The 142,846-nt window shown below is 38.2% G+C and overlaps 10 protein-coding genes and 1 pseudogene across 23 annotated transcripts in view; 2 read left to right on the forward strand and 9 right to left on the reverse strand.

The window, feature by feature from the left end:
• Nucleotides 1-6,000: 6,000 nt before the first annotated feature.
• Nucleotides 6,001-7,723, reverse strand: LOC143883299 (tRNA-methyltransferase non-catalytic subunit trm6MTase subunit). The gene has a single exon (XM_077386645.1). The coding sequence runs from the start codon at nt 6,968-6,970 to the stop codon at nt 6,233-6,235; it is 738 nt and encodes a 245-aa protein (XP_077242760.1). The 5' UTR covers nt 6,971-7,723; the 3' UTR covers nt 6,001-6,232.
• A 16,487-nt stretch (nt 7,724-24,210) lies between these two features.
• Nucleotides 24,211-30,863, forward strand: LPPEPSILON2 (Phosphatidic acid phosphatase (PAP2) family protein). The gene is made up of 4 exons (XM_077388200.1): nt 24,211-24,686; nt 26,196-26,421; nt 28,427-28,500; nt 30,459-30,863. The coding sequence occupies exons 1-4, from the start codon at nt 24,363-24,365 to the stop codon at nt 30,693-30,695; spliced, it is 861 nt and encodes a 286-aa protein (XP_077244315.1). The 5' UTR covers nt 24,211-24,362; the 3' UTR covers nt 30,696-30,863.
• Nucleotides 30,864-34,616: 3,753 nt separating this feature from the next.
• On the forward strand, nt 34,617-40,323 carry LOC143884560 (small ribosomal subunit protein eS25). Its single transcript, XM_077388201.1, has 4 exons — nt 34,617-34,783; nt 34,874-34,948; nt 37,162-37,296; nt 40,028-40,323. The coding sequence occupies exons 1-4, from the start codon at nt 34,781-34,783 to the stop codon at nt 40,139-40,141; spliced, it is 327 nt and encodes a 108-aa protein (XP_077244316.1). The 5' UTR covers nt 34,617-34,780; the 3' UTR covers nt 40,142-40,323.
• A 3,333-nt stretch (nt 40,324-43,656) lies between these two features.
• Nucleotides 43,657-47,147, reverse strand: LOC143884561 (Tetratricopeptide repeat (TPR)-like superfamily protein). The gene is made up of 2 exons (XM_077388202.1): nt 45,936-47,147; nt 43,657-45,448 (listed from the first exon to the last, which is right to left on the reverse strand). The coding sequence occupies exons 1-2, from the start codon at nt 46,884-46,886 to the stop codon at nt 44,246-44,248; spliced, it is 2,154 nt and encodes a 717-aa protein (XP_077244317.1). The 5' UTR covers nt 46,887-47,147; the 3' UTR covers nt 43,657-44,245.
• Nucleotides 47,148-48,739: 1,592 nt separating this feature from the next.
• Nucleotides 48,740-56,098, reverse strand: LOC143884562 (GTP-binding protein Era-like protein). Of its 2 annotated transcripts, XM_077388203.1 has the most exons (9): nt 55,665-56,098; nt 53,628-53,773; nt 53,352-53,492; nt 53,163-53,276; nt 52,081-52,206; nt 50,141-50,239; nt 49,899-50,000; nt 49,151-49,231; nt 48,740-49,065 (listed from the first exon to the last, which is right to left on the reverse strand). In XM_077388203.1, the coding sequence occupies exons 1-9, from the start codon at nt 56,047-56,049 to the stop codon at nt 48,979-48,981; spliced, it is 1,281 nt and encodes a 426-aa protein (XP_077244318.1). In that variant the 5' UTR covers nt 56,050-56,098; the 3' UTR covers nt 48,740-48,978. The 2 variants fall into 2 exon arrangements, 1 of the variants encoding a protein (XP_077244318.1); XR_013252977.1 differs by lacking the exon at nt 48,740-49,065 and having other exon boundaries at nt 50,128-50,239.
• A 2,683-nt stretch (nt 56,099-58,781) lies between these two features.
• LOC143884565 (bacteriophage N4 adsorption B protein) lies at nt 58,782-68,038 on the reverse strand. Of its 5 annotated transcripts, none has more exons than XR_013252984.1 (5): nt 67,873-68,038; nt 66,174-66,871; nt 64,250-64,687; nt 59,520-59,806; nt 58,782-59,126 (listed from the first exon to the last, which is right to left on the reverse strand). XR_013252984.1 is itself a non-coding variant. In XM_077388206.1 (4 exons), the coding sequence occupies exons 2-4, from the start codon at nt 66,811-66,813 to the stop codon at nt 59,613-59,615; spliced, it is 1,272 nt and encodes a 423-aa protein (XP_077244321.1). In that variant the 5' UTR covers nt 66,814-66,871; nt 67,873-68,038; the 3' UTR covers nt 59,451-59,612. The 5 variants fall into 5 exon arrangements, 3 of the variants coding, with proteins under 3 accessions (XP_077244321.1, XP_077244322.1, XP_077244323.1); XR_013252983.1 differs by having other exon boundaries at nt 58,782-59,195; XM_077388206.1 differs by lacking the exon at nt 58,782-59,126 and having other exon boundaries at nt 59,451-59,806.
• A 2,283-nt stretch (nt 68,039-70,321) lies between these two features.
• LOC143884564 (uncharacterized) lies at nt 70,322-82,735 on the reverse strand. 6 transcript variants are annotated; one of them, XR_013252982.1, is made up of 7 exons: nt 82,548-82,735; nt 74,649-76,387; nt 74,391-74,416; nt 72,008-73,039; nt 70,997-71,043; nt 70,574-70,729; nt 70,322-70,458 (listed from the first exon to the last, which is right to left on the reverse strand). XR_013252982.1 is itself a non-coding variant. In XM_077388204.1 (4 exons), exons 2-4 carry the CDS (start codon nt 76,321-76,323, stop codon nt 72,257-72,259), a joined length of 2,484 nt encoding a protein of 827 aa, XP_077244319.1. In that variant the 5' UTR covers nt 76,324-76,387; nt 82,548-82,735; the 3' UTR covers nt 71,891-72,256. The 6 variants fall into 6 exon arrangements, 1 of the variants encoding a protein (XP_077244319.1); XR_013252981.1 differs by having other exon boundaries at nt 70,322-70,729; XR_013252979.1 differs by lacking the exons at nt 70,322-70,458; nt 70,574-70,729 and adding an exon at nt 80,870-80,915 and having other exon boundaries at nt 70,768-71,043.
• Nucleotides 82,736-94,414: 11,679 nt separating this feature from the next.
• Nucleotides 94,415-95,176, reverse strand: LOC143882743 (secreted RxLR effector protein 161 pseudogene; annotated as a pseudogene).
• A 3,920-nt stretch (nt 95,177-99,096) lies between these two features.
• Nucleotides 99,097-107,941, reverse strand: DFR (dihydroflavonol 4-reductase). Its single transcript, XM_077388211.1, has 6 exons — nt 107,763-107,941; nt 106,823-106,992; nt 103,951-104,145; nt 101,531-101,690; nt 100,850-101,042; nt 99,097-99,573 (listed from the first exon to the last, which is right to left on the reverse strand). Exons 1-6 carry the CDS (start codon nt 107,869-107,871, stop codon nt 99,351-99,353), a joined length of 1,050 nt encoding a protein of 349 aa, XP_077244326.1. The 5' UTR covers nt 107,872-107,941; the 3' UTR covers nt 99,097-99,350.
• A 5,344-nt stretch (nt 107,942-113,285) lies between these two features.
• On the reverse strand, nt 113,286-128,973 carry LOC143884566 (uncharacterized). Of its 4 annotated transcripts, none has more exons than XM_077388210.1 (8): nt 128,478-128,971; nt 122,014-125,533; nt 121,870-121,906; nt 121,106-121,203; nt 120,824-120,889; nt 120,646-120,735; nt 118,684-118,860; nt 113,286-113,555 (listed from the first exon to the last, which is right to left on the reverse strand). In XM_077388210.1, the coding sequence occupies exons 1-8, from the start codon at nt 128,834-128,836 to the stop codon at nt 113,520-113,522; spliced, it is 4,383 nt and encodes a 1,460-aa protein (XP_077244325.1). In that variant the 5' UTR covers nt 128,837-128,971; the 3' UTR covers nt 113,286-113,519. The 4 variants fall into 4 exon arrangements, 2 of the variants coding, with proteins under 2 accessions (XP_077244325.1, XP_077244324.1); XM_077388209.1 differs by having other exon boundaries at nt 121,870-121,909; XR_013252986.1 differs by lacking the exons at nt 113,286-113,555; nt 121,106-121,203 and having other exon boundaries at nt 118,812-118,860; nt 128,478-128,973.
• An 8,772-nt stretch (nt 128,974-137,745) lies between these two features.
• Nucleotides 137,746-142,846, reverse strand: part of LOC143884568 (pfkB-like carbohydrate kinase family protein) — a 5,934-nt gene continuing 833 nt past the window's right edge. The window contains exons 2-8 of the mRNA XM_077388213.1: nt 141,051-141,314; nt 140,861-140,932; nt 140,737-140,775; nt 140,492-140,599; nt 140,285-140,382; nt 138,792-138,903; nt 137,746-138,233 (exon numbers count right to left, since the gene is read on the reverse strand). Coding sequence (XP_077244328.1) covers nt 137,985-138,233; nt 138,792-138,903; nt 140,285-140,382; nt 140,492-140,599; nt 140,737-140,775; nt 140,861-140,932; nt 141,051-141,314 — 942 coding nt within the window. The 3' untranslated portion in view covers nt 137,746-137,984. The remainder of the gene's footprint in view (nt 138,234-138,791; nt 138,904-140,284; nt 140,383-140,491; nt 140,600-140,736; nt 140,776-140,860; nt 140,933-141,050; nt 141,315-142,846) is intronic.

Genomic DNA, 142,846 nt, shown 5'->3' on the forward strand with positions numbered 1-142,846 from the left:
TTATGTATTGTGATCACTTTATGAGCTATTGTGATCACATTTTACCAATATCGATCACATTCATGGCATTCAATGACAAGGAACTGCCGCCAATCTACGACGTTAGAGATGGTCTCTGCATAATTTAATGGCCGAGATCTAGTTTTATTTAATCACTATTATGTTAATATCATGAGATTGATTACTATAGAAAGTCACTTTTACAAGTTAAACTTAATTGGTACAATGAAATGGTTCCATAATTTAAAAAATGAGATTATTTACACATTGAATGCTCAGCTTGTACATTGAAGAAGCCTCGGCCAATGCCATAGTATGGCTGAATGAGCAGAGATGATTGATATCTGCTTAGGAAAGTTGTTTTCCACCGAGCATTGTTTTGTTAAGGAAAACAATCATCCTACAGATAGACCCATCGCCACATGTCAGTGATCAGGGCCATATGTTGTTGACCATAAAAATTCCAGCCATTTACCTATCATGTTCTCACTTTCATTGGATGATTCTAGATCTCTGATCAATCATGATGATGATAGAGATATCTCTAAAGATGTTTTACAAAGTTTGTTTAAAAAAAGAAGCGTTACTAGATTTCTAGTTGCATAGTAGAGTTGCACATGCATGGGTCTAGCCCAATCAAATCAAGGTTGAGCCTAGGCTTGAGCCCTGTTTAGACTTTAGATAGGATAAGAGTCACTTTCTTGAAGTGCCAGGCGGTTTAGTTGCGTTGCACTTAGGGGAACTCCAGGAGATTAGAGGAGTAACGCCTCAGTCCCACCTGATTTTTGCCGTCCACTCAAAGAATAAGTAGGTAGGAGGTTTGAGATTTAGCCCAGAGACTCCCCAAATCCCATTTGCCTGTATGCTAGAATGTCCACCAGAGAATCCTTCTCAAATAGATAGAATTTTCAAAGTTCTAATTGGACGGTTTGTTCCCCTTTCAAGGAAAAATGATAAAAAAGGAAGGTTTGTGGTCCTAGAAATGAAGAGAATATGTATGGTCCATGAATATATCATATGGTTTATAAGGAAGTTCCCTGTTGTTTGGTTGGAATATTTCCTTATGTAGGACGAAAGTTTGAATTCATGGTGTTGATTATAGGTTGTTCTGAATTCAAATACTTCCATCTGTGTCATATGAAAGTGAAATGTAGTAGCAAAGTTCCATACGTCAATAAAATTAGAAAAATGGATTCAACTGTATTTGGTAGAAAAATCGGTTTATAGCATTCAATGCATGGGTGTAAAATAATGGGCCCCACCCATGCATGGGCTTGGGTGGAGGAGATTTGTGGAACCCAGTAAAAAACATGAGGTAAAATCGTGGGCCCCACCCTCTGCCCATGCATGGGTGTATCAAAACATGTATTGTAAAATGATGGGCCCCACCCGGGCTACGAACGGGGTGTACCACCATAGAAATTTCCTTGGAAAATGATTTCTAATAAGAAATTTCCTTGGAGATAAAACGAATAAGAAAGGAAAGAAGCAGAGTTAGTATGTGTGTTACTATATTAGAAAAATAGTTAAAACACATGTTAAAGAATTTATGAAAAGGGAGTGCAGTCAGATTCCAATAAACAGACAAATTTTTGTGCTTTCATTGTTGATGATACTGACTAAGAGAATAGATGCCCATCTATTGTTTTACACTTAGTTTTGTGTCAATTCATTAAATCACGGGGCCCTTGCAAAACCACAAATTGCAACATCAGTTAGATTATGTTGGACAGCTGAGAGAACAAAATCCAGGGGGGCTTGTCTTAACCAGACAAAATCAAATAAATAAAAAAATACAAAAGGAAAATGCTTAGTTTTTAAATGATGGAAATGGGGATAGAAATGGGTTTTTCTTTCTTTATCATTTATCAGTAAGTAAAGTAAGTGAAGTCCATGCCAGCTATTTGCAAGAGACAAAGCAGAGAGACAAAGATATTATTGCAGGACAGGTGCTTTTGTTATTCTAGTACATTTTACAGATGTTGCTGCCATTACTCTCTGTTGGTTTTTGAAGTGGCTTTCTTCTTTTTTTACTGTACATTTTACAGATGTTGCTGCCATTACTTTCTGTTGGTTTTTGAAGTGGCTTTCTTCTTTTTTTACTCTGTGATTATGGATTAGAAAATCTCTCTCTCTCTCTCTCTCTCTCTCTCTCTCTCTCTCTCTCTCTCTCTCTCTCTCTCTCTCTCTCTCTCTCTGGAAAGAAATAATAAAAGTATAAAACGAACACCTCGACCGGGTTCTAGTTGGAGTCCGAGTTTTGAAATACTAAAAAAGAATTAAGTTAAATGGAATGCGAACATAATTTTAAAAAAAAAAAAAAAAACCTCTTGCAAAATAAGCTTCAAACCTCAATGATAGAACCACATTCAAAGATTTCCCTCTAACGACATTATAAGATAATGGATAATTAAGAGCAATTGGTTACATTATTAGCAAACAAAAGAATATACAAATAGAACATTCCCAAAAGGACTTGTCTGTAGACACCCACCACTAAACCCTTAATGGAATATGTCAAAGCAAATTTTCTTTGAAAATGGGGACCTATTCCATTTAATTCGTAGTAATAATCTGCGGGCCTAATGTGATCTACTTGGCCATAAGTGATGGGAATAGTGAGCAAAGCACAAGTCACAATGCACCCATGAGATTAAGGTGGTTCGACAAATTGTCTACATCCACAAGAGAGAAATTTATCTTCTGCTATGCGCAACAAGCATAAGAGAATACAAAGAGTTTGATTGCAATCTCATAAAGCTCTGTTCACTTCTTTTCTCTGGTGCTGTTTTTCCTAGAAAACAGTCTTTTTTTTCCCCGACAAGACCTTGACAAGACAGAATTTCTGTGTTCACGTCTTTTCCAGGGAAAAATATTATCAGATGTGGAATTTCTTATTTAAAAGCTGAAAATGACATGGAAATTGACTTTTTTCCTCTTACTCGAGATTTATTTCCGATTAAATTTATCGGAAAGAAGCTTTCCAAGGAAAACGAAACCTTTTCCTTGACAGTTTCCCTAGATTCCTTTTCCTTCTGCCACGTGACCCGGAAAGGAAAGGAAAACGAAATCCTTTCCTTTCCTTTCCGGGGAAAAGAAGTGAACAGAGCCTAACGTAATCCTTACCGGGCTCAATGCTCACAAATTGAACTATCTAATACTAGAGACCTCTCAAAACGACTAAGACAGACTAAGATACCCGGAAGAGGATGCCAAAACGATGACTCTAGTCAACTAAGATAAGCCCCACTTGTCTCCAATATAATGGGAGACTAGATACAATCCCCACACCATCTTAAAGAAAAGTTAACAGGTAATAAACTATATAAGAAAAGGAAAAGAAGAAAACAAGAACAAAGAGAAAAGAAAGCTTTCCACATTATCCCTTTAGCAATATATTAAAGAGGGGAGATAGTGGTAACTTTGGAAATTTAGTATTCTCTTTAGCATCCCATGCGAGAAACAAGACTTTCTCAACCACCCCGTAATACCTCTCTTAGTGGAGATGATAATGAGAACCAAATAAAAAATAAGCAACTACCAATTACTTATACATTATAATTTCTCTAAAAAAAAATTTAAAAAAAAAGTAAAACTAAGTCTTGGTGACCAAAGCAACCATTGGACAGAAATTTTCAAGATTATTAAAATAATTAAGAGCAAATGCAATACATGAATCCGGAGCTTAACCATAACTTAATCTCCGCTGTGTCTATTCGTCACGGGGGTAGAAATTATTGGATGAGCCGCTCCTGAGATTGGCTATCCTACTTGATTAAATTTATCTTGAAATTATCTTTTCCACTGTTCAAAATTTGATTTTGGTACTATTTTAACCAAGAATAAATGTCGGCATGAAGAGACGACAAGGCTATCGAACGATAAAAATAAGCCTTGAATTGCTATCCCTATGGAGAATGGCCCCATTGTTGTCAAAAGAGATTAGAGCGTAACTAAAAAAACTAGGACCGATTAGATTATTTCTATGTTCAATTACGACGAAATAGATTTCTCAAAATAATGACTCTGATTAGTGAATGCTTAGGTTTAAACCCATCTTTTTCTATTCATGTTAAGGTAGAGAATATATAAGAAGGCATTTTCACAATCACAAATTTTCAACTACATGAGGTTATTCAGTTCTCCTGATTTCTCTTGACTGAGAAATTCCATCTAGCACAAACATTTTTGCTGTTTTCAGCATGGAGATTCTATTGTTACAAGATTAACAAACTATAATAAACAAGTTCAAGACTATACTAATATTCTCTACTAGTAAACTAATAATCGTGGTGGTGATGCTTAATGACAACTGCAGATAACCGTAGATCTGGAGGTTTAACTCATGGGATGGATAGTGCAAAACAGGTTTTGTGGAATAATAAGAACCCTACCAGTTTATTAAGAATAAAATAAAACATAAGAATTGTATTTGAATCATCTAGTTTTGGGGCCTCAAATCTGATGTTGTACAAGAGATTCCAAACCCTAAAATAGACAGTGTCATTGATAATTCCACAAGGAGAAATTGGAATCAATCCAAACTAAATTCTCTGACTAATCAAAATATGGTAGTGCCATTATCAAAATATGGTAGTGTGGATATCAGCCACATATCATAATTAGATGTCTTTAGTCAGGTACATATGTATGTGCCTACATTTTTGTATAAAGAGGAGTGCAAAGGGGGCCTTTAAAAAAGAATAGACCCTAGAGTAGGATATGTCATCAGGTATAAACTATTAACTATATGAAAGGTTGTGGGTATCTTTAGTTAAAGCATACACACACTCACCCAAAGGAACTTGGAATACATTCCTTTCATTTCTTTTTTGACAACAGAATACACTAAATCCATCAACGTGAGAGACAGCAAGCACTTCCGAATCAGAATCAATTATCTAACCCCCAATTTATCTTCATTGAATCCCAGACCATTAGAAAATGCGCTACACCTCGTTTCTAAATAGGAAATTAATCGGATGTGGCCCTTTCGATACAAGATGTTGGGGGTTCCTTCTAAAAGCAAAGATCCCACATCCGAAAAGTGAAAGAATATGGATGGACTTATAAGGACTTGGGACCCCTCCCCTTAACGGCTAGCTTTTAAGAGTGAGTTCTACCCGGGTCCTAACAAGTGGTATCGGAGGTGGGGTTGGTAAATCTTGTGAGCCCTCGAGGATGGAAAAAAAATCCCTCAGGTAAGATCTCTATATAGAAATTACATGAGCTGGATTTGTGCAATATATTGGTGGGGCTTGGGAGACACATGATCCCTAGAGCACGACTCATATGAAGCCGAAGCCATGTTTACTGTGATCCATATGGTCTAACATCTTATGGCTATAATTATGCTATGGAGTTTCCTCAACTCGTGAACCTTTGGGGATTTTGTTTTCTTTTATTGGGGGTGCTTCCACATGGAGGGGGAGATTGTTGGGGCTTCCATGCGAAAGCAAAGATCCCACATCTGAAAAGCGAATGGATGTATGTGGGTGGAATTATAAAGACATTGGCACCCTCCCCCTTAACGGCTAGCTTTTAAGGGTGAGTTTGACGTGGCTCCCAACACAAGGATTTTATAATTCAAAATTGTAAAATGCTGGATTTTACAAACTAAACGCTGTATTTTATAAGTTAAAACGGGATTTTACAAGTGAAAACCCAGATTGAACATTTTTAGCTTATAAAATCCAGGGTTTATCTTGTAAAATCAGAATCCTTGATTATAAAATCCATGTATCCCAACTGCGCCATAATCTTTGTGAATATGATTAAATCACGGTCTAAAATTTCATCAGTTAATCGGTTAGGATCATGCCCAAATCGCCTCGGGTGAGTTGGACCCAGTCAAGATTGGGTTCAGTTTACTAGACAGTGAGAGAACACAAGGAGCTGCTGTTGGCACCTCTGTTTTTTTATAAAGACACCGAGAACGATGAGAAGAGGAAAAAAAACAGGGTTTTTGCTAATACCAGCTCTTGAATTAATACACTATAGTACATGAAAGAAAAGTAAAATCTTATTTAATATGAATTTACGATGAAAAAGAACCAAACAGAGATACAGCTTTAATCCATGGATCTTTCTTTCCTCCTCGCTATTTACTCTGTACAGAGATACATTCTTATGAGATAGAGAAAAAGATAAAAAAAAACAAGGTGGTTTTCTCTACTGAAAACTTCAAATCTACTCTGCTTTTTCTTCTTCCCATCTATTAATATTTTTTTTTTCATCTCTCTTCATGAAGAACAATGGCAAGCGATTCCTCTCTATGAAACCTCCTCAGCTGCTCAGCAATGAACGCATCTATTTTGCGGTTGAACTCCTCACTGCTCAGATCCTCAGAGTACGAGGCCACCGTTGGATTCTCGTCGGATTTCTCCATTTTCGGGCAGACCTCCGTCTCCGATCGCCGGAGTTCTCTCCGTATTTCCTTCCTCTTCTCCGCCTCCAAATTCTCCGATCGGCTCCTCCGGTAGGGTTTCACCGTTTCCGTATCCCTACATTTGCACTTTTCGGTATCCGTATTAATATACCTACTCTCTACGCATACGGCCTTGTCTTCGTATACGATTTCCTCCTCCGGTGGAGTATTCGCCGGAGGCGAATGTGTTTCGGTACGGATTTTGTAGCGATTCTCGCTGTTTTTGAGGAACTCGTCGTAGAGATCGGTACCGGAGGAAGTTCCGGCCGATGTCTGGCCGGATTTGGCAACGAGAGTGATGATTATGACGTTTCCGACGAAGAATACGAAGTAAGGACTGACGAGAACTACGCAGAGTTGCCGGAAATAGTCGCCGGAGATGCGGATGGCGATCGGAAGGCGAGTGGAGAACCAGGAGAGGAAGAAGAGAGCGATGCATAGCTCGAGATAGCGGAAAATGCTCGCGATCTTTCGGATCCGATTGTATCTTCTCATCGCACTCGTTTTTTCTGCTTTCACGGTATCGATCTCGAAGGAGTCCATCGCAGCAGGACAGATCGAGAGTTTTTACGTTTTTTTTTTTTTTTTCTTCGGAAGCTAGAAAGAACAGAAGAGAAATGCAAAGAAAGCGGATTTCACTCCATCATTATACTAAATTTTAATGATTTTGTTAATTTATCTTGAAAACGTTTCTCGCATAAGTAGAGAGCGGATTTCAGTCGTCTGTTTGGAGTTCCTGAGCAACGAACCGACGATTACCGCTGATTTTGAACTTTGTCTTTTGGCGATCACTCCATTGAAGTGAGATTTCGCACAAATATTACGATTTCTGCTTTGCTTTTTGCACAATTTTGCTTAACGGAGGAGAAAAAAAAATCAAACAAAAAGAAGAGCAGAAACTATGGATCTATTGAAGTGAGATTTCGCACAAATGCTACGATTTCTGCTTTGGTTTTTGCACAATTTTGCTCAACGGAGGCGGAGAAGAAAAAAATCAAAAGAAAAGAAGAACAGAAGGTATGGATCTAGACTAGAGAAGTGTTACCGATCTTTCTCCTTTTGGAATTTCTGTTTCCCGCGATTCCTCTTTTGAAATGAAAACAGAAAAAAAAAAAAAAAGGAAGAAAAGGAAAGCAGATATGAAGAGGAGAAGAAGAAAAAGGAGATCAAATCTGAGGGGGAAAAAAGGGAGGATGGATACAATCTCTCAGCTTTTTGTTTTTGATTTCTCTCTCACTCTTTCTTTGTTACGAAGAGATTTGGTTCAGGAACTGGAGCCTTTGGCCAGGGCAGTTCCTCCTTTTATAGGCGAATGGAAATTGGTTTCCTTATATTATTTTTAATCTAAATTGATTTTGTAGTACTAATGTTAAGGTGACCGAACTTAAACCAGACGCGACCAGTCTTGGACCACGCCTGTCTGTCTTTTGTACGGTGGTTAATGTGGGCCCCTCATCACATCCGCCAGCATAGCCTATAATGCCTTTTCTCCATTTAAAGATCGCCGACGAATTGCCGACCAATTAATGCTCGCCAGATATTATCCGAACCGTCTGTTAGTGGGGGGCCCACCATAATGGGGCCCACGTATTAGTAACTTCTAACGAGACAACTACAAGGAGGGCCTACCACAAAAATGCTCACCATGGGACCCGCATCTGCACAAAAGGCGGATGGCTTAGGGGTTTTGCTTGGCATTTGGGCGGACATAGCTTTGAAATCCATGAAGACTCCCAAACCACAAAAAGGTAGCATTTTGCTTGGATTTCTTAGGAATGATACCTTTTTATTTTTTTCTTCGACTTAGCTCTAAATTGGTAATGACACCCTCTACCACTACTCTAAGAGATTGACAACCAAATACTACTTACCACTATGCTTAGAGGTGAGTCCCAAACAAATCCAATGCTTGTTTGTGTTTGGTTGCGTGGGGATGGGGGTGGCTTGGAAAGTAGTGGAATAAGAAGTCAAAGGGAGGAAACAAGCATCTTGATTTGCCAAGAATAACCTCGGAAAATCAATCGTGTAAGTAGTTTTTTTGTTATGTGGCATATATTTGGTGAGTAGGAGAATAAGTAGGGTGTGTCATTACAAATATAGGGAGAGGGAAGAGAGAGAAAGAACATGATCTAATGGGCCCCACTTCGATTGGATGATTGCCATGAGAAGATAAACCTTTGATTCTTGAAGGAATTAATCATACGTATGAGATATTTGTTTGGCATGGGACCAAGAATGCATCTCCCATGTGGGGCCCAATATTCACAATGAAGATTTAATCCTAACTGTGGCATCAGCGGCCCAAATTCAACAATAAGAAGCCGGACCCATCAGTGTGGAATATATGATGTACGGTTAGTAGCCTGCGAGCACTGTGATCACGTGACACTGCTACATAGCAGCATCACGAGAGAGACAGAGAGAAAGAGAGACGAGTTATTGACGAGTAGACTCGGCGAGCCGGAAACATGGGAAAAGCCGGGTCTGCCGTTTTCCCCCGATCAATCAAAACATGTTTCAGAGAGTGTCAGACACGCGATCGGGTCCGTATAATTAAACAAATCCCCACTTGCGTTTTCTTTTAATCTTTATTATTTATACAGGGAGTTGATATTTTCACCCCTCTGCAGTACGCATTCGCCTCTTGATAACGTGATTTGACGTCAAAAAGTGTTAAAGTTGTCCACTATTCACGTATAATGGGGCGAATGCGTACTGCAGAGGGGTGAAAATATCATTCCCTCGTTGAGGCGATTCGACGCCTCTCGTTTCTATTTTTTAAAATCCTCGGGCCACGAACGCCGGAGAGCTTTGCTTTCTCTGCCGATAATAATGCATTAAATTAATCTATTATTGTATCTGTTTATTTATTTTTTATTAAAAATACAGATAAAACAAAAGGTAGACATGGATCGTAGTCTTATCACGCCGATTTTTTACCTCCTTATCACTTTAATCGTAGCTGGTAGAGACGCACAACGTGGCACGTGGGCTCCCTCGTGTCATACAGGTTAGGTTTTCCTTTTTATTCCTTTTTACTCTTGAGTTGTCTGAGTGGTCTTTCAGAAATGCCCTTTCGTTCTTCCTTATTACACAAAATGCCACTATTGCTACTGACCTTGTAGTTGCTCGTTCTCTCTCAGATATCATTTCTACATGTAATCAGCGAACATTCGGTGTATATTCGTTCCATATCAACAGGTCCATGAACGTGCCCACACCATGGCCCTAGACTTGACCAGATGGGGTGTCTCTATCAAACTGATCAGCAGCCTCCTTGCTGGGGTCTAGAGAAAAAGTCTAATGGATATCGATTATAGAATAGCCCTTTGACTAGGAGTTTATTCCCTTTAATGGGTGTAAAATGGCTGGCCCTACTCACCAAAAACTTGAGTCGTAAAATGGTGGGCGACACCTTACGCCGGGGTTTGGGTCAAGATTGTGGGCCCCGCCATATCAAAACATGAAATGTAGTGCATTTGTATAAAATGGTAGACCCCACGACATCAGAACATGGGGTGTAAAATGGTGTGCCGCAACCACACTATGCGTGAGGATCAAACAAAGCCAGGGAAAAAAGTTTCAAGTTCTAATAGGTTTACAATTTTCCTTGAAAATAGAGAAATTTTTTTAATTTATAAAATAGTTTTCATGGAATGTGAGTTTTGAAAATGCTAGAAATTTTATTTTTGATTGAAAAAAATTACCAACAACAAATTTCAAAGGTGTAGAATTTTCTATGAAATTATTTTATATTTCCTCCCTCACCACCTCTAACTGTTTCTGTGAGAATGGTTCACTGCTTAAGGATAAATTTACCATCTTTAGTGTTTTTCTTTGCCTTTAAACTCAACGAATAACGTTAATGGGGGCATTTTATCTGTCAGATGGGGGGGGGGAGGGGTAAGTGGGTAACGTATGGGCGTAGTGGCGGATTGAATTGAGGCGGCAAAAATAAGCAACAGATGGCTTGTTGTAGAGATATCAACAGGTGACTCTCTCATAGAAGGTCAGAACCATCTCGATCGAGATGACAGACCCATTCTTTGTACTATCAATAGGATCAATTATAACAAGTCACACACTCATATTCCAGAAATACTGAAACAACGGAATTCCACGGTCGAACTACCGGAATAGCCTAGAAATCTGATCCCTAAGTAATTCATTTTTGATTGAAAACCAGGACTTCATGGTTCTTATGAACCTAACTCATTGAAATTCCATCCAGTAAAACGGAAGAATTATAAATCTCCAAAATAATAGATAGGAATATCGCAAACAGAGCCATTGCGACACCAGTCAAAGGAGTAGTTCCCAAACCATTTCATAGAAGTTCATTGATATCTTCTTTTTATAAAGCAAATCGACTTCGATTCTTGAATAATCCACATCACTTCTGGTTCTATTGTAACAAAAGATTCCCCACCCGTTCCATTGATATGGACACATCTAAGATCACCAGATGCTCGGGAGTTCCTCTATTCAATCATTTTCCTTCTTCTTGTTGCTGGATATCTCGTTCGTACTAGTGGACGTTCTCTAAAAAGCAACAATAGGCAACCAAATTTTATTTCAATAATAATCAAAACGTTTTACAATGATGCCTATTTATAGGCTTTTGAAAAGACTAATCCTAATCCTAATCATACGTTAATTAATTTCCTACTCTAAAGAAACTTCCCAAAACAATAAAACTCCTAACCTCAATCAAATTCCTAAAAATTCTCTAACTAAATCTATATAAAAGTGAAACTATTAACTAATTCCTTTTCTTGGACATCACATCTAAAGAAAATTGCTAAGATTACTTAAAGCATTGCTAAAATTACTTAAAGCAAATCTTAAATAAAATCAAACTAAAATAGGACTCTCTTGAAGATTAGTAATCAACGTGGACCGTTGATTTGAGCGCCGCATAATATCTTCTGATTAGAGGGATTCTGACGGTCCGATCAAGTTTCTAATGAACTTGATCGTTGATCTTCTTGAGTGCGCAAGATGCACCTGCATCAGGGGGGATGATATCATTCCCTAAAAGTGAATAACAAAAGGAAAATGTATTATAGATGAACAATTTCAACAAGGCAAACAACAATGGCCATAGATATCAATGATTCAATTCTAGCGATCTATTTATGGGTCTCAAATGGGGATTTTTATGTGTAATCCAGACTGTGGATCTTCTAGACAATTATGAGCCGGCCCGCATGGTCCTGGCCCACCCAGACCGAACATCCAATCCGTACAAGGAGCATGACTACGAAAAATGGATAGCGTATCTTTGGTGGGTGAAACCCTATAGTAAGGTTTAATTAATGAATTAACAGTCTAGCTAAGATCATTTGATTAAGGTGAAGTCAACAGCAATGTAGGCCTGATTCGTTGCCAGCTGGATTAATGGATGCAACCATTAATCCAAATGCGGGCCCAAAAATGTGGCTGTTAGGAAAGAGCCTAACAACCACCATCCTTTTGTCATTTTTCATATTTTTTTATGGCAAGTCAGACAGTTTCATTGACTATATTCCTCGAGGATAAGAGACGTAGTACTGTAATTAACTGAAATTGTAAGGGCATTTATGGATCTCTCTTATCTCTTATTTTATGTCTATTACATGGCTCTTCTTATGATTGAAGGAATGATTTGGTGGCTTAACTGTTGTTTTATTGTTGAAATTATGGATTAGAAAGGGGAGGTGATTAGATGGAGAAAAGGGTGGTTAGTTTGGTATAAGGTTTGGAATTTGGGACCTTTCACTCGTAGATTTCAAGGGTTTTCATGATACAATGATAGGACATGGGGCTTAGTTCTTTTATCTATATTTATATATAGCGCCTTTGTAAGAAAATCTCTAGGGCTTTTCATCTCTCTTTCTAGTTTCAATCATTAGGCTTTTCTTGATGGTTGTATGCTTGAAAACATCAAATTAATCAAAAAGCTAATCAAAGTGTTATCAATTAACTGCTAATATGATTTTAAAGGGTTTAAGCTAAGGAGAAATCCTCTTGGGGTCTGTTTGGATTGCAAGAAAACATTTCTAATGGAAAAGTTTTTCTTGTGAAACACTTTTCTTTCAACAATATAGAGGGAAATACATAATTATGGTTAATTTAGAGTGTTGGGACCCAGGTAGAACTCACCCATAAAAACTAGCCGTCAAGGGGAGGGTGCCCAAGTCTTTATAAGCCCTTCCACATAGATCCATTCTCTTTTCCGATATGGGATCTTTGCTTTTCATGTTGAACCCCAATACTCTCTCCCTCCACTCACCCATAAAAGCTAGCTGTTAAAAGGAGGGTGCCCAAGTTTTTATAAGCCCTTCCACATCCATTCACTTTTCCAATGTGGGATCTGTGGTTTTCGCTTGGAACCCCCGATATAGAGGGTTATTATCATTTATTGAAGGTCGTCTCTCTAAGTGAAAATTAAACGGGCTTTGTTCAAGTTATCTATTCCGGTGTGTAAAAAATGTAGGAAATTTTAGAAATATTTTCCCTATCTAAGCTTTTCAAGAAAATTTCTACCATCCAAATAGGGCCTTAGACATGCGAGCCCATGTGTGTATGCTGAGCATACAATTCAGAAAAGTTGCATGTTTTTGTAAACACTTATTTCTATTGTATCCATATTCTTTTTTCAAAATAAGACCCAATAAAAAGCATGAAATGGTGGTTAGGCACATATAATTGGTCGATTAGGATGAGAGTTCAGTTTCACTACCATGTTTTTTCAATAGTTTTGAATACCTTACTAGTATATAAGAAACCGAATAATTTATGGTTTTTAAAAGCTTGAAATGGGACATCAAAAACTTAAGTTTCTTTAAAAGAATTTTCAACATATTCATCCATGGGAGGACGTACACACGTGTATGAGCAATTAGCGCGTGCGTGCGCGTGTGTGTGAGAGAGAGAGAGAGAGAGATTTTGTCAAACTTTATATATATATACAACATAGTCATTAGTATAAAGACTAGTAGATAACTATAACAAATCCATGCATATAATACTTAACCCATGGAAAGCCAAAAGTGGGATCAGAACTCGAGGTTACCCACCCAAACCCCAAAAGGAAAAAGTTAACTAAAAAACAAGGCCATCGCGATGCTTTAGGCACCTTATTAGTGAAAAAGTAAGTTGGAGAGACATTAGGTAAGGAAAGATTAGGATTTTGTTATATAAAATATGAAAGGGATCCGATGATCTAATTAAGAGCCTTTTTGAACCATGTTCTTCCCCGATTTCTACACCTAATTGTTATTTTTTCTTATCTGTCACTCTTACTAGTTCTTTTAAAAAACTTTACTGTAATGGTTCTTCTTTTTCTTTGCACCGGTGACTATGGTCCAGTACATGTGGAACACTACTAAGTGTGCATTTGGATTGCCAGAATCAGGTGTTGGAATCGGCGTCTTCTTTCGATTCTGCTTAATTCCAGAGTTTGGTTTAAATAAATGAACGGAATAGATGAGGAAAAAATACTAGAATTTTTCCCACCAATGAGGTGGTAGTTTGATCGCACCTTGTTCATAATTAAATTTTTATTGTTTTTTTGTTTGAAAAAAAAATCAATCAATTTATAGGGGAATTAAAATACGAAACGGAATAGGATGCCGATTCTGATTCCTAATTTAGGTGATCCAAACGCACTAGCGGAGTAGGACCCATTGGTGGAAAATTGAATTCAAAGAAGACTTTCAACAGTTGGTCATTTCACTTTTTGTTTTCAAATATTTATTTGTAATCCTTTATTTTTCTAGTAATGTGGGTGTACACTAACATAATCTTCACCGTACACGTGGCAACTGATGGATAAGATTGAAACCATTACAAATATTTATTTGTAAGCCATTATTTTTCCAGTTATACATTCAATGAAAGGGGAATGGAAAAAAGGCAGTTCTAGCATTTATTCCAGACTATTATTGCTACTTTTGTTCAAGAATATGTTCTTAGAATTATAGGACGAAATAAAATAAAAATATAAAAATTCTCTTGCTAGTGGTATATGTTAAATGTTTTTTAAATAATATTTTTCTTATCGCTTGCTAAAAAGCTGAAAACAAAACTTAGGCTTTAATATTTTATTTTAAATTTTTGCCTTTTTTTTTGTTTTTGTTTTTATTTTTAGTGATTGACGGAGGACTTGTCGGGAAGGAAGACTACATATCAAAATTCTCTGAGTACACAATGGTAATGACACTATAATTTGAGGGTCCCCTACCTCTACTATATAGCAGTGGTGGGACCCATATCCCATTTTCAATTTGGGGAAAAGAGGAGAGAGAGATAGACACATGAGGAGTCGATTTAAGATATTTGGGGGTCGATTTATCACTCCCCTTTCAATTTTTATGAAGTGGAAATTTCTTCGCTCAATCTCCGTTTTCTTCGTATACTTGATAATGACACTCCTCTATTTATTTTCTAATAAGATGTTATATGTTCTACTAATTATCAAAGGGTTTAATAAATTCAGGATTGACATTATCAAAACAAGGGAATGTGGGTCTGTAGTTCAATTGGTCGTGGCTTTGTAACTACACCTTGAGATGTAGTTTCAACCCAGCCTAGTATTCCTACAAAAGAAGATGTAAATATCTTTTTCCAATGAAAAGCAATTCATAAAAAACTTGAACTTCATTTATTTTGCTAATTAAGGATTTACAGGCAAAATTCTTCATGACACTATGACAAGCTCCTATTTTGAGAAGCACAGGAGAAATTTGGTGTATCCACCTACATGATGTTACCATGGTCCTAATCTTCATCATGAAATCGTAAGTTAACATGAGTGTGAACAACTCTTCATTTTTTTCAAACTAACCACATCACTTGATGCCCGGCCTGGCCGTCCAGCGCGTAAGCCTCTGGGCTATCCAGTCCGGCCAAAATCTGGATCAGAAGTCTGGCCGGCCAAACCTCATGGGCGTCATGGCCGGGCAGATCTCCTGGGCGCCACGGCGAGGCCGGGCAGATCCTTTGTCGCCTAGTGATTGCGATATATCCTGTCCGGCTTAGGCTGTGGCATATCCTGTCCGGCTTAGGCGCTGGACGGCCAGGCCGGGCACTTGATCATTGTGATATTCATGCGGGCCTACTAAACGAACGGTCGAATCATTCTTTTCTACCATGTGGGTGGGCTCGAATTAGGCTTCTCATTCATTTCTCATAATAAATCTTCATAGTATCCCCCTTAATATCTGGATGGGAAATACTAAAAGGATGGTTAATGTTGGTTTAATTCAGCTACCTTTTGATATGGGGAGCCTCGCCAATGGTACAAATCTCCCTACCAAACTTTCATGAGCTAGTGATTGTGAAGAATGAAATGGATGTCATATAAGTAGAATGTTTTAGGAATTGAGAGCTCTCATAAGCTGCTATTAATGTACAATTTTTTCATAAATTATGAATTCCTTTGAGTGCCCATAGTGGGCCTACCTTCAATTGATCTGAACCATTCACTCGATAGAACTTGCATTGGATCTATTATGGACTGTCAAAAGCTATATGCAAGTAATGGGTCACATTCAAGTTCAACAGACAAACACTATACATTACTGGTATTAATTATTTTTTTTTTAGGATAAGGAGATCAAATGAACGGTTCAGATCAATCAAAGGTGGGCCCCTTATGTTGCAGCTTAAATAACCAAAATACAAATAAGAGAACAACTAATATTATCTCCCAAGGAAAATATTCACCGAAGAAAGAACAGGATTTCCGGGATTCCCGCGCGGTTGGACACGTAATCAGAATCCATTAACTGGGCCCACTCAAACCTTTTTCTATTTCTTAGGCGGCAAGTCTATGCCACGTCATATTTCCTCCAAATTTCACTTTTTCTTTTTTTAAAAGAAAAATGCAGGTTTGTCTTCCAATGCCCCCACCAATAATGTAGCTTCATTTTTCTCCGGATGCCACGTGGCACGTAGGGCCCATCTCTGTAACTCTTCTTTTTCCCAAATAGTCCGATGGGACTTTTGCCTTTTATAGATTCGTCTGTACTTTTGATTCCGATAATGTATGCTTTGATACCGTAGATGAAAAATGCCAAGGACATTCGCGCGAATGATTCTTGTATGACACAAGCTGACTAAAATACTTGATTTAGTTCAAGAAATAGAATACGATTCTGAAAACATGTGTGCTCTTTCCATAGAATTCAAAGAGAAATAATAGAGTTACACTAGATCATAGCACATTGTATGATAGAATGATCACCGTTAGATTATGACGATCCGGCGATGATCCTAAAATCTTATCCAAGAATTTCTATCGCAGTGGAGAACCCCAATTAGAATCTGATGATCACCAATTGATCCAATCATCCACTTGATGACATGAATTCACTAAAGTGTGGTGGCCCGGGGAAGAAAAGGGAGCTAATATATCACTTCCCTTTTTAGCATATATATATATTCTCTCTATCACATCTTCAAAGGGGGGAGAGTTCTATAATTTAGGTTATCTGAAAGCAAAAAAGCCAAGGAAGAAGAAAGGAGAAAAGCGGAGCTTTGGTGGAAATTGCTTTTTCTAGAAGCTCAATTATGGCGCAAGTGACACTTTGGATTCTTGCACTGTTCTGAGAACTCATCTCTAACCCAATGATTACACTGTGGTTGCGGTTCTATGTGGGTGCCTTTTGGATGCTAATGAGACTTTCTTGCCTGTAAAGGTCCAAGTGGAGATAAAGCCTAAAACGAGGTTGATTATATCTTCAGCCTCTTGTTTTCATGGGATTTGTGGGCTTTCAGGGTCCCCTTAAGATAGAAGGAATTATGGTATGAAAAGTCTTGAGTAGCATATGAGTAGCTTAATCCGGGAACACCGACATGACATTAGAATGATCCAGACCCTTCATTTGGTCAGGCCGGTGGAGATGATCCAAATTGTTTAATTAATGATTTGCAAGTGGACGGCTAAGAAAAATGAGCCATCATCTACTGGCAAATTCTTTGAAAATATTTAGAAATATATAGTTTGATAATCTCAGTTTTTTTTTTTTTTTTAAATAGTATGATTTAAATTAGAAGGGAGAGAAAAACCTCCAAGACCAAGATGGTCAAAAATACCAAAGAAAAGAAAGCAATAAAAGAAAATACAAAACTTCAAGGAGGAAGATGATCAAATATCTCCAACCTCGCCTTATTAACTCCGTCTCTGGCTAGCCGATTTGCTTCACTATTTGCAGAACGACGGGCATGATTAAACCTGATAAGATGACCATCTAGCGGTCATGAATCTCATAGATCAATTCTTCGAATCTCCAAGGATGGGAGCGACTTCCATCCATCCATCTAATGACATTTAAAGAGTCACTCTCCACTATTAGTCTGTCCGAGATGTTATCTTCAATCATCCCAATACCTTGAAAGATTGCTCTAACTTCTGACTAGTTGGAGTCTTTCACCCCAATTGGACCGGAAAAAATCCATTTAGTCTCTTTGCACTCATCTCTAAGGTGGCCTCTCACCCCTGCCGAGCCAACCTAGGTCGGGAGGTACCCAAGGAGGTGAAATGGCTTCCACCCTATCTGTCTCTGAACATATTTCCATCTAGCACCCGTTAAGATTAGATGAAGAATAAAATTTGAAGGATGGGAGTACTCTCACCCAGAAAATCACGATGGAAATAATCTTTGTGTGAATGAATAGAGGTCCTTTGGAGAGACTTTTAAACAATCTGGCATTTCTCTCCTTCCATAGAAACCATATAGTGGTTAGCATCTCCACTCTCCGTTAAAATCCTTCCTTTTGAAGGCCATGGTACTGAGTACCAGCTTTCCATAAGATCTGCCAATTGATGAGGGAAAACCCATGACATCCCAAACTTTCCAAGAATGCGACACCAAACCTCCCTAGAAAAAGAATAGTGCATGGCAAGTGATAAACAATTTCCCCATCTCTCACACATAAGGGGCGGTGATCTGTGATCCACATTTGGCGGTTACGAAGATGGTCCACTAAACTTTGGCCGGGGGAGAGATATGAGAACTAAATGCAAAATGGGAGAAGAAAGACTTTATGCTGAAGATGCCAGACGTGCTCCAGACCCAAACCCTTTTATCACTGCCAGTTTGATAATCTCAGTATGCACGTTGGTCGAAGCTTTTCAATGACTTGTGCTTTTGGGCAGTGGATTCTTCAGGCTATTGGCTTGGTAAGACACTAAAATTCATATGTCCAACTTGTGAAACAACCAATTACTCCAAAAGCTTAAGCTCTTAGAGCTGGTATTATTTAAGCCATAGTTTTAGAACTCCCCCGAGTCGACACCCTTTTTCCTTGGTTGTTTTCCACGTTTCGCTTTATAGAGTCAATAAACTCGCTTGATTTTCCCGATTTATGACTTCGTCAACCGAGTACTCAGCCACGTCAACTGAATTCTTGGCCGCGTCCGCACCGAGTCGACAAGGATTTTTTTTCAACCGCGTTCCGGACCGCATCCACGTTTTTAAACACTAATTTAATCATTTATACTCCAACACTCCTCCTCCCTTGTGGCCCACCGTGAGGCAATAGCTCTGGTACCATGTAAAATACCCAATTACTCCAAAAGCTTAAGCTGTTAAGAGTAGGTGTATTTCATCATTTATACTTCTCCTCAACTCATATGCCCTTCTCTCTGACTGCTATTGGTTTGCATGAACAGCTCTACTTATATATAGATAAGCTTAGCGATTGATATTGATATCTTTATTTGTTAAAGTATAAAAGATTAAATAATGCCTTTTCCAATGACTTAAGCCTTTGGAGTAACTATAGTTTAACATGGTATGAGTTCGAACCTCCTTAATATTAAAATTTCACACGGAATGGCCAACCCATAAACGAGGGGGCCGGCCACATGTGCCCCGTGTAGGCCAACCATAAAAAGAGGGCCCAAACGTGAGGGTGAGTGTTAAAGTATAAAAGATTAATTATATAACGCCTTCTCCACTGGCTTAAGCTTTTGGAGTAATGGTAGTTTCACATTATTGTTTATCCTTGCATGTAACTTCACCACACAACCATTGAAAATAAAATTCCATGGTGAACAAGAAAAACAAGACACCTTGCAACAATGCAGGGAGGTACGTGCATTTACGTTCACTGGCAAGCCATTCCTTATTGGCCATCATGACGTACGTGGAACATTCATCATATTGGGTATGGCACCCCACCTTCTTGACTAGCGCAAGATCAATGGAATTATATATGTAGTTCTGGAATTAAAGAGAATGGGAAGGTTTTCTTTGTTAAGATCCTAAGTGGTTTAAGGGCCTAGCCTAACACATTTCATCATTCTTGGACATCATTGCAGAACAATCAGAGTGAAGACCATCACAAAGTGGGCGCACTGCTGGTGACGTTGGTGGTGAAGCATGGTTGAATATTATGATTCTAGGGGGTGCAACTCGGGTTGGGTTGAGGCCAGCCCGAACCCGACCCGAGGAACCATTTACTCCAACCCGACCCGACTCGAGGAACCTTTTTCTCCAACCTGAAGCCGAACGACCTGAGTTTTTAAGCTTAATAAAATAAAAATAAAAAATTCAGGTTTCACTCGGGTCGGGTTGCCCAAGCCGTCAACCCAAACTCAACTTGGGTTGGGAAAACTCAACCCCACCCTACCCGACTTTTTTTCTGGTTGCACCCGACCCGAGTTGCACCCTAGATTCTAAGGTGTTTAAGCGCGACACATTGGTTAGGTACCTAACATTACTCTTTTGGTGTACCATTTGTTTCCCATTGTCTAAGGCATGATAAACCCTGTAATGATATGCACTGACATTTCTAGTCTTATCTCCCCTTAAATATGAAAGGAAGCCAAGAAAATCCTTTCAGACTTAGCACATGATTAAATTCAAAAAGCTATTCAAAAGGGTTCGGCTAGGGTTTTGTAAAAAGTTATGATATTAAAGTTTTTCTTGATTAAGAAGAGCAAAAATGTGAGGAGGCTAAATCCGTTCTTGTTTTCTCTAACGAAGAGGGAGGAAAATGTGGAAAAGGGTTATTTCTCTCTTATTTTTTTACGTTCTTGATAAACCTGGCAAACGGGTGGGCTGGGCCGAACCGGGTTTCACCCGACCCGTACGGGTCCGGGTAAAAAATGACCCTGAAATTTACGGGTCACTAATTGGTTGACCTGGACCCCACCCGTATGGCCCGGGTGGACCATCGGGTCACCCGTTTTTTTAATGAATTTTTGTTGTTTTTTTTTTTCTTATTTTTTAAAGATTTCTGTTGTTTTTATAGGGATTTGATAGCCACCTTCGCAAAAGGCTACTTCGCGCCCATCTTTGCATGACTTTTTGGCAGATTTGTCTTATTCATTGATGTGGCTGTCATCATATGCAAACCGCAAAGGATGGGCGGACGTAGCTTTCTGCAAAGGCGGCTAGCAAATCCCTTCATGATAATCATGGGGGTAAGGTCTAGGAGAAAAAATATGAAAAAGAGGCTTCAAATTAGAAAAACTACCGAAAGATGGTACCTCTATAGGAAAACTACAGAAAAACTATGGAAAAAATACATGAAAATCTAAAAACTACAAGAAAAAGGCCCAAAATAAAACATCGTTTCACCTCTCTAAGGGCACCTGTGGGCATCCGCGGGTCCACCCGGACTGGCCCAGTTTTTAAGGGCCGGGTGGACCCACGGGTCGTTTTCAAACAGATCACAAATGAGTGACCCAGACCCAGAAAATACGAGCGGGTTTCTTGCCAGGTCTACTTCTTGATATGAGATTCAAGGGCTGTTTCACTCTTGGTGATTACTCTCATAAAGAGAAGTGTATGTTAGTGTTTTAATACAAAAGTGAACTCCTTTGGTAATTTTAAAACAAAAGTGAAACTTGTTGGTAATTCAAAAAGTTTACTATTGCAGTACCCTTAATCTTCTTCGTCATTCTCTACTTTTATTAATTTTGTTGAACAATTGGAGTGTTTCCATAGTGGTTCGATTCTCTTTGATCTTACAGTTTGACAGAGATCGACAGTGTGCCGAGCTGCTGTATCCTGGAGTTAAATACGTTGGGACCTGCTGCACCGGAATTAGTTTCTATAAAGGAGCAAATTCTCCTTAAAGAGGGCGACCTAGTTTGTGCCTCATCTCGCCTCATCGAAAAGGTTACCCTAACACCATCTAATTTTTCTTTTCCCTTTTTTTACAAAAATCAGGTATGTCATATTTAAATTTTTTTGAAGAAAATCAACAGCAATGTACCATTTTAATTGAGAGGACAAGGAAAAATATTGCGATTTGTGAGTTTCAGTTAATTTGTTGTAGTGATTGTAATTTTTTCTCATAGAGAGTAGTGATCCAAACTGCAGGATTTCTCTAGTTACCCTTGGAAACCTAAGGATTTAGTGTATTGTATACCACTGAGGGGATGAGAGCGTGTCTCTTGATGGGATAAGAGAAATTGCTAGGGAGATTGTGAAAAAGAATTTTGATTATTTTGAGATTAATGAGAATTTTGGTTATTTTGATCTATTTTTAGATTAATGAGAATTTTGGTTATTTTGATCTATTTTTAGATTGATGTAGAAACCATAATAAACTTTTGTTCTTCCTAGCAGTGCATTTTAGATTAATATATGAGAAATCACTATAATCCTTTGTTCTTGATCAAACTTCATTTTTCATCTACTCGTCATGGGCACCATACTACGTAAAATACTCGTGCAATCTTTGTATTGCTGGTTTCTTATTTTTTGTGCATGATCGATCAGATAAGTTTGAGCAATTGAGCCTACCGATATGTGTTGTTGATATGAGCCGATTTCTCGTCTAAGACTGATTGTGTGTAAAGGGGAGGACATAGATCCAATGTCCATCCCATATCCTCTCATAGACATTGTCTCCATGGACTCGACAGAGGTTCTATACGAGATTGTAATGTCTCTTTCTGTTTAAATTTCTAGTAGGGGTCCGTCCTAACCCCAGCTTGCCCATAAAAACAAAAGGAGTACATCTTATTTAGGCATCCGGCCACCTAAGATGAATTAAATGAATAAGACAAAATCTGAGCATATGTGGCTGTGATGGTCCCTAGCAAATCCCAAATAATAATGAAGAGATAAATTCCACAATAGACAAATAAGAATGTTATGGGCGCTCTCTTTCCTCCTCTCTCATTCTCACTGTACAAATATGTGAGAGATGATCTAGTCCGTTCATCTGTAAGATTGTACAAAAAATTTGAACCCCAACCCAAATGAATGATCCTCACCCCTCAATCGAAATTGGGAAGTTCCAATAAAAGAGAAAGGATTGAACATTGATATTCATTCCTTCCGACCCCATTCTGATGAGATGATGAAAGCCCAAGAGAAGGGTGATCATGAAAGAGTCTCTTGGAACATAGTTTTATGGGAGCGTCTAGCAATTTCGCACAAAGCCATTTAGTGGCCCTTATGTTTCTCAAACGAGAAGAGCCAACTCATAGCTAAATTTGTCTATTCATTTAGGGCAGTGATAAATTGACCCCCATATATCTTAAATGGACCCCATATATGGCAGTGCTGAGAGAGAGAGAGAGTGAGAGAGAGAGAGGGGACAGAGAAATGGGGTCAATTTAAGATATTAGGGAGTCGATTCATCACTGCCCTTCATTTATTCATGTCACGTGGCAATTCTCCTGAGCAAAAGAGGGGTTGCAAAAGAGCTTTCGAGAAACGAATGATCAGATCGGGTGCATCTATCAAAAGCAAAGGATATAACTAGGGAAATGATTTCAGTGAGCCAAAGTTTTGATAAACATGCGCTCCCATTTTTGTCATGTAGTATTTAAATATTACGGTTCTCAAAAGGCTCTTAAAGCCCTTTAAATACTACATGACAAAAATGAGAGCGCATGTTTATCTAAACATTGGAGCGCTGGAATCATTTCCCTATAACTATCTTTAGGTTTTGATTTTATGTTTAAACGAGATTTTATATCCGGTGAAGGCAGTACCATCCTTGATATTTGATCCAACGACACCCCACTTTTTTACCGCCTACAATGGACTTGACCCCGAAGCACCATATATAGTTTGATTAGTTTCTCATGTTTAAACGGAAAGATCAAGAGTTTTATACGGTGTAAGCCCACGAAGTCCCATATTTTTCAAAAAGTACCATAGGATGATCCAAACCGTTCATTTGATGCTCAAATCATCATATGGAAATGATTTCTTGGGCTCAACCTATTTAAGTTGTGGCACATCAAATGGACACTTTACATGTGTAATTGGTATAGTACTTTTTTAAAAATACCCGACGTACGGGCTTACACATGTAAAATCTTGAAAGATCAGGTGAGGCGAATCTATCAAAAGCGCGGGAAATAACTATCTTTTATTATTATTAGGGAATTGCTAGCGTCCATCGCTTATTATTATTATTCAGATACGTTTAAACGAAATTTTATACCGTGTAAGCCCTCATGGGCTCATGGTCCCTTATTTTTCAAAAAGTACTGTACGGACCACACCATAGGATGATCCAAACCGTCCATGTGATGGGCCATAACGTAAATAGGTTGTGCCGAAAAAATCATTTCCATAGGATGATCCTAGCCCTCCGATCTATAGAGGTTTGCATAATATACAGTTCATCTATAGATCGCAGGGTTGGGTTCAGCGTATAGAAATAATTTTTGGGCACAACCCGTTTATGGCCTATCATATGGACGGTTTGGATCATCCTATGGGACTATAAGGGCTTACCCGTAAAAAATCTCCGTTTAAACTGACCTAAATACCCTTCCGAATATTTCTCACTGCTCGGCAAGGGAGGATTTCGTTTTAACGATTAGATACCTTCTTGGATTTTCCTACACCAACCGATGAAATATATTGATTAACAGACGGAAAATAATGGTGGTCTTCCTTCACTTTTTTAAATTTCCAACTCTCTTAACAATTACAAATCCTCATCCCTTCTCGGAGAGAGGAAAATGTTAGCAACATCTCTTTTTTATACGCCCACTTTCCGATTCTATCCCTGTCTTACCTCTCCAGTGAAATCCAGAAATCTTTCCACTTCAAATCCGGTATTTGTTTGCGAGTTTATCACAGGAAGAAGAGGAGGTTGTTTTGTAAATTTTGGTGGTTTTGGCCCGAAAACCATGACTGAGATGAGCAGAATATCTGCTTTTAGAAGCAGTGATGATTCTGAGGAGGGAAGCTTCATGGAAACAGAGCCTATTGTGAGAAATGGGTCGTTGGATTTTCGAAGAGACTTTGAGCCTGGTGGATTGGAATCTACTCTAAATCGATTGGTTTGTGTGGATTAGATCATTGTGGTTACCATTTTTTTTTTTTGGGGGTTTTGATTCATTTGTCTTGGTTTTCTTAAAGTGGTATTTTATTGGAATTATGCATACTATTTTTTCTGTTCTGTTTGGTGGTTGACTTGAGGAACTGAAGATTGTAAATTGGTTACAAGGGTTTGATGAATTTTGCCTTGTATAAGACTTGTGGTTTATTGGTTTTGAATGATACTCTTTGATTGATTATTTATCTATTCTCAATCAGTTGAAGAACTGAAGTTTTTAGTTGCCTCTTATTTTTCATTTACTGTCCGAATCAAATGAAGAACTGATGTTTGAGCTTTTCATTTCTTTCTTTTGTCATATTCATGATTCAATTGAACTGTTTGTCCATTCATGTTGCGATTTTATGCACCATAAATCCAGAAATCCCTACATTAGTATGTGTACACATAGCTAAATTGTGTGAACAAATCCACAATGAAGATGAAGGAGAATAAAGAGAAAATAACACTTCGATTTAGCTAAAGGGATTAACAGCTATGAAGCTTCTAGAGCTAGGGCTTCTACAGCAGAGCTGAACACAAAGGCCATTCATAATTAAGAGATTCTCTGATTCAATATAAGTTTCACCAGAAAATCCTTGATGACATGGGAGGTTCAGTCTCTTCTTGATAGTGGAATGTGTCTTATTTCTACTTAAACGCAACTGATGATAATCTATTCAAATCTAAAGCCATCAAATCTCATTTTAAATTTCAAACTAATCAAGTCAAACTCACTCAATTCTTTATACAAAAAATCTTACTTAGAAATGACTCAGTAATTCACTAGTCTACACCTCCAAAAATGAAAATACAGGAAAATCCATTTATGTCTGAAATAAGAAAATTGATGAATTGAAGATTCCATATGACTTCTGAGATGATTTAATTGTGACGTTTCTCAGTTTTAAGCCTTACATTTTTAGTGAAGATAATACGTACTAGAGAAAACCATTAAAAAATACGTACTAGAGAAGTGAAAATAATCATAGCCCTACCGATACTCTATCTAGATATCATGATCCCCAATTATCAGTGGCAGTTGATTTCTTTATTTATTCTTTATCAATAAATCCTAACCCTTAAGAAAAGACCATTAAAAAGGATGACTGTTACTTGATGTTTGTTTTTTGCAATATTATCAGTGTAATGCAATCCTATGTCTGAAAAGACTAAAAATCCTCGTCAACCAATGCGGAGCTGTACACCATAAGTTTTAACCACTTAGTGGTAATATTTCTATGTTCCAATACCAAAACTAAGATCTATGTACTATGCTCAGGACTGAATTTCCATAGACAAAGTTCTACACATTTATTGCCACTTTTTTCTATATATCATTCATGGCTAGAAATTCTCTACTTTATTTCAATCTTAAATCTTTCGACTTTTCTATATATCACCATTTGGCTTGAGAATTTCCTTTCGACTTTTAATTTGATATGGCTAGCACCTCTCTTGCTATGGATTGCAGAGCAAGTGGCTAGTAGCAGCACTTTTTGGCGCTGTCATTCTTTGGAAGCATGATTCAGAAGCCCTGTGGACTGCAATGGGGTCAGTCATAAATGCCTGTCTTTCCAATATTTTGAAGCAGATACTTAACCAGGAACGTCCAGTTTCCACTTTGAGATCAGACCCTGGGATGCCTTCTTCACATGCACAGTCGATATTCTTTGCAGTTGTCTTTTCTGTTCTTTCATGTAAGTATATTTTTTTTATAAAAAAAAAAACTTACTGATCCCTTTCCATTTTGAGAGTTATCTGTCCGGACTCAAACAGTGCTAAGCTAATACCGGATTGTTGTTAAAATCTTAGGATTCATGGGTTGAACGATTCAAGTTGGAAGGAAAAATCATTTTTCGTAAAAATCGTACGAAATATATTGGGCTTATCTTGTTGAAAAAAAGGGGGCATCAGTATCCTATCTTGTTGAACATATTATATTGGGCCTCCACAAGATGCCAATATGTCAATTGTCACATTTATGTGCACTTTGCCTCTTCAATACTTCTATTTGTGCACCAACTTTCAGATTTCATTTATTTTCATTTTCTTTTATTTTTTTTCATTTGTATGTAGAAATGAGAATTATAGTGGGGATGGAATGTGTGTGACTGCGCATGTGAAAAAGTTACCTCAGGCTTTTTCTTATTTTACATGGGTAGCATACGAGGGGTAAGTTGGGTAGGTTTTCTATAAGATAGTTTGGTCATTTCATTTATTTGAATTAGGATCTTCAAATTCAAGTCTCTAACTTGGTATCCGTTGCACAAATTCAAGACGCTATCTTGGAATCCGTTGCACCAAAAATAGGTTTAGTCATCGGGAGTGATAGTTTTATTGGACAAGGGATGTCTTGTTGTATGTGATGAATTTATTTGAAATCTTAAATTTGAATTGGCTCCTTAAGTTTTCTTGAAGGGCAGTTAGGCCTTTGGGTTAGTTAACTGTAAAATGGGAAATGAAAGAAAAGGGTGTTTTAAGTTATGTTGTTGTTTTCTATTTGATTGTATCTTTGGCTTTAGGAAAATCAATGGCAACTGTTATTAATTGAATTAAAGAAAGAATGGAAGCCTTTAACATCTAAACTTGGTAAAATTTTGAAGAAGGATGATGAAACTTATGAATCTTTCCTTTTTATTGCTGTAACATCTCCAAATTCAGTTATTTTAATTCCCTGCTAAAGCTTTCATTTAAATGTATAAAAAATTACTCTATTTTAATTGCCCTATTTCTTTTCTCTATGTTATTGGATTAAGAGAGGTATTGGGTGTGTAGGACTAGTTTGTCTATTTACACCTTAGAGAAGTAGGAGCTTGTGCTTAGGACTATGAAATTTCTAGACATCAGAGAGTTTACACGGGCAAATTAGTGAACACAATGTAAATTGTCATTACTTGTTGTTCTAGACCACTACAAGCCTAAAACTCAAGCTAAGGCAAGTTAGTGAACACAATATAAACTGTTACAGCACATTTTCTATGCCACTACCAGCCTAAACACAAGCTAGACTTGAAAATATTTCTTTAGTAACCCAATACTAGTGATCAAAAACTTGGATGTTATTTCGTAGTTCGATTGCCATCTGCCAAGTCACTGAAAAGCTGCAGAGTTTTTTAAAATCAGACACATGTGATAATTGACTCATGCAATTTCTTATAAAATTGAGTTTAGGGAGAGCACTCGAAGCCAAGCCAAAGTCAACACAGCCGAGTTGTGAGTCAATCAACGAGTTTGAAACTTTGAAGTTGGTCTGCATATTTCCATTATACAATTTATTGGTTCATTAACTTTTTTCTCCCCGAGAATATCTATATTAAATCCAAGACTTCATCAACTTATTTATGTGAGGTGTTTCTGTCTTCATGAAGCTAGAGGTAAGTCTATAATATGGTGTTGGCTGCTTTGCTTAGTCTAAAACTTTATTGATTGACTAGGAGCTCGTCCAAGTTGATTTTTTTTTGCCCAGTCTCCATATACCTAGTGGAAACTCCAATAAATAGTCCAATTATCTATAAACCAACAAACTTTTCTTTGACTTGTCCTAGTGAAGCATGGAAATCGAAAGAGTGGTTTCCAAGCAGAATTCGAGTTTTTGAGCATCTCTAATTTAATTTGTCATTATTGTTCAAATGCCATATTACATAATTTGCTTTCTTTCTTTCTTTAGTGACATGATTTTTGTTTTTGGATTTTTCGTCGCAGTGGTTGAATGGCTGGGGATGACTCCACTTACAGTGACTGTTGGAGCAATTGCTTTGATATGCGGTTCATATCTTGTAAGAAGCTCAGCTTGAACTTATCTTGCTTATATTTACTGGTTTGTAGCTTTAGCTTGCATATTTATAACCTCTCTAACTTGCTGAATGTTTTGGATAGAATTTTCTTAGCTTTAAGTATTCTAAAGATCAGAACCTCTGTACTAGTATATGATGGTTTACAGTATCAGATATCTGGTACATATACCTCAAAATCCGATACATAACATACTGTATATCTGAGATTGTATTAGGAGATGCAATGTCTTTTAGGATGAGAAGTTTAGTGGGTTTTTTTTATGAGATGGGGTATCCCCACCCCAATTTTTAGGGCGGGACTATTCCCTACGGATGCACACAATCACCTATCTTTGGATGAATCGTATATGTATGGACAACACATAACACTGTTGTTTATATTATCCATTTGCAAAACCAAACCATATCAAACGATGTATGTTTGTATCATTTGATTCTCTGTCTCATGGAAAATACACTTTGGCGTCTTGTAGGCTGAATTTTTTGTTGATATCTTCATCTCAAGGCGAGAATAATTGTCTAGATCTTTTTGTTTAAATAATGTGATTAAGGAGCATGCTAGCAATGCATTAATGCTCTTCTAATGGTGGATGTGTTAAATAATTCAGATGGCACGGCGCATGAGATGTAGTGCAGGTTATAGCTCCTATTCTTCTTAGGCAAACTAGAATCTACCTTTCTATTCTTCTTCCTGAATCAATCCACAGTATCACAAAGAAATGACTTGTCCTACCTATGAATCATAGCTAGAAATTCAAAAGTGAACTAAAGCTGGAGGGCCTGAGTCCCAGTTGACTAGAAATTTCAAGTACATGGTTAAGATTTTGAAGTAAAAAAAAAATGTTATTGTCAAATTCCTTGAGTTTTTAATGATTCAAACTAGTTTTCAGATACCACATGGAGTAGTTCGAGTAGTAAATCAAGTTTTCACTTGCATGTTTTTCTAGTACTAGATCAAGGTTTCTCAGGGTTATTGCTTTTCCTTGACCTTTAAACTAGAAGGAAGTTATTGCTTTTCCTTGACCTTTACTCAATCAAGTTTTTAAACTTTGATCTCTATAAACATAACATTCTAGTTATGCTTTTTGACTTCAATGCCATATGTATAATTGGCAACCTTTACTTTTGCATGGAAATAAGGAAATCACCAACTTCTTCAAACACATCTATGAAGACGGTGATGTACTCAAGTGCAATTGCATATTTACTTTGGGTAACTACCACATTGAAAAAAAACACTACCACATTGAAAAAAAACACTACCACATTGAAATGTCACAGTTCCTTGGTAGTTCTGGTCATAAAATACTTTCTACTTCTTATTTTACTCCTGCTTCTTCATGCAGCTTCTGGTGACAATTCTCAAGAAAAATTCTTTATTTGGCCATGAAAAAATTCCTACTATACTATCAATAGATGCTCCACATTGAACACCCAACCATAGAAATATAGAATACTGTGTAAAATACTACTACAGCCACAAAGATGCATTGGAGCATTATTATCATGATTCATGATACTATATGCCAGACATGATTAGTAGCAACATGCAACATTGACACTGCATTTATAGTTTAATGACACTTTAATTTGACAACAGTTTCATTCCCTCTTCAATTCATTGATGGTTCTCTTTTTATAAAGCATACTCCCATTGACTGAAGATAAGTTAATAAATTCCCAGCTTCTTAATCAATTGTGTGATCATTTTGGAGGCATGACTTTTATCTTGAGAGCAAGTGGTGGAAAATAATGCTTGTATCAACTAAAATAAGGAACTTCTAGATATATTCAGTTTCCAAGAATAGAATTAAATACAAAAGTCTCCTAGGAAAATAGGAATACCAAAAGTGCATAAATGTATACTGTTGTTGTTCTGGTAACTTTTTAAAAGGTAGCTTATACTAACTGTCATTCTCTTATTTTGTGTTTTTTTACAGTCATGGTTACGAGTTTCACAACTACTACATACCGTCAGCCAAGTTGTTGTGGGTGCTGTGTTAGGATCGATTTTCTCTATCATGTGGTTTTGGCTTTGGCATGCATTTGTGTGGAAAGCATTCATTTCCTCTTTATTGGTCCGGATTGTTGTGGTTTCGGGCTCAGTGGCTTTTTGTTTAGCTTTCCTGCTGTATGTAATTCGATACTGGCTTGTGAATGAAGACGAAACAATATGAATGACAGGAAAATGTAAGCCAATGAAAATTAATTTTATTGTATTTATTATTGTTTTTTCATTGGCAATGTATAACCACCTTACCTGCTCTGTCAAAAAGTTTCAGATTCAGATTTTTACCTTCTGAACTTATCTGAATTTTGTTCTGAATTTCCACCTCTTATGGCTATTTCTGCTGAAGAAGATCGAAATATATGTGACTGGTAATGGATTTGTGGGCATGAGTGTATGCATGTAATTGGTACGCAAGATGGATTCTTCAAGATCATAAATCTTATTGCATTCTGAGGGATTTTTAGTGTTAATAATCAGCATTATCGATGTATTATGTTTAACTGTTAATGCTATTGGGAGTCTATTAGACTGGTCTAGACTCTTGCCCCCCACAATCATTAGAGAATATAGGGTCATAATATTTTTCATTTTTAGTCGTTGTTGTTGGTTATTAAGATAAAAGAAGTAATACAGAGTGACAGCTTGTATTGGATTACACCCAAATATGAAAAAAGGCGCCATGCAATCGCTCTTGATCCTACCATAAATGGAAGACCGAGTTCTAGAATCATCAGAACAAGATAGAGCTTGCTTGAAACAAGCCGAGCACTCTCAGGTATCGAAGTTCAAAGAGACAGGCTCCAAAGTTAGACAATTGTACTGGAGGTCAGCCCTGAGCTTTTCAGAGACTTCATTGTCTCTCTCTTTTTACATCTTGGCCTTTTTACATCTCTTTTTACGTCTTGTTTCCTGGTTAGATTAGACAGGACTAGGTTTAGGTTTTTGGGAGAAAACCTACATAAGGTTTCGAGTAAAAACCAAAACGGCAGGAGTACAATCTCGTGAAAGAAACAGAGGTTTTTCTTGCAGTAAGTTGAGATGTGAGATCTTCATGGGTTGAGAGAGGGTGTATGTGGTTTTGGGTCGGGTTTTTAGGTGTGAGAACTGGTTGAATCCATTATAATCTTCTCTATTTTAGTAAAGAACAGCTGGTGGTGTTCTTGCTCGTGGACATAGGCACTATTTTCGAACCACATAAATCTTTGTGTTCTTGTTTTTATGCTGAACTTTCTCCATGTTTTCTTTCGTACTATAGTATCAGAGCCAAGTTGGCGGGTTTTGAGGGAGGAAGAGAATTAGAATTTACAATTAGCTTCAGCTACCACATGATATGATAAAGAAGAATGATAATATTTGGGATATAGAAGAGAGAGTGTACTCAAATCGCTCATCAACATTCATTTTATCTTCTAATGAACCTCACAATGGATGAAGTAAAATATGCCAACACATGACATTCTTCGCGAGATTGAGATTTTACCTCGGAGATGATGTTGCGGATGACTAATTTCTTAACATTGAGAAATCTTTCAGTCTTTCTGGCAATACTGCAACCCACGGTGCGAAAGTGAAGCGATCCATTCCTTAAATCATAGCTTAATGCAAGATCCCTGAGTCAAGGGAAGCAAATGGTGACTGGCTTTTGGACCCAAAATATCATCTTCGTCATAGTATACAACACCTAAAGCACGGAGTTGAGACTCTGGATCTGGAAACCATTTGCTATTTGCTTTCCTCTGCTTCTCTCGACTACTAAGCCATCTTGCATTAAGCTACTTGCAAGGGTCATCTGAGTTAGAAAATGTATTGGTATTGGAACTTGGAATGATAGTAAGAGCTCTTTTTTGTTTTTTTTTAAGGTTGTTTGCATGTACAAAATGTTTATATAATTGATAACATAGTCATCCATAGCATATGCTTTGAGTGAAATTGATAAAAAGTCATGATAGTAATGTTTAATCATGGTTATTAGAAACAACTAGCATGAAGACAAACAAAACACACGAAGTTTCAAATGCATGAAGAAAACAAGCTAACAAACTAACATGATGAAGACAAAAAAGATTAATTTAATAAGTTGTGGTATTTAACTTAGCCTTTAATATCACAATTAGCAACCGACTAACCTGAAGACAAATGAAGATTAATTTCAAATGCACGAAGAAAATATATCAGCTTCGTTCATAAATTAAGCAATTAACATTATAGATAAATTTCAGAAATTAATTTAAGAAATACAAGGGTTCTTTACAATTGGATCCCTTGTAATTTTACGATAATAGTCCACCACCCTGCAATTTCATCGAGAGCCCGGATGATACAGACAACTGTATATTTAGCAAATATTAGGTGGAAATATTATAAGTGCTCGTTTGGATACCCCTTGGATTTGGATTTGGAGGTGAATTTGGATTTTCAAAATCCATGGATTCAAAATCCAGAATTTTAAAATTCACAAATTTAAAAATAATGCCGTTTGGATGACCACGTATAGATTTGGATTTCAAATCTAAATTAATTTTTTTTGTTTGGATGCTCTTTGGATTTGAATTTGAAATCTAACAAAACCAAAATGCCATAAAATACTTGATATAGGGGCATTTCAGCTATTTTCCATGATCCAGGGGTATTCTAGTCATTTTACCCTATATGGGGCTGTTTTGATCATTTTTTATGTCATAAGGGTGTTTTAGTCATTTTCCATGACTCAGGGTATTTGGTCATTTTCACCTGGTATAGGTGTATTTCGGTTATTTTGCATGACCCGGGAGGGGTATTTTAGTCATTTTACCTAATATGGCGTATTTTTATCTCATGAGGGTATTTTTAGTCATTTTTCATGAGTCATTGGTCATTTTTACAATTTTACTTGATATAGGGGTATTTCAGTAATTTTCCATGATCTTGGGGTATTCTAGTCATTTTACCCTATATGAGGTTATTTTGATCATTTTTATGTCATAAGGGCATTTTAGTCATTTTTGCACGACTCGGGGGTATTTTTCATTTTTACCTGGTATAGGGGTATTTCAGTCACTTTGCCTGACCAGGGGGTATTCTAGTCATTTTACCTAATATGGCATATTTTTATCATTTTTATCTCATGAGGGTATTTTTAGTCATTTTTTATGAGCCATGGATCATTTTTACTTGATATAGGGGTATTTCAGAAATTTTCCATAATCTTGGGGTATTCTAGTCATTTTACCCTATACGAGGTTATTTTGATCATTTTTATGTCATAAAGGTATTTTAGTCATTTTGCACGACTTCGGGGTATTTTTTCATTTTTACTTAGTATAGGGGTATTTCGATCATTTTGCCTGACCAGGGGTTTTCTAGTCATTTTACCTAATACGATGTATTTTCATTTTTTAATGTCATGTGGGTACTTTAGTCATTTAACACTTCTTTGGTATATTTTGGTCATTTTAACTCCTTACGGGTCACATTTAGATTTATAAATAACCTCTCGCAAAAAGGATTTATAAATCCAAAAAATTACACTAAAATGAGGAATTTATAAATCTTGTGGATTTCACTCAAATCCAAATCCAGATGTCATAAAGGCTTGCCCAACGCCGAATTTGGATTTAAAAGTCCAAATTCACCTCCAAATCCAAACCCAATGGGTATCCAAACGGGCCCTAAGTTCCTACACGAACCCAGATTCAAAGAAAAACTCTTATGCAGAGTAAAAAATATTAAAAAAATCCTTAGATACTACATGAAGAAAGGGCCCATACTAAAGGGAAATTGATACTGAGCCTTTTTACTGCGGAAATGCATACGGGGTTAAGACGAAATGGTTGCGAACTTGGAAATGCATATGATTTTCATTAAAACGATTACACGACAAAAAAACCTTATACATTTCATTTATAAAGAAGGACCAAAAGCGAGTGACTCCAAAAAAAAGAGTGCCATTATCAAATCAAGGGGCATGGAACGCAAAGATGGTTCACCCTTCATTTGGTGGCCCCCACCATACACCTTTACCAATTTGCGCCGTGTGGGCCCCACTACATTGTATATTAGATTATTAGTATATACTTAGCCCCTTGGTATAAGGCGTTTTTAGAAGCGCTAGTAGCACAAACGAGTTGCACCGAGTTTGTGTACACTCGCTTACCCTTCGTTTGCTATTTTATTAAAATGACCAAAATGTCCTTTTAGGGTTTGTAAAGACCCCTGGTCTCTCTCTCTGCGCTTCTCAAACCCTCGCCCGCATCTTGTTCAACTTCGAATTGAATGGTGCGAGTTTGGCTATTTTAGCATATTTTTGCAATCGTTAATGGATTTTCGATGTTGGTTATTTGGGATTAATTTAGTTTTTTTTTTCAGGCTCCGAAGAAAGAGAAGGCTCCTCCTCCATCTTCAAAGCCTGCGAAATCCGGGGGTGGGAAACAAAAGAAGAAGGTAAAAAAGACCCACATTTCTGATCTATTTTCTATGACGTAATTTCCTTTTTGGGTTTTTTTTCTTTCTTTAACTTCAATCTAGTGAGAAGCCCTAGCCTTTCACTGTATTAGATTCCTTTGATCTTCTTAGAGGGAAGATCAGCCTCTTGACCCACTTTGAGGGAAGGGTCACTCTTCCTTTCTGGTCAAAGACATAATTTTTAGGATAATTTCTTCATTGATTTCTAAAGACTGATTACATTCTATCTGTAAATAGAAAACTCACTTGCCCATTCCTCTAAAAGCCCTATCCTAGCTAATCTAGAAATCCTAACCCTTATCTCTAAGAATCCTACCCAAACTAAACAACTAAGAAAGCACACAAATTACAAAATCTTTTTTTTTGAGGTATAACAAATTACAAAATCTAATCTAATTTATTCCACTCCAAGTGGGACCCATATAGGCACGGAACATTCCACCCGCCCTGAAATCAACCTTGTTCTCAAGGTTGGAGTTTAAGTGCTGGTTAGTTAGTGAAGAATGAGATCTTCTTGTGCAGGACTTTCCGAAATTCTTCTCTCCTGCCCTTTTCTTTTTCTTTCTCCCACTCCACCTCCTCTTCTCTTCATCTTATAGTGAGTCATCATTTACGTCGTCATCAAGGGCTGCAAGAGTTTTATCTTCAAATGGATCTTATCATGTTGTTCATCAAAGCTCTTTTGCAGTACTTTTTTGAAATGATTGAGATTTTGATGCACAGATGATCGTAGATGAAGATATTCTTGATGGCGTTGGACACATAGTTTTAAAACTCCCCTACGTCGGCTTCGGCTCGCTCCCTTTTACCTAGGCCGCATTCTGTGTTCCGCCGCATCTGCATTCTGCATTTTGCCCTATGGGTTCAATAAAAACTCTCTGACTCTCCCGAATTATGACCGCGTCAACCGAGTACTCGACCACATCGTGCCGAGTCGACTAGGATTTTTTCCGGCTGCGTTCCATGTTGCATCTGCATTTTTAAACACTGGTTGGACATGTTGAGAGGAATGTCAAATTTTCCGGCGACGACCTAATTGAACTCGATAACACTGGAAATCATTGACACTTTTCTTATGTGGCCTTTTCTCTTTCTCTTCTATCTGATTTCTTTCGATCTCTTCTTTTCTTTTTCATCATACAAGACTTCATGACAGTACTCTCGTTGATTTTTTTCATTCAGCTCCTTTAAACACTGGGGCTCTTCTATATTCATGCCAAGCGACTGTGCCATCTTGTTAAACTTGGCATTCATAGAAGCTAAATGCCTTTTTATCTCCCTCATTGTCTCATCCCACTAATCCATTATTTCTTCGATTTTCTTCGACATGAGGCCGGATCGACTTGCTCTGATACTAAATGTTACGAACCCCGAATCGGCTCGCAACGTGATTGATCTTATTAGAGGGAAGACTAGCCTCTTGAGCCGCTTGGAGTGAAGGGTCAGTCCTCCTTGGTGGTGAAAGACAATTTCTACTATAGTTTCTTCATTGATTTCTAAATACTGATTACATATTATTTATAAATAGAATACCCACTTAGCACTTACTCTAACTCTTACCCTAGCTAATCTAGAAACCCTAACCCTTATCTCTAAGAATCCTACCCATACATACAACAACTACGAAAGCAAATCTCACAAACTACAAAATTTAATCCAGTTTATTCTACTCCAAGTGGGATCCATCTAGGCATGTAACAAACTTCCTTGGTTTTTTGAAAGCATGCACATTTACTAATTCTATGAATTTATTTAGAGAATTTTCTTTCTAGGTACTTTTTGTTTTGTGTATTTTTATGTTTTGCTCGCTAAAACCCATATTTTTATCAGTTTTTTGTAGTTCTTTTTTATTTTCTTTTTCAAAATCTGCACCTCTATCTGTGCTGATAATTAATATCTATCCTTAGGCCATATTTGGATTGCAGGAATTTTTCGCAAAATTTGGGGAAAGGAAAAAAAACTTTAACTGCCTAAGTTCAAGTTTTATTTATTAGGGCCTTTAATTTGTAATGATATAACTTTAATTTAGGCATTTCCTCTTTAATCGTTGAAATAAAAATGTTTGAGAAAAAAAAGAAGTTTTTGCTAGAAATGTTTTCCTGCAATCCAAACAGGGCCTTAGGTCTGTTTTAGTATTTTATTGTTGTTGCTTAATTGTTTGGGAATTGGGATTTTGTGTTTTGGCATTGCAGAAGTGGAGCAAGGGAAAGCAGAAGGAGAAGGTGAATAACATGGTGCTTTTTGACCAGGCGTCGTATGACAAGCTTCTTTCTGAAGCGCCTAAATACAAGCTCATCACTCCTTCGATTTTGTCCGATAGATTAAGGGTAATAGTCTTTGATTGTTTATTAGTTGTAATTTTATTATTTCATTTGCATTAATAGATTACTTATTGCTTTAGTTTGATGCAACATTGTATATTCACACTTACTTTCAAAGTACCTATTAAGCTTTCTGAGCAATCAGTGGTGAGTTGTTTTTTCCCTCCTTTGAGCCCGAGGAATCATTGGCTTGTGCTTATTTATATATTATTTACATCATGGTGTAATTTTGAAGCTATAAAACTTTTTCTATTTTATTTCTCTTATTCCCCTTGTAATTTTATTGTTGGTGGGGTGCATAATTGGGGGTTCTTAAGGAAGAAAAGAGAAATGGGGTTGTGCCTCGTGTGTGCAAAGCAAGTAATTAGCATGTAAGTGCTCGCAATGTCGAAATAGTGTCATTGGTCTTTGCTTGTATGGTTTTGAATTTCCACCGAAACTGACACTAAATGACCGAAACGTTTCCATTTGCATCCCCGCCGAAACCGAAATTCAAAAACCAAAATCGCAAGTGTAATCGTAGTATATTATATTACTATGTATTACATAATTATAAGTATATGAATTGCGTCCAAAATGAAGTGCATGTATTATGTCCAAATATTTATATGCATTACATGTGAAATTTTGTATGTAATAATTTACTAGACATGCGAGACAGTGCATGTTACTAGGTGTTCAATATTTGTAAACCATTTACTAGGGTGAGCCTTGGCTCAACGGTAAGGTTGCTCAATTGTGACCTGGTGGTCACGGGTTCGAGTCACAGAAACAGCCTCACTGCAAAGCAGGGATAAGGCTGCGTACATCTAGCCCTCCCTAGACCCCCGCAATGGCGGGAGCCTTGTGCATTGGGCCGCGCTTTATAGATGGTAGTCTTGCTTATGTGATGGTTTCTAAGTGTCTATTTGTGCTTATTATAGCATTTCCTGAAGTTTCATCTTTAAATTCTGTCATTTGCATGTCTCCGTATGTTTCCTTGATTTCATAGAATTCCCACCGAAATTTTCAACCAAAACCGAAATGTTTCCATTTCCGTAGTGACCGAAACCAAAACCTAAACCGAAATTTAAAACCTTGTTTGCTTGTAGCAAAGATAAGATAAGAAGAGAAAAGGAAAATGGGGATAAGATATGCAATGGTGTGTTATCAATCAAACGTCACCGAATTACTAATGCAACTATCCACAACAAAGATCAAGTAGCAGGACCCTCTAAATTTTTATCATACCATTTTGTTTTAGGATCTTATCTGTGTATCATTATCAGATATTTGTATACTCAGGTGTTTTAGAGGGTCTCAGTATTATAATATTGAATGTGTTCTTAACTTTTCTATTATCCGTATGTTTTATTTTTTTTAATCGGAAATATGTGGAATTCAGGAGGAAAGAAATTCATGCAATCTAGGCTACAGAGAAGAGTATGGGCTGACTTAAATAGGGTCAGAGAAAGGCACAATTACTGTCAGCAGAGATTTTAACACCATAAATTTTGCCCTGAGAAATCTGGTAGTAGCTGGGTGATCAGTCAATGATCGAACCGTTGGATTAAAAGATATGGGATCTGCAACGGACTGATTTTCTAGAAAGTTTCTTGATCCTATTATTGGATAAAAAGTGGGTAACATTTATCAAGATTCAGTTAAGATGGTTCGTAAATTAGGAGGAAATGGTAAAAGCCTAAAAGGGGGTGAATTTGGAAGCTTACGAGAAAGTGAAAAATATGAGCTGAAAAGGGCAATTGAAAGAGATAAGTTGAAAGGAGTAGGGAAAGGGAGAAAAATAAACCGAAAGAAGTAAGAACGATAGTTGTTGGAGAGAGAAAAACCCAATCTACTTGTTGTTGCAGATCTTTGTACTATTATATTATTGCTTGCTGTTGTTGTTGTCTGTTTATGACCATCTCAGCCATCCATGTACATTCTTTTCTTCTTAGTTTCGATCAGGTATTTTGACTTTTAAGTACTTGTTGAGCTTTAAAATGCAGATCTTTTTGCCTTTTCAAGGTAACAGAGAAGATAGAGAACTGAATATTTGCAGCTAATTGCCTTGTTTGGAAATTGGTTACTATTAAAACCAGAAACTTTGTTCTGATTATGTCCATTGCATGCATTAATTCGATAGTTACATTTTGATCCTTTTTAATTATTATATAAAGAGAACAGTTTTCTACTTTAACTGTTAGGTGGAATCAGTGTTACACTTTGATAAGAATTTATAAGTATCTTTCCCTGTTTTGACCTTTCTCTAATGTTTTTTTTTTTGGGAAAGATAATGCTTTTTTATCAGCCCAGAGAAAACAACTAATGTTTGAAACACCAGAGTTAACAGAACATTAGTCTACTTCAACTGTTATGTAGAATCAGTGTGACATTTTTATAAGAATTATAAGTATCCTTCCCTGTTTTGATCTTTGTCTATTGTTTTTTTGGAAGGATATGCTTTATTATCAACCCATTGAAAGCAACTAATGTTTGAAACACTAGAGTTAAACAGAGCATGTGATCTTTTTCTAATGTTTTTTTATTGGAAAGATATGCTTTATTATCAACCCATTGAAAACAACTAATGTTTGAAACACTAGAGTTACTTTCTCCTGTTTCTTTTCGGTTAGTGTTTCATTCTTGGAAGTTGATGATAATTTTCTAGCATAGTCTGATTAATAAAGTGCTCATCTTTTGGGGGGAAAAGGTAAATAAACAATTTAAGAGTTGATGTTCTTGCCTTATGCCTCAGATTAATGGATCACTTGCGCGGAAGGCGATTAAGGATTTGATGGCGAGAGGTTCTATTAGGATGATATCCTCTCACTCGAGCCAGCAGATCTACACTAGGGCGACCAATACATAGGTTGCCCCTCCCACTCTCATGTTTCTGTTTTATCAGCAGTTGGATACATGGCATGACTAACATTTTGAATGAGTTTTAATCGACTTGAACAAGAATGTATGTTTTCCCCATTTAGTTACTCATGAAGAGGGATTTTGTTGACAATATGCACTTGGTGAAATGAAATGGAACAAATTACCTTAGATCTTTTGTCTTATTTAGTTCTTTCTGTAGTATGCAAGGCCCCATTAGTTGAATGTTATTTACTCTTTAATCTTCTGGGTCAATATCATGAAGTTTTCAGTTTCCTTTACCATATCTTTCCAACAGAAAAGGTAAAGAGGGCCTTGCTTTAAGGTCCAGATGCTGCTACAGGTGAAGTTTTGGAGCTGTAACTAATGATTTTCTTCTGCTATCTTAGAATTCCATCATGTGTTCTCTATTTCCAGGGACGATTGCAAACATTCCCTTTTATTTATTTTTATTTTTTTGTTTGATCGTCAAGAAAATAACCCTTGGCAGGAATTCTCTGTTTTCCTACACTGCACCAACTTGCCTTTTGATCTGAGGATTTTTCTCCAGAGAGGTTCTTCTTTTTAGCCTATGTCCAAAATTTCAGACCCTTTACAATCATATTGTGTACCTATAATTAAACCCCTCTATGTATCAAAATTCAGCACACTCAGGTACGCAAATGCCTGATGAGTTTAATCTTGCAAATATTTGATTCCAAGCTATAATTAAAGATTTATAAATAGATGTTAGTGGGTCGTTTTTTGTCTTTTAATGTACAAACGACTTGATCCTCCCTATTCATTTACATGTTCTTAGATACATGCAATCTACTGTTAATTATAGGTTTTAGTTCTTAACAGAGATTTCTAAAACCTGGATTTCTTACTTAAAATCCAGGACAATGGATTGTAAAATCCAGAATTTTACACCACTTTCAAATTAAAAAATTGATTCTAAAATCCACGCATCCAAACCCGTAGGGTTCTGTCAACATCCAGCTTATTCGTTCACATCTCCTAAAAATGGCTGCACTTTTCCTTTTGGCTGTTTTTTTTCTTCATTTTCGGTAGAAGGACAAACAAAATAGGGTGGAAATGCCGAGAAAGGGGTGGAAACAGATGAAAATGAGATAAGACCTTCATCACACTCGGTTCTAATGAACGAAAACAACATGAATTTAGTGCTCACGTGGCATATGTGCTTGGTGAATGGGGCCTGTTCATGTGAAGAACCATCACAAGGGTAACTTAGTGGCTCCAGGTAACATGCCGGATCTTATTGGCAACGGCTATATGAGAATAGAATTACACCCTTCTCAAAGAGGTAACGTTGTGTATTCTTTCTTCTGTCTATTGGTGGCAACCAATCTCTCTTTCGAATCTTATATGAGATTGGAATTTCTGCTTTCGTGTTATAGCCCCTCTACATAATTCTAGATAATAAGACTATGTGAGCAAGCAAACTCCGTGGCCTTGACGGACTTGGTAGATTCTGCAGCACTGGCCTTTGCTTCATGACTTGACGGTCGGGGCAGCATATAAAAACTCGCAAATAAGAGTATTTCTGTTACCATAATTCATAAGCACTGTACCTACTCTGTTCTATTCATTTAGTTTATTTCTTTCCGAGAGCAAAGAATCTTGGAATAATTTCAGATGTATATGTGTGCAGCATGGGATTGAAACATGTCACAGCCGTTCTTAAATTAGTTCCCTGGAGAGGAACTCCATTTGGTTTGTAAGCTCTTTTCAGGATTAAAAACTTCCATTATTTCATTCAGAATACCTCATTGAGATGGATCATTTGACTTATTCTCAAACTTGATTTTTCCTTCTAAATCCCTTCCTGTTCATTAGATTAGGAGAGAACAACCTCCATCTTAATACCCTTCGGGGAAAAACAACCTCCATCATATAATTTCTCTCTACCTTGAATACGAGAGTAAATATTGTTCTCTACTTAGGAACAACTTTTTGTGATATTGTCAATCCATGTATGGTCTACCTAATGGATGATTTAAATTTTCCCAAGATCCAACTATACTCCCTTGTTGTGAGTGTTAAGCAATTTTTCAAAAGCGATTTTGTAGTCCCTCATTTTCGGGATAAAAGTGCCACATCATATTAATTAAATGAATAAGACAAAATCAGCTATGAGGTGGCTCCTCTCTTGAAAAAGTGGAGGCTGTGAAATGGCTTTGTGCGAAATTCTTAGACTCACTCTTATAATATGAGTCATTTCACTTTGCTTCAATCTTTCTGCAGGAAACACTTCCAAATTTAGGCCTAAATTAAGGAAGAGAATTAACTATTCCCATGGGGATCACTCTACCAGAGAGTTTCTGTTAGAAAAATTGATGTGCAAATCTGTAATTTAGGATTCGAGAATACCTTATAACATATTAATCTCACAACTCAAAGACAGAGATCAATAATACTATTTTCTGCAATAATAATCTGTAAAGGAAAAAGAAATTGTTAGATCACTTATCGAGTTGAGGCACGAAGATTCTTCGCTGTCCTTAAGGCAAATCTCGCCCCCACTATGACGAATCAACGGTGCAAATGGGCGTCTTGGCGTATGCCTTCAAGATACAACAACTCTCGCTCCAGGGGTGTGCACTCACGCAGCCCGGATGCCTAAGAACTCGCTTATATTTGCCAAAAGCCTTGAGCAGAAAACCAGAGAGAAAGCCAGAGAAGAGAAAGAGCAGAAGAAGAATCCGTCAAGGATCTCTTTCTGTTTTCTCTAAAACCGATTTATATAGAAAGGTAATCTACACGTTAGGGTGAAACGTCGCACTCTTTTAGTGCGTGAGAGACGTTTTCCAAACGGTCACTAAACCACGATTAAGGAATCTCAAACGGTAAAAAAAGAGTTAAAACAAAAATAAATAAATTCTTGACCGTTAAAAAGAAAAATAAATAAATAAAAAGAAAAGCCTTGGGTCCACGCGCGCGGCCGGCCGAGCCGTGCCGGACAGCTCGTGTGTGTGGTAAGATCAAAAGCCCACCGGACCCAAGTGGGCGATCCGTGCGCGTAGGATCCCCATGACCTCTTGCTTATTCACAAGGTTAAGAGAGTGAAAGTATATATATGGCCACTCTCATCCTCTCACACTTCCTATCTAGGACTAAAGTTTTCTCATGACTTTAGTCTTTTTTGGAGGGAGGCCCAAAAGCATACATATAAAGACTAAAAACACCCCATTGTAAGTTTGAATTACAAAAAGACTTTTTTCACATAAAACGTCAACAGTTTCAACGTCCCAATTGTGATCCTAAAAAGTCAACAGTTTCAACGTCCCAATTGTGATCCTTATACTCTGAGGGAGTCTTTTATTAGTCAGAGAACTATAAGTTCTTTCACAGGGGATACCTTACTCATTATTATATAAATCACTTGAGCACTTAAGTGATTTAATCTTAAAAGTGATCCTATCAAGTATTACAAAATTTCTAAGTGGGGATTGTTTTTAAGTCATTAGAGGATATGTTAGTCCAGAGTGAAAGAAATCTTGGAATACTTTCAAATGTTTTTAAGCACTGTACTTTTAATTAGACCAACAATTCCCCAACAACATTCCTAGCTAGAAACAAACTCTGTTCTATTCATTAAGCTTATTCCTTTCAGAGTGAAAGAAATCTTGGAATACTTTCAAATGTATGCTAGGGGCATGGCATTTAAACATGCCACAGTTGTTCTTAAATTAGCTTCTGTAGAGGAACCCCATTTGGTGCTTAAGCTAGCCTCCATAATTGACTGGAGTATTGTCATGCCTCTTGACAAACCTAGTATCAAAACTGAGGCACGCATAGATCATGTATGTATCGATTATTTTGCTCAGAATATCTCACTGAGAAGGATCATTTTTATTCATTCTCAAACTTGAATTTTCCTTCTAGATCGCTTCCACCTCTTCTTCATGAGATCAAGAGAGAGAACAACCTCCATCTTAACAGTCCAAAAAAGGGGTTTTGGATAGCTTATCTCTTTTGTATTTTCTCTTTGTGCAATGATATTTCTTCCACTCCGGTAATTTAGCAGTTGGCGGTAGTAATGGAAGTACAATGCTTCCTAAATATCGAGATCATAGAGCAAAACATTTATTTAAGGGACATAACCATCCATCTTTGCCCTCGAAGCTAGTAAACCCAGCATTGTACAAATTTCCTCACCTTCAGGGTGTGATCTATCGCCGGCCACAAATGCAGAAACTCTTTCCTTAACCTCAATCCAAGACCAACCAGGCTCCTTTATCACCCCTTTTGATTTCATAAGCTTCCTCACACCCGCTGCATCTCTCCATCTCCCCGTTGCAGCATAAATATTTGATAGGGTGATGTGGGTCCCTGCACAATTCGGCTGCAACTCAAGAATTTGATCAGCCGAGCGTTTCCCACACTCAGTATTACCATGAACTCTAGACGATCTCAGTAGTGTAGACCAAACAACATCATCTGGTTTAAAGGGCATGCTCTTGATCATGGATTCGGCATCACTTAGCCTCCCGGACCTACATAGGAGATCAACCATACAACCATAGTGTTCTCTCCCTGGATTGATTTGGTAATCGCTAGTCATAGAGTTAAAGTAATGGAAACCAAGATCAACTAGTCCAGCATGGCTACAAGCGCTCAAAACTCCGATGAAAGTCACATAGTCTGCTCTCAATCCAACCTTTGGCATCTTCTCGAATAAATCAATTGCTTCTTTGCTATATCCGTGCTCCGCATAACCATTTAGCATGGCTGTCCATGACACGGTATCTTCATTCTGCATTGTATCGAAAATCTGTGAAGCTTCTTCTATGCTCCCACATTTAGAATACATGTTTATCAAAGCACTGTTTATCATAGCATCCTGTTCTAGCCCAACTGAATGGATGTGAGCATGGACTTGCCTTCCTTGCTCGAGAATTGCCATGTAAGCACAAACACTTAGTAAGCTAGCTAGAGTGAATTCATTTGGTTTAGTTCCTTCCTTTCTCATCTGTGAGAGAAGCTCAAATGCTTCTTCACACTGGCCTTCTTGCGAATACCCTGAAATAATTGCACTCCATGAAACTAAGTCTCTTCTGGGCATGTCTCGAAACACCATTGCAGCCGAATCTAAGCATCCACATTTTGAATACATGGTCATGACTGCGTTGGAAACCGACATGAAACCCAAAAGCCCAAGACAGAGAACACAGGCATGTAACTGTTTGCCCCATTCGATTTTCGCAAGGCCGGCACAGCCTGAGATAATTGCGGCAAACGTGAACTCATTAGGACTAACACCCGATTCTCTCATCTGAACAAACGCTTGTACCTGAAAACAAGAAAATTTAGAGTTTGAAATTTTGAATGCTATAGTTTCAAAAGTTGAATTTGAATGTTATAGAAGAAAAAAAGGACTTCAAAATCAAATGTATCAATTGATCAAATCAAATTAGAGATTACTTATAATCAAGCATCAGTATAATCTATTAATAGACAATAATGTAAAGTAAGGGTCAGAGAAAAATAGATATTTAAATGAATGAGTTTAATAAAAGCTTGATTTGATTATCTACTATGATTAAACTATGAATATGATAAATGAAGGGTAAAAGGAAAATAAATAAAGGTTAGATCTTCCCCAGCCTTGACAATTGTTGTTATTGATAGATGCAAGGGAGATTTTTTGAATTTTGCTTAAAAGGTATGTTGGGCTGGTAAAAAATAGAAATACTAAATTATGGATGATTTTGTATAGTGATGCAATCTTTGATTTTTACATAAAAAAGGTTATTTTGAAAATTAGGTGTTTACAATACCCCATGCTCCTCACGACCCATCTGGACATACGTTGCAATGATCGTTGTCCATGAAACCACGTCACGACTCCTCATCCTTTCAAACAACCTCAGCCCATAATCCAATTTCCCACATCTATTATACACTGCGGCGAGAGTGTTCGCAACGAATGAACTTGAATCAAAGCCAAACTTCATAGCTTGTGTATGAATGGCCTTGCCATAATTCAAAGCACACAAATCAGCACAAGCCTTCAACACAGTAGCAAATGTATAAGAATCACATTCTACGTCTGATCCCCACATTTCAGAAAAATACTCAAGAGCCTCCTTGCTCTGGCCAGCGCGAACAAGCCCGGTAATTATCGCAGTCCAAGAGACCACATTCCTTAATGGCATCTCCGCGAAAACTCTACGAGCAGTGGAAATGCTCCCAGCTTTGGTGTACATGTCCAAGAGAGCACTTCCCACAAAAATGGAATTCACAAAACCTGATTTCACAGAGTACCCATGTATGCATTCCCCTTGTTTTAATGCCAGATTGCACCCACACGCCTTGAGCGCGAGGCTAAGAATGAAAGGGTCCATTCGAATTGTTGTGTCGACCCACATCAACCAAAACAAAGACAGAGCTTCAGAGGCATTTGATGAATTCACATATCCACCTATTATTGTTGTCCATGAGATTTCGTCTCTTTGAGGCATTTTATCAAACAGGTAGCGGGCATCGCTCAAGTTGCCGGTCTTTATTAGTTCTTTCATAAGAGTGTTAGTTTCAAACGGACCTACATTGGTGCCCAACTGGATTTTCTCAGTCAAAAGGTCTTTGCTTGTCTTCAAATGATCCCTATAATCGATACAAGAAGGCCTTGATCCGGTAAATAACTTCCTAATGCATGGCCTAATTGGAAAAACCATGTTCACGTTGATTGGGTTGCCCCATGAAAATAGTAGAAGGAAACGTGATCTCATCACATGCCAAAAGAAGATCTTATTTAATTGATCAGGGACTGTAAAAATGAACGGCTCATAATGCTTTTGTCTTTAGCCTCAAATCAATGGCCTTATCATGTAGATTAGGGCTGCAACAGGGTCGGGTTTTTCAAAACCCTAGCCCAACCCTGGATCCCATTATCTCGGCCCTAACCCGTCCTCACCCTGAGTCAGGGCCGGAAAACCTCAACCCATTACCCGCCCTACAGGGTATTGTGCTGCCCTTGTCCACCCTGATTGGCCCTGATTGGGCAGGGCCGGCCCTAATTGACCCTAGTGCAAATACCTGTTAAGAGTATTTAAAATAAAGCAACCACTTATCATATGGAACAAAATGATCAATAAACAGAGAAAGAGAACAAAATAAGACAATATGAATTCAACAACATGCGGGCAACAGAGACAATTAATAATAATAATCTAAAAAAACATCAATCCAAGATAATAGAAAACATTACCAAAAGAAACATGCACAGATGGTTCAATTCTATAATAGAAAACTCAAGGTCGGGCCAGGTCAGGGTACCCGAGGCATTAACCCAAAACCCGCCCGACCTGAGTCAGGGTAAAAAAAAATGAACCCTAACCAGCCCTCAGGGTTAGAAAATCCAGCCCTAACCCTGTTCGGGCTCAGAGCGGGTCAGGGCCAAACTTGCACCCCTAATGTAGATTATGTTACGGTCCTGAGTGGCGGCCCGCCTATGTATGGGACTGGGTGGGATCCAGCCTGGTATGAGACAGGTTTAAAGGGCCTTGCCTAATGGGTTTCATCAGCTCTGGACCTTTTTGCCAGTCACAGAGTGGGCCGCCGAGGATGGTGGATTCGGAAGCGTGGTGGTATGTTATGGTCTTGGGGGGGGGGGGGGGGGGGGGGCGCCTAGGTATGGGACTGGGTGGGACCCAGCCTGGTATCGATAAGGTTCCAACATATTAATTGTTTGAGAATCACTTAGATCGGACCATCTTAACAGTTTGATTAGTAACGTTAATAATATGATAGATGCTTAAGAAAAATACGGCAACTCCACATTCAAACGTCTTAATATTTAGGGATTTGCTAGGGACCATCGCACTCCATTTCACGGACAGGCTGCTGCATGAGATAGCAGCCACATAGGCTCACTTTTCGTTTAATTCGTCCTATGTGGCTGCTCTCTCATTCAACAGCTGTGATGCCTTCTGGTCCCTAGCAAGTTACGAGGGATTTGCTAGGGACAGTCACAGAAGACATTTTGCAGAAGACATTTTGCTCCTTGGCTGTTTCATGTGAGAGCAGCCACACAGGCTCGATGAATAAGACAAAATCTGAGCCTTTGTGTCTGCTCTCAATTGCAACAGCCCAACTGCAAAATGCCATTTGCGCTGCTCACTTTTGCAGGCCAGAACAGCCACAAAGGCACCCTTGTTAGCATATTTTGTCTTATTTATTTAATTCATCTGAGGTGGCCGTTCTCTCCTGCAAAAGTGAGCCACAAATGGCTTTCCACGAAATTGCCTGGTAAAATGTTACGGGAAATGTTATGAATATAAGACACTTAATTCCCCCTAATCTATATATATATATACAAAAGAGCATTTTTTCAGCCACTTCTCACCCTCTCCTCACTCATGCAAACTCAATTCTCTTCCTCTCCCACCCTCATTGCCTCTCACCTGGTACTTGACAAACCAATATTCCATGGAAAAAACTTTCATGGGTGTCAAACATGACCTTAAAGTTCAGAGCCCATGTTATCATCAAGTTAGCAGGTGATTGATAAAAAAAGATTTTTCAACATCTCAAGTGACTAGTAGAAACTGAGAAACAGCATAATCTTTAACTAATCCATAATGTACATAAGAACAAAACTTGCTATAGAAAGTGAGAAAGAGCATAATCTTTGACTCGTACATGAGAACCAAGCTGCTACTTGGATCATTAATGTAAGGAGAGCAATCCAATCTTGAGGCATGAACAAATTCGAGGAATTGAAGGTGAGTCTGGACCCAAATCTTTCATTGGGAGCGTTCTATGACTAAATATGAAGGCGAGAGATGGTAATATATTCCGAGTAGATATGCTGCGCCGTACTTACAATGCCCGGATTTGACCACCATAACCATAATGCTTCAGAAGGCCTTCGTCTTGCCGCCAGTTTCCTTTCACCTTCACTTCAACCTGTTGGGTCAAAATCCCAAATACCACATCAAATATTGTTGATAGGAATTCAAAAAATAACCAGAGAAACTGTAAGGTTAGGTACCTCAAGAAATACTTTCTTCTGCAAGAAATCTTCAATGTCAAGCCTTGCAGCTGTAGCCAATAACTTAAGGGCCTTTCCTTCCTGCATCGGTTCAGAACTATGTAGGCATCAGATTCAAATTAAATAAGATATCTCACACTAAAAGGAAAGTTATTGAACCAGTTATTCAACATAAAAAAAAGATGGTGTACAGTAGCTGTACAAGGCAGACGAAAGCAAGATATATGCTAGTAGAAAGGAATCTTTTTTTTTTTTTTAAATGTTGTGGTGATCGTTAGCCCATGTACAATAGTTGGATTCATTTATACATTCCTTTATACAATAGTGTTGTACACTGAACTGAACCAGAGAAGATATTAGAAAAAGAAACAGACAACAACCAATGTTTCAGGCTTATGCATAAGATAACAAGTATTTGCCACAGAACTAATACCATTGTGACATAGTAGCCATCAAAATATTCAGAATTCCTTGGTGACTTTAAGTCCTCAACTCATTATTAAATGTAGTAAATCAGCTTATATATGAGCCATAGACACCACAATTCTTGATATGATGAGTGACACTCGCAGATTATGTTGACTGTTTATATTCTGGTCATGTCCAACACTAAAAAAAAGGATTTCTGGAAAATGATTGTTGTTATTTATTTCGAGTATAATCATCAAAACATAATGCGACAAAACAAGAAGATAACACAAGATCCGAGGTATTCGGAGAACTCTAGATACAAGATTTATGAACGTACTTTTCCAATGAGAATTATTTTTTGTGAATTCTTCTCAACAACAATCTCAACTTCAATAAAATCTTTGGAGGTTGGCCTACTGATGTAGTTTACTACATTGACCTGTGGGATGCATCAAAACAAGGAAAACCAGAGAAGAGATGGCTGCATTAGTAGCGTTCTTGATATAACAAAGAGAAACATGGGTAGTTGCATATAGAGAAACACATGTGAGATGCTTGAAACTTACTGCTTATGAATACCTGGCAGGCATATGGAACTTCATTTCGATATTGCATAAAAATTTTCTCTCGAACAATTTCACCTACAAAGAATCGTTCAGGGTGCTCGCTGGCGATGTCCTGAAAAACAATACGAATTAAATAAGGCATACTTAGAGTTTAATCTACAGAAATCAGTATCCAGAAATTAAAAACGCTAAAGAGATAAGTTGGGTAAATTGCTTGAGAAGTTTGAATAAGGATACTAGCTATTTTTCATGGATACAGGTAGGGGTGGACATGGTTCAGGTCCAACCCGAGGAACCGAACCGAACAGGCCACTTTGGTTCGGTTCGGTTCCGGTTCAGATGTTTGGGAACTGATTGCACTTGGTTCAGTTCTGGGTTTGGGTTCTTGGAACCAAGAACCGAACCGAGAATTGAGAGTGATGACACCCCCAACGGATAAGTGGGTAAACCCAAAACCGAACCGATCAAGTTCGGTTCTGTTCCAAAGATAAGTGGTTCGGTTCTGGCCCTAGAACCGAACCATGTCCGCCCCTAGATACGGGTACAAGTGTTGGAATCCAACACGGGTACTGAGTGTCGGATTCGGCTAACCTTAGAAAAAGGATTCATGGATAATCACCATTATATTTAAATCAATTCTAATTTCAATTCTTTTACATGATAATATGGCTATTACAGGTAATATATTGAGAATTTTGGTAAGATAAGTAAATAAAATCTTTTATTTTCATATAAAAAGCTTTACCATTAGAAGAATCCAAAAGTATCCATGTAAACATATGATACTAGGTTACGTGATGTTTTTTTTAGAATTGATTTGTGGAGAATTTTAGTGTTTTTTATTTGATTTTTGGTTTAAGTTTCAATAGGTTTTGGTGGACCCAAGAAATGAAAACGAGAAAAATTATGTAAGATAAGAATTAAGTGGAAAGTGGTATATTTGGGCTATGACAAGTACTTTGTCGTAGCCTTGTAGGGGAAAGAGTTCGTAATTGAGTGTAGCAAAAATTTAATTTTTAGAAATTTTATAGGTTTAGAAGTTTTTTTGAGCTCTTGGACAGCAACAGGTAAATACTACACACTAATATACAATATACTATGATCTGTAATTTCTGGAATTTTGTGAAGATGTAATGTACCTACCATAGAGTGTTGTCAATTACATAGTTGTGTTTGAATATTAAATACTTATATTGTTCATTTCTTTAATTGTTTACATGTTCCTAAACTTTTAGCCCAAGTATTAGATAAAAAAAAATAACAGAAAAACATGCAATATAGGTCTCACAACATTAGAAACACTATAAATCACATCAAAATTTTCAAAACACATTTGTTACAACTAACAAGAATTGCTTAAAAAATCATTAAATATAAAACTAGACAAGAATTTGTGGTGGAAATGCATGTGTGGCTGTTTTTCTTTATGCTTATCAGCAGATATGCAATTAAGTATCAAACGATGCGTATTGGTTTTGTTGCTGGTGATGCAGTTGAAGCTCAAACTATTTGCATAACTTTGCGTTGTTGTATGAACAAGTTTCATGCAGATAGCATATGATGAATGCCTGGCGGGACCATGAGGTATGCATATCCCAATCAAATATCCAAGGAACAAGGTATGAAATACATGATTTGCCTACCAAGAGCCCCATATCTTTGAATTATATGGTCTCGCCATAATATTCACATGTCATGGATATAACTATATAAAAACCTATGTCACATCAGTACGGGTGCGAGCGACAGAACCTGGCACAGGTATTGGGTGTCAGCTTCAGCAAACCTCAAAAAGGAATGTTTGTGGATTTGCCAAAATATTTTAATCAATTCTCAAATTTTAATTCTAACACGTAATATATTGAAAATTTTAATAGGTTGAGTAAATATAATGTTTTATTTTCATACAAAAATGTTATGCAAACCCTTAAAAACAAAAATCTTTATGCATACCTTTGGATAATAAGCAGGCCCAATGGGAAGTTTTGACAAGATCCAATCCTTGACATCTTCCACTCCATGGCCATACTTGGCACTCACAGGTATGACCTCATCAACATTAGTGAATTTCTCATACCACTACAAGAAATGCAGAAAATCAAACAAAAGATAATTTCTATCAATGATCCCAAATTTGAAGGTTGCACCAATAGCTGTTAAGTTTTGAACCATGAAACTTTTCACACATACACTGGCATTTTTCTAATAAAGTTTAGGTTATCTTAAAAAAAAAAAAAATCAATTCCCATCCATTGCAAGTGGCAAATGAATCAATGCAACAAGAACACTTCATTTCATAAGAAATTTCCATGCCAAGCATGCATACCAAAAACATGCACCAAATACCCTAAACAGCTCTTTGAAAAAACCTCCACTGTATCACCTCCCTTCTATTCAATATTATGAATTATTTACACAATATTTATTGTCTTAATGCATTTCTAATAAAATAGATACATGTTTCTATATATGTGCGCGCGCGCATGCACATGTGTGTAATACAGCAGGGCCCATATATTTGGGTGATGTAAATCATTCATTTTTTGGGCCCTGGCATAGAAAGTTTGTGCCCCAAAAATCTACTAAATAGGATGAATCTAAGTATCTAACCCTTCAATCTGTGGAGGTTTATAATGGAGGTCATGGTGTAGAAACCTCCACAGACCGAAGGGTTAGGATCAACCTATGGACAAGATTTTTGGGGCATGACCTATCTACGTTGAGGGCCAAAAAAATGAATGGTTTAGATTATCCAAATACGTGGGCCCCGGTGTATTTTTGCTAAACTCAGCACGTTCACCATATGAAAACTTATATATAGACACACAATAATAATATTAATAATAATGCATCTTGCAATATTACCATATAACATGAGCATACTATTCCCAAAAAAAAAGTCATATAACATGTGGATGAGTAGATCAGGTTTTCTTGGGTCGAAGTGTCCACCACCTCATGTGTCCCCTGTCTAATGTTGGCAAGTGTATCTAAATCTAAATTATAGAAGACCAAATTCTTTTAGCAACGCTAACCTCGAGTCTCTTTGCAATTTCTCCAGGCTTGATCAAATCCTTCTTATTCAACACCAGAAGAATGGGCAGCTTCTCTTTGAGGCTTCCTACACCTTCTTCCAGCACTTCATCAATCTAAAAGTTGACGTAATCAATTTAAAGAAACGTGCACTAGTGTCCCACTAATTATTTCTCACCAAAAAAACTTACCTTCTGAGGAACTTTACATGCATCAACAACAACCAGTACACAGTCCGCATTAATTGTAGCACTCCTGACATTTTTCATCATCATAGAATCCAACATGTGCATTTTCTTTTCAATGACACCAGGTGTATCATAGAGTATCATCTGCAAACTAACCCATCACTCTGATGAATAAATACAGAAATGCTAGCTTTTTTAGATGAAATAACTGCTTGTCATGTCAATATTGGTTAGGGAAGCAAACATATGAGAGAAGAGAGATACACAGAAAGCATTTACCTGATACTCAGGGCTAGAACATATACCAAGTATTCGATGACGAGTAGTTTGAGGTTTATCTGTGACAATTGAGAGCTTCTGACCTACCATCTGGTTTGAAAGTGTGCTCTTTCCAACATTCGGCTTTCCTAATACAGCTACATACCCTGTGTAACAAATCTAATTTTAGATTTCCTCTAAATACCCCGTGTAACAAATCTAAACTTCAGATTTCAAAGGAAATTTAACCTCAATATCTCATTAGAAAAATGTAAAAGCATCATTAGTAATATAGATAAAAGAATGTGTGTCCCATGATTGTTCCCATGCTCTCTTTTATTTCTTATGCTCTCTTTTTCCTTATCAGAGCATATACTTTCACAGAAAACAAGTACAATACTAACAGACTTCAGTCAAATTAAAGGAAGATGCTACAATGAATCAGTTCCAATTAGATCATTAAAGCATGCAAATAAAGAAGAAAATGATCAGAAAGAGAGATCATCAATTGGAATAACATGAATTAGTTCTCAAATGATTAGACAGAGGAAATAAGGTGCAAAGCATCAGGATGTAATAAAGCATAATAGTAATTTGTCTTTTCATGGTCAAGACTTGACCAATCCTAGAAAACTTGCAAAGAGACTTGAGGTCAACATTGATAAAAGAATCAGGTCTTCTATAATTAGATTCGGATATACTTAATCAATGATAGACGGGACATGACGTGGCAGACGCTTCGACCCAAACAAACCTTATCTGTCAACTCATCCACATGGTATATGATAATATTGAAAGATGCATTATTATTATTATGTGAGGAATGATAGATGCAAGGGAGCCCTTGCATACAGAGCTAAAAAAGGGCCCTTGATTGGTTCCACGTCATTGAGTGTAACCGATCAAAATCAGTTGAAAAAGGAAATTCGGTTACACTTAATGACGTGGAACCAATCACGACCGCTTTTACGGCTCTTTATGCAAGGGTTCCCTTGCATCTATCATTGCTCTTATTGTGTGTGTGTGTGTGTGTGTGTGTGTGTGTGTGTGTGTGTGTGTGAGTGAGTATATATAAAGAATGATTCATTAGGATCAGCATTTGGCTCCAACTACATTGCATTGCCAGAATCCATGCCATATATTTGAAACGGGTTGACCTCCTTGCTTCTCTCATAGTGCAATCCTCTTCTTTCTAATCCCCCTTTCTCCTCAGTCCACAGAGATAAAATGCAGGACTGGTGCCAACAGTTCATCATAGAATAAAGGACTCACCGAGCAGGGATCTTTTATGTAAACTTTCCTCGACTCCGTTGCTACCTCATAAGCAATCAATCAGATCATATAGATATCCCTTCAACACAACATAGGTCATTCGAAAGGATCTCAGATGCCTAGGGATAACTTATTATTATTTTATTTTTTTTGAGATATGCCTTGGGATAACTTATTATAAATAAATAAAAAAAGTATGTGGAATATATATCGACAAACCTAGAAGTAGAATGTATACTCACTTTAAGGAGTACCCTTTCCACTTCTTAGGCCCCTGAACTAAGGCTGAGAAACTGATCCTAAACTACTAATCTCAATCGATCGTTGCCGCTTCAACCATAGCGGCAAATATGGGTTACTCACAATATTAAACAGAAGGGCATTTGCAAAAACAAATCTACCTATCTTCTTACAAACTTCAACCCTATATTTCTTTTTCTACCTAAAGTTTAGTGTAGATCTTTTTAAAGCATCTGTACATTCGTGAGTAAAGCATTTATTTCCACTATCATGAAATTCGCATGCCAATCCCGTATTCCCTGTTTGGATTTGGATTGCAAGAATTTTCTGAAAAAGTTTGGAAAAGAAAAACTTTTTATTTCAAAATTTCTTACTTTTCCATAGTTTGATTACAAGTGAAATAAGTAAGTAGAACCAGATTTATTTAAATAAGCTATAACCATATCATGTCTCGCTAAATTGAGAGGGTAAAAGAATTTTCCTAAATTTTTCCACTAGAAATATTTTTCTTGCAAACCAAACAGGGACTTAATTAAAAAGTCTTACCGCTATGATGATTAGGATCGATATCAAGGTCCAGTTCTTCCATCTCGTAGTCGTCCAACAAGGCCACGTTCCTGTCAGGCTTTTCGCTCAAAGACAAGAATGAATTTTCTTCAGAGGGGTTATCCTTCTCTTCTCTACCCATGTTTTCACCATCCGAGAGTTGATTTTCGAGCAAAAGGTCTCGATTTTGGGTTTTCGGCTGAAAAAGCTCATGATTTTGGGTTTTCGGCTGAAAAAACTCACGATTTCGGGCCTGAGAGATCGATCCCCGAAGTGGGTTTCTAGTAGAACGAGGAAAATGATTCTTGTTTACGAGGAAATGAAGGCAAGAAGGGAAGATATTTTCCCTGGGAAGAGTTGCAGAGATATGACGCGCGAGCTCCATTGGAGCCTATTTTTAAGCTTTTGTTTCGTTTCAGCATTATCTCTCTAGTTTTATGAACTTTTATATCAGAAGCTCATTTTAACATTCCGAAAATGCCCTTCTTGACTCCATTAGCGTTTTCAGCTCTCATGCGGCGGCACCACCGTATCAGTATATCATCACTACTAGGGCTGCAATAGGGTCGGGTTTTTCAAAACCCTAGCCCAACCCTGGAACCCAATATCTCGGCCCTGACCCTGAGTCAGGGCCGAAAAACCTCAACCCATTGCCCGCCCTACAGGGCTCAGTGCTGGCCCTGGCCTGCCCTGATTGGGCCAGGCCTAATTGACCCTAGTGCAAATACTTGTTAAGAGTGCCAAAAAATAAAGCAACCACTTATCATATTGAAGAAAATGATCAATAAACAGAAAAAGTGAACAAAATAAGACAATATGAATTCAACAATATGACGGGCAACAGAGACAATTAATAATAATAATCTAAAGAAACATCAATCCAAGATAATAGAAAACATTAGCAAAAGAAACATGCACAAATGGTTCAATTCTATAATAAAAAACTTAGGGTCGGGCTGGGTGAGGGTACCCGAGGCATTAACCCAGAACCCGACCCGACCTGAGTCAGGGTCTAAAAAAATGAACCCTGATCCGCCCTCAGGATTGAAAAATCGTTAGGTCAGGGCTGACAGGGCCAAACTTGCACCCCTAAATTCACTACAAGCCAAAGAGATTAACACCCTAATTGTTTTGGATTGGGAAATGTTAAATGCACCCCTTTTCAGTGTACTTTGCATTTGAAGGGATGAAGTGACTTGATTGCCTAGTACACCACAACTGGGTATCCAAGTGATGGAAAAGGGTGCATTTATCATTTGGGAAATGATATATGCGCCAAGGTGTTTCGATAAACAAGCGCTCCACTTGTTTGTCGTGTAGTATGTAATAAGATTTCAGAGGATATTATGGTTCTCAAAAAGCTCTTTAAACCCTTTAAATACTACACGACAAAAAAGTTGAGCACTTGTTTATTAAAACACCTTGGCGCACATATCATTTCCCATTCCTTTTGGATTTTGAGAAACAACTTAATTTTGAGTCCAATAATCAGTTTTGGACCCACAATCACTTTTGGATTCTAAAACAAACAGGGCCTAGATGTGTATAACACGGTACTAAAATGAACTGTGACCGGGGGCATGTGTATCTCTCTCTCTCTCTCACACACACATGTTGAGGTTTTGTGATCGTACATATTTAAATCTTGAGTATAATAGCTATGATTCCTTGAAGGAGGGAAATCGTTACTATTTGATAGCATTAGTCGAACCAAGGTTTTAAATTTCAACGGAAATCCAAAATTCAACACCAAAACCGAAACGTTCCTAAACCGAAATTTCTGAAACGTACCAAATTTTGGTCAAAATTTCAGAAATTTCAGCTAAATTTAAGATAAAATATTAATTTTTTATTCCTCTACAGAATTTCACCTGAAATTACTACGGTAATTTTGGCCCAAAAAACGAAATTTTGTGCGCCCATTACTGAATTTCGGCTGAAATATTAGGATTTCGGCTAAAATTTTGGTTTCGGATAGGACCGAAATTTAAAACCTTGAGTCGAACTACCATTTACAGCTTGAATTTTAGAGTGAAGCCCTCGATGAGCATTTCTCTCGGCTTCAGTGGAGGGGATTTTGCAGTATTCAGGGAGATTCTGTTACTCTTCGCGGTATAGAAGTTTTCAGAGCAAGAGACAAGAGTGAGGAACTGAGGGTGGCTCTGGCCAATTTGCTTTGTTTGTGCAAAACTAGGGCTGCAACTTGGGTCGGGTTTGACCCAACCCGCATCGACCCGACCTGAAAATAGCTTGGGTTGGGTTCATGTTTCTCGGGTTTCGGGTCAAGCCAGGTCTACGATCCAAAAGCCCGCATGAATCTCGGGTTGAGCCGCGTTTGAAGGGGCCGACCCGACCCGAGTTACATAAGTTATAGTGTATTTTTTTTCTAAAACTTTGTTACTTTAAAAGTGAAAACTTAAAAGTAAAACTCACGCACGCACACAATCACAGGGACTCTTTCCATCTTGTGTTCGGTTCCCCCTTTAGCTCTAAGGTTTCAAGTTTCAACTAAATAGTTAATGCACTAACTAGTTTGTTGTTTATGATCATACGAGTATAATCATTTTCATTTTGTATAATGCATCAATTTATTCTCTTTGGACTAGTTATTAGTTAATGCACTAAAGAGTTTGTCATGCTTTAGTTTTTCTACTCCTATGAGTTGAGTTGGCTTGCTAAACAAGAGTTTTCCTTAAAACAATTGCGCCAACGTAAAAAACCCGACCCGAGATTTATCATGGGTAGGGCCGGGTTTGGGAATAGTGGGTTTTCCGGAAAAAAAAAAACCCAAGCCGAGCCGAGATATTTCTCGGGTAGGGTTGGGTTCTTCAAAACCCGACCCGAGTTGCAGCCCTATGCAAAACCATTGACACAACCATAGTGATGAGTGATGCTACGAGAGTATGGCCTCCTTGAGCGAAATGAAAATAACGGATAGTCCAAAACTGATTATTGGAGTCAAATTTGAGTCAAATTTGAAGCTAATTTTGAGTCCATTAATAAGTTTTGGATGACAATTAGTTCTCAAAATCCAAAACAAACAGGACCTAAACATAAATTTGAGTCCATGAATCAGTTTCGGACTCACAATCTGGTACTCAAAATCCAAAACAAACAGGGCCTAAGAGAGGGTTCTTTCGAATTTTCATTTGATTAGAATACACACAAAATTAAGTAAATCTTTATAAAATGATAAGCTATGCAAAATACATCTCGGATGGTAAAATTGCAAAATTTTGGGCAAACTGGTTATTCCATATTCCCTTGCCTCCTCCCCTGGGCAATATTGACATCAAATGCCATGATTTCATTCTGTATCGCGTACTTAAAATCAAAGATGAGCAAAATTCCCTCTCTGATCTTGCACCTCCATAGCAGGGATTTTATTCTCTCTAACTGGTTGGCAAGTTGGGATTAAACCACAATGCCCAGATCTGCAACACAGATCTTCATCCGATTGAACTACGAGACAGCCCAATGGAACGTCAAGCTGGAATACAAATAAGGTTGCAGTGTACAAATATAGCTGAACTGAAACAAACACATGATCATGAACTGTAAACCATTGTATGCATCTGATTCGACCGACCTAGCAAACCAGCATATTATAAATTCTAAATACAAGGAACCAGTATGAGTTAGCCCTGCAAAGAAGATTGCCGGTAAGGGAAGCAATCCTACCAATCTTATAAAAGAATTGACAGTTAGCAGCTCTTAGAGCCTGCCATGAATTATTTGTATGACATAGGGTAAAAATAATCAATAAAAGGAGCTAAGCAAGATAAATTTATTATAAACATGCAAGCTTTTATTATAAACTTGGAACAGAAATTTTTCGGTAAGTTGAGATTGAACCTGCAACATCAGATTGGGGGGTACAAAGCACCCTGTCCAATCAAACTCCCAACAGTTTTTTTTATTTCTTCCTTTCCATTCTGTTGCAAGTTACTAGACATGTTCATGGTTGGCGGAATCGCCATCGCCACCAGGAGCATCGGAAGGGCTGGTGATAGATGAACCCCTTAAACTGGGTAGATAAGACCATGCAATGGCTGCGGAGCCAAGTGTAATTGCAAGGCCTACTGAACTCCAAACCAACCTCTGCCTTCTTTTCCTTCTACGCCTCTGACGCCTAGCCATCTCTGAGAACACAAATTGAACTCATCAAAAGGAGGGAACAAGCTTGGTAAATAACAGAGCTAAAATTATACTTGGTAATAATAGAGCTAAAATTATCACACTAAGCATGATGAGACAGTTACAATCATATACATCATTTTTCAACATACAACCTTACCTAGCTCAACATACCCTAGAGGTTTCTCCATTTAAATTTCTTCTAATTAGTCGCCAAGAAGAAAGGCAATATTTATATCCAACTGCAATAGAAATAAACACTCGATGATCACTCTGACTGACTTAAGCTTTGCAACATGAGCAAAGATCTCTGAGTAATCAATGCCAAAGTTCTAAGTCTAACATTTAGGCCCTGTTCGTTTAAGATTATGACAACTGATTGTGAGTTCCAAACTGATTAATGGACTCGAAATTATGTTTAGGGCCTGTTTGTTTCAGATTGTGACAACCAATTGTGAGCCCAAAACCTATTTTCAGACTCAAAATTACATTTAAATTTGAGTCCGACAATATGTTTGGGGCTAACAATCGATTGTCACAATCTCAAACGAACAGGGCCTTAAATTTGAATCCAACAATCGGGTTGACACTCACAATCGGTTGTCATAATCTTAAACGAAGAGGGCCTTAGCAACCAATTGTGCGATAAATCTCGCAATAGTTCTATCAAGAAGACATTTAACCATATCAACCCATCTACAATTAATTATATGAGCCCGCGTGTAGTTCAGATAGATACCATAGTTTCAAAACTCTCCCGTACCATCGTTGACTTGACCGAGCTGACTTCCTTTTACCTTAGCCGAGTTCTTGTCAGATTCTGTATTTTGCCCCACAAATTCAATTAAAACTCTTCTGACTTCCCCAAGTTATGACTGCATCAACCGAGTACTCAATCACACCATGCCAAGTTGAATTTGCTTTGGCTGCATTTTGGCCCACATCCATAATTTGAAACATTGGGATATAACAATTTCTAATAAGGGTGCCACAACATGAAGTAGAAGAGGAGTAGAAGAAGAAACAACCTTTTTTTTTAATGGTGAAGCTTTCATTAAAAAAGACCGAGATGGTCGAACTCCAAAGATAAAAGGAGAGAAATACAAGAAAAAGAGAAAAAAAAATTATGGGGGAAGGAAATCAAATAATTCCAAATTTGCCCGCTCCACTCCTTGACGAGCGAGGCAATCTGCCACACTATTAGCCGACCTCCAAACATGCTTAAATGTAATAGAAGAATCCCCATTTTTGTCTTGGATCTCATCAAAAAGCTGAGCAAAGCGCCATCGAGGAACAATCATGCCTTTCAACTACCTAATGAAGTTCATCGAATCACCTTCCACAATCGTCATATCCAAGAGCTCATTCCTTGAACATTTTATGCATTGATAACTGCCCTTACTTCCGCTTCGCTAGTGTCTGCCGATCCAATCGGGCCCAAGAAAGCCCATATGGTCTCACTACTAGAGTGTCCCACAATACACCCCAATTTCGGCCGGCCCCGTATTACCCATACTAGAGCCATCAAAATTAAGTTTAATCAACCCTTCTTCTTTTTTTTAAATAGGTAACGCATTAATCAACCCTCTTGTGGAGGTTCCCATGCTTGAGCAATTGAACCCCTCCTCTCCATACTAGTGCACACCTCCTGCCATCCCTCCCATAAATCAAAAGCCGAAGTGAATCTAAAAAGTGGAAGGGACTTCACCCAAGAGATAACCAGAGCAATAGCTTTGGTGAACAAAATAGGGAGATTTTGACATCTATTGGAGATTTTGACTTCACCCAAGAAGGAACTACCTCTACTAAATTTTCTTCACATCTATTGGGAAAAAGTTCAGGTAAGTCCACATTTGTATTTGAAAAATAGGAATTGTCTTAAAAAAGGTAAAATCAGCAAAAACATTTTCCTTTGAAATGGGACTATAGCAGGGTACCTTTCAGAGTACAATAGTAACTCCAGAAGCTGCACGGCGATCTAACTTATCTGTGCTTTAACTCTTATATGGATAAAACAGATGCAACCAAACACATTAGATGGACTATGAGAAATGGGAAACAACAAACTTTTAGGAAATAGGACAATGAGGTTGTTGAGAGTCATCGCCGACTATCCACGGCGTCGGAGGGGCCGGACTGATGCGGGTGGGCGCACAGGCCAACGCGTGCCGGTGCGGGCCAACATGGATCTTTCCTAAAGAAGTTTCTCAAATGGATTAAGTAGTCTTGTCCAAAAGCCTCAGGTGAAAGGGCGGCTTAAAAGTAACAACGTTATGAAAGAAAGACAGACTCAAGAAGTGAAAATTGTGAGATAGAAGACCAAGAAAAAGGAACAGAATCCGGGATCAATCCATACGCGGCTTGCCTTTTACTACACATTGCCAGTCCTTTGAGAGACATAAGGATCTACTGACAAGGTCTCCTTTGTGTTCTATTTAGTTTTTAGAAGGTGGTTGGAATTATAAAGTAGAGTTAAAAACCGTATGTAATTGAGTTTAGTTAGTATTGTGATTGATTTTTTTATTTTTTTGTAAAGTTGGAAAGAGGAGACGTGATGAGTTTGGTAATTAGGAAGTTTCTAATTTTTGTTAAGAGTTTGAGTTAGAATAGAGTTTTAATTAGAATAGGATTTTTTCATTGTTTCTGTCATACAAAAAGGCAAGGCCATAATGTAAAAGGTAGAGAGAAATGGAGTGCAGAAGAGAAAACCGTGAAGTGGAGAAATGTGGTGTACGGTTACTATTGCTTTGGAATAAGAATATTAAAAAGAGCTCTCTCTCTCTCTCTCTCTCTCTCTCTCTCTCTCTCTCTCTCTCTCTCTCTCTCTCTCGTGCGATTTGTGTTTTCTTCTTGCTTTAATCTTTGGTCTCAACAGGTGGTATCAAAGCTTTGTGTTGTGATCTTTGTTTTCTACAGATCTACAGAGGAGAATTATGAAGGTAAAGGCAAATTTGCCAAATTGGGTGTGAACTTCTTTATTAAACACTTGAAAATAAACAAAACATGGGACTTTTCTTTCATTAAATATAATCAAGTCATACGAGAGTAATCACCCACAATTGAAAACAACAAAACCCTATGACCCAGTGAACTCTGACCTCTAGCTAGATGACAAATTTCATAATGAGTAATTGGAAAGGAACAAACTTCCTTTTATAACCTCTACAATAAAAAGAACTTTATAATGCTTGACTAGCTGATAAGCTCCACAATATAAAGTAAAAAGATACTCAATACCAAGAAGTGCCAACTTCAAACTACAAATGGATGGCCGAGTAGAAAATATCAAAGCTGAGGAGCAGCAACATAATGAAAAGGAAGAGCAACATTTGCAAGATATCAATTCCCTACATAAAGTACAATATAATACGTATCATTTATCACACATAGAATATATTATAACATATGAACTTTTTTCCATGTACGCCATTTTCATCCTCCCATAATGTTGTAACCCTAACTCCTGAAGAATCACAAACTTTCCTACTCCCATGAGTTTTGACAATGCTCTGAACCTCTGACATCTGGTCAGATCTAGTATGTAATGCCAGTAAACCAAATCAAATGGCATGATGGCACCATCGGAGGATCTTATCCAGATAATGTTGATTCATTTTATTTTACGGTAAGGGCATAAGCTATCTAATTCTAATTACAGTCATCTTGTCTTCCACAACAAGTCAACAGCTGTATCTGATTCCAACATTATCAATTCATTTTTATTTATTTCTTTGAATGGCACCAGCATTATCAATTCATATAATTAAGCACTATCATTTTTTTGAACAGCTTCTAAGAATTACGCACTATCATAAAAGTAAAAATATCAATATTATCAATAAATCATATTAAAAAAAAAAACATGCAAAGCATGAAAGATGAAACCATGTGCAACCAAAAAATGGGCTAGCCCATTTAATGGTCAGGCTGATCAGGTAGGCCGGGTCGGGTTAGCCAACTTTCAGGTCAGGTTGGGTTTGTACAGACCACAACCCAACCCACTTGTACCCTGACATGCTCCTACTGCATCCACCAACCAGACCCGGGCCTCAAAGCTTAGGTCCTTGGGCGCTTCCAACTAGCATTTCACCAGAAAACCATTAATTACTTTACTGATATGGGTTCTGGATACATCTTTCTAAACTTCATCATCAAATGCCCTAGCATTTATATAGTATGTAATTCAATACTATCATCAAACCGTAGAGGACTGGAGAATGCTGTGTGTGTTTCGTGAGGTCGACATGTCTGATACAAACAAGTCTCTCACGTCCAAAGTTTATTATGTAATTTTCTACAATGAAGAAAAGGATGACTAATAGCAATTAATCAAAGCAAAGGATCATGATAGCAGGGATAGAAAAAAACAGTAATACCGATTAAAGCCATCTTTTACCCTGTTTAGGTAAAATAAATTTATCAAAGAAAAAGAAGTATATAAAACTCACCAACAGCCTCTTGGTTTCTCTGAGACATCTCACGATTCACAACTTCATAATAGTGTAGCCGGTCCCACAATCGAGTGATCTCATTGTTCTTTGACTCAATCTGAGACTCCATCTCTAGCTCCACCTCAGCCTTCGCACAACCCCTCCCAATAGAATTGGCAACAACCCGCGCAAGAACAACTTGCCGGTGTAGCTCTTCTGCAGGATCAACATCAAACTCTTCATCCTTCTCTGCAGTGATGGTTGAAGCAGGAGGAAGTGTCAAGCCGACGAGTGATAACTGTTGGCCAATCCTCTGCCACTGGTTCTGTATTTTATCGAAAGCTTCTTCCACTTGCTTTCGTCTCTCGATCTCCATCAAGAAATTCACTCTTATCTCACGTAGTTCAGCTTCAACATCTCGAAGAGAAGAATGTGGGGTACCCTCAGCAGACAGTTCTACATAAAGTAAAAATCAAGTAAGCCTACTCAGTAACTAAAAGATGGAAGTCCATTATAATGTTGTCTAGATTGTATTATTGTCCAACTCCAAAGATGTCAGAAAAGGTCACTTTGGGAGGGGGAGAGGTGGGAGCCCATAGCTCTATTAGCCAGTGCTCGGTGTCAAAACACCATTAAAAAAATGCACTTCAAAACATTCATAAGCCATGCTTCCAAAAAAAGTTATGGATTATAGAAATGCAAATTTAAATGCATGATTGATAATTGGATGAATGTTTAAGAACCGAGTATTATAGGAACTTGCACAGTAGAAGCTGCATGTGGTAACAATAGAACCGTTGGCATTAATCATTAACCAACAATTCACCAAAAGTTTCCTCTTTGTCAGATTAAATAAAAAATATATACATAATAATGTTGACTTCGGATTTTAAATTATCCTATAAATGTTCAAAAACTTCAAAAAAATCAGTGAGAGCCTGAACCTTAGAAGCAGGAATCTTCCCTCATGGGTGTCGCTCCCGCCCCGGAACCTTGAGTTGGCGCTCCTTAGGAAGGAGCTTCGGGAAGCACAACCCCGAAGAGACGAAAGCTCCCAACATGCTCCTATTACTTCATCACTCCCACCATCACCAACTTCCTTGCATCAAACTCCTCTCCAACTCTTCGGAGCAAGCACAAAGGCATTGTTAGAAAGCACGAGGAAAGAGGACACGGAAATGATGATGGTTATATATATGTGAAGATGATTAGAAATTACTGTTTTTAGATGTACTTGAATTTTGAAAGATATATAAATAAAATATTACATACATGCTCTCATGGCACTCACAAACTTACTCTTCTAAACCCCATGCTTTTCCGACACCACCCCCGTACCTGCTTCGTGCTTCTAAGGCCTGAACCCAAGTTGGCTTGAAATACAGTCCACCAAGTACTCAATCAGGTTCTTCAGTCAAACGCTTATGTTGTATCAAGATAAAATTTAATTACTTGTGTACTTGATCAAATTCTTGGTGTACCTAATTATATTCTTCTGAGGTTCTCTGAAGATGAGTTACCCACTTAAAATTAACCCGAATCTTTAATCGAGTCATGCTTCTAAGGTTTTGTGAAGATGAGTTACCCTCTTAAACTTGACCCGAGTCTTAATCGAGTCAAGTCGAGTCGGCTAGTTCCATGGACATGTATAATAACGCATACATACATATGCGGATGCATATGTCACATGAAACTGAATTTATAGCGTGCAAACATCAGGTCTGCACTTTACAGTACAATACTACAATGTCCTATTGACTATTTTCTATGCATATAAATAGTTCAGTTGATACTGCTGTTAGTGATTACCGTAGTGATTAGTTCTGACATTTCAAATATTAACAGCTACAAGCAGTTTATATGAGACAACATAAATCAGTAAGATATAGCAAAATAACATGTAGAAAGAAGAGGGCATATAGAACATTAAGAATAATTCTACCTTCATAGGCATCAAAGTACTCCGCAAGAAGCATATTGTTCTTCCCTGAACACTCAATTCCATTATTATCCTCTGTTTCAGTATTGCTGGCAACACTGACTGAATCCTGAGGATCAAAAAAATCTTCGCATTCGCAGTCTTTCTCAGAATCTATAGCTAATGACTTCGCAGAGTCATCAGCCCCAACCAACCCGCCACCTGATTTATTTTCTTTGGGATTCCTATCATGGAAACCATTGGCCAACACTTTTTCACGAGGAGCAGAAACTGTTCCAATACAAGAAACATCGACGGATAAATTTGAAACCTTTTCTCGCTCCGCTCCATTCTTATCAATATTTTCATCCACATTAGGTTGTCGGCATTCAGCAACATCATTCTGGGAACAGCTTTCCAGGAGACGGGGCCCGCGGCGCTTATGATTGACAATGTATGGCGACGGAGGGAATGAAGATGGGGAATCTGGTAGTGGTGTCGTCTTGGGAGTCGTGTAGAGTGTTGGTGAAGCATAGGATCGGTAAGGTTTATTATCCGTTGACTGATTTCTCCTCTCCAACTTCGAGGGAGGGGGTTTCGCAGTAGATTTTTTAGCCCCGGGTTCCAGTAGGCCATCGAGTGCAATTGCTGTAAATGTTGGCATACTATTGCATCATCTTTTGAAAATCAAGCGTAAGGAAGAACCATTGAGCACCAGAACCCTGAAAGCGAAACACCCAAGATTGTATAAGAAGAACCGAAAAGATCGATTTGAAGTTTTATGTATACAGATGAGATATCCAATGTAAACTATATTCCCAAAATCCTAACTGACACAACATAATCAAATATGAACCCTTAAGCCAGAGAGCTCTAGCACAATTACACCAAAAATATTTCCATTTTTTTCCCTTTTGTATAATCAAATAAAAACCTTGGCTGTTGGAAAACCCATTTGAATCTCTCGAGCATCAAAACCTTCCAAGATATTACAGAGAAGACTCAAGCAAACCTGATCTCAATTCCCAATTCCCAATTCCCAGAACAAAATCCAAAATTGAAAATGTAACCACAAATCCAAACATCTATAGCTCAATACAATCCTAAATCTCCAAATCAAAGCCTAACATAACAATATCTTCTATATTTTTTCAATTCTTTCACAATGTGAAATAAGAAACCTAGCTGATTAAATTCCATTTGGAACACCAGAACCCCAAGACTCCAACCATAGGTCTCGTGTGATGCGCACAAATGAACTAATCTGTAATATAAGCTTATAAATACGTTCTCCAATCAAAACTGAAAACCTAATTTCAATCCCCTACATAGCGCTCAATCAAATCCCAAACCCTAACATAAACCTAATCTTTTTGCATCATCATCAAATCAAAACCCTAACAGATAAAAAAAAAATGCATCCGTAGCCCCAAAACCACGAAAATCAAAGACCTAGGTATTTGTTACAGAGATGCTTTCAAAACAGTAAAACCCTAAAACGACGAGAGATCGACAATAGAAAAGATGAAACCCTAAAAATCTAATCAACCAATCAAATACCAAACCTACTAAAATCAGAAGCTTTTTGCGAAGCTGAGGACGATTGGATTTGCTTTTCTGTTCTTCAAAGTACAATCAATCTTAGAACTTTATCATCGCATTTAAAATGGAAATTCTAAACACAAGAAGAAAAAGAGGAAATTTCAGAGATTTTTTTTTTTACCTGAAAAAGAGGTCTTTGAAAGCCTCCACCTGATTCTCTTTGGGGCTTTGGGGAAAAAAAACACTCTTTTTCTTATCCTTTTTTCTTTCACGTTTTTTGTCTTCTGACCGGAATTAAAAAAACGGCAAAAATAATAACCGGCAATGGTCGTGCCTTTATTTAACCGCCTTTTAGGACTCGAAAACAAAAAAGAGTTTTTATATGGCGCCCGACCGTCAAAATCTCAAAGGCTAGGTGGCAAATCACCTGTTCTTGGATTTTGATCTCGTCAGTGTTTTGACTGGATCAAAATCCAAGTGCCAGGTGGCAAACCAAGCCCGTCTGATTTTGATGTGTGAAAGTGAGAGTATGCATGAGTTAAAACAAAAATGATTCTGGCACGAGAATTTATACGGTGGACGATCATTCATGCGCGTGCGGCCGAATATTACTATGTGGTATACATTGTTTGGGTGATCAAACACATTCATTTGTTGGACCTCGATGTAGATAGGCCGTGACCCAAAAGAAACAAATTCTGCCTCGATGGGATCATCCTATGGAGAAGATTTTATGGCCACGTCCTGTCTATGCCAAACCCTAGGGGGTGCAAGTTTGGCCATGTCAGTCCTAACCCACACTGACTCGTCTTGAGCTCGAGCAGGGTGTCAGGGCTGGATGTTCCAACCCTGAGAGCAGGTCAGGGTTTATTTTTTTAGACCCTGACTCAGGTTGGGTCGGGTTCTGGGTTAACGCCTCAGGTACCCTGACCCGGCCTGATCCTAAGTTTTCTATTATAAGATTGAACCATCTGTGCATGTTTCTTTTGCTAATGTTTTCTATTATGTTGGATTGATGTTTCTTTAGATTATTATTATTATTAATTGTCTCTGCTGCCCGTAATGTTGTTGAATTCATATTGTCTTATTTTGTTCCCTTTCTCTGTTTATTGATTATTTTGTTCTATATGATATGTGATTGCTTTATTTTTGGCACTCTTAATATGTATTTACGCTAGGGTCAATCAGGGCCAATCAGGGTGGGCCAGGACCGCACTGAACCCTGTAGGGCGGGCAATGGGTTGAGGTTTTTCGGCCCTGACTCGGGGTCAGGGTGGGTCAAGGCCGAGATCATGGGATCCAAGGTTGGGTTAGGGTTTTGAAAACCCCAACCAAACCCGACCCTGTTGCAGCCCTACCAAAGCCCAACAAATGAATGGTTTTATGTCCCAAGCCATGTGTGCCCTCCGTATTTTTTTTGGCCACACGTCCATCCACCATAAAAATTCTCATGGATATTGATTTGGAGGATTTATCCTACGTGCACACGATAAGTGGGTGCTTATGATCACCTGATGACCAATAAGTACAGTGGGGCCACCTCGTACGATTTGGAGATGATATGCAAGGTACCAACCTATTTAGGTTGTGGCCGTCATCGTACGAAGCTGGCCCCACAATGTTTTGAAAAATATTGGACTCCACACATCCACGCATTACTTAAGTCTCATTAATTTGGTAATCTATTATTGGCATTGTTTTTTAAGCACTTTAATTTTAAAAAAAAATTAAAAATACCAGTCATGTTTTTGTTGGAAAAAGTGGTTATTTATTCTTGGGAAATGTTATCAACGCTACGGTATTTTGATGATTCTAACTCCTCACTTTATTAAAAGTACGGTATGGCCCACACCATATGATGATCCAAACCGTCCATTAGATGGGCCACAGCCTAAATAGGTTGTGCCCCAAAAATCATTTCCACGGGTTGATCCTAACCCACCGATCTGAATGTTAGAGGGATGATCCTAACCCTCCCTCTTTAGATCGGAGTGTCGGGATCAACCTATGTAAATAGTATTTGGGGCACAACCTATTAGGCTGTTGCCATCTAATGGACGGTTTGGATCATCCAAAGTGAGGAGTGCGATCATCAAAATTCAGTAATGCTAATAACATTTCCAAATAATAGAAAAATAGCCTAAAATTAGTTGCTACGTTAAAAATGAGTTCCAACAGATAAAGTTTAAGTGGTCACATCAGCTTTTTCTTGCTGACATCAGCAAAATCTTCTCTTGAAAATGGTATTCTCTCTTTCTCTCTCTACCCTCTCTCTCCACTCATCATAATATCTTTCTCTAATTAATGCTTGTCCCCTCTTTTGTCTCCTACCTTTACCCACATAAATCCCAGGCAAAAAAAAAACCCGGCATCCAAACAGAGCATAAAATTTTTACCCCGATTAAAAGCCCTGAACAAGCTTTGTTGGCATAAAAATAAATTACCACCTAAATTTTTAACTACCCTTCTTGTATAAGATGTACCGCTTTTGTAGTGACTACTTGAAATTGGTAATGAAAACAAATTTCTATGAAAACAACCTTAAGATCACTTCATCTCTAAATTGGTAATGAAACAGGAGAAGGGCATTGCCATCTCTAAACTGGAAGAGGACAAATGAAAGATGGTGATTTGTTTTTTTTTTTTTTTTTTTTGAAAGATGGTGATTATTTGGGCGCTGCTGTTCTTCACTATTTGTTCCTCTTGTGAAATTGGTCTGTGATTTTTTTCTGCATCAGATGCTAATGGTGCATCCCACATACAGTCCCTACAAATTACGCCAAGTTGTTATCGTAACAAGCTCAAAAAGAAATTGTGAATGATGCATCCCACATAGTCCATAACAATCTCAAAAGAAATTGCTAATCGTGCAATCCACTTACATAGTCCTTCAGAATTTGTTGCATAGGATCAATCAGTTCAAGCCAAAAGACAGTTATCAGTTCAAGGATGCAAGATATGCATCTAGGAGTCTCTTTCATCAGTTGTAGTTCAGATTTTTTTTAACAGGCTTGAACAGTTTAGGAAACTAAATTAACCTGCGTCAACAGCTACTTAGTTCAGAGTTCTAAAAAGCTTTACATGGCAAGGGGATCATAGATTCTATTAAAAGACACCAACAAACATGACAATCACATGATAATGATCTCACATACTAAAAAAGCACCTCCAAAGGAGAACAACTTTGCATGGACAAGAAAATTCCATGTTACATCAAATTGGCTCTGAAAAGATCCAATAACAAAACCTATGGCGTAAAAAAAAAAATTATCAGACACTAACGCAGTCTATGATGGTAAGCATACCTTGTAAAGAGGCCCAAAGGATCCACTTGATTCCAATCAACAGAAATCTACAAATTCAAGCAGGAAAAAGAAAATCAATGTCAACAGTACCCACCCATTCAGATTTCAAGGACCACATATTCCAATATAAGTTCCTCAACCTACTTTCTATAATTGCCAGAATCCAATTTATTTCAGAAAATGTGACGCACATACTCATATTATTTGGTGCACGTCCTGGTAAAATTAGAATTCCAAAAAATTGGGAAAGAAATCATAAATGCCAGAACATGAACGAAACAAAAAGATATTGCATTAACACCACTATAAAGGAATATTAACATCGCCCATATGGAATCCTTTGAAATACTCTGGCCATTAGAGAAGGTTTTAATTGTAGAAAAACACGTAAGTTGATTAAGGAAACCAAATATTTATGCTTCCCAAATAGCGCAACTTGAATCACAGTTTAAAACATGAATAGTTGGCTTGAGATTAACCCAAATTTACTAAGATTTAGAGGTAGGAAGCTGAGCCTCAGACTCGAGCAAAAGCAAAGCTCCCCTGTTCCTGTTCCACTCTTTCAGGGTCAAACTTGAGTTCTATGCTTGTCACACAGTACACTTGTCAATTGGTCCAACTTAATGAGCTCATATAGACTGGTAAGTCATGCATGGAAACAAAGCTTTTGAAATATGACACAGTTGCATTAACATCCATGACTACAAACAACAATGATTTTCAAATAATATCCATTTACATGAATTTAGAATGATTATATTGCATTATTAGCTTTTTAACAAGGGCGAACCAGTCAATTGAAAAAAAAAATTAAAAAATAAATAAATGAACAAGACGAAAGAGAAGAAAGAATGAAAATATCGAGAGAGATCATTTTTGTACAACTCAGAGATGGGTCTTGAAATTTAGGAGTTTGAACCCGAAATTTACCCAGAGATAGAAGGAAATGCAGAAATCCTTGCAATTGTAGAAGAATTTGAAAACAAGAAACTAAAAGGTTAAAACACTTACCACCTCAGGATCCAAACCTTTATACCTTCCAACCATGGCATCAGATTTTCTTGTCAGTGATAGACCTACAAGGGTTTTTTTTTTATGACCCTACAAGGGGTTCTAATCCCTTCCATGGGGCTCTAATCGCTCTCTAAACCAATCTCCAGCAACGCTGTAATTTGCAGTTTCTTTTCAAGTTGTCTTCAACTGCCCGCAAGTTTGTGTGGAACTCAACTTTTCATCCCTAAGCTTTGAACCTAAGAGATTTCAAGACCTCTCTGTATTCCAAACCACAAAGGACCCCCTTGACCTGAACTCACACGGCCGGAAATTTCTGACCGCCTTCCCCATCAATGCCATTGCTGCAATGCTTGGGAATTGCTTCCTTTGAAGCTCTTCCAATGCTGCCTTCGAACTTTCAGGCTCGCACACCACCCCTGATGCCACTCTCACCTGTGGAGCCACTCCTTTACTGTGACACCATCTCCGGATCCATGAATGGGATAAACTTAGATCTCGACGGTCCTTTACAGAGTCCGATGAAGAAGAGTCACTATTTTTTAACAGCATCACAGTCTTATCTAACTGCTGAGCTCCCTTTTCCAGATGTTTACCTAGCATGGGTTCTGAGCTCAATTTACTGTAATTCATTATTCTGCTAAACAACTCATTCACTTTTCTGTTGGATGCTGCATCTCCAACTTTCGAGCTCTTGGTACCTAGGGCAAAAGAATCCGAGGCATTTAACCTGAGACGCTTGACCCATCTGCTGCTTGACTCTGGACCCAGACTGATAGAGCTGTCATTCCGAGGGCCATAATTTGAACACTCCGGTTGCTCAACATGAGAAAGGAGATGTTCCACATCAAGGCTCTCAGTTAAAGATGTGCTTAACTCCTTGTTGTTTTCAGAGATAGCTCCAACAAAACTGACAGGAGGCTCTTCATTTATATCAGGTAAATCAGTTTTGGCATTACTGATTCTGATTTCTTTGCTTGAAGAAGCTACGGCTGCCTGAGAATTCCCTGCCCTTTTGCTCACCCAAACATCCTGCAAGATATGGACTTAATTATGGTAGACATTCTACAGTTGAGGTTCAATATGATAGGATTGTTTGGTAATGGCCCCTTGACATATTTAACAAGTACCATCAAAACCCTATGTTCTTTCGGTCATATCCTACAATATGATTTCTCATGGAGAATGATTCGTGATTAAATTTTAGTCATAGGATCACAGATTATGAATAAAACCACAAAAATGATGGTAATGGCAATGGTTTCCATCATTCTACAAAACTATCAAAATATCTTATGTCATGGACTGAAGGGTAACTCAATAAGACAAATATCCTTTCCCATGTCCAGTGGGCCAAGATACCGTATGTACAATTATAAATACACAATTGGAATGTTAACTGTGCAATTTAATTTTCATAATATTGATTGAGCAGGTTGGTTGAAGTGGAAGCTTGCCTCAATAGTTCTGTGCAACCATAAAATCCCTACCAAGTTGAAGGGAATGTTTTATAATACAGTTGTGAGGCCATCCATGTTGTATGGCTCAGAATGTTGGGCCACCAAGAAGCAACATGCGCATAGGATGAGTGTAGCGGAGATGCGGATGCTTAGATGGATGTGCGGCCACACAAGGTTAGATAAAATTAAAAATGAAGACATTGGGGAGAAGATGAGAGAGCACCGCTTAAGATGGGGGTGGCACCAATTGAGGAGAAGATGAGAGAGCACCGCTTAAGATGGTATGGACATATCCAACGTAGGCCTTTGGAAGCTCCAGTGAGAAGAGGCGACTCGTGCCAAGTTTATGGAGTAAAAGGAGGTAGGGGCAGACCGAAAACAACTTGGGTAGAAACAATGAGGAAAGACTTGATAGCTAGGAACATAACAGAGAACATGACCTTGGATAGGATAGAATGGAAGAAAATGATCCACGTAGAGGAACCCAACTAGAGCCAAGATTAGAGCCGGGTAGATTCCTTTCACCTTCTTCATGAAATTTTTCTAAAGGATTCATTTAGCCAACCCCAACTAGTTTGGGACAAAGGCTTTGTTGGGTTGAGTTGGGTTGAGTTGAGTTGAGTTGAGTTGATTGAGACACATCATCAATCAGAGAAAGAACAAATTATAAACATTACTAGTTCTAAATAACTTTCCTCGGATCATATATTATGGCATAATTTTTGGCTAAACAAGTCCAGGGTCTTAATATATAACTCACAAGGCAAAGACCTAGACGAAGAAGCTTAAGGCACTGATATGCAGCATCCATGAAGTGAGCAGCTAAGGAAATCATATTTAACTTTCTGGGCTTCAGCAATCAAACACATAAATTGCAAAGAGAGAAGATAGTCCAATACAAAGCCAGGATAACTGTACTATACCTTACGTGATGGGGAAGGAGTTCCACCTGAAAAACATGAATCAGAAAGCAGATATTAGGTACACATCACATCACATTCAGTCATTTGCAAATGGAAATGGTCAAGTACTCTTCACAAAACCATAATATTTCTACTTTTTCTGAAAAGGCTTACATGTCTAAGGGCTTCCCTATTTAATTTTCTCATAATACGTTTTAACTTTTAACTAAATCATGGATATAAAGATTGTAGTTGAATATGAAAATGAAATATGTATACCTGAAGGTGAGTTTCTTGACTGATAGACGTCAATAGACATAGTATCAGTCTCAGCTGAGGATTCATTCTGTATGCGCAGAAAACTAGCCCTACTAACGCATTTATCTTCCTTTTCTTCACTATCAATCAAATTTCTTCGATGCTGAAAGCTTGTTCCTTGCTCACCATAGAAACCTAAAAAGGGAGGAAGGGAAAACATACTATGGAAGACATCTCCCTTGTACTCAGTAGACACAGTTGACTCGTTAATCATTGGTTCTCCATGAGACAAGATATCATCAGTCTTATTTGTAATTGTCAGATGGTGGGTTGTCTTTGCGAACTTTGGAGGGCCTCCATGCCTTCCCTCCACAGAATCCACTGTGGTACATATGCGCAATGTTTCCACATCATGAAGAGAGCATGTTGGCATTTTATTTAGTAAGTGATGTCCACAATTTAAATTTTCTAATGGGGTTAGCTTTGGAGTGCTGCTGTCCGGCGGGAGCAACCGAGTAATAGAGAAATCATTTATTCTTCCATCCTGTTCACCGACAAGGATTGGAAAATGAGGATCACCTTTTAAAGCATCACTATTGAGTTGCAGGATCCCATCCTTATGACCTACACATGGAAATCGAGTACTTGTAGCATTTAATCTGTTATCCATTTTTGCACCAGAAGCCAAAAAAGTAGAATAGCTGCCATAGTTAGAGTGTCCACATTCCATGTGAGTAACACGAGCGTCTGCAGATTGTTCTTTGAATACTAGCCCAGAGCTAGATAGTAGATTTTCCTCTCCTCTGCATGTACAGGACCTCATATTTGGTCCTTTGGTGTTAATTCTATATGGTACAGAGTTGAAAGTTGACCCTTTGGAGCTTCCCTGAAGAGGGTTTGAAACAGGTAACATATTCTTTTCAAGGGACTTATAAGACTCTATTTGTTGCTCTTGACTTTGTCCTACACCTGCTTTGAAGTGATACTCTTTTGACAGAAATCCTATTTCATCTGAAGGTAACGGAAATGCTGTTGATGGTAAATGTGTCTCACTTTCTCTGACGTGTGTATCACCGTGTTGTGATTTTCCATCAATTCGGGACCTGGAAGGATGTTTGTTGAATATGGAAATGTCAGTCACTGGAGACGAGATATTTTCCACTTTTTGGCTGAATTTGAAATTCGGAATGGGAATCTGTTCTGATATTGTATTCCTTGAGTACGGGAAAGGTGTAGTCAAATTCTCCGGATTTACAGAAGATCCCGACAACCTGCAAAGAGACATTGCATCTAATTGTGCTGCTTCAGCACCAAGAGAGATTGCATTTTTCAAGCTCATCATCGGCATCTCGTTTGTTAATTTGATTCTCCTGGCTCCAGTCACTTTTTCTCTAGCAGATTGGGGAACATCAGATAATACCACTAAGCCCTCTTGCCCATGTCTCCGTGTATTCTTGTACTCAGAAATAAGACTCAGATCCTCATCTACACCTAATCTTTTGGGCTTCGTAGACTCCAAAATTTGAACAGCTGTTTGTCCCTGTATAGTATTGTGGCCTTCCTTCATCTGATCCCGTGAGGCTGGAATACAGCTTGCACGCATCCAGTGTGACATCCACAGTGATTGGTAAGGATGCATAGATTCCCTAGCTTTTGCATTACTAGACATATGTTCTGAAGAAACACGGTCTGACATGATAATGTTGCACGTTCAAGTATACTGATGTACAGAGTCATACCATCACATTGTAATGCCTAGTCTGCAAGTAAAATAAAAAAGATTAGCGCTTTCCTCTCTCTCTCTCTCTCTCTCTCTCTCTCTCTCTCTCTCTCCACATGCTTCTCTTAATATCTTAAATATAGGAAGACGGAGATGTAACAAACACTATAAGCGATATTTATCTCTGTAATAAATAAAAAAGTAAAGACTAATCTCTACAGATCATAGAAAAATGTAAGCAGAGGTTTTCCGATCATTATAAGAAGCAACAACGGATAACATTATATAGAGGAATCAGCAATTCTCCTTCGCTAGCATAAACTATATGAATAAAGTACATCCTATCTGAAAATAAACAGAGTAATTGACCATTTCTCATTAAAGAAAAATGCTAAATGCAATAAAAGATTCTTCGACATATGGTCATTTGGGAGGAGGCAAACCTTTATTAGCTAAGGATGATGACAACATAGTTTGACCATTTTGTGTACGCCTTGAGACCTCTTTCTTATGCATCACAATGGAGTCACTGCTCGAACACCCGTGGTATAGGTCATCACGACAGTTGGTTCTTTAGGGTAATTGACCTTGGGGACCAATGGGATAAGGGGCCCATGCATCTAACTCCTTATGTCTTTATTCACTAGTGTTCAAATTCAACTCGTAGAGGTCTATATTGAGCTATTTTGATGAATTATGAAATAGTTTGAATCCTCTCTCTCTCTCTCTCTCTCTCTCTCTCTCTCTCTCTCTCTCTCTCTCTCTCTCTCTCTCCTTTACATCATTGCAAACTCAATACTATTTACATCATCAAGACAAAGCATGTTGGGCACAGATAGGAATTTATACATGGCTAGGAATTGATTTTGAAAGCAACAACATTCACCCAAGTAGCAGGAACAGAAGAGAAAGAAGCTTAACCTCCCAAGGTTGGCATCTATCAAGGCCGGCCCGGTTAAGGGACAAGTTTGTCAGGGTCAACTGTTCTTCACTTGGCAGATAGAGCTAACGATCAAGGAAGGGATTTAGTTAAAAGTTCAGTAAGGGTTTTATTTAAAAGTTGAGAATGAAACAATAGTTTTTTAGAACTCGATCAAACAATTGAAAGAATTAGTTATATCCCCTCATGATATTAAAGATGCAGGTTTGGCTCAGGAAGCTAATTGGATTTCCTAAAATCAAGACAGCATAACCAAGTAATCTTTTTTTTTTAAGTGTATGAAGTACTCTTATATGGTCTAACTTGATTGAATAATCAGAAACTCAAATGAGCAAACAAAACTCTATACGGTAACCAAATACCTGAAAAAGATAGACTATAGCAGAACTTTCCTTTTAGACGAGGAAAAACAAAAAACCTTGATCAAGCACTCAACTGAGTTTGGGATCAACTCAGACTCAAACCCTAATTGGGTCTAAGGTTCTAACTTCTGACTTGGGTTCCTAGTTTTTGAACTTTGATCTCTTATCACAAACAGATAGATACTAGTTGCCCCAAGACTATGTTCAGGAATAATGAGCTTAACTGAGTTTTCAAAGTTTCTAAAGTTCCTGCGTTTTACAAATAAGTTATTTGAATATCTAGAAACGTTTCCCAGTGAACAACCACGAATTTTGTCATTTAGTTGGTATCAGTGCTGAAAACTAGACTCAAATTTCAATTTCCGAATTTGACTGAACCAAATCTCTTGAAACTGATATATCATATAAAACATAGCTAAATAATCTGTTGACCTGCAATATTTTAAATCAGAGCGCCATTCAAAAAAATATTTTTAAATCAGATTTCTAGCTCAGCATTCAGCCACTAGAAATAGTAAAAGTGGTCTTTGGTGGAGGTTTATGAACCCAACCGAGAGAGAGAGAGAGAGAGAGAGAGAGAGAGAGAGAGAGAGAGAGAGAGAGAGAGAGAGAGAGACAACCAAGGGGGATGTAAAAGAAGGGGAGGGGGAAAGGAAGGTAAAGATAAATGTGACTACAAAGAACAAGAGGAAAGAACAAAGAAGAAAAAAGGAGAAAGAAAGGGAAGGGACAATGCAAGGAAGTGGAGAGCTGAAATAGAGATGGAAAGAAACTGATGAAACAAAGATAGGAGAAAGATAGGAAAAGAAGAGAGGGGCCTTAGTAGAGAGAGGAGAAGATCAGTGGGAGAAAGAGGATAAGGAAGAAAGAACACGAAGATGAGAGAGAGAAAGAGCGGTGGAGAAATCGAGAAGAGAGGAGAGGGAGGGAAAATCAACTAAGGGGGGTTCTCTTTTGCATTTTTTCCAAGTTGGGGCTTTGGTGAATATCTATATGTTAGAGGGCCGGGGATTTGTTTAAGTGGCGGGTCCTTACGGCTGGTCAGTAGGAATTAGGAATTAAGCAAACCACTTAAAAGTTCGGTTTTAGCTTTAGCCAATTGGAAATAATGTAAGTGGGCCAAGGCTAAAAGGTTATAAAAGATGGTGTTAAATGGAATAGATGGGTATTGAGGAAAATGTATGGTGGGCCCATAGGCTGATGTAGACATCCCCACATCTAGGCAAAAAAAATTACCTAAAAGAGAAATTAACACATGTCCAATAGTTTCATAAAAAAATTAAATCTGACGGCTAAGATGAAGGCCAGATCACATCAGTTTCCCCGTGTGGAAAGAACTCGACTACATCGAGTAGAAGTCTGCCATATGCTGAAACATATTCTTGCAAGGTCGTTGTAGTTGCACTGTATCCGCCAATAAACAACCTACTAGAAAATGCCCTTGCAAATGAACGAGGTATATCTAGTGAAATCCATGACACATCTCCGTCGTCTGAATGTCCATATCTTAAGCTCTAGATGGTAACGTGGTGATGATGGTAATCTTTGTCAAATCTCCAAGGCATTGATATTGAACGGCTCCAATCATGAATCGATCGTATCGAAGAAATGTCATCACTAGGCCCCCCGTGCTGTAGAAATGGTCTCTCCAAAACTAATCAATAGTCACCTCATACCTCATGTTACCCAATAGGAGTCTCTTTAGCACCTCTTGTTGTACGTCTTTGATGTGTTGAACAAAGTCCTTGACCTCGGTACTACGTCTCCCAAGGTAGGATCATGGGATACGATCCAGAAGGTGTGGAATGGGGTAGCCACAAGTGGTATCAATAGAGCAGGTAAAGTAACTATGATATGTAAACTGGCTGGAATAAAGTCCCATTGATGAGATCTTTCGCCGACTAAGCATCTCTCAACAAATTTATGAGGTTGTGATCGACAACATCTTGTCTGCTCATCCGGCCAGGGATGATATGCACTATTGAAATGAAGTGTGGCCCCATTTTTCTCCTTATAGTTTTCCAGAAATGACTCAAGAATATCTTAGCATGAAATGAGACATCCCCCTAACAATAAGGACAAAGATGAACTTGACCCTTCTAATGATTTTGATAAAATAAATGTAACAATGAACTCGAATCTACTACTGGACTGCGTCACACTTGCCAATGATGGGGAGCATTGGCCCTATTAGCCATAGGTTGGATATGTGGAATCGATGTGCAAGACAATCCTACGGACTCTGGAAACAACTGTGGCTCCTAAACAGAGACCAAGATGACACTAAATTATGGAAAGTGACACCTAATTGACATGTGAGTGTACCCTACGACCTAAGACGTTCCAACTGACAAGAACAACTAGATACACTTTCTAACTGACAAGAATGACTAAAATAGACTCTAAGAGGAATTGAATCGAACACATAGATGGTGTATGGTTATAGAACTTAGAAGAAATCAGAGCTCTGAGCTCTGATACTGATTTGGTGCAAACCTAGGCTTCACATATCATTTTCTGGGTTTGAAGCTTAGAAATATTCTCAAATTCAAATCAATAGAATGGGATTCATGATAATGAAATAATTGATAAGAAAGTTCTTTTTTATTTCAAGATTCATCAAGAAATTAACCCATCCAATCAAAAAAAAATCTATGGGTTTTGGGGATGAAATCTCTGGCGTCAACTCATAGGGCTTATAGTTTTGACAATTTTTTCCCTAACAGAATGTGAGAGATTACCGTTTGATTTACCAGAAGCATAAGAGTACTTAGTAGCGGGTTATCAAACAGAATATTCAGGTATCAAATTTGGTTTATTATACGTTGCTTCTTACCTAAATCTACTAGTTTCCTCATTATTTGTAACAGGTCATTACTTGGGCAGGCGAAATCTCTCTATTCCGTACAAAATAAACAGCACATGATAATCAAAGCTGCCAGAATTTTCATAAAGATCCATACCTTTAAATTTAATTTATCAATAGAACTTAACTCATCCACGTAAAAGTTCCAATAATATGTTCCAATAAAAAAGAAATCAACTAAACAAGGAAATCAGGTCCCAATATAAATCTACCAAACAAATCAGGTCTACTGACTAATATCTAACTACAACCCGAAAGGTATCTAACAAATATCAGGCTAATTGAGTTAATAGGCTCAGGGTATGAAGCTGGGGAGATGTGGTGGAAAAGATTACGGTTGAAATAGATCCGTACCTGGGATGGCTAACTAGGCCTCAGGCCTCGTCCTGTTGCTGGTGATCTGAGAGAGAGAGAGAGAGAGAGAGAGAGAGAGAGAGAGAGAGAGAGAGATTTATAACAGGCATTTTTGCACTACACCAAGCAAAATAAATTAATCTTCTAAACACCAAAACAAAATAATTGATCAGTGCCCTGCTCATCCATATTTCCAACATTTTCTATCTCAAGTTCTCAACTACCCTGTCTTGAATTCCGGCAATACAAAACAGAGGCATAAAGGAGAGATAGAAATCTAGCTTCAGAAAACTTTATCAAAATCTTTAAAAAAAAAGGAAGAAAAATGCAAACATACATAAGTGAAGATCAGGGTATATTCATCAGAATCTCTGGATCTTTTCCATAATTTTTTTTTAATGGTGAAATGATTTCATTACTGAAAAGGAGACAGAGAAGGTCCCAAAATACAGAGGAGCAAATAAATAGAAAAAGAATGTTGCGGTCCTGAGTGGGGCCCTCCTAGGTATGGGACTGGGTGGGACCCATCCTGGTATGGGACAGGTTTAAAGGGCCTTGCCTAAAGCGTTCCATCAGCTCTGGAGCTTTTGGCGGATCGGTAAGGTACCTAACAAAGAGGGAATAGTACAATGAAAAATAGGAGCTAGGGAGGAAGAAGATCGAACAGCTCTAAAGTCTCCCTGGATCTTTCGATAATAGGGAACGAAAACCTGAGAGAAAGAAAACAGAAACAACAGTGGTAGAACCAACACTGCAGAAGAATCCAATGAATAGGAAAGGCTGCCACTCTGTTCATCAAATATCCTTGGTAATTTGTTCACCAATATCACTAATTTAAATCAGACACAAAAATTAGCGAAATTGAGCAAAATAATCATGATTATCATCAGAAAAAAAATATAGAAAACAAAATGAAATAAGTAAAAAAAATGGAGAGACAAAAAAAGACAGATACCTAGCTAGTACTATAACCGAGATTTCTAGCAAAATCAAACAAACAAAGAAAATTAAAAATCGTTGAGTAAGATTTGACCATCAATTCTCCAAAATCTTTTGATCTTTTACGAATCCGACAGTGTAATAATAAATCAACAAAAAATCAGCAAGAAAAGATGTATACTCTACTTACCGGTCTCTTTTTTTTTTTCAGATCTGACAAGAAACGAGATTTCTAGCAAAATCAAACAAACGAAGAAAATTAAAAGGCTTTAAGAAAGATTTGACCATCAATTCTCCAAAATCTTTTGATGTATTCCGAATTTGACAATCTAATTAAAAATCAACAAAAAATCAGCCATTAAAGATGGACATTCTATCTACCGGTCTCTTTTTTTTTTTCAAATCTGACAAGAACAGTGTGAGAAAAAAAAAGAAAAAAAGAAAAGAGGAAAACAAAACCAGCTCATAACCATGGCTGAATGATCGGAGAGAAAGACAAAAAAGAAAAGAAAAAAAGGAGCAACGATCAAAGAATACGCAGTTGAATTGCATAAAAACATTGTCCAAAGCTATGAGGGATAAGAAAAAACAGTACAATTCAGATCCAGACTAAAACATGGAGGTTTTTCACAGGATTAAAAGCTCTATAATGGAGAAAAATAAAAAAGCAACAAGAAATTCAAAACCACGCGATTATTCAACTCAGTAATGGAGATCTGTAGACTTTTCTTCTTCCTACCTCTATTTTCCAACTTGAAGACTGAAAGCAGCCACCATAAGGGTTTCGAGGACAGGGATTTGGGGGTTTTTTAAAAGAAATGAAAATGGTGAGAATGAGAAGAGGTGAGAAAGCGAAGGGTTTTGAAGCGGTCCCTTCGGCCACGTAATCTGAGAGAGAGAGAGAGAGAGAGAGAGAGAGAGAGAGAGAGAGAGAGTTTGCGTTAGGATATTTTTGGATGGAAAAAGGGGAGAATTTATATGATGGGTGGCCGTGAAAACACGTGAAGTCTTGGAAAACAGGTATGGCCCACTTTCTTTTTTTTATGATCCAAACCGTTCATCTGCTTGGGCACAACGTAGATAGGTTGTGCCCCAAAAATCATTTCCATAGGATGATCCTAACCCTCCGATCTAAACTGATCTGAATATGGAGATTTCCAAAAACCATTTATGGAATCTTCTACAGATCGGAGGGTTAGGATCATCCTATGGAAATGATTTTTGGGGCACAACCTATCTACGTTGTGCCCAAACAGATGAACGGTTTGGATCATAAAAAAAAAAGTGGGACATACCTGCTTTCCAAGACTTCACGTGTTTTCACGGCCACCCATCATATAAATTCTCGGAAAAGGGATTGTCGAACATATATAATCTAATACTGATATAGTTGTCCCCTTTTTATCCCTGGGCCAGCCCCCTTTAGGGTCCGTTTGGATGACTGGTATTTTGTAATTGGATTTGAAATTGAGTTTTGAATACAAAATGAAATGATCAGCCAGCTCATGTTCCGGAGAGAGAGAGAGGGAGGGGGGAAGGAGGTACTTCCAACTGGAAGGGAGAGGTTGAGGAGCAAAGAGAGTGAAGGAAACTGGCACATATGTGGATTTCCAATTACTTATTTCCACAGCATATTTGGAAATCTTATTTTTTCACTGTCAGTCGCTGATTTGGAAATCCAAGGATTTGATCCGATCCAAATCACAATGCAAAATGGGCAAATTTGAGAAATCAAAATCTTCTTGACGCGTGTATTTATGACTGCTTTTACAATACCAGGGGTTGGCTCGATGAAGGAAAAGGAGACCATATCATTTCCCAAAAAGGAATTGTCCGTTTCGCAAAAAACCATTTCTCGGCAGGAGAGAACAACCACGGCCACCTACTTCTATTTTTTTAGTCCATTTCTATTATTATTGTTTTCTTGGGAGAGAGGAAGGTGGAATTTATTATCCAAGTGTAGCTGTTAAGATCCCTGAGTAGGGGGCTGCCTGGATAGGGTAGGACCCAACCTATTATGTGACATTTAGAGGGCTTTCCAGTTCCAATAGTGTAGCTGTTATAGGTTTAGATACCTAACATTTGGTATCATAACACCCATCAAGTTCTGTGTTCGTCAGGGGAGGGTCAACTTGTGGAGACAGTTACCGGTAAAGGGATACCTGGTAAAAAGCCAAAATGAAAGCTGCGGAAGGAGCTACCCTGGACAAGATGATGGATTGAAAATCCGCTACAAAGTGGGCTGCTGAGGACGACAGATGCAGAAGGGTGGTGATGCAGTGCCAACATGGTAGCCATGTCATGCCTAAGTGATTTTGGTGAAGTTCCAAGGTGCAGTCCCTCATTAAAGTTGCTGGCCCGTTTTGAACCTGATTTTTGAGCTTCTAAATGGAAGAATTATGGAAAGTGGTAAACTAGAAAGTTGTAGGTCTCTTTGAGATCTTTCCAACAAGCATTTGTGCTTGAAAATTGGACGACATGGTAAAAAGTTATGACAGTTTTTGTGGACTGTGTCTGTGGGTTCCTAAAACAGTCAAAGTTAGTGAGTTCCTATGCAATTAATGTTATTTTAGTCCCTAAGCTAGCTAGTGGAGGAGCTTGAACGAATTTGCTTTGGTTTTCTTTTATTTAAAGAGTTAGAAACTATCTTGAGAGGGAATTTTGGATGTTGATTAACTTATGTAATTGATGGAATATCAATTGGGTTGAGCTTTGCTCCCATTTTCTTCTTCTTTTCTTGTTGTGTTCTTGAGTTGTAATTTTCTTATTCTTCCCTCTTAAGCACCTGCATTAGGTGGTAGAATTTTACGATCTTGAGTGGGGCATACCTAGGTATGGGACCAAATGGGACCTCACCTGGTATGAGACAAATTTAAAGTGCCTAGCGTAACATGTTTCATTCACTCTGGAGGTTTTGGCGTCTTGGTCAGGTACCTAACAATAGCCAATCCATTTCTAACCCCACGAGGACACTCCATAAATAGATTTTACAAGGGGGTTAAAAATATGGCGTGTAAGCACACTAAGTCCAATATTTTTTCAAAAGGTATTGTGGGGTCACTTCATAGGGTTATTCAAACCGTTCACTAATTGGGTCACGATGTAGTTTATGTCGTGTCTCATAAATGATCTCCACAGGATGATCATAACCCTCCGATCTATAGAGGATTCTAGAAGTGTCCTATGCTAGAAATCCCGGGATGAGCTATTTTTTGGGATTGGCTACACTTGGATACTAAATCCCACCTTACTACCCCCGTGGAGAACTGTCCCACTACATATAAAATCTATTTACCAGGTATTTGCTTGTTTAAAGTGCATGTAATTACTTAAAATTTGGAAGTTGGTATTGAGACACAACAATTTAGCTATTTTTCAGCATGTATTTGTCTTTACAATTACACATGACATGTGTAGGTGTCACTCCAAATTTTAAAGATGTCTAATAGAGGGAACCAAAAAATTTGCATTGATCCCTACATCTCAGAGTGCATTATAAAAAACAATAATGTACTTGTATATAAAAAAATATTGATTGAACAAGTTTGCATCTAGGGAAAAGAAGATTAAGGTAAAAAAAAAAAATTTCCTGAAACCCTAGAAAAAAGAGGAAGAGGAGCGGAAAAAAAAATCCCCTAAAAAACGAGCATTAAACTTTCTTGGAAAAAGAAATAACTGATCTACATAGGTTTTCTTCTTTCCCTAGTTTTTAGGGAAAGTTTGATGCAAGAATTGTAAAATTTCCATTAAAAAAGTTCACCAAACCTTGGATTTCTCATATTCCAAGAATATTTTTTTTCCCAGAAACTAAAATCCCTACACCCAAACATGCACTAAGGTTGCAAAAATCAATCACACTCTACCTTGCAATTATGTAATAATTCTAGTTCTGAACTAACTTATCAACAAGACTTGAATGTAAATGTTACTCCGAACTAACATATCAACAGGACTCGAATGTAAATGTTGCTCCTTTCTTCGGCCATTCATTTGAAGGTGATGACCGGACTATTAAAAACTTATCTCTTTTAGCCATGGCGGAGATTAATCTAGGCTGGATCTTCTTTTAATTATGGTCAACCTTATCACTGCTGGGAAATATCTCCTTATATTTATAGAGAAAGACTTCTTAGAATCCATAATAGAACTCTAATTAGCTTAATCAATAAAATCAGCTACTAAACAAGTAAAATTCAGGCTATCCTCATGATGTAGTTAGTTTAGGCTATCGTGCTTGTATAGTACCATCTATTGGGGTTGCTCTCGATGTGAACAGAGGATATAAATCCTATCCAAGCATAAGATAAACCCAGGCTTGTTATCTCTTATCCTTCCCCTAACTTTATTAGCTTAAAAAGTAATACAAAATTTAAAAGGAAATGATTCATAGATTTGAGAGAGACGGAAGGTATGGACATCCACTACAAAACAAACTTTATTAGCTTAAAAAGTAATACAAAATTTAAAAGGAAATGATTCATAGAGTTGAGAGAGACGGAAGGTACGGGCATCCACTACAAAACAAGCAAAATTATTGTTTGTTTTTTCTTTGAATAACTTTATCCCTAACAACACAGTCAGTGTAAGTATCTGTCAGTGAGTTTCCCGTGCATCTAGAGCTTACACAAATATCTATCCCCATGAATTTTGACTTCACAATCACTTTTGGACAAAAAGAGCCTTGTCCTGCGTTTTTTCTTAAAGAGGGGGACTGTCCCAGGTAAAAAACAAGTTGGGTATCCCATATAAAACATAGGGATAATTACATTACACCCCCTCTAGTTTCTGACACATCCACTTCAACTCCTATAGTTGGATCAATTACTGTTACATGCTGGAGAGTTGAAAAAATGACGAGAAAATATTGAGTTTTCAAAAAATACTAAGAAATGTTACTTTATTAAAAAAAGACTTTTTAGGACGAAAATACCCCTCAACTTACTTTTATCTTTCTCTTCTTGGTTTTACCTTTTACTCTTTTACTTGCGGATTTTACTCCGACGCATTTGTGTGAAACGACCTCATTTTCCGGCGATAGAAGCCTTCTTCTCCGACGAAACATCGTCATTTCTCCGGCGAAACATCGTCATTTCTCCGGCATATGCCCATTTGTCTTGAGAGGGTAGAAAGAGTTCTCTAGAGATGCCCCTTTCTCATTTTCTTTTTCTTCCTCCAAATATCCAAAATCTCATTATCTTTGTAAGTCTTTAGGTTTTTAATCTTCCCATTCATCTAGACATTTGGCACTTTCTTTTATTAGGTTTCTCATGCTGAGGTCTTTTTGCTTCTATAAAAGGAAATTAATATCAATGTATTTGTGGCTTTTGATTATGTGGGTTTGGGGAGAAACCCACCTCTTATACTGTTTGGCCAAAAAATAGGTTAGTTCAAGCTAAAAAAATGTAACTCGGATCCAAAATCGATAGCTGAAAGCCAGAAAATCGATAGGTTATTTGAAGGTAGAAATGATAGTTGAAGCCCAAAAAATACTAGTTGAAGCCAAAAAAAAGTTACTCAAAGCCAAAAATGATAGTCGAAGCCAAAAAAAAATTTATAGTGAAAGGCAAAAAAAAATTTCCTTAAGCCAAAAAACTAGTCGATGCCAAAAAACAAATATCTCAAAGGCAAAAAAAGTTACTTGAAGCAAATAAAAAGTTAGTTGAAGCCAAAAAAAGAAGTCGAAGATAAAAAAAAATTAATCGAAGCCAAAACGTGTTAGTCAAAGCGAAAAAAGAAGTTTGTCGAAGCCCAAAACGTGATAGTCGAAGCCAACAAAAAAGTTCCAAATGTTACTGGAATTCAAAAGTTTTAGTCGCAGCAAAAAACATGTTAGTCGAAGCAAAAAAACCAGTTATTCGAAGCCTAAAAAAAATTAATCGAAGCGAAAAACACAACGGCGAATGTTACAGGAAACACATTTTTCACTTCGACCAAGTGATTTTTGGGTTCGACCAAGTAAATTTCGGCTTCGAATATCCTGTTTTCACTTCGAGTACCTGTTTTTGCATTGAAAAAAAGATGGGGAGATCTCGAAACCCTTTTTGAGAAAGATTTGACTAGGCAGAAGGCTGATGGGTCCAATTTTGTGCATTTCAAGCAAAAAAAACCTTTCAATACCCTAAAAAATGAGAGAGAGAGAGAGAGAGAGAGAAAGAGAGAGATGATGTTAGATGGAGTTTTGAAAAAAAAATAGAAATATAGAGAGAGAGGGAGAATGAGATTTCAGGCTTACCATGTTACGTATTGCCGGAGAAAAGAGTAGGTTTCGCCGGAGAAGAAGCACTTCGACCCTCTCAAGACAAATGGGCATGTGCCGGAGAAATAACGATGTTTCGCCGGAGAAGAAGGCTTCTATCGCCGGAAAATGAGGCCGTTTCACACAAATGCGTCGGAGTAAAACCTGCAAGTAAATGAGTAAAATGTAAAACCAAGAAGAGAAAGATAAAAGTAAGTTGAGGGGTATTTTCGTCCTAAAAATCCTTTTTTTAATAAAGTAGCATTTGTTCGTGTTTTTTCAAAACTCAACATTTTTTCGTCATTTTTTCAATTGTCCAGCATGCAACAGTAATTGATCCTAGTTTAAAAAGTGACAAAGACATCCCCTCTAGTTTCGTTTTCTTTAAGGCTTGCTCCCTCAGCTGAAGGTTCGTCCATAGATTGAAGGGTTAGGATGATCCGATGGAGCTGATTTTTTGGGCACACCCTATCTATGTCAGGCCCATCAAATGAACGCTTTGGATCATCCAAATAATGTGGGCTCATACCCGAATCCAAACGCTACCAAACGCTTTGGATTCGGGTATGGGCCCACATTATTTGGATGATCCAAAGCGTTCATTTGATGGGTCATGACATAGATAGGGTGTGCCCAAAAAATCAGCTCCATCGGATCATCCTAACCCTTCAATCTATAGACGAACCTTCAGCTGAGGGGGCAAACCTTAAACAAAACGAAACTAGAGGGGATGTCTTTGTCACTTTTTAAACTATTGGTGTTGAAGTGGATGTGTCAGAAACTAGAGGGGGTGTAAATGTAATTATCCCTAAAACATAAGAATACATGCCCGAAGAGGTTCCTAAATTTCGAGGCTCAGCGCGTCCTGGAAACTCCTAATCAGCATTGTAGCAAATAATATTCTTTAGTCTTCCAAGCAAAGCATATACCTTATTCTTCCAAGGGAAAGGCAAGTACCATTTCTCTGTGGTAAAATCTGATTAAAGTTGAAACTCAAACAAACAAACAAGAAATAGCAAATTATTTTATTGAAAACTCTCTATTTTGCTACGTCACTTAATTGCTAGTAATTTTATGGGATCTACTCGCCCATCACGTCATACACGTGGCTGCACGGTTCATGATTTAGTCTTCCTGTACTATATTTGGATTCTACTGTGGATGTTTAAGAAGACAGAGATCACGATTCCAAATTGTTGGATCTTTGATGTGAAGCCCATTGTCTGTTTACTTCTAAGCATTCATTTGAACGAAAAAAAATCAGACAACTACCGCAGTAGATCGAACGTGGCATCACACCCGAAGCGTACGATCCGATAATTGCCCTACAATCCACTAGGAAGAAGAAGAAGAACCCTAGAATCCACTAGGAAAGGGCAAAAAGATAGAGAGACAAAATGTCTTTTGATATTATTCCATTATTTTATTAAAACTCACATATTACAATCTCTTAAATAAAAAAACGCCTAGAATCCTACGACATTAAGAAACAACTATAATTAGTAAAGTAATCCTACTAACAAAATAAAAATCTCTACCAAAACAAAGAAAGAAAGTCACTAATCCTAGTTGGAAAGAAAGAAAGGAAAATACTAATCCTATTTTTTTTTTTAAAGGATGAATGCTAGACTCACAAGCGCCCTTGAAAAAAAGGATAAAAGGGTGCCTCCATTCGTCAATATCTATTTATGACATTTGAGATTGTAATTTCTTGTGCCATTGTAAATGGATATTGCCCAAAGGAGTCGCCCTTTTATCTTTTTTTTTTTTTTTTTTTGCAAGAGCGCCTGTGAGTCTAGCATTCCTCTTCCAGAAAATATAAAAACACAAATTCGTTACTGGATAATCTGCTTGCCACGCTTCCCGTTTTGGAGCCTAGCATAAACTGCTTTGGCTATCTTCACACCACGTCCTCTTCTCTCTCTCGAATAGAAGTTTCACCTAAAATATGAGTAGTAATCATTGATGTGTGGATGAAAGCAGACACTTTGAGCATAATCGCGAATCTAACAGTGAGGGGACCCCTCTCTCTCTCTCTCTCATGAATGGAAATTTCACCTAAAATATGAGTAGTAAGCATTGATGTGTGGGTGTTAGCAGACACTTAGAACATAATCGTGAATCTAACACTGAGTGGACCCCCCTCCTCTCATTCATTTGGTTCTTTTGCAATATCCAAACTAGTAATCTAGAATGAGAACTATTATTGAGACTAGAGAGACAGAGAAACAATGAAGACTTTTCTTTCCCTTTGACTAGGGATGTCTTTGTCACCGGTGCAACTCGGACTAGGTTGGGTGGGGTTGATGCCAGCACTAAAACCTCAACCCTAGCCCAACCCAACTCGAGCCTTGGGTCAACCTAACCCAACCCACGTATCTTTATATCTCTCAACCCTAACCTAACCTGATTTCCCATAAAATGATGAGTTTGGGTTGGTCCGAGGCAAAAAAAAAAATACAAACTACAAAATATAAAAACCGATCCTTGAGATTTTGAAATCGCGGTAAAATCACAATAAAATTAGGGGGGGAAAGGGTTTGAGTCAAGTCGGGTTGGCCAAGGCCTCAACCCTAACCCAAACCAAAATTAGATTAGGTTGACTTTTCCTAACCCAGCTCTAAGAAATGACAACCAATTTCGGTAAGGGTTGAGCCCAGCCCAAGTTGTACCATCAGTCTTTGTCTTCAAGACTGAGCTTCCACATGGATGGGAACAATGTGGCACATGGGAATATGAGACCACATAGCAAGAAAAGTAGTGGCAAGATTTGTGCCACGTACAGTGAGCACATATGACCACCAAATTAATTGACAAAAATATCTAACGTGGTTATCGATAGGGCTTCACGTGGGGGAGAGTGGATAGTGTGGGTCGCATTATAAAGAGATCTTGTTGAAGGAGTCTGAATCGATACTCTCCCTTTCGACAGTACCTAGAACTGGTGGAAAGGCAATAAGCCAATAAACTAGGACAAGGCCATATCAAAGATAAATGGCCATCAATCCTCCTTTCAACTTGTTGGCCATTTGATAAAAAAACAGAAACTGGACAGCCCAATTGACCCCCTTGTCTTTCTTAGATCTTTCTTTGATTACGTTCTTCTGCATAGGCACAAAAAACTAACTGCAATTTCAGATTAATTTGGCGTTCTTTGTTAGTGGTAGCATCACTTCAATTAATTCTTTTTCTTATGCTCTAAGCTTTGATTAAAGTCGTAGAACCATAAACCAATATATAAACTGCTAAAAAATGCGGGTTCCTTTTCTTTAAGGAATAAGACAAGAACTAGGCTTTGATTCTAAAAAAGTCACACCGTTTGCATTTTGTATATTGATATCCATCAGGCGCTAGGCTCTTACTAATCCCACCATAGATGAATTTCAGCATTTTTAAAAAAAAATCAGTGGACCCCAATTTTGCATACCTGCAAGGAGATCGCTTCTTAACGAGAAGGGCATATATTCTCTGGCATAAGAGGTGTTGACTTCAGTGTTTAAAAATGTGGATGTCATGTGGAATGCGGCCAAGGAAAATCCTTGTCGACTCGGCGCGGGCGCGTCCAAAAATGTGATTGACGCGGTCATAACTCAGGAGAGTCAAAGGAGTTTATTGACTATAGTGCAAAAATGCAGAATGCGGATGTAGTGCAACACGGAATGCGGTTACGGTAAAAAGGAGTCAACTCGGATGAGTTCCTTGTCGAGTCATGGAGTTTTTAAACACTGGTTGACTTATTCAATGCTGAAGCCATAATTGGGAAATTTTCGTCCTACATTACCGACCATTGTAGGCCAATTATCATATTTTACCTTATCATGAGAAAGACAATCTGCCATTCTTTGTTTGGATTGATAAGTTGGGACTTGGGTATAACTCACCCCGAAAAGCTAGCTGTTAAGGAGAGGGTGCCTGAATACTTATAAGCCCATCCACATACCACTTTGTTGGGGAAAACACGGATACACTAGGGCGGATTAATTTCCTCCTTCTATCTGTGAATCAAGAAATTAGCCACGAACAAGAAAACACAAAGCACAACAATAGCAATCTACAACACAAATCAAGGACACACGATTTTAACGTGGAAAACCCTTTGATGTGAAGGGAAAAACCACAGGCCAACTCCGTTTGGATGCCATAATTTTTTTGGTTCTTGGGACTTTTGTGGAATTTCCGCAGGAAACCTACGTTTGGTTGCTAGTTATATAGTGGGCAAAAAAGAATCCCACAAATCAAAATAACCCCGCACGAAACCCAAAGCTGGAAAAAAAATCCCAGGAACCAAAATTATCCCGCACAAAATCCGAGGAACCAAAATAACCAAAAGAAGAACTTTTTTCTTCCCAATAGTTCAAGCATCCCACCATAGTCCGGTCAACCAAACATGGGATTTTTATTTTACCGGGATACTTCCAGGGAGTTTTTTTCCCACCAATCTCTCAAGAAGTTTTTTGTTCCACAAAAGTCCCAAGAACGCAAATAATTCTGGCATCCAAACTTGAGCAAATAAGGAAAAGATAAATACAAAGTCTTTCTTCTCAAGTTTTTCCAAAAACTTGAGGAATACACAAGAATAGATGATTAATAATCAAATCTTGGAGGAAATAAGGGTTACCTCATGAAACCCTTGCAAGAACGCTTTCCCACCTCAAAGAACCAAGGGTGAGAGATCTTCTTCATCTTCTCCAAGAACCAACCCAAAACCCTAGGTTTTGGCTCTTCTTCTCTCTTCGTTCTTGCCCAAGCAAAGACTTCAAGCTTCAATGGAGATTAAGGCGTCCAAAAGACCCCTTTAGGATTTACACCAAAGCAAACCCTAGATGCACAAGAGAAAAACCCTGTTCTCTCTTTTTCTTCTCTCCTCTCTCTCGACGTTCCTATATTTCTTTTTGTTTTTCACTCATTCACTCATGTGAAACCCACCACCAACTTCTCTCCTTTTTGCCGTTTTAAGAGAGTCGGTGTTACCGGGGGGGGGGGGGGGGGGGGGGGGGGCGGCGGCGCACATACATCATGGGGATGGACCCACAACATGGTATTCCACCGGTTAAGAACCTCCTCTCAGGTTTTGAAGTGTCGTGGAGTAGGGTGATAGAGAATTTGTAGGCTCCCAAACACATGTTTCCCAACGGTGACTGGAGCTCAAGGCCACAGGGTTTTTGGTATGTTTGTTAATAGGATTCAATTGTACTTCTTACATATGAGATTTTTGGCAGCGACTAAGTTTATCGCAGGTATCTTGCCAGCTATGTTCTGTTCACCATACTTACAAAGGTGACATAATAGTTAGTTTTTGTGATTCGCATGTACTTAATATGTCACGAACAAACTCATTGTGAATGTTTGGATAGAATTTGAAAAGAAAACGATAAATTCACTTTTCGTAAATGAACTCCGAAGTTTTTGACATATTGTAATTTGATGCAATTGATATAGGGAAATGATTTCTGCACTCCAATGTTTTGATAAAAGGCACTCCAATTTTTATCATGTAGTATTTAAAGGGCTGTCACAGGAAAATTACGGTTTTCAAAAAGCTCTTAAAGACCTTTAAGTATTTACACGACAAACAAGTGGAGCGCATGTTTATCAAAACAATGGAGCCTTGAAATCATTTCCCTTGATATATATTTTACACACATTAACATTGAAAATCAAATCGAAAGTGAACTGAACACATAATTGAGAGGCAAAATATGTTACTGAATGCTATTGTTGGCTTCCCATAAAAAATGGTTATATTTGCATTTACCCATGTGGCTTCTATATGTTAGATTATGCCATGTTGTCCTCACTTCCCATGTGCATTACTTGAGATAAAAAATCATCTTACTGAGGTTTTCTCTATCTCATTTATCAAATAGTAAAATTGTTATTGTATGTACATGTATGTGTCAGATTTATTTTAATGGCAAAGATGAAGAAGAAGCTGACCGTCTTTTAGATGGATAAGGTCATTGCTTTACTGATTGGTAGGGATATTTGGATTGCTTTATCTCCTCTGATATTTTCTCTTAATCAGTCATTAATTCCTATTGCTTTATCATAAATCCATATTTTAATTTCTCTTGCCTAATTTCACAAGTAGATGAAGAACACATATTTCATGTTGTTTGGCATCAACACTGTACACTCTCGGTAACTATTGAAAGTTCGTAGGTGAAAGGAATGAGATAGTGATGGTGAAAGGTTGAGTTCTGTAGAGAGAGAGAGAGAGAGAGAGACGTACTGTTGAAAGGGAGAAAGAGAAACTCACTTTAGGGTTTTTAATGGTTAGCATATATACTATGCTAATACAAAAGTGGAAAGACCAAAATGCCCTAACACTACCCTTCATCTATATCACTGTGTATTCTTAACACTCCCCCTCAAGCTGGAGCATAGATATTGATCATGCCTAGCTTGATACACATAGACTGAAAAAGACCTACACCCACAGCTATTGTGAAGACATCACCCAATTGATCCTCTGATTTTACATGAGGAGTTACAATCTTCTTAGCCATAACCAACTCCCTAATAAAGTGGCAGTCAACTTCTATGTGTTTTGTTCTCTCGTGAAATACTTGATTGTTAGCGATATAAATGGCTGCTTGGTTATCACACATCATACTCATCGGCATACGAGTTGGAATACCAATCTCATCCAGTAGCTATTTAACCCACATCATCTTACACGCAGTATGAGCCATAGCTCTGTACTCAGCCTCGGCACTCGATCTAGCTAAGACATTCTGTTTCTTGCTCCTCCAAGTGACTAGATTTCCTCCTACAAAAGTACATACACCTGATGTTGATCTTCTATCTGTCTTGTTTCCCGCCCAATCTGCATCTAAGTATCCCACAATGTCTAATTTTTTAGAAGGTCTAAACACAATATCTTTCCAAGGTGAACTCTTCAGGTATCTAAGTATTCGGTACACTGCATCCATATGTGGTTGCCTCGAAGCATGCATGAACCGACTAACCATGCCAACCGCAAAAGTAATGTCAGGTCTTGTAACAGTCAAGTAAATCAGTTTCCCTACCAACCTTCTATATCTTCCAGGGTTATCCAGTAATTTACCTTGCTCTTGATCAAGTTTCACGTTAGGATCCATAGGAACCTCCACTGGTTTAGTCCCTAGCATCCCTGTTTCTTCTAGTAAGTTGTCACATACTTTCTCTGAGAGAGACAAATACCACTCTTTGACTTTGCCTCTTTAATGCCCAAAAAATATCGCAGTGGGTCAAGATCTTTGATTCTAAAGTGTCTGCTAAGATGACACTTTAGCTCAATAATCCCCACATTATCATCACCAGTAACAATAATATCATCCACATATACCACCAGAACAATTATACCACTAATCCGACGTCTCACAAATACAAAATGATCTGATGATGTCCTCTTCATCCCATACAATGCCACTACCGCACTAAATCTATCAAACCATGCTCGAGGAGATTGTTTGAGTCCATAAATGGACTTCTTTAATCGGCATACCTTACTAGACAACTCCGCCTAAGGAACATAACCTGGAGGTTGCTCCATATACACTTCTTCCTATAGATCCCCATGGAGAAAAGCATTCTTTACATCGAGCTGATACAATGGCCAGTGTAAAGAAACGGCAACAGAGAGAATAACTCGGATTGAATTAAGACGAGCAACAGGCGAAAAGGTATCAACGTAATCCAACCCAAAAATCTGAGTATATCCTTTGGCCACCAACCTGGCCTTTAACCTCTCAATAGAGCCATCAAGCTGGTACTTGATGGTATACACCCAACGACAACCAACGACATGCTTTCCAGGAGGCAAATCAGATAAATCCCAAGTGTGATTTAGATGAAGAGCGGAGATTTCTTCATCCATGGTCTTCTTCCATTCAGGAGATGAGAGAGCATGTTGCAAATTCTTAGGAACAAACACAGTAGACAAGGACAAAGCAAACTTACGAAAATAATTAGATAACTGAGTAAAAGAGAGAAACTGTGAAAGAGGATAGCGACTAGTAGTACATGATTGAGTACCTTTACACCATGCTATAGGTAGATCAGGAGAGGGGAACCCGTCAGACGAAGATGGAGATGGGTGAGGAGACTGAGTTAGAACCTAATCGTCTGGAACCATATGATTCTGTTGGGGAGATACCTGTAGTGGTTGAACGGGCGCTTGCACAGAAGATGGTAGAATGGGCTCTTGCACAGGAAGAGGAAGTGGAACATCGACAGATACATTCTCATCCTGAGTACAAGAATGAGGTTCATGGGAAAGTCTCTGGTCTGTTGGAGAGAAAAAAGATGCTCCCTAAAAAAAAAAGTAACATCATCACTCACAACATATTTACGAGAAATAGGATTCCAACACTTGTATCGTTTTTTAGTGCGAGAATAACCAACAAAAACACACTTAGTTGCCCGAGGAGAAAATTTATCATGCCAGGGACCCAACACATGCACATAGGCCACACAACCAAATACACGAGGAGGTAACTCAAAGACAGGACGAGATGGAGAAAGTATAGAAATAGGTGTTCGGCCTTTTAAGACAGATGAAGGAAGACGATTAATTAAACGACAGGTGGTTAACACAACATCTCCCCAAAACATCTTCAGGACATGCATAGTTCTGTCATTAGAGTACCAACTCCGTGCTCTTTCCCAAACACCCTTAGCAGTCTCCATAAAGATGCAATTAGCACTAATGTGTGTTTCCATACTATTCCACAACCACGACATAACCAGATAATGTTCTTGTTCCCAATCAACATATTTTGGATCTGTTTTAAGGGGAGGATCTGCTAAGATATACTTTAACTTTCCTTTTGCACCAATGAACACTTTCATAACTTGTTTTCACAACAAATAATTTATTCCATTAAGCTTAGTACCTTGGAGATTAACTCCATCATTAGTAACCGTCACAATTTGGGTTACTTTGTTCTCACTAGATTCTGTCATATATCATCCCTTGTACAATATTACTCTTCAAAAAGCACACCAAACAGCCCTTAATATAAATAATGAATGGTTGTCGGTCCCATAATAATTAGCACGTGTATCACCAATCACATAGAAGCATAAATGCTATACCACAATATATAGCTATAATCTCTACATAAACACAATCAAGATGCACCAAATATATGCACGAAGGAGGAGGAACCGAATCTTACCAAACAAGAACCACATAAATGAGAGGACGAGGCATTAAACAAGACTTCAAGTCCTCAAGTCATTATTGGAAACACCACCACCACTACCACAATACCAAAAAAAAAATGACACCCAAAGATGACGTTGATCACCCCAAACTCAACTTTGCAAGACGACGGTGTATTATGTGTTGCAAATCTCAGGGGAGAAGAGATCAATAGGAAGAAAAGAATTAAATTAGAAAGAGAAGAGAATTGAATAGAATGAAATTAGAAAGAGAGGGATTTGTTTTTTGTTTTGTATGATTTTTTACTATTTTTGGGGGGAGTTTCTCTTTCGTGTTTCCCTGTCTTCGACTTATTTTGAGTAAGAGACGGTTTCTATTATTACATAGGAAACAAATTGGTTTTGACATTTTCTATTGGGTGCAGTGGGACAGATGGGACCCACCTTGAGTGAAATCTCAACCGTTAATTTGAGTTGGGTCCCATCTATTTTGCACCATTAGAAGCGGCTGATTTTAGATTATGGAATAGGAATCGATTAAATTGAATGTCGATTTTTTTGGATTAGGGTTGAGTTTTTACATTCACAAAGAGTTGGGTTTGGAGCTGTTCAGCACCGGGATAGAAATCTTTGGATAAGTTGTAATTGGGATTGGCTATCCTTCATCATTATTTTAGGGAAATATTATCAGCACTACTGTATTTTGATGAGCACTTTATTAAAAGTACGATACGGCGATCCTAACATTCGGATCGGAGGGTTAGGATACACCTATGGAAATTATTTTCTGGGCACAACCTATTTAGGCTGTGGCCCATCTAATGGATGGTTTGGATCATCCTACGGTGCGGGCCATACCCTACTTTTAATAAAGTGAGGAGTGCCATCATCAAAATACAGCAGTGCTGATAACATTTCCCTTATTTTTTCCAAGAATAATAGAGGATTAGCAAGTCTATCCAAGGATAAACTAGACCATTGGCAATAAGCTATGGTGAACAACCCAATTCTAGCAAAAGCTCAACTCAACCTGGCCCAAATTGTACGATTAAATGTGGAATAGTGCTTAAATTTTGCCCCTGTTCGGCACAAGGATAGCTATCAGTGATAGCGATTAGCCACCTTAGGAGTGGTGGGTGACACCTGAGCTAAAAAAGATAAAATAAGAGAAGGGAAACCGTGAGCAGATATTAAAGATCGGAGGGGACAAGCGAGGATATTAAAATGTTAGCTGTGAGCTAAGGTTCCAAAGCTTCCAGAGGAGTATATGTACCCGAGGAATGCAACCTCATAACCTTTTTAGAAGGGTTTTTTAAATTTTTTTTTCTAACTTTCCAATTTGCGTTTTTAATACAATTTAGGATTTATGAGTTAATACAATAAGAGGATATAAATTACCAACATAAGAACAAAGTTGATTTATGGTATGAGCAATGGGATATAAGAGATTATAAATTTATGAAGCATTAATTACGAGAGCTCTAATTGTATCTATCAAGGGCTGGACAATACTATCAATATTGGAGCAATAAGATTGCACTTGTACATTGAACAAAAAAAGAGTTTTAACATAAAGAAGACACTGAAAATTATTATATTAAAATTGGGAAAGCCTGGAGTTTAGCCCCAAGCAAGATGGGGCTAAACTCCGGGCTTTCGTAGGTGTTTTAATTGGGTTTTAAGTGCCACGTTATTATTGGGCGCTTAAGCTCACCATAAGTTTGGTGAGCTTAAGCTCACCAACACTTTCCCTCATATGTATATATATATATATATAGCGAAAACTAATCATCAAATTTTATGAATATTGAATAAGCATTGAGACAAGATATTAAAGCTGAAAAAACATTGAACAATTGAGCTTTGGCTCAACTATGACAGATTTAGCTTTGACAAAAAAAAATGTTCAAGCTCTACAACGTGTCTCATTCTTCAACATTAAAAATTGTAACAAAAATATGTTACAAAATTAATGAACCGTTGGCGAACGGAACCAATCAAACTTATTCCTGCAAACACAAGCCAATCGAAACCTAACAACCACATTCTTGAAAGGAAAACACAAAACATCTCTGAAGTCTAAGTACTTGTGAACATATTCACTTGAATAAATTCATATTCAATGCCTAAAAACCTACATTATTCACTGCAATATATCTAAACTGTAACTGGGGAGACTGATTCCTGGACTCCGTCTAATTTGCCACAAACGCATGTCTTGACCTCTTCACTCTTTAGTGGAATCAACTTCTTCTCTCTACACGATTGGATGGCCCCGTCAAACATATCCTCTTTGGTATATTGGAATTCGAACCCCATATCTGTAAGTTTCTTCGAGGAGAAATGAACGGATTTAATCGTGTCGTCGACGCCTTTAAACCTACACACAAATGTCATGTTAGTACTTAATGCTAGGACAAATTGGCATGACGTAAAATCAAATTAATTATCAAAATGTAAATGAACAAAGTAAGAAACACATGAAGCATATGGAATGATGTATAGAAATTGGGCAAGGCAAGTCAATTAAGGATTTATCTTAAAGATTTTTATTTTCTCATTTATGCAGGTGTTGGTACCCATGTAGAACTCGCCCTTAAAAGCTAGCCGTTAAGTAAGGAGAGGGTGCCTATTTGCCCTTCCACATCCATTCACTTTTATGATATTGGATCTTTGCTTTTCATGGAAACCTCCAACAATCTCCCCCTCTGGATGGAAGAAATGTGGGAGCTACGAGATCTCCCTCGAAGGATTTTTGTTGTTGTTGAGGGTACACCAGGGTTACCGAGATATTCCTCGAGGGATTTTCTCCGTCCTTGAAGGTACACCGAGGTTACCACGCTCTGGCTCTAATACCACTTGTCGGGAACCGGTAAAACTCACCCTTAAAAACTAGCATTTATGGCGAGGGTTCCCAAGTCAGTCACTTTTCCGGTATGGGATCTTTGCTTTTTGCGTTGAACCCCCAACAAATAAAGTCACGACAATAAAATGCCCACAACTATTGATCTAGGCCTGCACTCCAAGTTCAATAGCAAACCAGAATGCCCGCACTTGGATGAAACAAGAAGAGACAGCAAAGAACAAAAATCTAAAATCCTAGACAATTCTAAAAGGTTTGATTTGAGAAGCGACCCTCTCATTTTATAGAGAATGAAAATTAAAGTATTGTAGCACTTTTTCATTTGAAACAAGTGCCTTTTGAATAAACAAATCACCCCTCTGTAAAACTAGTGTCTTTTGAATCAATAACATATATATATTTCCCTACTTTCTTATATTTTAAAAACAACAATATTTTGAAAGTAACCAACACTTAAACTCATTGCTAATCCTAATATTGTATCAGCATTGAGTGATAGGTGCTACCCATCTCAATGGATATGCAGAATTGTAGTTTTGGGCATGTTTGGCAACCATGACAAAAATTTCATGTAATATTTGCTTACTAATGTAGGAGAGGGGCAAAGAGGTGGGAGAAAAGGAGGGACTGATGGCGTGGGGTAGGAAAACCAGGAAAATAAAATTCCTATTTTAAACACAGAATTTTTTATATTCTTTGCTTACCAGCCCCATCACATGCTCTCCTCATTGCATGTTGCCAAACATCTGTAGTTAGGAACCATGGAAACCTAAATTACATGGAAGTTACGTACTTGGTAGGGACGTTATATTCAGGATACTTTTCCTTCAACATTTTTGCAAGATCCACGATAGTAGTGTCATCAGAAGAGCATATATAGCGGCCCTTTGCTTCTGGATGCTCAAAGAGGTAAATATGAGCATTGCATAGATCGTCCAAGTGAATCAGTTGGACTTGCTTTAGAATTGAATAATGAGCTTCAGCTCCTGCACAACACAAGCAATATGAAGCAAAATGATTTTATGTAAGGGAAATGATATATTCTACTCCTCCTTTTCTTCCTCAGGCCACCCCCTTGTAGTGTTAAAGAGTAGTCATAAACACACTGGAGGGGGGCTGGACCGGGGAAGAAAAAGGGGTGAATATATCACTATGAGACGAAACAAGAAGAGGACTATAGTTTGGTTTATGCAACAAGATACATACATATTTGGTTTATGCTTGATTCAAGATCTTCGAGGAAGATGGCAAAGTTTATTAGAAAGTCTTATGTTTTATTTTGGAGAGGAATGTAAATGCCTAAAGGGACAGTTTTTTATTACTTTTCAGGGCTCTGGAGTTCTCTCCTTGACCAGCATTCGATGTATTCATGGGGGACTCCTGGTCCCTTCCTTTTGTATCTTTCGTATGTTAGTTCAATATACATATTTGTCATTCTTTGAAAAAAAAAGAAGAAGAAGAAGAAGATGTATACCTATAATCAAGGCAAGGGCTGTGATCATACTGGGAGGCATGGTTGGCATGATGAAGGGTCCCACCACAAGGGTGGGTATGATGCTTATAAAGTCTATGTTGTTCTCCATAGAGAAATCCCATGCAGCTTTTTCGGCCAAAGCTTTTGACACGAAATACATCTGGCAGCAGAGAAATTACACGTAAGAATTGAAGTCATGGTTCAATAACTGGGAAACCCGACTCGGCTTTAAAGAGTCATGGTTCAAAAATCTGGAAAACCCAACTCGGTTAGAAAGAGTCATGGTTGTAAAAAACTAGGAAACCCTATTCAGCTTAAATGAGTCATGGTTCAAAAACTTGAAACCCGACTCAGCTTAAATGGGAAAAACTTGGCTACGCAACGTTGCGCAGGAGTTTCCTACTCCGGCAAAACGCATTAAAATACACTAAAAGCAGGGGGTGTGACAATATCAATTCCATGGTCTGATATTTTCACACCCTATATTTGATATTTCCACACCCCCTCTTTCCTCTTTATTTTAGGGCGTTGCACAGCCAAATTTTGTTCGCTTAAATGTGGGTGGATTCGGATCAACTTAAACAAGCGACAAGTGACTACATAAAAACACAAACACATTAAGGGGACGTTTGGCTACGCAGATTTTAGAAAGCAGGTTTTAGTTTGAAAATAGTGTAAAAGAGGCTTCATGATCAAGATGTTGTACATCATTTCTTGGATTTTAAGTAAGAAATCCAGGTTATAGAAATCTCTCCCTCATCTTAAGATTTCTAAAGCCTAAAAACATGGGATGATCTGTTACTCCCTTGCTGATGGAAAAAAGGCGAGAAATCAGAAACGACGGCTGGTTTATCTCTCATCTACGATTTTGAAGAAATCCCAGATTCTAAAATCCGTGTATCCAAATCTCTCCCTAATCCTAGATTTTTTCCTTAAAATCCAAGAAACGCCGTCACGACAGCATACAACAGCTTGATCGTGAAGCCTCTTTTACACTGTTTTTAAACTAAAACCTGGATTCTAAAATCCGCATATCCAAACGGCCCCTAAATATTTGGATATTTTGTATATGTAATTAGGAAGACACTTCCAAAATAGAATTTCGTCTGGAAAATAAAGAATTGAGTGAGGATTTGGTCATTTCCACAGTGCTGTTCTCGTGGGGATTCAAGCTCACCTGTCTTCTTGCACGTGTCAGAAAACAGGGTTTTGTCTTTATTTTCCAAAGGAAATCCCGTTTTGCTAGCAGCCCTCATATAATTATGAATGTCATTGTAGAAGATGAATTAAATAACGTAGTAGATGGAATGTATTTTAATGAGAAATTAGCACGTACACTAGCAGGGCATCTGCCCCTGATATTTGATCCAACAATAGCCCCTTAAAAAGTTGAAAACGTAGGCTGTTGTTGGATCAAATATCAAGGGTGGATGCCCCCAGCCAGTGCAAGTGCACGGTCGGGCACCTTATAAAATCTCGTAATTTCCAACAGGACTGCCATGTGAACATTAAATGGCACAACACAAGAAAATGGAAAATGTGACCTTTTACTTTTCTTTTCCCACTTTTTGGTGGCCCTATAGCAATGCAGTCTCGAGTGATAACTAGTCATTTTACTAGCTGAGTCACTTAACTCGGATCACTTTTGAGTTGACTCAACGAGTTTTGGTAATATGACCGCACTTGAGAACTTACATGTAAGCAAGGGTGTGAACGGACCTAGAGGATTTGGGCACAGCAGTTTGATTCAATCCCTTCGGATCCAAATTCTAAGGTTTAAAATGATTTCGGACCATGACCCAGACGTAGCCACAAAATCGGATGGAGCGTCCTTCATACTTTCAGTTATGTCCTTTCATGATGGGTCTTTTTTTTATTGAAATCCAGAGTTTCTTCCCTCTTTCCTCCCTAAGTTTGAAAATTGTAAGACCTAGGACACTCCCGATGGATGGTCCGATTTGAAATAGATTTAGACTCAGACTCAACTAGTAGGACCCAAAAATGCACTCCAAAAAGAATCTGACCGATAAGAGATCTAGATGGATCATGACCAAGACATGGGTGTATCGGATCCCAGGTGGTTCTTTGACAGCCTGGCCCTGTTTGGATTGCAAGAAAAACATTTCTGATGGAAAAAAATATCTTGGGAATTTTATTTTTTCTTTCCACAATTTGGAGGGAAATGATATGATGTAAGTTAATCTGGACGGATATTATCATCAAAGCCTTTCTAAATAAATATTTGAATATGAATGGTTCCAATTATCTTCGTCGTGCGTAAAAATGTAAGAATTTTAGAAAAAAATTTCCTCTCCAAACTTTTCCCCAAATTTCTTGCCATCCAAACAGAGCCTATATATTATTAATGTAAGTATTGGCAAGATGTAGTAAGACGAGATTAAACTGTTTTAGAGACTAACCCAAGCAGTCATCTTCGTTTTTCGGATGAAGTCTATGTCACTCCAACAGTTCTCGTTGTATTCTTCTTTCTGGTGCTCCTCAACATTAACAGTTCCAGCTGAAGATGTGAAGACAACACGCTTGACTGTTGTGGCTTTCTTGCAAGATCTCATTACGTTCAGAACTCCGTTTATTGTGGGCTTTATCACTTCATTCTGCATGAACAAGAAAATATTATTTCCACTTTCTATAGCTCTCCTTTGATAATTAATATTGTTAATAAATGCATCAAAGTATGAGATTTTATATGGTGAGTGCGTGTGAAGTCCAGTATTTTTCTAAAGGTATAGTGGGGCCCACTTCAAAGCATTATCCAAACCATGCATTTGTTGGGTCATAGCGTGACTTCACAGGCACACGCCAAATAACTTATCTCAATGTACATACCTAAACTTGAGGAAAGCTAAACTCTGGAGCACCCTTGCAAAAATGGGTTGAAAGGGTGCCCCGTTGGCTGCACGTCACTATCGTGCATTTAAATGGCTGCAAGTCAAAGAGTATTAAATTGACTTGCAGCCAATGTGGGGCACTCTCAGCCCATTTTTGCAAGGGCGACCTTGAGTTTAGCATACCTCTCTAAACTTACTACAAAAGGAAAAAATTAGTTTTTGCTTTCACTGATGGAGTCCATATTAAAACTCAAGAATTTGGCAATTTCCCTGTTTTACCAAATTTCGGTGGGGACCGAAACCTGAAATTTCGGTGGGGACCGAAACCTGAAATTTCGGATTTCGGTTGGGACCAAAACCGGAATTTACCGAAATTTCATTTTTTGCCATTTACCGAATTTCAGACTGAAATTTTGGATTTCAGTCCAAAATTTCGATTAAATGCCATTATTTATTAAAAAAAAGTGTTACAAAATTTTGGAATTTCGTTTCAGAATTTCGAGAAATTAATCACTATAGTAATATAAACATTAAACACTCAACCCAACCTGACCCAACTTGAGAAACTATTTAGCGTAGGGTCGGTTTATGAATCTTGGGTTTTCTCATAAAGACTCAACCCAACCTGTCCAGAGGTAACTTCTCTGGTGGGTACGGTTATGGAAAACAATAATTTCTTAGGTAGGTTTGGGCTATGGAAAACCCAACCCGTCTAACCCGGTTGCAAGAGTTTTTTGTGTTTGTGCCTCTGCTTTTTCTTCTTCTGTCATCGTGGTCCTTATGACTGAGGTGGTCATGACTGCTTCATATCAATTACGAGTAACAAATTTCAAAAACAAACTATAAATGACAACTACTGGCTGCAATTCTACCCTATTTTATGTGTTCAGATACATTGATGGCAAGCCAAATGCAGTTAAGAACACCTTGATTGGATGATCCTAGGCCCTTGATCTATCAATCCTCATTTGAGGATTGCTAAGAAGAAAACGAAAATTGCTAGGAAGAAAGCCACTTTTATGATTCTTCCTAAAAGACAAGTAGCTGGCTGCAATTCTACCCTATGATATGTGTTCAGAATTTCAGATACATTGATGGCAAACCAAATGCAGTTAAGAACACCCCTAGGTCCTTGACCTATCAATCCTCATTTAAGGTTATGTTACACACCAGACCTTGTCATGTACGACCCAAAATTGCATCGTTTACCATTGATAATAAAAGTGACTTTCTAACCCGCTGTCTTCGATGAGACACTCTGTTTAGCACTGCTAGCAAAGCTGGAAAAAGGACGGGATCTTGGTTCCACGTGCACAAAAAAAGCAATGAAGGGAGCTCGTACAGTTGTATCCCCATGAAATACAAACACAGTCCACTCTCATTTTTATGGGTGCAATTTGGGTCGGGTAAACATTGACCTGAGCCGAAAATAACCCGGGTGAGGTTTGGAAAACATGGGTCTTGAGTAGGGTAGGATTTTAGGTTGAAAAACCAGACTCAATCTTTGGTCGGATAGTGTTTAAAGAAAAAAAAAAAAACTCAAAACTCAACCCGACTCTTATAGGTGTACTATGATTTTCTTAAATATCTCTAGAATTACATGGCGAATTATTTTCTAGTATATTAATATAATTGTTTTCTAAAAGTTGATAGTATTAGTAATGTGAAAAAATAGTCTTTTCTTAAATTTATACACATGATGATATAAATCTAGAGATTTTTTGGGTGACAATTTCCTATATTTTACAATCTTTGAAATTAGCTATTATGCTACGCTAAATAATAAAAACCCGACCTAACTTGAACCAACCTGAACCAACCCGAGAAACTATCTTGGGTAGGGTCGGGTTTTTGAATTTAGGGTTTTCTCAAATAAAACCCAACCCAACCAGACCTGGGATGATTTCTCGCACAGGATATGGTTCAAGAAAGCCGACCCGCCCAACCCGAGTTGCAACCGTAGTCATTTTCACTGCTGTCTTAATTTTCTAGAGGGGACTCCGATGTCTCACAAATATTTATATGATGAGGTATGATAAATGCAAGGGCCCTCTTGTATGATAGGGAAGCATCAATCCCCGCCCTCTCATGTTCGGTGGGGTCGCCATCTTTTTCCACAAGGTACCGAATAACGCCCGAGGTCAGTCTATATATTCGAAACAAAAGGATGCGCCCCATTGGTTGCACGTCACAACAGTGCAAATATTGCACTTAGAGGATTTCTTTTACATAAACCCATAATTTTTTGCAAGTAATGCAGAGGATTTCTTTTACAAAAACCCATAATTTATTTTACCACTTGGTAAAATAACAAATATACCCCCGTTCAAATTATCATTAAACTCTTCATTGACAAACGTGTTTTCTTCCCAACAGTTCAGTCAGCATCTTTAAAATCAGACCACATATAGCTATAGAATTAAGACATGATGTAGAAATTCACCTCAGGGTCTGTGGACTCAAAGTCCATGGGAGTTGCAACGTGGAAAACACCGGTGCAACCGTCGATCGCCTCGTCAAAGCTTCCTTCATCATCAAGGTCGGCTTTCCATAGGGTCAGCCTTTCCCCCGAACCTTCAAGATCCAACAAATGTTTCGTCTTTTTAAGATTACCTGCAAAATCGGGTCAGTTTCTCAATAAAGTTTGAACTGATCTAGACCGTTGATACTGTGAGCAACTTAAAACTTATTTTAAAATATTTTATCTCAGACCACACTGATTAAACAATAAGAAGAAGAAGATTCTCTCATCAACTAAATTTTCATTAACCAAATATTAAATATTTTATATCCGACCAGACGATTTTAAATATTGAATCAACCAAATTTTATGCTAACTTTTTATAGAGCTGGAAAATGGACATCTCACCTAATCTTTTACTTCAACAAAATTTGCTTTACTAAAGAAAAAGAAGAAGAAGAAGGAACAAAACTTTCTAATCATAAACAAACCAGTGGGGTTGTTCTGTATAAGTTTATTTCATTCTTGGACAGGCTTGCTATCCTCCTTTCAGTATGAGAGCACCCCCAAAGCAGGGTGGCAAATCCTAGGGATTTAATCAAGATAAAATAATCTGATAACCAATCTCTAAAACAGTTTATATAAGATTTCCCGTTAAAATTGTGTTTAAAAATGCCGATGTGGGTCAAAATTTCCTTGTCAACTCGGCGATTGAGGTCACAGAGTGCAAATTTAGAGTGTGGGGGGTCTTCGATGAAGTGGGAGAGTTGTAAATCTATCAATAAAATCATCGGATAGCGAATCCATGAAACAGGTTATGGAAGGATTTCTATATTTAGAGTGTTGGATGATAAACCTTGAAAAACAAGTATAAACCCAAAGAAAAAAAAAAGGTTTAGTGTAAGGGAAGTAAGAACCGAACTGGGATCTCTGACGGTGGCCCTCACGGTATAACCTTGTTGGAGAAGCCTCATAACGAGCCAAGACCCAACAAAACCCGCTGCTCCCGTTACAACTACTGGTCCCTTCATCTCTCTCTCTCAGACTCCTTTTCTCTTTCTCTTTCTCTTTCTCTCTCTTTTGGTTTTTGTATTACCGCTCACAAATTCTCCTCCCTTTATATAAGATAAGTACGCACGCGCTCTAATCTAACATTCGTCGCAGCCACAGGCTTCCCGAAAATAACGACACGCTTATCCCATCACCTAACCCCAACTCCCCAACTACTATGTTTCCCTCTGTTATTCAATCATTCATTCAATTCTAGACATAAAAAAGATGGTGCATACATAGTTACCAAAATACCCTCTTTCACATATTAATTTTCAAACAAATGCCATCTGCCCGCCCTCTGTCACTTTGCCCCACCTGTTACGCTGTGATCATAGTTAGCAAAACTCCATTTTAAACCGCATTTTTCTCCAAAAAAAAAAAAAAACGTATTTTATTAGTGTGCCGTTTAAAACTTTTACAATAAACTAAACTTAGGTTTTTTTGTTAAAAACATTTAAAATGCCTTTTTAACACTTTTTTTTAGCCAACTTTCCAATTTTACCTCCACCGTATTTTGTAAATGACTAAATTCTAAACTCATTTTCTTGTATTTCGGTTTTTTTACCGAATCACGTTTTGTTGTGATCGGTGACTCGGGTATTGCTTTGAAAATTTAATCTAGAGTATGGGTATTTTGGTCATTTTAGTCCCAACGATAATCCTGTTTTAATTAGCAAAGCCGCCCCCTGTTATGACTTTTTGCACTTGGGAAAAGACGCTCCGACTCAATAGAGATTAGGACACTGTCATTAAATTAAAGCCTCTACAATTATAGAATTTATTTAGGACAGTGATAAATCGACCCCCATATAAGGGCAGCACTGAGAGAGAGATTGAGGTCGATTTAAAATATTAGGGGGTCGATTTATCACTCCCCTTTATTTATTGATAAATGCGTTTTTGTACGTGATTTGGCTCAGCTACCAGTACAGTCACGCACGCGATTTACCTAATCAAAGTTGTAGCGGCTCTTCATTGCAGGTGGACTGAGTGTTCCTCCCTGGCCCAATAACCGCACAATTGGGGCCCATTCTCAGACGTTCCTAACCGTTCATAATTTTCAAATTCTCAGCCTGCAGTGGCCGTCACATCAGTGGCTTACATCAACTGAAATTATATACTCTTCCACTTTTCTTCCATGATGGGCCACCCACTTCAGTTTAAAATGAGTAGTCAGTAGGGGTGACCGGGGAAGAAAAGGGTGCAAAAATATCACTTACCTTTTTTTTAACGCCAATTGAAAATGCCATCTCGATCCCATTGTCCGTTCTGGGAAATATTCATTTCCACGCGTCCATCTATTTGTCTTTCATTTATTTTTTTCGGATAAGTGGGACCTGAATTTTTATTATGGGATAGAGAAATCGACAAAGGGATGGCTGAAAATTTAATTTTCCAAACTTTTTCGCTACCCCGTATTGCACAGCATGTGGTTTGGCACAATAAGGATTACCTATTTTTCAAATTTTTGTAATTTTTTTTTTAAATAATATATATGGCATGATAATTCTTCGGAGATGATTTTTCACCCCCATGTAGGATTATGCGCCCCCCTATTAACGTGAATTGCAGGCGGACTTTTAACGCTTTTTGACGTCAAACCACGCTAAAAGTGGGGCGCATAATCCTACAAGGGGGCAAAAAAATCATCGCCCTAATTCTCTTAATGGAGTAAAACATCTTAGAATATCTATTTTTACGGCCCACTTCATAAGTGATCATCATCTGTTCATTTGTTGGGCCAGGACTATACAGTCATTTTTGTAAAATAATCGACTAGCCGCCACGCACCATATAAAATCTCGATGGGGATGTATTATAAAACAACAACATTATTTTTTGAGGAGTGATAAATCGGCTCCCATATATCTTAAATCTACCCCCCATGTGTCTATCTCCCTCCTCTTTCTCTTTCTAACCCAGAGGAGAGAGAAAGACGAGTCGATTTATCACTGCCCTATTTTATTTTATTTTTGAAGGGTACAGATATACTGAAGGGTCGAGATATATTTGTCCCATTTTCTTCCACGACCACCCCGCTGGTGTAAAAAGAGTAGTCACCAATACACTTGAGGAAGTGGCCCGTCCCCTTTTCTTTCACAACCCACCCACTAGTGTAAAATGAGTAACCATCAATACACTTGTCTGCATTGGTCATTGTGTAAAATAAAATGATAGAATCTAAATAAAATAAAATGTAAAATTAGACATTTCAATAAAGATACGACACTTATACTAGCATTCTTGGCTCATGCTATGCATGGGTGTAAAATGGAGGGCCTCAAGGGGCGGAGCTAGGAATTTACAGTTGGGGGCCGGATTAATTTACACTTGTCTGCATTGGTCATTGTGGGCGCGGGGGGAGGCACATAGAGCTTGAGGGGGGCCACTTGAAAAATTGCTTTTATGGTGCATGGTTATGCATGCATGCCTAGCTAGTTTAGTGCCCCCCCCTTTTCATCCATCACAACACGAGGTGTAAAATCATGGGTCCACCCTACGCATGAGCTCGGGTGGAGATCATGGGTCCTATGCATCTTGATTTTAAAATGTAGGCCCCACCTGATGTATGGTTTTGACTTGAGTTAGTGGGGCCCTATCAAAACTTATAACCGAGTTTCAAATGTATTTTGGTCTTTTTAAGCTAATCTTTTCACATATAAGGACATTTTTACCTTTTATGAGATCTACCATGAGAATGTTGGTCACCGATTGATGGCATGTCCCGAACTGTAAAATCAATCTAGAAGACTTTTTGCAAGTAAAGAAAATTAGAAGACTTGTTTTGCAAAAACCTTAATGATATTATGGCTCCCTTTTCTTCCCTGGGCCACTCCCATAGTGTATTTATGTGTCATGAGCCATGACCACTTTTTTTCCACTTTGGCGGTGGCCCTGGGAAGAAGAGGGGCTGAATATAACTTGTCCTATAAGACTGGTTTTCAAGGAGAGAAGACTCCACTTGAGATTCTCTGAGTCAAAAGGGTTAAAGTTTGAACGGGTTTGGGCATAGACTTGAGCAAGTTAGAATCAAACTCGAGCTCTTTGTCTGCTTCTAATAACTTAGTCCAGGACTAGGAGGGTGAGGGACAAAGGCTACTGCTATATCTAGGTAAGAGAGAGGAGGCAAGGATGATGGCCTTAAAGGAGTAGGAAAGGAAGGGTATGAAGAAGGGAAGTTTGAATGGTTTTGGATAGATGCTGAATTTTGCAAGGGCGCCCTTCACTTTAGCATTCAACATTTAATAATTGGGACATGATCATCCCCCCACTCCCCCGAGGATGATGCACCCCACTTTAACATGAATTTTTTTTTTTTCACGATTAATCGGGGTCTCCTAGTGGAGATGATGAGGGCGTGGTTAAAAATCAGGAAACAAAAAATTCTACTCAAGCTGATCGAGTTTTTCCTGATTTTTAGCATGCATTCTCAAATTTCTCTCCTTCCACTGCACTACTCCTCTCTCTCTCACCTCTCTCACCACTTGGAGACACCGATTTATCTTGGGGGGGTGGCGGGTGGGGAGGGGGTGGAATCCTGTTAGCCAGACATGGCCTAAAGGATGCTATTAAGTTTAACGGTAAATCTAGTGCTTCTTGGATTTACTTTACTAAGATTATTATCGAATTACACATTGTTTGATAGTTGAGTTTCTTGATAATAGAGATCAATGTTTTCCATGCAAGTCACAAATTTAATGATCTGCCAGAATTTCAGTGTTTACTTTGTTTAGGGGCCGTCTGGATACGCGTATTTTAGAATCCTGGATTTCCTCAAAATTGTGGTTGGAGACAAGAGAAGAAAGAGAGCAGCCGTCGTTTTCTGATTTCTAGTCCTTCTTTTGGACAACAAGAGAGCTGGCGATCGTTCCATGTTTCCAGGTTTTAGAAATCGCTAAATGCGGGAGAGATATCTAAAACCTGGTTTTCGTACTTAAAATCTAAGAAACGCTGCCAGGACAGCATACCAGCAGCTTGATCATGACCCTCTTTTACACTGTTTTCAAACTAAAACCTGGATTCTAAAATCCGCAAATCCAAACGGCCCCTTAGTGTGGGGTGCTCTGTCATGGTTTTTTGCATAATTGATGTCCTGATAGTTTGTTATCCTGATATTTCCTGTAATAGAATGACTTTCTCGGTTGAGATTTGACAAATTTGAAGCACATTTGGAGGCTTGAATATGTTGATCACGCTGCTCAAATCAACAGTTTCTACCTGTCAAATTGATCCGAACCGTCTATTTGATAGGCCTTGCTTGGGATCTTGTGTTGCTAATTGTAACATCCCATGGCGTGTAATTTTCTGCTGTCAATGTAAGCAACGGTTCAGATTTACACATTACTCGATATAATGATTGTCTGATCAACGTGATTTTGGGGCTATAGAGAATGGCAATCAAATGAACAAATTGGGATCGATAAAAGGTGGGACCCAGTGCCAAAATTTAGAATGAGTCCGCACCCTAATGAAGTGTTCGTCTATAATCCCCAAGTCTTGCAATCTTCCCTGTAAATGAAATTTAAAAATGGGTACAAAAGATCTGAGCTGAAGGTTCATTACATATCTCAATTGTGTCAGTGATCGTTGACGGAAGAGTCATTAGGCCCTGTGTTGGATTTTGAGAACCGATTGTGAGCCCAAAACTGATTTTGGGACTCAAATTTACGTCCAAACATCAATTTTGGACTCAAATCGATTCTCAAAATTAGGGACTTAAATGATTTAAGTGGATAGTAGAGTAGTAATTTAGTCTGTGCATATAAGAAGCTTCAATTTTTCCTGCCAAATGGGTTGGAACTGTGCTGAACTTTGTTCTAAAAATGAACCTGCATAGGCCACTCTCAACCCGATTCTAAGGTCGGTTTTTGTTTAAAGAATTGGATTTTGTTCAATTTTTCCTGCCAAATGGGTTGGAGCTGTGCTGAACTTTGCTCAAAAAATGAACTGGCATGGGCCACTCTCAACCCGATTCTTAGGTCGATTTTGAGAACCTATTGAGTGTCCAAACCTCAATATTGGACGCACATAAATTTAAGTCCAATAATCAGTTTTGGACAATCGGTTCTCACAGTACAAAGCAAACAGGGCCTCAGGGTCCATAAAACATTGCATCCCAGCCCGAATTCCATCGTTTCAACCAACGTTACCAAGTTAACCATTTTGACTTATTTGGTGTCATTTTCAACTCTTGTTGGCTGTGCATGACACTCACATAAACCCAAGCTGCTTTATGGAAATCGCAGGTGGACAAAACCCTGATAACCGCAAGCGCGATCAAAATGCCATAATGTTGCACCTGTTGGGGTTTTTAGGTTCTTAAATTTATTACCATATGGGGTCTTCGTCTTCATATAGCCACTGTCTTTTCTGTATGTATGGGAGGAGAATAGGACTTAGAATTTTAGCATTCTATTGTCAAGTGGGTAGTGACTTTACATTAAATAGACCCCCCTCTTCATCTCTAGTTATAGTAAAGGAAATGAAGATTTTTCTCACTCCACAATTGACGACAGAAATGATTAGAATACTTTCACAATCACTAAGAGGGGAAAATTAGAAAGCGGGTTAGGGGTCAGATTTGCTGAATGGAGTGTTCTTGAAATACTAGTGAGATGATGGGTTGTTACCGCACTTCTGAATTGAATCTGTTCCAAGCGTCCTGCGAGAAGAAAAAACCATATCAGATTACAAGTCCTATCCCTTTAAACATCAAAGGGTTGATCTTTATTGCAAGCAAGGAGGTTAATCTTTTTGGAAGCAAATAACGACATAACGTGGAGATTGTTTGAACTATTAAGACTCAATTGAAGCAGATACGGAAATGATTTTTCCCACTGTAACTGAACATTAACATTCTGTTAAAGTTAATTAAGGTGTTATTAGCTTTTCAGATTACCTGTTTGATGATGGCACAGATACAAAATATAGAGCTATCGCTGAGTTGAACATAGAAACATTGGGTTGTGCATGCACGCCTCCCAGGATCAGATGATCTTCAATGCGTCAAAGAAAGGCGTTATCTAAAGGTCCCTAAAATTTTCACAAGGTTGAATGTTTGTGCTAAGGGTATTTTACTAAACCCACAACCTAATGAGACGAGAGACTGCATTCATGTTTTGGATAAAATTTATACAAGCGTTTTCACACTAGGCCTCGTAACAGTGTTTCTACAAAATTGGTACTCATTGTAACTAAAATTCCCTCCCCACCTCTACCCCTTTCCTTCAACTTGATAATTGCCTCTTCTTTGTGAACTCGTGCAGAACTTTCCTTACCAGAATTGGTGGCCATTGACTAATTAGAACAACAGGTCATCTTTAACATGGATGAGAGTGGCATATTCTACTGTGTTCTCAGATGGAAAATTTGCAATGACACAACTAGTAGGCATGAAAAAGAATACAGCTCGATTGAAGCTTCACTTCGAAAGCAAATGGGGTGAAGCTTGGCTTCCATTATCTTTTGTGGTTCTTGTGCAAAGCCAGGGTGCTTCCAGAGGAACATTGCAGTTTAAGATGAAGCTTTAATTATTCTAACTAATAAAAACCCATCGGTGTTAACACCATTATAGGAAGACTAAAAAATGTATATTTGTTTTACCTTTTTGTTCAGGAAAGACCAACGAAGCTTGATACCTATAGGGTGCGTTTGGATAGCTGGAATCGGTAATCATAATCGGAGTCCTATTACAATTCAGCCGATTCCGGCGTGATTCCAAGAATCAAAGTAAAAGACGTCATTCTCCTCTCGACATCTTTCAAAGCCCTAGTAAACATGCCCAAAGAGTATGGAAGCTGTACACATGAAAGAAAAAGTGAAAAAAAAAAGAGCAAAGAAACATGCTTTGCGAAACTCTCTCTCTCTGCTCCCTCTCCCCCTCTCTGTCGCAGCTTCTGGAGTAATTGGTTGTTTCTCACAGGTTGAAACCTAGATGGGTCTCTCTCTCTCTCTCTCTCTCTCTCTCTCTCTCTCTCTCTCTCTCTCTCTCAACATGTTCGTGTAGGGGATTCTATTATAGGTGCGTTTGGATCGCTGGAATCGAGAATTGGTCTTGGTATCAGATTCCATTCCAATTCCCTCCGTAAACGGATAATGATTCCAATTCTAGTGTTTGCGTAAGCACTAGAATTTATCTAACGAATCAATCTTGATTCCGAGTCTAGCGTTTGGTACCTCTAGACCAATGTTGGAATGGAATCAAATTTTCAATGAATATTTCAATCAATAATACTTGTAGTTTTACTAAAATGTAAAACCATATTTATTACCAAGACATTAACACCCTACAGTGACCCATGCCTCTCTACCGTGTCTTCCTCCGTAGGTGAAGATGGGGAGCACAGAATTTGACCCAGACCATCACAAGAGGGGAGCACATAATTTATTACAAAGACATTAACACACATTTCTCTCTACCGTGTCTCCCTCCATTAGGTGAAGAGGGGGAGCACAGAATTTGACCTAGACCGGCACAAGAGGGGACTCTTGATCTGCATTCCTATTTATGTCAGCATCAGAAAAGAACTTGAAATTGGATTAGAAACCAGGTGCATCTGGGAAAGAAATTGCCTGGCCCGTGCCTCTCTAGCCTGATTTATTCGGAGGTTTCCAAAGTATTTACATGGATGATTTTGACATGTAAAGAAAAAAAAAGGTCCGTTAAAGGCCTTGCACACCCAACCTTAGACACATCAGGCACATGTATGGTGATAGGGGAATATTACCCTTGTGGGCCAACCACAGATTGCTACAATTTTAAGAATTTAGGATCTTTGATGTTCCCATCATCATCGAAAGATCTAATCCCTTGATCAAGGAGACATTATTTATTGGTTTCCCCAAACAACTTTGGATATAGGTTTGTTTCAATTTCTTATGACCTTGATCAAAGGACTAGGAACATCTGTCAAGTGGATGGCTAGGATCCTCACATGATAGAATCCCCTACACGAACATGTTGAGAGAGAGAGAGAGAGAGAGAGAGCAGGTTTCTTCTTTATTTATTTTCACTTTTTCTACGTTTCATGTGTACAACTTCCATGCTATCTGGGCATGTTTACCCAGGCATTGAAAGATGTCAAGAGGAGAAGGACGTCTTTTACTCTGATTCTTGGAATCAGAATACCATCTTAGTAGGCAGGTATCAAAAAGCACCGAAAATATACGTTATATTTCCGCTCAGGATTTAACGGCGCCCTCCATTCCGATTAGTAGAACATTCCAAACGCCGGAATCGGCTTAATTGGAATAGGACACCGATTCTGATTACCGATTACGGCAATCCAAACGCGCCCTATGTGTCCCTGTGTCCCTGATTCTTCCATTGTACACTAGTAAGCTAAACAAAATTTTGTGGGAATCGGATATGAAACGTTTTGAGAGGAAACCCTCAAAGTGGAAGAGGATGCTATCCTTGGGAAGAATCTTAAAAAGGTTCCTATGGAATGATGGGGAGGAGAGTAGAAAGTATCATTTAGCAGTATGGGAATAGTATATAAACCAAAGACGGAAGAGGGGTTTGGGGGTAAAGAGGAAGGAGATGAATCAAGCATAATTAACCAAATGACTATGGAGGTTTGGCGTGGAGGAGCCGAGTATATGGAGAGAGATCATTGCAAGAAAGTTCGACGTGGAGAGAGACAGAGGGTCACCAGAGGCTAACGAGAGGTGAAGGTTCAGGGATTAGGAGAAGTGTCGATGGCATTGCATAGAACTTCTTTAAGTGGATCAAATACCCGGTCGGGCTAGCATATAATGTGGTTTTGGGGTGATACACAAAGGAGCTAGGCATCACTTAAGTTGTTATTCCTGTCTCTTTTTAAATTAGCAACTGATAAAGACGATATGGTCAGTGTCTCCTATATTCGCAATGGAGAGGAGGTGGTTTGGACTTTGGAACCCTTTGTTTAGAAGGAATTTCATGGCTCGTGAAGTTGATAAAATGGCAATGTTGATGGAAGTCTTAAGGAAAAGAATCTTTGATACATGGTGCAGCTAGGCGTCTCTTTATTTGGCATTCTCATCTCTTTTTATGTTAGCAACTGATAAAGATGCTATGGTCAGTGCCTCCTATATTCGCAGTGGAGAGGAGGTGGTTTGGAGTTTCCTTTAGACCCCTTTGTTTAGAAGGAATTTAATGGCATGTGAAGTCGATAAAATGACATGTTAAGAAATGGCGGGAGAATATGGAGAGTAACTCCTAGTGGAGAATTTTCAATCAAGTCCAACCCCGCATCACCTACAGTATTAGCCTCTGACCGTGAAAAAAATCCTCACCATAGCAAGCATGGATGTTAAGGGCCCGGTCAGCTAGAGGAAGACTAATGCTGAGCCTTTTGTCTTTTCTTTTCTTTTTTGGAATGGTAAATGCGGGAGCCCTTTGTCTCTATACAACATTTTAGACTATTTGGTATAGAGATTTTTGAAGAAGGTGATAAGCAGGTCTCCCTACTAATACCGAGCCTTTTGTCTCCCTACCTAAAAGGAAGAAAGCATTGGAGGAATCAATAGAGATGGGAATGGCGAGGTAGAGCCCCACCTTTGCTGGTCTGGTTGGAGTAAAGGATTCTACAGAAGTGGAAGTGTTGGCTCTTAGACACAGAGTGAGATTACTAATCTCGTCTGTTAGTGAGACATCTTTGAAGAAGACTCGTTGAATTGCCGAAATGGGAGCAGGAGTTTCACTTTGTTGTTTTCTCTTCGAGGCAGAGCTATAATCTGCTCTCCTCTTCCCCGATATATGTGCTTGGTTTTGTTTTGGGTTTGAATTGAGTTTAAAACTTGTATTTGTCATTCTATTTCTGCTGCACCACAGGCCCTACGTATACCTTGAATCAATGTACTGACAAAGTTTCAGCATCTCCACCAATCTACGTGGGATTCCACACACTTTACACACATTAGAACAAGATTCAACAAGCAGAATTTACTCTGAATTTGTTGCACACTATGATGGAACATCGATCTTGATCCACCTCTAAAGCCTAAACGGCATCTTCGATCTGAATATATCGAAAATGATTAGACTTTAATCAAAGGATAATTAGATTCTGCAGATTCTCCACAGGCAATTTCCAAAATGAAAAGCTCCTAGAGAGCTCTAACATCATAAATTTTTCAGCAAAACTAATGAAGGAAATTTTGTGGGAAAGAAGAATGACTGTATCATAAGCTATCCAGTCTAAACATCTTCAGTGATAGTGAAAGAAAGTGCAGCTTTGCTAGAAAAGAGGTTAACCTTCACTAGAAAATTATAACTATGACCTGGTGCTGGTTGCTATCCCTTGTGTTTCAAATAAACATACAAGACAGAGAGGACAAAAAACATTAGAACAAACAGCATAGGGGCATATGTTGAAAAGGGAATAAAAAGATATTATGGCATTCAGGTTCACAATTGAATGTGGTAGTGACTTGGTCATTATATTAAAAACTTTATATTAAAAACTTACGGATTTGCTACAAATAGATCATTACATTAACTAAAATTGATGACTCAAGCATAAGATTAACGTCATGGATATCTTCAGATTCTATGTACCTATGATATACCCACAATCAAATCACAAAATTTCGATTCATCTACCCACACTCTGACAATGTATTATGCCAACTGATTCTTAAATAAATTAATTTTCCAACAAGGAGAGATTGGAGGTGCAAGTTATAGATGATAATCATATGAGTTTATAAAGGCATGGAAATCTATGTCATTAATTTAGTTTCTAGATAGTATTCAAGCAAAGTAGGAACAATGAAGAAACAAAAAGAGAAGGGCAGCTACACACCTTTAGCAGATCAAAGACCTTCTCACATATATACTTCTGGTGGATACTCGCACCCCTTTGCTGCAGCTTGTCAGGATGAACACAAAGAGTAGCCTTCCTGTAAGCTTTTTTTACAGCAACAGCTGTTATAACATCTGTCAACGGAATTGGATGCCAACCACTCTCGGGCCCAAGGATCTGCCGATCAATAAAGGCTAGATCAAACAAATGTTCATAGGAATTTAAGAGGTGGAAATGAAGACCAGATGTATATCTGTATTTTTATTTTTTTTTTATTTTTTTGAATGGTATATCTGTATTCTAACCATGATTAAAGATCGAGTGGTGATTTCAATCATTAGAACCAATGAAAAAAGAAAAGACGACCGTGCAAATCATCTCATGAAATTTTGGGTTAGTGTAACTTTTTAACATAATGATAAATTATCAGTGCATATTGACAATGATAATTTGGAGCTTTTTTATCACCCTGAAAGCAAATATTATTTTTACCACTAATGCATGCCCTTAATCATCACAACAAAGTACATATAAGCATCAGATGTGCAAACCTCCAAACCAAACAAAAGCAAGGAAATGAAACCCCAATTGCATCCGATTGCAAATGATTCCATGATAAGCCAAAGAATAATCACTTCTCCCCATTGTTAGTAGAAGCTCCCTACTTTTTAACATAATGATAAATTATACAATGCTACGTGAGACGCATTTGTAGGGACCTTCTACAAACAAAGAATATAAATTTGATTCCTCATATAATGAGTATGCTTGGTAGATGTCTCGCCTCACAGAATATAATGCACTTAACAAAAATGCGTCTTTGCCTCGAAAATTATAAGCCTCAAAGAGGAAAAATGTCTCGCCTTAGGCCTTTGCCTCTGCAAAACAAGGCTTGAGACACATTTGTAATTGTCTTTCCCAACCATTAAATGCACTCAACAAAAATAGGAAGGCAATGCCAGCATAAAAAAAACTGTAACCACCAGGTTTCTGCTGTCTAGACACTTGCAAGGCATCCAAAGTACCAGAGACTGGTGAAAACCCCAAAGGAGAGTCAAACTGTCAACTAGAATTCATCAGTGTTCTGAAATAAGCTTAAGGTATCAATTTCTAAAAAAAATTATACATGGTCACCATGAGTTTATAACCCAATTTATATAATTTTTTTCTTGCCATCCTTATTTAGCATTCTTCCATTAGCCTTTCCACAACCATCACATAATGTTCAGAGGTTGACATGTCCATTATGGGTTATAGGTTATAAGTTTATAACAACTAGAGTTATAAGGGAAATAAGTATAGAGTTATCTTGTCATCCATGTTAAGTAGTTCATTAGCCTTTCCACAACCATCTAATTGGTAAACTGGCAAAAATGCATGAAAATTGTAAAAAAACCGTGTATAGAGTTAGCTCCAAATAATACATTCAAACTTCTGAAAATAACAGTCGGTGACAATTAAGTTCGGACAGAATACAAGGTACCAGAAATTTGAGTTTCAGTCATTGTACATGCTCTGGATTATCAAACTCACCATTCATCAATCTTGTCTAAAGAATAGAACACCTAACATGTAATAAAGTACTTCTGCAAACTTCGATACATGTAATTAATTAGTATCAGAATCTATCTTCACAACTTTGAATTGTACAAAGAACAAAGTACAAACACTACACTTTTTAACTAGGAAACCTTGGCCACAAAAGTTGTTTAGGAGATATTCACAAAGCTAAACTGATACTGAGTAGATTACGAAGATTCTTGCCAGAGGTTTCCTTAACTAACGAACCATTCAAAAAAAAAAAAAGGTTTCCTTAACAACCTAAATCATCTGACACAATTTTTAAAGCGGCAGTGCAAGTGAAAAGACACTATAATATCGAAGTTAGGATGCTATAGCTACAATAATAACAACAAAGATACATAATTTAAGCATGAACAATTATAGAATGATTATGCATACATATTGCAGGGTTGAAAGCAATGCACGTATATTCCCTTCTTTTCCATTTGACCACCTCTTGATTTCAGCATCCAGAGTTTCTGCTAACCTCTGCAATCAACAATTAGATCCAGTATGATGAGAAACAAATGCAAAACCTACATCAATTATCCAAGTAGTGCGCTATTAGATAGTTTACATTTCTTTCCGTTTGCTCTCGTAGAGCAAAAATGTCACGCAAATTCTTCTCTGCGAGAGCTTTCGCCTGAAAATGACACAAAGAAAAACATGAGATCATTGTGCTTCAAGTCAACAAACTCATTTTTCAATTCAACAAAAAATCATATCAAGCAATCAAAAGCTGCAACTTTAAATGAAACATCAAATCATTAGGATGCATGACATGAAACAACAACAAGCAACACAAATGTCCATGGTCAATATAATGTTGAAATTTGTGAAATTTATACAACGGACATACCGCGCGTTCAGCTGTTCGTTGATACCTCTGTAACCTTGCTTTATATCTTATAGCTGATTCACCATCAGCCCCTTGAGACTTTTCATTAAAGTAGGAAGCTTCATATTAAAAAGTAATGGTCTAGTTTCAGAGCAAACCATTAAAGGAAAGATAAAGCTAACGGGAAATCAGATGACAAGGTACAAATACAATATATATATATATATATATATATATATATATATATATATATATATATATGAGGAAAAGGATTGTACGCTCGACCGTACCTAAGGTTAGGTACGGTAGAGTGCCAAATCACATGGGTCCCACATTTTTGTTGGTCATCTAAACCAACCATTCATTTGCAAGGCCCCCATCATAGATAGGGTGCATACCAAAAATCAGCTCCATAGGATCATCCTAACCCATCCATTTGTGGAGGTCAAAATGGACAGACACTGTTTGTCCACAAATCTGCCCATTTTGCCCTCCAGTTTTGGAGGGGTTAGGATGATTCAATGGTGCTGATTTTTGGTACACACCCTATCTATGATGGGGCCTTGCAAATGAATGGTTTAGATGACCAACAAAAATGTGGGACCCATGTGATTTGGCACTCTACCGTACCTAACCTTAGGTACGGTCGAGCGTACAATCCTTTTCCTCTATATATATATATATATGAAAAGATATGAGAAAGGTATTTTGTGGACTTAGATATCACCATGAGCTGAAATTTTAAATTTAAATATATCTGAGAAGTATAGCAGGAAAATATGCACCTTGAATTTGTGGGTCATGATCAAAATCCCGCACATCCTGCTGCATAGTTCATTATCTAGTTAATGTGAAGAAAAAGAATGCACCAAAAATATTCGTTTAGACAGGAGAAAAGAGTGCTACATAACTAAAGATTATTTACTCACAGGAAAAGAATGATTTTGCCTCATTCCAATGACTGTGTTCGCACCAAGGCCCACAGAATCTTCCATTTCACTGTCTTTCCTCCGCCATTCTCTCGAAGCAGCAGCAAACTTCTCAGCAACAGATCTCTCCGCCCGCTCTCTTGCCTCGGCGGCAGCCTTCTCAGCCATTACTCTTTCAACAGCACGCTCCCGAGCCTCTGTAGTGGCTCTCTCTACCGCAGCACGCTCAGCCCTGAGTCTAGCTTCAATAGAAGCCCTCTCAGCTAATGATTTTTCTCGAGCTTCTGCAGAAGCCTTCTCTGCTTTTTCGCGAGCCTCTGCCAGTGCTCTTTGCCGAGCTTCAGCAGTCACGCTCTCCACTGCAATCCTTTCTGCCTTTTCTCGGGCTTCCACGAATGCCCTGTTCTGAGCTTCATGGGTTGCTCTTTCAACAGATAGTCTGTCTTTTTCTCTTTCCCTTTTCCTCTCTCTCTCTTCTTCTATTTTTCTCAACCGCTCTCTTTCCCGATCTTTTTCTTTTTGCACCCTTCCTTCTTTTTCCCTCTCTTCAATTTCACGCATTTCATCACTTTTCTTCTCATTTCGCAGTACATCTGGACCCATTGTGACCACTGGAGCTGTCCTCAATACCTTTTCTTTGTCATCTATTGCATTAGCATGTTGAGCTGCTTCTAATTTCTTCCCTCTTTCACCCAACTGGAATACTTCTCGAGCAGAATTGAATTTCTTCTTGCTTTCTTCCCTGTCAAGAGTCACTTGAGTTTCTCTAATATTCTTTTCATTTTCAACTAGCTCAGGTCCCTCATTATCCACTTTCATTTTCTTCTCAATTTTTTCTGACTCACTACTGGCCACATAAGCTTCTCTTAATTTCTCCCAAACACCATCTGGCAGAAGGACCTCTCTAGTTGTCTTCATCTTTGTTTCATTATTTTCATGTCGCCGGGCGTCATGAGCCCCATTTAGGTTCTTATCAGTTTCTTCCCAGTTGTGAGCCTCTTCAGCTGCTTTTAGTTTAAATTCGATTTCATCCTGCTCGTAAGCCACTTTAGCTACATTGGATTTCTTTTCTTCCACTTCACGCTCAAAGGTCTCATTAGCTGATTTCATAGTCTTCATTCTCTCTTCAAGTTCATTGGCATCTTGAGCTGCTTTCAGTTTCTTATTATCTTCTACCCACTCTTCTTTTAATTTCTTTTCTGTTTTATCCCGCTCATGTGCTACTTTAGCCAGTGTTGGTTCCTTTTCAGTGTCTTCACACTGACGGGCTTCTTTAACTACTTTGGATTTCTTCTCGTTTTCACAGTTAGTCCCCTCTCGAGCCAATTTTAGTTTCTTTTGCTTTTCTTCCTGCACACAAGCCTCTTGTGCTGTTTTCAATTCCTTATTCTGCACTTCATCCTCACAGGCCTCATTACCTGCTTTTGATCTCCATTCCACTTCTTCATGATCAAAAGCAGCTTTTAGTTTTGACTCATTTTGTTCGTGCTCATGAGCCTCTTGAGCTGCCTTGAGTTTCATCTCATTTACCACCGGCTCAAAAGCCTCTTTATCGGCTTCCAATTTCTTATCATATTTTTCACACTCATTGGCCTTTATAGCTGCGTTCAATCTTTGCTCCTCTTCACGTTCACGGGCCTCTTGAGCAGCTTTTACTCTCTTCTCATTTTCTTCCCGCTCACGAGCCTCTTGAGCAGCTTTTACTCTCTTTTCATTTTCTTCCCGCTCACGAGCCTCTTGAGCGGGTTTTACTCTCTTATCATTTTCTTCCAGCTCGCGAGCCTCTTGAGCAGCTTTTAGTCTCTTATCATTTTCTTCCCGCTCGCGAGCCTCTTGAGCAGCTTTTAGTCTCTTCTCAAATTCTTCCCGCTCGCGAGCCTCTTGAGCAGCTTTTAGTCTCTTCTCAAATTCTTCCCGCTCATGAGTCTCTTGAGCAGCTTTTAGTCTCTTTTCAAATTCTTCCCGCTCGTGAGCCTCTTGAACAGCTTTTAGTCTCTTCTCAAATTCCTCCCGCTCGCGAGCCTCTTGAGCTGCTTTTAATTTCTTCACATTCTCCTCCTGCTCATGAGCCGCTATCAATTTCTTGTCAAGCTCTTCATGCTCATGAGTCTCTATGGATGCACTTGATTTGTCATTGTTTACAAGATCAGCAACCTGATTAGCTGCTTTCTTCTCATTTTGCTCAAACCCATGGACCTTTCCAGCTTCCTTCAGTTTCTTCTCACTGTTTTCCCACTCAGGGACCTCCTGAACCAATTTGACCTTGTCATTTTTTACCAGGTCATATGACTGTTTCTCCGGTTTCCAGTCATCTGCCCTCTCTTCCTTCACTTGCCATACCGCTATGGACTCGTCAGATAATTCACTGTGTCCCCTCTTGTGCTCAAAATGTGGGGCTACATGAGCTGCTCCCATGGATTTCAGCCCTTCATCCCCATAAAAATATTTCACTTCACCATTCTCTCTCTCACAGGCAGCCTCAGCTACATGTGCCTTGAATTTGTAGTCTTCTTGAGCAATTATCCTCTCCCTTTTTTCCTTACTTTTTTTTTCACAAGTCATACCAAGCTTCATATGGCTTTGATAGCTTTCTTTGTCTCTTTTTCTTTCCATTGATTCTTTTGCACTCTTCAGCCTTACTTGAGCTTTCTCCATTGCTTCCTTCATCGCGGCTGCAGAAGCCGCAGCAGCTGAACTTGCGTCCACCTCTACATCAAAGAAAGGTGGTGAACCGTCCTTCGAATCCTCTTCTAGTGCGTAAGTTTCAGAAACAACCCCAACATGGTAAGTCTGATTGGGTGATAGAGGTCTTCCCAAATGCACTTCATCTGGATAAGCTTTGGGTTTCGTGGCCATTGTTCTCCTGGACTCTCCTTCCTTAATAACTAATTCCGGCGGTGGTCTTGATGGGGGTGGCACTCGAGAGGGATGTGTTTTAAGGCTGATTTCAGATACAGTCAAAAACACCTCACCAGGATAAGCCCCACAAGAGGATATGTGATTACCAGAATTATATAGATGATGCTGGTAACTTGCAGGAGCATCTTTGGAAGCAGTGCATGTACTGTCAAGATGTTTTTTGTCAGCCTTGGGATCATTTCCATAAGTATTTGTAATACTACTAGAGACAGAAGCCTGTAATGTGGTCTCCCTGAAATTTTTTCCTTCCATCATTTCTGACTTACAATCTACATTGAGATTCAGATCATTAGCTACCTGAGGCGGAGACTTGTCACATTTGGTCCTTTGTGAAGGGGAGTTTGAATCAACTACAAAAGTGTAGCCAGAAACCTCATCAAGTTGAGCTATGTGTATAGTCCCATTTATAGAATCTTCTTTGCCACTTTGATTTGTCTTATTGTATGACATGTTGAATTGCTTCACACCATCATACAAATGATCAGAGGCTCCATTTGACAATTTTTCTGAATCAGCAAAAGGATCTACATTGCACTCTTCAGGATTAATTCTCGAAGTAGTTTCTGGTGCCTGCCCTGAGGATACTGTTTCAGCAGCAGTCCTACACATGAAACAAGAAAAAAAGAAAAGAAAATTCAGTTTGATCAAATTCAAAGCCTCAAAGGTTGAAATTTGTATGTAAGAAGCTTATTTCCCACTTGATACCACCTAAGCTAACAGCCAAAACTAAAGCAAACAATATGGGGTCATGCTCAAAGATGATGACCCATGCTTGGGCTGCAACCATTGGTTGCACCTACAAGTTTGGGCTGCAAGCATAAGAAATTCATGCATGGTCCACTGACGACTCATTCATACGTGACTCAAACACATGCCCTGGACAATGTGATTGGTCACTGTAGTAAAATCTATTCTACGAAACAGCACCACCATCAGTGCACATTTTTATAATTTGGCCAATATTCATGAATCAATTTTGAAGGGCACTATTGTATGAAAGGAATAATGTCCATCTTGGTTACTAAATCTGGCCAAGATAGGTTCAGTTATTCAAAAAAATTCATAAATCTATGTTTTGATTCAATACTAAGTAGACTAGTTATGTTCCATGTTTTCTCGACAGATTTAGCCCAAGTCCTACCTCATTGTTCTACTGGCTTCCATACCAGCAAGCTTGAATAAAAAGGCTTCACATAAATAAAAGTGTCCATGTTGCTCAATCCTCACAAAGATTATTGTTTGAAACTTCACATAAGAAGACTTTTGCCTACTTTATCTTAGTGAGATATTTTTGGTGACTTTTTGGCTTGGGTACATTTTTCAATATGGATGACTTTAGAAGTGCCACGCATTTGCAGGAAGTATATCCCATAAGAATCAAAATCCAACAGGTGGAGAATAGTATGCACCTTGAGATTCGATACTACTTAGACATGCCATGTCTCATTAATTTTATTGTCTGATGGGTGGCAAAAGAAAAGAGTGAAATAGAGGAGTTGGGTTCTCTATCAATTATCAATGACACACCTTCACTAAACTAATATGGAAAGTTTTCTGCAAAAACTTTTAAATACAGTGATACCACCGCTCTCTCTCAAGCCCAGACAAATGCCTGCAGAGTGTGCATTATGTCTCTGAAGTGTAAGCATATCTAAAATACAAATCCCACCATCTAATATACATTCATCCACATAGAATGGGCTCTTTGAATCATGATATACAGACAAAGAAAATAGAATGGACTCTATGACACTACCAACTACCAAGACAATGCCTCTACAACAAGAATTTGAGGAGTTGGCTTCAAGTAAATATAGATTTCCATGACCAAGAGCGCCAATCTTAGCCATGTGAGTTTGTTCACTTATTCAAAATCCAGTCTCATTTTATTAGTTGTTACAACCAGTTTCCTTACTTAGACTATTTTCCTTATGAATACATTTCTATATTGCAATAAGTTTCCATCTTTATGTTTCTTATTTTGCTGATTTTTCCCTGTTTTTCTCTTCTCCATTTATACATAGTGTAGATGCCATATGGCTATTGAAAGGAAGTAAATATAATCACATACAGTCATAGTTTTAAAACTCCCCCGGGTCCACGTCAACTCCCCGAGTTGACTCCCTTTTACCTTGGCCTTGTTCTACGTTGTGCTGCATCAATAAAAACTCCTTTGACTCGTGAATTATGAATGCGCCAACCAAGTACTCGGCCACGTCAACCGGGTACTCAACCGCGTCGTGCCGAGTCAACTAGGATTTTCTTCAGACGCTTTTTTTTTTAATGATTTTCTTCGGACGCGTTCCGTGCCGCATCCTCATTTTTAACACTGCATTCAGTGCTATCAGCACATTGGACTGGGAGGCTTAAGTTTCCTAGAATTAACTCACTATTTTCCTCTTTCTCTATCATATTCTTGTGAGATCCCACATCGGAAAGGGAGGAAAAGTTACTGGGCTATATATATGTGGATTTCTCCTCTCCCTTTGTAGACGCGTTTTCTTCAGGAAAAATAAAACCGGAGAGGGTTGCGGCCTAGAACCGGACAATATCTACACGGTTGCGTCGGGGCGTTACAAATATGATATCAAAGCCGTACCTCCTCTAGTATGATGTGCCAGCGAGGATGCTGGGCCCTAAGAGGGGTGGATTGAAAGATCCCACATCGGAAAGGGAGGAAAAGTTATTGGGCTATATATGTGGATTTCTCCTCTCCCTATGTAGACGCGTTTTCTGCAGAAAAAACAAAACCGGGGAGGGTTGCGACCCAGAACCGGACAATATCTACACAACGGGGCAAGGGCATGACATAATGGTATCAGAGCAGGACCTCCCATCCAGTACGGTGCGCCAGCGAGGACGCTGGGCCCTAAGGGAGGTGGATTGTGAGATCGCACATCGGAAAGGAAGGAAAAGTTACTGGACTATATATGTGGATTTCTCCTCTCCCTTTGTAGACGCGTTTTCAGCATCTCCAAGAGGCGGGCCTTGCAAAGTGGGTCGGGCATGGTTAGTGCTGCTGGAAAACAAAACTGGGAGCATCTCCAAGGGGCGGGCCCCACGGAGTGGGTCGGTCACGTTTAGTGTTGCTGGAAAACAAAACAGGGGAGGGTAGATGACCCAGATCCGGACAATATCTACACAGTAGGGTCGGGGGCATGACAATTCTTCTCTATTTTATGTTTTGACAGAACAGTGTTCTATCATTACTATTGTGTCTCAAAGACTAAAAACACATATCCAGCTGCAGAAATTCAAAAAGAAAATAAAATCCACTCAAATAAAATGTACTGGAAGTGCTTGAAACTTTTAATGAAAAAAACAACTGCAAAAATAAAATAACAAAAGATCCCCTGAAATTAGATTCCTATAGCCACTGCACTATACCAACAAACAAACTACAGAAGAATGATAGGGAAAAAGAGAGTAAAATAACTTATCAAACAAATATGCCCTAAAAGAGACAGTTCAAGCTCATTCGAAGCAAGAACAAGTAAACTAAGCATAAAATCAACAGAAACTCGGGAGAAAACGAAAGAAAATACCAGACAGAGTGATTTTCAGATTCCTTCGGCTTCGCGAACATTTCCTCATAAGAAATGGCAAAATCTCCACCGTCAAAACCTCCAAAAACCTCAGAGTAATCGAAACTCGAGCTTTGAACGTCAACGGGAACATCGTCACAGTCCAAAACCGGAAAATCGAGAATCGGAATAGAAGAACACTTCGGAGCGAAAAAGTTTCCAAAAATCTCTCTGTAAGTTTCTAACCGAGAGGAAAACGAGGAAACGGAGAACTTAGGCGGACCTCCAAAGACGTCTGTGAAGCCATTTGCGTTGGAGATTTTCTTGGAGAGAGTTGCAGAGGAGCTTTTTGTGAGAACAGGATGGTGAAAATCCGCCATGGATGAGTTTCTAGGGTTTCTTCGTTCTTTTCTTCTTTTATTTTCTCTCTCTCTCTCTCTCTCTCTCTCTCTCTTTCTGCAGAGAGAGTCTGAACTCTCTGCAGTCAGAAAGGAGAAGAAAGAAAAAAAAGGGGCGGAAATGAGAAAAAAAAGCTGGCTTTCTATTTTATAACTGGGAAAAAAGAAATAGGAAAAGAAACAAAAGGGGAAACTGAGCTATTGCTGACTAGCATTTAGTAGGAGAAACAGTTCCATAAAGAAGAGTCGGCGATTTTTTGCCGGAGTGGGTGGAAAAGAATCGGCGGGGGAACTGAGGAAAGACGTACGAGTGGAGATATTACCAAAATGGCCCCCCAGGAGTTTTTCCATAATTCTAGGGAATTGATTTTTTCACCCCCGTGTAGGAGGGATGCGCTCCCCTTGAAAGTGAATTGTGGGCAACTTTAACGCTTTTTGACGTCAAATAATGTTAACAGAGGGGCGTATCCCTCCTACAGGGGGTGAAAAAATCAATGCCCTAATTCTAATTGGCAAACAACTCCCAGAAATTATTATTGTACACTCGGGTTGATTATTTGGACTTCCTAGAGACTGGAGTGATGCTTCTCTTGTATTTTTTGCTTTAAATTAGGAAATTATCCCTATTATTTTACAAGAAAATAGAAATAACTCCCAGTCTAGCCGTCTAATTTTTGCTTATAAATATAGAAAGTATTGCTATTATTTGCTCTGTTTATTATTGTTACTTGCGAGCAAGGTTTTAAATTTAGGCCGAAATCCGAAATTTCGGACCCAAATTTCGGATTTCAATCAAGACCGAAACCGAAACCGAAACGTCCGAAATCGGCAAAATGGCAGAATTTCAGAAATTTTGCCGAAGTTTCAGAAAATATATTAATTTTTTAATCAGTTACCAAATTTCAGCTGAAATTATCGAAATTTCGGCCAAAATTTCGGCCCAAAAGACAGAAATTTCGATGCCCTTTACCGAATTTCGGGATTTCGGCTGAAATTTCAGTTTCGGTGAGGACCGAAATATACCCCGAAACTGAAATTTAAAACCTAGTTGAGGAGTTCAAAAATGAAGGGCGCCCTCTTGCAAAAAAAGGATGAATGGGCGCCCCCATTGGTTGTAATTCACCAAAGTGCATTTAATGCCACTTTTACTCCTCTTGTTGCTTTCATGGTTTTAAATTTCGGTTTCGGTTTAAAATCCATACCTAGCGGAAACCGAAATTCGGTAGAAAGCCTTGAAATGTCAATCTTTTGGGCTGAAATTTCAGTAATTTTGACAATTTCGGTTTCGGTACATTTCGACCGACTTCGGTCGAAATTTAAAACCAGGGTTGCTTTATGGTCAGAACTTTCCTCTTATAACTGGCAAAGCATAGAATATCCGGCCGACATTGGTTGCATCCGGCCACCGAAAATCACTCAGTTTTACTCAGAAATTTTGAACTGAATGTTCTATTGTGCCTCGCTCATGCTTTTTTTTCCATCTTCAATCTTTATTTTAGAATGCAAAAGATTTTTGTATTAGTAAATCTTTATTTCTAGTTAAACCCAGTCTTTGCCCTTTTATAGAAACAAAAAAATGTATAATATTAGTTTTTGAAAACTGAATAAAGTTTATTTTAAAAATGATGCCAAATTATTTATAGAGTCACAGTCATCTCGCTTCCAAGTTAAACAATATAATTAATATCTCGAATCAGGTTGGATTTCGATCGTTTTCCTTTAAACTTGAACCAACCTCAAGTTAGGTCCGATTTCTCAACCTGAAAACCGACCCAACGCAAAACCTATGATTTCAAAACCCGAACCAAAGTTGAGGTTGGTGGGGTAAAATAGGAGCCAAGTTGCAATCTTGCACTACAGTGTATAATTGGATAATATGTCATGAAGTAGGAACTAATTTGGAAATTTTTCTAATTTTAAGACCCTAATAAGCCAGTTCGTGCAGCATCGACATAGTAGCAAAGAGGACCTTGTTTGACTTTTGGAAGCCATTCACCTCTAAGCATGGTTTTAAATTTCGTCCGAAATCCGAAATTTCAGTTCGGTTGTGAGTCTTGGGACCCAAACCGAAATTTGAAAATCCCAGATGTTTCGGTAGTTTCGGTTCAAATTTTGGTAGATTTTTTATTTTAATAATATTATTTTGAAATTTGGGAATGAATAAAATAAGACTTTTTTAATTACCGGATTTCGGGGGAAACTTCGGATTCTGTGACGGCCGCCAAAACGCATACCGAAACCAAAATTTAAAACCATGCCCCTAAGTTGTCTCAACTCTGAACATGCATGCGCAAGAGTCAGGACACAATTTTTGGGAATAAGCGAATTTGGAGGGAGTGGGATTCTCACACTGTCTTCACTCTCTTCGCTTTCCTAGAAGAAAATAATTGTATTGTGGAACTAATTAACGCTGGGCGATTTCGCAAAAAGCCAATTCGCGGCTCACTTTCTCGGGGAGAATTGCCACATAGCATCAGGTTTTGTCTTATCATGAGGTGGGTTTTCTCCCTGAAAAGGAGCCCCGAGATGGCTTTTTGCAAAGTTGCTTAGCAATATAAGTGAGTTTTTAAATCTAAGTTGAGAGAAATTTTGGCTAAGTTAAAACAAAATAAAGCAGCATATAAGAATCAGGTGGAGCGTTCTTTCTCGCTCGCATATTCCCTTGGCAATTATTTCAAGTTGGAACTTTTGAAAGTTCAGACAGAAACGCGGCGCCTTCACATGGCAACCGTTTAAAATAAAAAAGATGGAGTGGAGTAGGCATGCTTTTGTCCTTGATATTTAACTATTTTGAAATGACACAAATACCCTTAGGGCCCGTTTGGATACTCGATGCATTTGTATTTTGATTTGGATTTGAGTTTTGGATACAAAACACATCGATCATCTTCTTGATCATGTTTTAAGAGAGAGAGAAGCAGAGATAGTGAGGGAGAGAGGGATGTCTCATTGCTGCCAGAGTAACGTCGAGGAGCAACGATGGTGACGGAAGTTGCCACAAACGTTGATTTCCAAATAATGTCTCGCAGAAAAAATTTGAAAATGGGAATTTTTTGCACTGTTGAAACTGATTTGGAAATTCTAAGGATCTGATCTAGTTCAAAATATCAACTAAATCCAAATCTAAATCTTGCTGGTATCCAAACGTGGCCTTATAACATTCTTCAATTCGAGAATTTAAGGGCCTCTTTGAAGTTTGAATACCAACAGAATCAAACCTCATTTAACCAAGTTATTTAACTTTAAAAATATAATTTAAACAGTATAGGTAATTTTAACAACAAAGAAAAATAGAAAATCGTTAATAGTTATATTTCTTTGTCCTTTATAGGTGGTTGAAAGAGAATTATCATTGAAATTACCAAATGTGTCTGTTAAATAATTCCAAATATGCTTCCCACTGGCCTGTTGATTTGTTTCTCACTTTCTCCATGATAGATGATTGAACGGGAAACACCACCTTTATGTTGCATTTATCTTATCCCAGCAGCCAACGGAATAAAAACAAGATAGAAAGGGAGAGGTGGAGGAAGGCTTTCTCGATGTAGCATCAAATCAAACACTTGCATATATGATAGAGAAAGGTTCTCTAATCATGTTGTTCAATGTAAAGTAACCCTCCGATCTATAGAGGCCACCTCACAGAAACCTCGGATGGGAGGGTTAGGATCACAAAAAAGTAAGCCTATTTGGCTGTTCTCTCCTGCAAAAGTGAGCTACGAAATCGCTCTCCACAAAATTGCCTACCTTATCCTTTTATCAGCAATATATAGGAGGGCTTATTTGTAATACCAATTGGGTATTATAAGCAATGTAGGAGAGCATATTTGTCATATGAAATATATCAGTTTTTCTTTACCTCCCGCCACTTTTGAAGAAATCAAAGGGGTACGAAGCACTTTAGAATTTGGAAGGACCCACATACATGGCAATATCTTCTTTTTTATATCTCAAATCAAAACACTTTTGGCTCTTGAGCTGGAAATTTGGAATTTTCTTTTTAGGCCTTATTTCTGTTTGTTATTTATTCAAATAGACTACTCACCACGAACATAAAACACCTCTGTTTGGTTGCCGGTTTTTTTTTGGTTTCTGGGATTTATGTGGGAGAAAAAAAATCCAAGGAGATTGGTGGGAAAAAAAAGTCCTAGAAGTATCCCGGTAAAATAAAAATCCCATATTTGGTTGACCGGACTATGGTGGGGGGAAAAAATTTGTTTGGTTGCTTGAACTGTTGGGAAGAAAAAAATTCTTCTCAAGCTTTCTTTTGGTTCCTGAGATTATTTTGGGATGGTATGAAAAGGCAGTCATTATTCATTACAATAGTGGGATTAAAAAAATTCACCACAGAAGCAATCATTACAAGAGTGGGATTAAAAAAATTCTAGTACTAAAAAGCAACCAAACATGGGATGGGACAAAATTTTACTGGCAACCAAACAGAGCAGTAAAAGGACACTTATTTGGGCCTTCATGTTTGCCAGGTTAAAGCACATCTTACAAAGCTTTATACCCACTTTATACTTTATCATCTGCCAAGTGTATTAAACTTCTATAGAAAAAGGAAAACACTGGATTAGCCACATGTAAAAAATCTTTTCACAGAAGAAAGAAAGAAGAGGAAAGAGAATTTATATTATGATAAAAGCAAAGTGGAAGCTTGTTTTTAACTGAACCGTTCATCTATTGGAACCTATACTGGATGAGCCAATAAATAAAAAATCTTCTATATCGGACCATCCTAACCATTCGATTCAGGGAGAATTTGTTACCGCGTGTTGAACCGTCCATTCTACAGCTAGCAAGTGGCCCCATCCGTACTTCTGGCACTTATTTTTCTTTGAAAATAACCCGCTGCAAACGACGCAACTCCACGGGAAAAAAACAGTGATGAGTCAGAATCAATTCAACTGGCACGAAAATTGTGATAGATGATGACTGTGTTTCAAACAAAATATAAATTTGTCGACTCGGTTTAACTAGACGGCCGATAATGGATGGTGTAATGAAAAATTAAAGAGGAAATCAAAAGCTTATTTCCAAACTGGATTAGTGACATATTCGCTCCCTTTCCTTCCCCGGGCCACCCGCTCTAGTGTATTTAAGACTACTGTTTACAATACAGGGGGGGTGGCTCGGGAAAGAAAAAGGGGCGAATATATCATTTCCCTTCCAAAAATGCTGTAAGGAGCCAGTTGAGTCTCCAAGCACTGCTAGCGACCTGAACTATGGCCATCAAGGGCGCACATGGTGCTTATTAGTTCGTACAAACAATGGGGCCATCCTAAGGTTAGCTCCGCTCGACTCGACCCCCAAGTCCCTTGGTAAGTTTGGTTGAAAGTAGTTAGCTAGTAGCGTAGTGGCCAAATAAAACTTAAAAGTAGTTAATAGGGAGAAGACAAACCAAGTAGTCTTCTCGTAGTTACCTCGTAAAGTAGTGATAAATAGTGTCTGGTGTTCAACCTCGGACAATAGTGGTAGGGGTGTCATTACCAATGTGGAGAGAGGAAAAGAGAGAGAAAGGGCATTCATCCCAGGATTGTACTTGCTTAATTTTTGTTTGGATTTTTTGCTAGTAGTTTTGGTGGTATGCTATATATTCTCCTGGTACTTTGAAACTCTATAGACCGTGGCAGCCAACTCAACTCAATTAAGCCTTTGTCCCAAACTAGTTGGCATCGGCTAATGAATCCTTGAGAAAATTTTCATGAAGGCCAACTCGACTCACCAAGTTAGGGTCGGCTAACTCAACTCTACAGTTGGCCGTGGCAGCCAAATCCCACACAAAACCCCCATAGTTTTTTCACATCCCCGAGTAATTAAGAGAAAAGAAATAGAAAAGTGAGAAGAACATCCTCTTGTGCTTTGATTTGCCGGTTTGGTGGGAGGCAGACAATTGTGTGTGTTTAATTTATTGAAAACGCTTAGTTGTATGCGTGTATGAAGAGTTGGGTACAAACTTTGACTGTTGTTGGATGCAGAGACTTTTAATAACCTCTTATATTCTGAATCTGGGACTAATCATCAAGTGGGCCCACAGAGATGGGCCATATTGAAGAAGAAAACCAGACAGACAATCCTAGCCCTTAATGGCCTGTAAAATAGACAGTGATCCGCACCCAGAAGAGGCAAAAGCTGATTGATCGGGTGGTTAGGATCATCCAATGAATTAAATTTGTAGACCATTGAACAATCAAAGTGGTGGAACCCTAAACAAGGCTCGGTTGATCGAGGGCGTATCTGATCAAGGTGTTTCCAATGGCATTTGGCTGGCTCTATCTATCTTTCACATCCAATCACATAAGTCAGTAAATGAGGCAGAAGTGGGCCCATTAATTGTCTTTTCGGAACGTGAAAGTGAAATTATTGCACGCATTTGCCTTTAAAACAGAGGTAGCTTGTATGCATTTTGTTGTGTTACTTGCCCCTCTAATAATGAAAGGAATTTGGGGGCACACAAGAGGCAAACAGTTTGAAATGCCAAACATTTAGGCCCCCACATGTACGCCACATAATCGCTAGTTTATATTCGGCCATGTTTCTTTTGGATTTTGAGAATAGATTGAGAGTACAAAACTAATTACTGGCAAGGGCAGCTCCGTTTGGATGCCGGAATTTTTTTGGTTCTTGGGACTTTTGTGGAACAAAAAACTTCCTGGGAGATTGCCTTAAAATCCCATGGTTGCTTGAACTGTTGGGAAGAAAAAAGTTCTTCTTTTGGTTATTTTGGTTCTTCGGATTTCGTGAGGGATTATTTTGGTTCCTGGGATCTTTTTTTTCCAGCTTTGGGTTTCGTGCGGGGTAATTTTGGTTCATGGAATTCTTTTGTGCCCACTATATAACTAGCAACCAAACATGGGTTTCCTACGGAAATTCCACAAAAGCCCCAAGAACCAAAAACATTCCGGTATCCAAACGGTAAGTTGGGTAAAACAGTAGGCCATGTTCGTTTGGAGTTTGAGAATTGATTTTTCAGTCCAAAACAAATCATGGGATTCAAAAATCTCTACAAATCCAAAACGAACAGGGCCTAAAGTTGCAAAGTCTTTTAAGAAACTTCCCATGGACTTAAATACTGAGGTAATAGAAAGAAAAAAAAGAAAAGAATCTGACAAATCGGGCAGGGAAAAAAAAGGAAAAATAAATAAATATAAACTTAAGCAGATTAATTGGAGGAGACTCGCTCAATGTAATCAAGTGGCTGACTCGCTCAATGTAATCAAGTGGCTGACTAACTAGACATAAACCTTTCCTCACCCTAGAAAGTTAGATACTATGGTAGATGAGAACCAAGAGAGTGGAAAATTTTCATTTTCGTTTTCATCACGTACTAAAGATATTTGACTTCCTCCTAAATGAATATAAATTTAAGCAGATTGATTGGAGGAGACTCCCTCAATGTAATCCGGTGGGTGACTGACTAGACAGCAACCTTTCCTCACGCTAGAAAGTTAGATACTATGGTAGATGAGACCCAGGAGAGAGTGGAAAATTTTCATTTCCGTTCTCATCACGTACTAAAGATATTTGACTTCCTCCTCCTTGAGTGCTTTTGTTTGTTTTCTTGTTTTTTCTGTCTTTTACATCCGTTTGTTTCGGCCACATTAGTCGGGATTTCCCTTCTTCATTTTAATAAATCTTTTCTCATCATTTAAAAGAAGGAAAAATTACATTTACACCCCCTCTAGTTTGTCACACACCCACTTCTACACCTATAGTTTAAAACGTGACAACTACACCCCTTGTAGTTTCAATTTGTATAAGGTAGGCCCCCTCAGTTGACGGTTCGTCCACAGATTGAAGGGTTAGGATGTTCCGATAGAGCTGATTTTTTTGGCACACCCTATCTATGTCAGGGCCCATCAAATGAACGCTTTGGAACATCCAAACAATGTGGGCCCATAACCGAATCCAAAAACTACCAAAAACACATTGAGCCCACATAGATAGAGTGTGCCCAAAAAATCAGCTCCATCAGATCATCCTAACCCTTCAATCTGTGGACGAACCGTCAACTGAGGGGGCCTACCTTATACAAATTAAAACTAGAGCGGGTGTAGTTGTCACATTTTAAACATTAGCAGTAGAAGTGGATGTGTTATGAACTAGACAGGGTGTAAATGTAATTTTCCCTTTAAAAAAAGCCATAAAAAATTGGTCAAAAGAACAGAAAAAATAAAAGGAAAAATTGCCAGTGGGGGACATCAAATACGAGAATTGCCAACAGGTGCGCACTTTTTAAAAATTGTTAGAGAGGGACGAAATGGGGGTTATCAAATCTCTAAAAGGGGGTTATCAGCCCTCTAAATGGGGTTATCAACCCTCCTTAACAATTTTTCAATAGTGTTCCCCCCCCCCCCCCCCCCCCCCCCCCCCCCCCCGGCAATTCTCGTATTTTGATGCCGCCCATTGGCAATTTTTCCAAAATAAAAAATAAAATAAACCCTAAAGAACCAACATTATCTTGTTCCTAAAACATGCACTACCTTATTACGAAATATGCATTACCCTAATTCATATATTTTCAGCATCCATTCCAAATGAATTTTTGGATTATATTCTAACTTACTCAGACTTGTTCATATTGTTTCTTTTTAATTTTTAAAAACATGAATCAACCGCTTTATGTTAACACTGATAAATTCAAATGTAAGGCCTTAGAAGAGGTTTCATTGCATACTTCCAACTTCATCAAAGATGATAAAGAAATTACAGAGTTCAGAAAAGAACTTCAATGAAGATGATAAAGAAATTACAGAGTTCTGAAAAGATAACATCGTTCCAGCGTTCTATGACTCCTGCACATAAAGACACAGTGATGAATGAGTTTGAGTTCTGGTAAGAACTCAAATCTTAATAACCATAAGCAGCATGAGAAAGGACCAAGATCCACAAGAAAACATAAAAAATAAGCCATTTTAAGATCCAAGGGTCCAAGAAGAGATTCCAAAACAAGAATGGCACCCTATGTAGAAGATTCATACCAGTATACCCCATATACTAACCCATCTCTCTCCCTAGATCCTACTAGTAATACCAGTTCAAAAGGGCCCAAAATGCAACACTATAGCAGCCCTTTCTCCAGAAAGTCAGAAACAACATCAAAGCTAAGAATATCAGATTTAGAATTTTATTGGGGGACATCAGTAATAGAGAGGCCTTTGATTTGCATCTGCTTATACATCCATAGCCAATTCTCTGGTTTCACCTCGCCGCCAAGAGAACGAATCACGGACCCCCCACTGCAAGAACCCACTTGGCAGCAGTTTTCCAAAGAGAGTCCTTTTACCAATCCGTACAAGAACCCGCTGGCAAAGAGATCACCCGCCCCAGTTGCATCAGTCGGATCTGCCTCGCTGATGGCTGGAACTCGGGCAATCTGAAACATTAACATCATTATATATTACATTATTATTATTTTTTTGAACGGCATATATTACTGTATTATTAATATTAGATAAGTTGTTAGGTTGAGAAGATGGGGAAAGTTACGGCTTCGTTAACTAGAAACAAGGGTCTTCAACGAGTTTTCCACAACATATACAATTTCCAAATAAAAAAGTTAGATAATGCTTGAGAAATCAATTGAGTGATTGAAAAATACCAGGTCAACTCGACTTGATCGAGAGTTGGATTGTTTTAAGGGGGTAAATCAAATTCTCTAAAGCTCAAAAAGACTCGCTTGAGCATTGAAATTCAGTTGGGTACTGGAGCATTCAATGAATCAGATCATATAATAGGCCTTTTGAAAACAAAAACTTGATCACAGGCTTGGTGCCCATTGATTCCGAGCTGGCTTTTGAGTTTTTAATCTTGAAATGATGAAAGATATAAATTAGTACACAGCTGCCCCTAGACAGAAAACCGAGTGGCAGTGTATACACATACTTCACATTCAAGCTGTGAACGAGTATTTAAATACTAAAAAAACACCAACCTGCTTTCCATGCTTTGCAATGCATCCTTTAGGACCCAGTGTCACCACAGCCCATTGGCAATGTTTGGCCAAGAATACTAAAGCGGCCTCAGGATCGGTGTTTGGTTCACCCCTAAAGCATTAGAGAAGCATAATAATTAGTGAGATGATACCAACTGGTTTTTCTTATCTTGTTTCTCAATGGAACCTTGCTCTGTCTCGGTTCACAAAGCTAATGTTAGAAACACCAAAATCACTTCGTCAACAAGTCATTGCAATTTATGCAAGGACATGACATTGTATATAATAAATAAAAGAAGCCACATCTAATAAAAGTAGATTTCTGTTATTGAGAAAAAACATGATTTAATTTCTAATTTTATGTCCTTCTTTTATACTACATGAATACTTCTGATGTGAAACCCTATAATTAAATTTATATTCCAATCTCACAGAAAATAATTCAGGATGGAACATAAACTCTGCTTGATAGAAATCATGCATAAATCACACACCTCATGATAAAAAATAAAAAAAACTACGTGCATTATTGAATTTAATGACTTGAAGTTCTATTTCTGTCGTGACCCATCGACATGCCTAAGGTTGTAACGATGGGTTTATTTTCTTCCATTGAAATTTTGGTTGTCTAAATTTTTTGCTTGACATAAATTCAGCTTATCTCCGTGGACCATCTCGGTTCCTTTTTTTAATACATTACCATTTCAAAAAAAAAAAAAAATCAGCTTATCAAATTTTCTGAACAATAATTCAGCAGTTTACGTAATCCCTAGGACTCTTTGTGGAAGGGATATGACTGCAAATTATTTTGATAGGCTTGCATGAAAGTTGTAGAACGTTATTGGGTTTTTGTCTTGAAGGTGATTTTATCTTACAGAAAATGGAGATGCAAGTAACACTCCAGGACTTGCTTTGTTTCCAACGTTTGAATGTCATGAATGCTCTATTTATATCATAGCTAAATAAAACAAGGTACATAATATTATCAATTAGATTTGATGTGGGGTGTTAGAATATTGTTGATTTGAGCACAACTTTTTTTCTATCGTAAAGTATTCTATTATTTTTTCCATTTCAATAAAAAGTTTTCTTTTATTTTATTGAGTTATATATAGCTTTAAAAAATAAATGATCTATAATCCAATTTTATGGTTCGATTCAAGAATCAATCCACCCAATACAGTTATAATCCAATTTTATTTCCGAAAATCAATGTTTCAGGCTTCCATATATCATGCTTTACATGTAAGTAGTGCCTATATAATGATAAATGTTTCCATATTATCATATAACTAGCCATAAGGGTCAGGATGTTGGGTTTTCCCTCACTTCCAACGTCAGCCCATGTCTAGCAGAAGCAAGCTTATCCGTGTCTAAGTTAGGAATCCCACACACACAATTATGAAGACATGAAACTAGCTTAAGTCTCTTTCACTAAATGGCAAAGTTATTGAAAAATATGTATAAATAAAACAAAATGGGGATTCAAACACCTTAGCAGCTCCCTTGCTTCATCCTCATTGGCAAAACAGAGATCAATATTCCCACCCTCCAACAAATCTAGAAGGGGTGACTTGAAGTCTCGAACCATCTGTCCATAGTTATTGCACAAAGTAAATCAGATAACAAGCTTATATCTGTAATAATTTTCTTCATTCAAATGTAATTGCAGAATATTAAAGAGAATTTCAAACTTATACCTCAAAACTAGCCAAATCCAAGGACACAAATACCCCTTCCTGTTTGGCCATCCTAATCGCCATATGAATCAGCTCTAAACTGTAAAAACCATATCTCAGTGCCAACCACTGAACACAAAACAATACATCAGAAACCACACAGATTCAATGACAGCCTCAATTCTTCTGAGAATACAGAAATAACCATCTAGTTCGTGGTTATGGATTTCCATTAAAACTCAAAGCTCAGATCAGAAAATTATTACCTTGGAACCCTTAAAATCCTCTCTGGTTAACTCATCCACCTAAAAGAGATACAAAATACAACAAATATAAGTTTATTCAAATAAGTAGTTTATGACCATTGTTAAAGAAGTGAAGTCCTTGTACCTCAATCTTAACTGCATTTGAAAGACATGGTCGCATGGTACGATTGCCAACAGCATCAACCAAACATGCACACTGTTAAGGTTGATTAGCACACTGTTAAGGTTGATTAGTAGCACAGAGACACTACTTGTTAAACAACCATCAAATAAAAAAGAAAATGGATTTTGGCAGGATATAAAATTGAGCTCACCTGCCCAGTGGGCCCCTTTTTCAGTCTCAATCTTGAAAGGTTCACCCCATTTGAGCTCATATTACGAACAAATAAGCAGCCTTGCTTGTCATCCCCACATGCCCCAATCAATCCACACGAGACCCCAAAGCCAGCAGTCAGACCTCGAATGGTGTTAGCAACACTACCTCCTGCTATTGTCCTTATTGGAGACAGATCATCAGCCAATGGGAGCATGTGGGTATTCACTTCACTCAATATATGCTCCAGGTCCTCAATCGCAACCTAGTGAGCACAAACAGTCCAACTATAAGATATTCCAAAACTGAGGATCAGGTTGTGACAGAAAAGACTACCAACAAACACTAGACAGCTGTGAAACAAGCACACTCCAAAATAAATACCATCACAAACAAGTCTGTTCTAGTAGGAAACTGTTTACAGTAAGCACAAACCAAGGAGAGTTTGTGAAGGAGGAAAAAAAAAATCTTACCCAAATAAGAATAAATATGATAGCATTTACAGCTTCAAAACAGCAGTACTACTAACTAAAACCCAAAACTCCTACCTACAGATATAACAGAAACCCAGAAAATACCAAGGAAAAAAGAATAACTTGTCAAATAAATGCAAAAGGCTTAAATAAAAGCAAAAGAGAACCCATAAATGCCAGTATGATGTGAGATAAAATGATGCCATTTCAAAAAAAAAAAAAGATAAAATAAAAAGAAGAAAAGAGAAATAATCTTGATACTGTTGAGACCCACAACTTCCAAGTCAGAATAACAAAACTTCAATTCTCATAAAAACAAGAAAACAATCAAAAAGAAAAACCCCACTAGAATAACATGAACAGAAAATACAAAAATATCAACATGTCATTTTCAATATGAAAACAGAGCTTTGGGCTTTTTGCCTCTGAAAGCGGCCTTCCTTGTCAATGCCCATGCATCCATCCAATCGTTTCTTTTCGACATTACATTCCCCTATCCTCTCCACCTCCCGTCCACTTCAAAGCCCAAACAAGCAAGGGTTGTGATAGGCTCATCCCTTGCAGCTAACTAATGACAGCCCCTTTCTTGCTCATGTTTACCTTCCTAACACTCTTCAACTAGGAAAAAATATAAGATACAGGAACAGAGGAAATTGAAATGGGTTTGATAATTATGACCGGTTGAAACTTCCAAACTGCCAAAATATCATATACTTCCATCAAAATAAACATTAGAAAAATTGACAAAATGGAATTTTAAAAAAACAAAGAAAAGAAACTACAATACAAGAATAAAGAATGTAATCAAAATTACACGCACTAGACATCTTGAGTAACAAAAGCTTTTGGAAAGAGAGTTGCGGCACAGGAATGAAGGAGTGGAATAAGACAAATAAGTTTTCTAGGATAATGTTCCTTTGTTCTTTGATATTACGGCAGACGGCCTTTCTGCAATATACTTTCCCCAGTTCTTATCAAAATTTTCATGACAAGTTAAAAGAAAAAGGCAAATTCACAACCACAAAAGCAGAAAAATGTATTAAAAGTTTAAAATAGATGAAAGTGATGTGGATTTTGATGATTTTGATATACCTGTCAAAACCAATCCCTCACTTTGGTGATAAAATCTACGGATCCTCCGTTGGACGTAATGCACTTGTTCCACGACAACCACTTAAAGGGCCAAGTAGAGAGGACAACAAATAGGAGAAATGGAAGTTGGACTCTATACGGACTTGTCATAGGTCATATTTCACAAGAGATGCTTACTTATATGTATGATCACATTAGAGCTCATCAGGAAGTAGTTGGTACTATGTTGATT

The sequence above is a fragment of the Tasmannia lanceolata genome, unplaced genomic scaffold, assembly GCF_043159265.1.
Source record: "Tasmannia lanceolata isolate RefF3 unplaced genomic scaffold, GAP_Taslan_0.1 ptg000008l, whole genome shotgun sequence".
In the NCBI taxonomy this organism is placed as follows: Eukaryota; Viridiplantae; Streptophyta; class Magnoliopsida; order Canellales; family Winteraceae; genus Tasmannia; species Tasmannia lanceolata.

Excerpts from the sequence above, each read along its gene's own strand:
- LOC143883299 (XM_077386645.1), bottom strand. The coding sequence starts at position 6,970 with ATGGACTCCTTCGAGATCGATACCGTGAAAGCAGAAAAAACGAGTGCG.
- LPPEPSILON2 (XM_077388200.1), top strand. The coding sequence starts at position 24,363 with ATGTTAGCAACATCTCTTTTTTATACGCCCACTTTCCGATTCTATCCC. Across the intron at positions 26,422-28,426 it reads TGTCTTTTCTGTTCTTTCAT|TGGTTGAATGGCTGGGGATG; the intron begins GTAAGTATATTT and ends TTTTCGTCGCAG. Across the intron at positions 28,501-30,458 it reads TGATATGCGGTTCATATCTT|TCATGGTTACGAGTTTCACA; the intron begins GTAAGAAGCTCA and ends GTTTTTTTACAG.
- LOC143884560 (XM_077388201.1), top strand. Across the intron at positions 34,949-37,161 it reads GTGGGAAACAAAAGAAGAAG|AAGTGGAGCAAGGGAAAGCA; the intron begins GTAAAAAAGACC and ends TTGGCATTGCAG. Across the intron at positions 37,297-40,027 it reads TTTTGTCCGATAGATTAAGG|ATTAATGGATCACTTGCGCG; the intron begins GTAATAGTCTTT and ends CTTATGCCTCAG.
- LOC143884561 (XM_077388202.1), bottom strand. The coding sequence starts at position 46,886 with ATGAGATCACGTTTCCTTCTACTATTTTCATGGGGCAACCCAATCAAC. Across the intron at positions 45,449-45,935 it reads TGGGTCGTGAGGAGCATGGG|GTACAAGCGTTTGTTCAGAT; the intron begins GTATTGTAAACA and ends TCTTGTTTTCAG.
- LOC143884562 (XM_077388203.1), bottom strand. The coding sequence starts at position 56,049 with ATGGAGCTCGCGCGTCATATCTCTGCAACTCTTCCCAGGGAAAATATC. Across the intron at positions 53,277-53,351 it reads CATGTAAAGTTCCTCAGAAG|ATTGATGAAGTGCTGGAAGA; the intron begins GTAAGTTTTTTT and ends GTCAACTTTTAG. Across the intron at positions 49,232-49,898 it reads AAATAATTCTCATTGGAAAA|GAAGGAAAGGCCCTTAAGTT; the intron begins GTACGTTCATAA and ends GAACCGATGCAG.
- LOC143884565 (XM_077388206.1), bottom strand. The coding sequence starts at position 66,813 with ATGCCAACATTTACAGCAATTGCACTCGATGGCCTACTGGAACCCGGG. Across the intron at positions 64,688-66,173 it reads GTACTTTGATGCCTATGAAG|AACTGTCTGCTGAGGGTACC; the intron begins GTAGAATTATTC and ends TACTTTATGTAG. Across the intron at positions 59,807-64,249 it reads GAGAAACCAAGAGGCTGTTG|AGATGGCTAGGCGTCAGAGG; the intron begins GTGAGTTTTATA and ends TTGTGTTCTCAG.
- LOC143884564 (XM_077388204.1), bottom strand. The coding sequence starts at position 76,323 with ATGTCAGACCGTGTTTCTTCAGAACATATGTCTAGTAATGCAAAAGCT. Across the intron at positions 74,417-74,648 it reads GTCAAGAAACTCACCTTCAG|GTGGAACTCCTTCCCCATCA; the intron begins GTATACATATTT and ends CATGTTTTTCAG. Across the intron at positions 73,040-74,390 it reads CTCCTTCCCCATCACGTAAG|GATGTTTGGGTGAGCAAAAG; the intron begins GTATAGTACAGT and ends CATATCTTGCAG.
- DFR (XM_077388211.1), bottom strand. The coding sequence starts at position 107,871 with ATGAAGGGACCAGTAGTTGTAACGGGAGCAGCGGGTTTTGTTGGGTCT. Across the intron at positions 106,993-107,762 it reads GGCCACCGTCAGAGATCCCA|GTAATCTTAAAAAGACGAAA; the intron begins GTTCGGTTCTTA and ends CCGATTTTGCAG. Across the intron at positions 104,146-106,822 it reads TTGAGTCCACAGACCCTGAG|AATGAAGTGATAAAGCCCAC; the intron begins GTGAATTTCTAC and ends TTGTTCATGCAG.
- LOC143884566 (XM_077388209.1), bottom strand. The coding sequence starts at position 128,836 with ATGGCGGATTTTCACCATCCTGTTCTCACAAAAAGCTCCTCTGCAACT. Across the intron at positions 125,534-128,477 it reads TCTGAAAATCACTCTGTCTG|GACTGCTGCTGAAACAGTAT; the intron begins GTATTTTCTTTC and ends TTTCATGTGTAG. Across the intron at positions 121,910-122,013 it reads GGCAAAATCATTCTTTTCCT|CAGGATGTGCGGGATTTTGA; the intron begins GTGAGTAAATAA and ends TGAACTATGCAG.